Below are 124,629 nucleotides of genomic sequence, written 5' to 3' on the forward strand. Positions count from 1 at the left end.
TTGAAAGTTTCGTCAAGCGCTATGATGAAACTGGCTCTCATGAGGACCGCCACAGGAAAGGAAGACCCAGAGTTACCTCTGCTGCAGAGGATAAGTTCATTAGAGTTAACTGCACCTCAGATTGCAGCCCAAATAAATGCTTCACAGAGTTCAAGTAACAGACACATCTCAACATCAACTGTTCAGAGGATTTTTGCTTCCAACCGCCGTGTCTTTGTGAGATGCAGAGTAGGTGAACGGATGATCTCCGCATGTGTGGTTCCCACCGTGAAGCATGGAGTAGGAGGTGTGATGGTGTGGGGGTGCTTTGCTGGGGACACTGTCTGTGATTTATTTAGAATTCAAGGCACACTTAACTAACATGACTACCACAGCATTCTGCAGCGATACGCCATCCCATCTGGTTTGCGCTTAGTGGGACTATCATTTGTTTTTCAACAGGACAATGACCCAACACAGCTCCACATTGTGTAAGGGCTGTTTGACCAAGAAGGAGAGCGATGGAGTGCTGCATCAGATTACCTGACCTCCACAATCACAATTAAGATGGTTTGGGATGAGTTGGACCGCAAAGTGATGGAAAAGCAGCCAACAAGTGCTCAGCATATGTGGGAACTCCTTCAAGACTGTTGGAAAAGCATTCCAGATGAAGCTGGTTGAGAGAATGCCAAGATTGTGCAGAGCTGTCATCAAGGCGAAGGGTGGCCACCTTGAATAATCTAAAATCTAAAATATATTTTGATTTGTTTAACACTTTTTGCTTACTACGTGATTCCATATGTGTTAATTCATAGTTTTGATGTCTTCACTATTATTCTACAATGTAGAAAATAGTAAAAATAAAGAAAATCCCTTGAATGAGTAGGTGTGTCCAAACTTTTGACTGGTACTGTATATATATTTAAATGTATTTGGGTACATCTTCCCATACTAAGTCAACTAATATGGCATCTTAATTTTAAGCTTTTTTTTACAATTATGATAACATTGGGCCACCAGTAATCGGTGTAACACCAATGATGAAATTATAGGTCATTTAGGATTTAATTTTCTTGAATGGAGGCCACAGATGCTCAAATCTAAGGTCATTAACCCATTACAAGACATTTACTCATTAACACCAATGACATAACACTTAGAGACACATTTTGTACAAAGAAAAAAAGTAGTTTAATAGCCTTCTTTGTTTTTATTGATCTACAATATATTAAATATTTTTGTTTACATTGTAGCATTCAAGATAATAGATATCTATGGGAACAAGCCAATTTGCTTACCTTCAGAACTTTAAACAATGCACAAACACAAAGTTTTGCACGATAAAGGACTTGCATTATGTTTTATCATCAACAGTTCAATATTAACAAAAACATGGATGATGTGTAACTATTTTACATTTTAAAATGTTTTTCAGGGTTGCAAAAGAGAGAGATGCAAATGCCTACGCAATTCAACAACAACCCATATTTGTTTTGGGCAGAATCAAAAAAAATAATTCTGTAATTCAGAGTGAATACATACAATGTTCTTTTACGGTTGTCCATTTCCCCAGTCCGTTTCACCACATGCAGTCCCAGCTGGACGAGGTAACCGGCCCCGCATGTCCCTGTTCTCTCTCTATGATCACCTGTCAGATTCTCTCCCACCTGCAGCACGGTCTCCTCACCTCCACCACGTGCAGCACAGCACGTGGCAGTCAGGGTATCATTAAAGAACACAGCCTCCCAGTCCTCCTGCCTGTGTTTCACTGAGGTTATGAAAGAAAATGCTACAGCAAAACATCCACAACAACCATCTATCCCACTGAGGGGCTGAGTGGGATGATTGTTTAATGAGTTCTTCTCTCTCACACTCACGCAGGCACACACACACATACACACAGCTGCAGTCAGGGGGTTTAGAGTGCTCATGGTGTTGTTGCTATGGCAGCAGTGTTCAGTTGATCCCCAGTGTAGCAGGTGTCAAAAATAAACCTAATTTTATATTATGTCGTATTCTATCCAGGTAAAATAGCAACACATTATCCTTGAGAATGACACATCAAATGCTCATCAATTTTACAAACCCTTTTTCCATTCCCTTGAGCATTTAGAGGTAATTGTATTTCCTGCCAAAAGCAATCATTATAAACTGTGACGTATGTTTGTGTCTATAGGCTACATGTTTTGTACTGGTGTTGACTATCTCATCCTCCTCAGAGCAAAATAGCATGGTCCATTTTTGATATAATCTGTGTAATCTAAATTCATTTAAAGCGCAGTTTTCCTGTTGTCATGTGTGGATGACGTAGTCTCTAATAGGTTAATCAATGATTCACACTATGTACTGCCTATAGTCTCTTCTTACACTATAAATATACATTTATGTGGAGACCCCTTCAAATTTGTAGATTCGGTTATTTCAGCCGCACCCGTTGCTGACAGGTGTATAAAATCAAGCACACCGCCATGCAATCTCCATAGACAAACATTGGCAGTAGAATGGCCTTACTGAAGAGCTTAGTGAATTTCAACGTGGCACCGTCATAGGATGCCACCTTTCCAACAGGTCAGTTTGTCAAATTTCTGTCCTGCTAGAGCTCCCCCGGTCAACTGTAAATGCTGTTACTGTTAAGTGGAAACGTCTAGGAGCAACAACGGCTCAGCCCTGAAGTGTTAGGCCACACAGGCTCACAGAACGGGAGTGCTGAAGCGCACAGCGCGTAAAAATTGTCTGTCCTCAGTTGCGTCACTCACTATTGAGTTCCAATCTGCCTCTTGAAGCAATGTTAGCACAAGAACTGTTCGTCGGGAGCTTCATGAAATTTGTTTCCATGGCCGAGCAGCCGCACGCACACAAGCCTAAGATCAACATGAGCAATGCCAAGTGTCGACTGGAGTGGTGTAAAGCTCACMGACACTGGACTCTGAAGCAGTGGAAAAGCGTTCTTTGGAGTAATGAATCGCGCTTCAACATCTGGCAGTAAGACAGATGAATCTGGGTTTGGAGGATGCCAGGTGAACTCTACCTGCCCGAATGCGTAGTGCCAACTGTAAAGTTTGGTGGAGGAGGAATAATGGTCTGGGGCTGTTTTTCATGGTTCGGGCTCCTTAGTTCCAGATAAGGGAAATAACGCTATGTCATACAATGATATTCTAGATGATTCTGTGCTTCCAACTTTGTGGCAACAGTTTGGGGAAGGCCCTTTCCTGTTTCAGCATGACAATGCCCCTGTGCACAAAGCAAGGTCCATACAGAAATGGTTTGTCGAAATCGGTGTGGAAGAACTTGACTGCCCTACACAGAGCCCTGACCTCAACCCCATCGAACACCTTTGGGATCAATTGGAACGTTGACTGCGAGCCAGGCCTAATTGCCCAACATCAGTGCCCGACCTCACTAATGCTCTTGTGGCTGAATGGAAGCAAGTCCCCGTAGCAATTTAAAAAATAATTATATATTTCACCTTTATTTAACCAGGTAGGACAGTTGAGAACAAGTTCTCATTTACAACTACGACCTGGCCAAGATAAAGCAAAGCAGTGCGACAAAAACAACAACACAGAGTTACACATGGGATAAACAAACGTAGAGTCAATAACACAATGTTCCAACATCTAGTGGAAAGCCTTCCCAGAAGAGTGTAGGCTGTTATAGCAGCAAAGGGGGGACCAACTCCATATTTTTGCCCATGATTTTGGAATGAGATGTTAGACGAGCAGGTGTCCACATGCTTTTGATCATRTAGTGTATGTAGTGTCCTGGGACATGGAGCATGGGGACTGTCATATTCATATTCTCACATAGTTCATTAGACTGCTATGTCCCTCATATGAAATAAATTAGGCTTTGATGAGATAGATGAAAAATCTCGCCAGAGCTCAAGCAAACACTAGTGCTTGTTTAGGACTTGTGCCAAGAGCTCTTAAACCTCTTAACATGTCCATTATCTGATTCTAAACAGAATAGGTTTGTCTACCACCATTTTACACCACAAGATGGCACCATGTCCTTTACTTCCTTATTCCAGTTTTGTTTTCATTTTACATTTTAAACCCTTTTATACCGTTGGATGTAAGACAATAAACCATTTAGTCATCAACAGATGTGTAGGTTCCAGCCTAGCATAAACTGAGAATATGACCTTTGTTGAAGAGAGAAGTGTTCTGTCATTGATTGGGCAAGGATAACAAACCTAGTCAATCTATATACAGTTTAACAGACTCATGATGACAGCATCACAGTGTCAAATTCCTGGAAGGAACTTTTATGACCGTCAATCAACTGGATCATAAAATCTAGACTTGGCTCTTCCCTGTCCGGCCTGACTCACCCCTAGTTAATGTTGTACATAAAATATATTGTCATGGAGACTTGGCAACAAAGGTGGTTATGTGACCAATGGAAGTTTAAATAGCTGACTAGACAAACATTTTTAAAAAACTAGAGTTGATGTCACCGCGGAAATCTAATTAGCATAATACAAAATCTAATTAGCATAATACAAAAATCACCATAATAATCTGTCTGTTTAAACTAGCGATATCTGTCTCAATCCACCGCATCCTCCGATGTCACACTTCCGCATCTGAGAAAAAAGGTGACAGAGCTAGACTGGTGTTTGTCAAACCATGAGACTTCCCGAAAATCGTTCTTATCACAAGAAATCGTCTGTAGCGTCTGAACAGTTAGGACCCCTCTATGGAAAGATGAGACTCCCCACAAGTGTCTTGGGACTTGTCTGTAGTCGGTACAGCCAATCTGTCAAGTCCTGTCAGTAGCGCCCGAACAGTTTGGGCTACCCACTAATATGACCCCTCTGTGGAAAGGTGAGACACAGGACGCACACATGCCTCACAGATCAGCTTTAATTTTGCAGATAGATTGTGGCTTCTATCAATGTAATTGTCTCCATCATTTCCAGTCCCACATATATATTTTCTGTAAATATATATATAATTTTAAATATATATATATATTTTTATATATTTTCCTTATTTATTATTTTCCTGTAACCCTACCACACCTCCCCTAATTGGAGTGAACAATGGACAACAATACTTACATATACATTTTATCGGACACATTTTACATTAGTTATCTTTTGCTTGTTTTTAGTCCCAGCCCTCACCAGGAGATTGATTAGTTTTTTATTTATTTTATTTTATTTCACCTTTATTTAACCAGGTAGGCTAGTTGAGAAGAAGTTCTCATTTGCAACTGCGACCTGGTCAAGATAAAGCAAAGCAGTTCGACACATACAACAACACAGAGTTACACATGGAATAAACAAACATACAGTCAATAATACAGTAGAAAAAGTCTATATACAGCATGTGCAAATGAGGTAGGATAAGGGAGGTAAGGCAATAAATAGGCCATGGTAGCGAAGTAATTACAATATAGCAATTAAACACTGGAATGGTAGATGTGCAGAAGATGAATGTGCAAGTAAAGATACTGGGGTGCAAAGGAGCAAGATAAACAAATAAATACAGTATGGGGATGAGGTAGTTGGAGGGGCTATTTACAGATGGGCTATGTACAGGTGCAGTGATCTGTGAGCTGCTCTGACAGCTGGTGCTTAAAGCTAGTGAGGGAGATATGAGTCTCCAGTACCAAAAATGAGTGATTAAATACATGTAAAAAATATATATATAAAAAAAATAACAAATGTTTGTTGATCTTTCTTATGTCTCTCAGATATAGGACAGACACTTCAGAACAAACTTCCTATCGATTATTTTGGGGGACTATCGGTTGGTTGTTGCACATAGTGAATCTGTTTTTCAATGTGTTTGTATGGGCTAATAGCTGTATGGCCCAAAATATTTGTTCATCAAATCATTTTTTAATATATTTTTGGGATACTTCAACAGATCTTAAAATTCTAAATCAAATAGCTAAATGATCCTTGGTATAACCTTAAAACAATTCCAAATTGCTTAGTAGAACCCCCTCCTCCGGCTTAGACAGGGCTTAGACTGTTATGGGTTAAATGCTAACTAATTTGCTCATAGACWTTTCAGTGAGAATAGACACATAAGACGGTCCATGCTCTCTGTGATCCTTGGGACGTTCCTACCCCGTGGAAGTTGACATTTTAAATGGTTAGGTAAGGGTTATAGTTAAGGTTAGGCTTAGGCTTAGGCTTAGGGTTTAGGGTAGGGACGTCCCAAGGCAGGCCAAAACAGGCTGAAATTTCAGGTGGCCTTTTCAAACAGCTCTTACACTTAAGGACATTATCAACATTTTCACAGTTTCTGTCATGACTTCCGCCGAAGTCGGTCCCTCTCCTTGTTCGGGCGGTGTTCGGCTGTCGACGTCACCGGTCTTCTAGCCATCGCCGATCCACCTTTCATTTTCCATTTGTTTTGTCTTGTCTTCCCACACACACCTGGTTTCAATTCCATCATTACATGTTGTGTATTTAACCCTCTGTTCCCCCCCATGTCCTTGTCCGGAATTGTTTATTGTAGTGCTTGTGCACGTTATGCTGGTGTGTAACGGGTTTTGTTTACCCATTGATTTAGTGTTTTGTTTACTGTGGTTTTGTTTATTAAACTGCGCCGTTGTAAATCAGTTTTTGCTCTCCTGCGCCTGACTTCTCTGCCGCCAGTACGCACCCCCTACAGTTTCACAGTATTATTCCAACCACATAGTGTGGAAATATAAATAAAACACAGGAAATGCCCTGGGCCTTTAAGGCAAGACAACATTCATTTTCAGCTGTGAGACAGTGTGTTTGGAGTCATTTAGTCAATAAAACAATATTCACTGTCTGAAAGAACAGGGACAGGTGATTTGACTCCTTCTAGGGTTCCCCTGACATTTGACTCATTTGTGCCCTGTCCCTGGAACTGGTCATGTTGCTATGTGCTAATGTCATACTCCGTTATAGCCATGTCTCTCTGTGAGGCTAATTGACACACTGCTGAAGGACTCACACCTTCACTCAATTAGGTGTTCACACTCTCTACTCCCTCAGAGGTTAAGACCGAGCAATGACAGGGAGAGTGAGGTGGATATTGTAACATTTACGGACAGGTCTAAAACACAGGAAGGATTGGGAGCCAATAATTAAAGGATTGGGAGCAGATAATTAGTACATGATTAAGGAAACTCAACAATTTGTGTGATGTTAACTTTTACTACTCAGCTGAGTGTGCATAGGAGATCAGGATCAAATCACATCAAATACTTGTGTAAAATTAAACTGAAATTGATTAATCATGGGAGATTCCATTGGAGTGCAGTGCCTGAGGAAAATCTTATTCCTCAGCCATCCCCATAGTCCCATGAAGGCCAATGGCAAATCGGGGACTAGATGCAGCCTAACACTAGTGTGTTGGGTTGCTGCGCTGTGGGAGAGGTGCATCACTGTCCTTTGAGTCCTTCACTGAAATGGGTTAGGTCATCACTTTGTGTCTTATTGTTGTGCATTCATCTCTCCCCCAGCTGTTGTTAACTCGCTGTTTGACAGGTCTGACCAAGGGAGGGCTTACTTAATCCCTACTAGAGAGCACAACACCCACACAACACAAACACATCCTTTCAAGGACACAAATACACACACTCTCTCCCACTCACTGTAACACACACACACACACACACATACACACGTAGGGCCGGCTCCAGGAATAAGCGACATAAGCGGTCGCTTAGGGTCCCCGGCCGCTGGGAACTCAGTCGTGGTCTCAGYTTAATGTTGAGAGTTAGAATAGCAGAATATACAAGGTGCAAAAGGGGGCCCCCATTGATTTTGTTAGACACTCTCACTCATATCATTAACATGGCATAATGCATGGCAAAATGTGTAGAATTGCAGGAAATTAGCTTTAAAGCTGCAAAAATGTCTCTCTGCCCGATGGCAAAATGAGTAGAACGCAAAAAACAACAGGTTTAATTGGTGTTCTGTATTCTGATATTTATGAAGGAGCAAGTGAAGAGTTTATTTCCAAAACATTATATCCACCAATGTTTCAGAAATGATTGCTTATCGGTACCTTCATGTGTGTGTAAAATATTACTGTTCTCAGATTTTTTTATTCATAGATTTTAGATGTGTATGAAAATTAGATAGTTTTTTGCAAAACGCTATACTCAGAACAGCCTTAATTCATCGGGTCATGCACAAGGTGTTGAAAGCATTCCACAGGGATGCTGGCCCATCTCCTTTGAGTGGTGGCCATTGTTGATACACACAGGAAACTGTTGAGCGTGAAAAACCCAGTAGCATTGAAGTTCATGACAAACCGGTACACCTGGCATTTCCTACCATACCCCGTTCAAAGGCACTTAAGCCATTCACCATCTGAATGGCACACATACACAATCCATGTCTCAATTGTCTCAAGGTCTTTAACCTGTCTCCTCTCCTTCATCTGCACTGATTGAAATGGATTTAAGTAAAATCAGTAGGGGATCATAGCTTTCACCTGGATTCACCTGGTCAGTCTATGTCATGGAAAGAGCAGGTGTTCATAATGTTTTATACACTTAGTGCATATTCATTGTTTAGCTGAAATGGAATGTTYRTATCCTAATATTTGACTGTGATATGGGGTTGTCTCACCTAGCAATCTTAGGATGAATGCACTTACTGTAAGTCACTCTGGATAAGAGCATCTGCTAAATGACTCAAATTTAAAATGGAAATGTTTTACATACAGATCTCATATTACTGTATTGAATTGAGGTACCTAGCAGAACTATTTATCTGGAAGTGAAGTGGATATACATATAGCATTTAGCAAAAAAAAACGTGATTATTTGTCTCTGATATTAAACCATTAAAATTTCAAACAAATACATGTCTGTCATTGAACAACCCTATGCCATGATTAGATCATGAAAAAACACACCAATATCTTTCAGAATTTCTTTAAACAATAAAAGCTCATTTACCAACATTTCTGAAAATGGATATATACCGTTTTCGAATGAAACTCTTCATGTGTGCTATCATCGAACAGAGGAGCAATGAGTTCTGTGACGTGAACACTTGCGTCAATGCAACACTCAATAGTCATGCAGTGTCAAGCATATGCAAATGATTTAATCATCGTACAGTGTGATTGCCCTGAAAATAACAGCAACAGCAAAAACAGGAATCTAGTGATGAAGAGGCGGTTTGAGAGAGATGGTGGCCCTCTTTAGAGGACTCTTCAGACCCTGAGGCAGTCTCAGCACTGCACATACAAAACAAGGTTCACCCTTGATGGGGAATATAAGCATAGGCTATCAGTCGGCTGCACTCTCTCTCATTCCACCTCTCTCCTTTTTGGCATTTCTTTCTCTGCATCTCCGACTCTATCACTCTCATGTGAGGTTTTAGTTTTATGTGTGGAATCTCTCTGGAGTTTCCTGTGGGAACAGTGGAAGCGATTAATAGAGTTGAACAGGAAAGGTTCCTGTTGATGACTAGCGGTGATTAGAATCAGTTGGACTAATTAATTAAATGCAGGGGGCTGATCAATGCCGAGGGTCAAGTCATCTCAGACAGTACACTCCTTTCTGTTTGTGCATTAATGTGTTTGCTTGAGTGTACGCTATTTTGTTTGTATGTCAGTCTGTGTGTGTGGCTGTGGGATGATTGGGGTGATGATTGCTGTCTCAAATGCTTTTGTGTGACGTGTGCTGTTTTACTAGTGTGGTGGGGATTGGGAAAGCATCTGATTGTTGATTGTAAGTTTCCATGAGGGAACACAAAACACAAAATATTCCTCCACAATGAATGTCATTAAAATAAAAAAAACTGAGGAAAGATAGACACACACACGGGTGTCCATCATGTCTCTGGGTTGGCTGTAGTTGGTCCCTCAGTCCAGATGAAAGTGCTGGCAAATCGATACAATGGCTTATTAATGGTATAAATCTCTCCCACCTGTCTGTGACTCGTCTCTAAAATGAACTGAAGAGTCCTTTCCAATATGGTTGATATAACATACAATCACCGCTCAGGGGACCTATAACAAAGACAAACATACAATAAAGACCCGTTCTAAATGTAATGATCAATATGTTGAGCTGAAGTGTAACTGCAAAAGCTCTTGTTTCTCTATTGGTTCCATCATAGAGCGCAGTGACTATAGGATTTCATAAGCATTCATAACCATGTTATATGCAACCATAACTACTAATTAACACAAACTGAACTGACCCAGAATAGAGACGTTATATGTTCGAGGGTGGGGGTCTGGTTCTCTCCCTTGAGTGTTCTACGCTATTTTCCATCCAAGGTCCACCGGGCAGGTACAGCTAATCCACAGTCTCTCTGGAATATTGTTTCAGATTAATCCAGGAGAAACTCGATTCACTGACCGACACATTCAGCTTTCATGCTTACACAGGGAAACCGGGCCCCAACAGTCACAATAACTCTCTCTAGTCAATCTAATGAAAAATACTAATTTTATCAGTAAATGTACACAACACTGATAAATTGATGTAGTGAGATTAGAGGAGACAAATTATATGATAATAAATGTCGACATTTCAACTCTGTGTCACTTCCACAGGATCACAGAGTAAAAAGGTTGTTTATACAGTTAGGCCTATATAATACATTTATTTGGTAGCCTACTTCATGGTTTTGACTGACTGAACATGATCATCATCTGGTCATCCAAAGATCATTTCCTTGAATCAAGTGCACTGGGAAKAAATTGGAGACCAATTCTATAACCTCCATTTTGATTTTATATTCTGCGGCATCCTGTTTTTGATGAATTTTATTTTATTTTGTTTCCTATCTAAATGTATTTAAAAACCATTATCAAAATTGACTTACACAAGTTGTTATTGTCTGACAGGCAAGAGAGAGGACACCTGCGCTCTAAGACTCAGATGATGATCAAGGAGACCAGTGGGACGTTGATTGGTCACTTCTACGTGGGAGATGATGCTTCTCCCATCAAAGTTATAGCCTATATAATTCTCTCGGTTTAGAAAGTCATTAGTGTTCAGTTCTAGGACCTGATTTTGCGATATAACAAGACTTATTCCTGCAGCACCAAACCACACACAGAGAAGCTATACTCTCACCAAAGCGCATGAGAATCTGATAGCTCGAGATGAGCGCAACGTATCTGCGACAACTTTGCCTCCTTCATTTGGTCTGGTGCCTTGGATGTTGGAAGGTGACGGGTGAGAGAATATTATTTATATAATTTAAGTTAACTTCAATATTTCAATATAACTTATTTTAAACTAATCATTTAATTGTAAGTCTTCTAAAAATGGTTTTCAACATTCAATTGATTTCTCTTTTGGTTTAGCTATTCATTGATATTGTTGATAATAGTTGACAATTACATGCATTTTGTTAATGTTGATGTTGATTATAGATTAATAACATTATAAATATATGTTTTTTAAACTGACAATTTTTATCTATCTTTAGAAGCTAATCCCAGCAAGGAGTGTGAACATGGAATTGTTTTGACAAAGGTATGGGAAAAAGGCTACATTTACACAGGCAGCCCGATTAAGATTCTTTCCCGCTAGTTGGTCTATTAAACCAATCAGATCAGCTGAGAAAAAGATCTGATGTGATTGGTCAAAAGACCAATTAGTGAAAAAAAAGATCAGAATTGGGCATTGTGAAATTTGTTTTTAAACAAATAGGTTATTGTAAAATGAGTTTCCAAACAAATAATTATTAATCTATTACCATTACATTCCCTTATTTGATACCAGAGTCAACATTTTGAAGGTGTACTAGACACAAAACTATCAATATGTGCCTTGAATGCGTATCACTCTGGCTGCATTTAGACAGGCAGCCCAATTCTGATGTTTTTTTCACTAATTGGTCTTTTCATCGATCAACTCTGAAAAAGATCTGATGTGAAAAGATCTGTGATTCGTCAAAAGACCAATTAGTGGAAAAAATATCAGAAATTGGCCTCCCTGTCTATGAGCAGCCTTAAAGACGCTGCATTGGCCGTGAATCATTTACGTTGATACGACCTCTGCAGTCAGGGCATTCATTATTTTTGCGCTTCACGAAGCAGCGCAGAGTTGTTGAGTTGAGCTGTGAAGGAAGTTGTCAAGGAAGTGAGTTTGTGTTTATACACCACCTACCGTCAACAAATCATGTCAATGCGGAGCTATACAGAGCTATACGGAGCACTCTGCATTGTTACAAAAATTGGGAGGCGCATGGCATTGCGGTACGGAACTCAATTTGGCCTCTGCATGCCTACGGAGCCTCTGACCACATAATCAGATCAAGCATAAATTGGCTTTCGGTCTGTATCTTCGGCTGTCTTTACACAGGCAGCCCAATTCTGATCTTTTGCCACTAATTGGTCTTTTGACCAATCAGATCAGATCTTTTGCCAATAATTATTTTGCCAATATTTTGGCCAATAATTGGGCAAAATATCAGAATTGGGCTACCTGTGTAAACGCAGCCTCTCACTGTTTAAACATCATGGGCTGCTTTATTTGCACACCTCTAGAAAAATCTATTCTGTGTCTGAGTAGGTGGTCTGCAGGTAATTCCATTCAAATTAAATAGTTTTCTTGTGGTGGCTGGGGCAGGGTAGATGTGTTGAGGGGGTAGATAACACAGAAGTGAGTCACACTAACTCGAATTAGATTGGTGGGGGATGAGAGGTTCATGAGGGGGATAAGAACATTTATGACTTTAGCCTACTTTCATCAGCTGGATACACAGGTTACAGAGACATGATTATTACTTTGCAACCTGTATAGTATAGTACACAATGGATGTCATGTCCAACAGATTTAAGGTTTTCTTGGGTTTAGTGATGTCTTATAGACTTATGTTTGATCACCATTGGTTTGCCTGCTGCAGGGTCCTGGGATCCAGACTGATGTGGGAGATATGTGGAGAGATCAGAATGAGGTAAGGCTAAGTAACTGCATGACTCAATCTTATCACAAATAATTTATAATATCGGTTCTGTCAGGATGCTTACTCTCTCCCTTTCCCTCTCCCCTCACAGCAGCAAGTTCAGAATGTATTCAAAAGAGTAAGTTCCTCAACAATATAAAAATGTTATTCCTACCTTGTACATATATACCATATCCTTCAAAAAGGCAATACACTCTTTGGAACAGAGTGTTTACTTCGTATATTCTCTTTTGGTCAGTTCCTGTTTCACTATTCAAAGGCAAACTCGGTAGGCTCTATACAGCATGCGGTAAGTAAAGGAAGACTCCTCACTGTACAAATTGGCAACTTATAGTGCTTTCGGAAAGTATTCAGACTCCTTGACTTTTTCCACATTTTGTTACGTTACAGCCTTCTTCTAACATGGATTCAGTAAAAAAAATCCTCTTCAATCTACACATAATACCCCATAATGACAAAGTGAAAACAGGTTTATAGAAATTTTTCCAAATGTATAAAAAAAATAAAACATACCTTATTTGCGTAAGTATTCAGACCCTTTGCTTTTATACTCGAAATTGAGCTCAGGTGCATCCTGATTCCATTGATCATCCTTGAGATGTTTCTACAACTTGATTGGAGCCCAGCTGTGGTAAATTCAATTGATTGATTTGGAAAGGCACACACCTGTCTATATAAGGTCCCACAGTTGACAGTGAATGTCAGAGCAAAAACCAAGCCATGAGGTCGAAGGAATTGTCCGTAGAGCTCCGAGACAGGATTGTGTCGAGGCAGAGATCTGGGGAAGGGTACCAAAGCATTTCTCTGGCATTAAAGGTCCCCTCTGAATGCTCGGCTATGAAAAAACAACTGACATTTACTCCTGAGGTGCTGACCTGTTGCCCCCTCTACAACCACTGTGATTATTTTTTGACCCTGTTGGTCATCTATGAACGTTTGAACATCTTGAAGAACAATCTGGCCTTAAATGGCCATGTACTCTTATAATCTCCACCCGGCACAGCCAGAAGGGGACTGGCCACCCCTCAGAGCCCGGTTCCTCTCTAGGCTTCTTCCTAGGTTCCTACCTTTCTAGGGAGGTTTTCCTAGCCACCGTGCTTCTACATCTGCATTGCTTGCTGTTTGGGGTTTTAGGCTGGGTTTCTGTATAGCACTTTGTGACATCTGCTGATGTAAAAAGGGCTTTATAAATACATTTGATTGATTGATTGAAGAACACAGTGGCCTCCATCATTCTCAAATGGAAGAACTTTGGAAACACTAAGACTTTTCCTAGAGCTGTCCGCATAGCCAAACTTGGTCAGGGAGGTGACCAAGAACCCAATGGTCACTCTGACGGAGCTTCAGAGTTCCTCTGTGGAGATGGGAGAACCTTCCAGAAGAACAACTATCTCTGCAGCACTCCACCAATCAGGCCTTCATGGTAGTTGCCAGACAGAAGCCACTCCTCAGTAAAAGGCACATGACAGCCCACTTGGAGTTTGCCAAAAGGCACCTAAAGGACTCTCAGACCATGAGAAACAAGATTCTCTGGTCTGATGAAACCTAGATTGAATTCTTTGGCCTGAATGCCAAGCATCTCGTCTGGAGGAAACCTGGCACCATCCCTACAGTGAAGCATGGTGGTGGCAGCATCAGGCTGTGGGGATGTTTTTTAGTGGCAGAGACTGTGAGACTAGTCAGTATCTAGGGAAAGAGGAACAGAGCAAAGTACAGAGAGATCCTTGATGAAAACCTGCTTTAGCGCTCAGGACCTCAGACTGGGCCGAAGGTTCACCTTCCAACAGGACAACGACCCTAAGCACACAGCCAAAACAACATAGGAGTGGCTTTGGGACAAGTCTCTGAATATCCTTGAGTGGCCCAACCAGAGCCCGGACTTGAACCCGATCGAACATCTCTGGAGAGACCTGAAAATGGCCATGCGGCGACGCTCCCCATCCAACCTGACAAAGCTTGAGAGGATCTGCAGAGAAGAATGGGAGAAACTCACCAAATACAGGTGTGCCAAGCTTGTAGCGTCATACCCAAGAAGAATCAATGCTGTAATCGCTGCCAAAGGTGCATCAACAAAGTACTGAGTAAAGGGTCTGAATACTTATGTAAATGTAATATTTCCATTCTTTTTTTTTTATACCTTTGCAAACATTTCTAAAAACCTGTTTTTGCCTTGTCATTATGGGGTATTGTGTGTAGATTGATGAGGGGGGAAAAAACAATCATATTTTAGAATAAGGCTAACGTAACAAAATGTGGAAAAAGTCAAGGGGTCTGAATATTTTCCGAATGCACTGTATCTTTAGATTATAATATTGCAACATTATGCAATTGATTGATATGTGATTGGTCTAACAGGCCTTTTCCCTCTCTAGTCCCATTCAGTGCACCCATTGATGCGCCTGTCACCAAAACTGTCTCAGAGGAGAAAGAAGCAGCTCCTGCTTTTGGTAAGAATCCTGTCCCTTTTCAACTTGAATGGTTAGCAGAATCATATTATTGAAGCTCAAGTTTAGGAAACTGAAAAAGTTCCTTTTGAGACAATGTTATTCCCTGTCAGCGATGCAGAGGACCACAGCCTGCACACTGGGCACAGACATCAGTTCAACATCTAGTTAYTAATTTAGTCTGTAGAGTTATCAAATAAAATGATTTCAATGTGAACAACAAAACATTTCACCATGTCATTGGATTTAGGTTAAAAGCTTGGTGAAAGAGAACTCCCTTACGTTGATTACTTTTTGCAAATCCAATTAGTTTTCCACGTTGATTCAACCAATTTTTGCAGTGGGTGAGGCCAGTCAGTAAGGCTCAATCAAGGCATACATAAATTTATTTAAGACACGCAGTATATGGAACCTCAGACCATTTAGCATCCCCAGACTGGTGTTAGGACCATTATTTTAAGGAAGACGATTCAAATGTACCAAAACTATAACTGAGGCTCTCGCTCTTCCCTGTTACACAGAAGCTCCGGGATCTCCCTGAAGGTGTGATGTAAAAATCTGACTGTGCAATAACTGGAAGGCAGACACCAGCAAGCTGCATACCCCTGAACACAAAATGGTGGACAGACAGAAGCAGCATTCTCAGCTCTCGCTGGCAATGGACTTGATATTTTTAAGAAATAAATGGAGATAAATGTGACTGCATTGCAGAATGTAAAGTGTCTTCCTGATTACCATTGGTGAACATAAATATGTTGTGATTTAAAATGAGGTGGCAATTACACATACAGGCATTAAGTACATCGCTATCAGAACAGTGAACATACACAAGAGTCAAATATAGCCAAAGCAGTCCTTCATGTGATGGTTACACAGATCACAGCGAATACTTTATTTAAAAAACTGTCAACTGTGATTACGGCATGGGCGAATGGCTACTTACATTTAATTTAACAATTAGATGTATACATTTTTATTGTCATATTATAAAATGTATATGCAAAAGAAATACAATCTTCAACCAAAGGTTCTGTAGAAACCCTATTGAAGAGTCCGATCTGATTTAGAAGAATGATCACTTAACACAAGAGATCCTTTAACCGGGAAGGCATAGAACTCTGATGGAGCCTTTCTGCGGTAAGCATAGGAAGAGGTGTGCATTTTAATACATCACCACAGGAGAGAGCCATCCCCATTCAGTGACAGTGGAGCATTAGATTAATGTTATTTGGAGGTTAGGGGCTAGTTCTCTTCTTCTGAGTCACTGTCTTTCCGTGTGGGGAGAGTGGATCGAATCGACGACATTAGCTTGTCTTCAATCTGCTTCTTGGGGTTTTCTTCCAGGTCTGTCTTGACAGCGCCAGATTCCGATAACCTCCACTCCAGCTCTGAGGATGATAGGATAATGGATAGTTTAATATCTAAAAGATTGTCACTAATAAAACAAACAAAACTGGGGGTGTTATGCTAGATTTCATATCATGTAACTAATACCATCCTAACTTAGTATAAATAAAACATCCTTCTTGAGAGTATAGCTAAGGAGACTGTCTCTTACCTTCAACTTTGAGGTTCATGCCTCCGAAGACCAGAGGCCCGATGTACTGTGCCTTCATCTCTCCCTCGTGGTAGACAAAGATTGTGGGCAGGTTGTGGTCGGGGTAGTTGGGGATGCAGGTGGTGGAGATGGACTTGAGGAACTTGGTCTGGGGGAACTTCCTGGCCAGCTCTGATAGATGCTGGTTTATCAGGGTACACAGAGGTACTCTGGGAGGACAGAAGATTAGAACAGGACATGTTAGAGACAACAGATGTCACAATGAGTAAATCAGATATTTTGGTCGATAGGTCTATTCAGAGCAAATTAAAATGGACCACTGTAAATCAGGCTTAGGCTAAATGAAAACCTTGAATCATGATTTTCAAATAAGGTCTTGGTCATCAATGTTTTCACAATTTTCTGGTCTATCAGATCTTGTCAAAAATCAAACATCACTTTTTGAGAGCATGAATTGGTGTGCTCAACTGCTACTGCAATCCTTTGAGAGAGAGAGAGGGTAGAGAATGGCAGAAGACTCACCCCTGTTTGTAGAGATGGAGCACGACCCAGATTCCCTCTCCAGCTTTGTTCACCTCCTTGATGTAGTCCTGCCCAGATATCTCCACTACTTCACCGAAGCAATTCTTTATCTGGGTGGCTTTCCATTCTGCAAGCCTCTTCTGTCTGGTAAGAGGGAAATGCAGAGAGTCTAAAGAAAGGTAGGCTAATCAGAAAGATCAGTTTAGGGTGCTGAAAAACATCTGCCCAATGGGACAAACAATCTCAGAACAGGGTCAACTTGCCTGATTGCTCAACTCACATGCCCCAGGCAATACGGCAGCCGTTCATTCTTATCAACCCCTGTTGTATGTACCATCTAAGTGATGCTTTAAAAGAGATCACTGACCTGTACATCTCGACCGGCCTCGTCCTCTTCACTGAAGTCATCCTCGTTCTCATCCAGCTCGTCCAGAGTCATGCTCTCATAGGTTTTCACTGGTCACAAAAACACCATATGCATCGCAAGTCAAAAAAAGTACCATTTAAGTTATTAAAACAACTAACATATGTTGCTCTTAAATGTTGGCCAAGAATCAGCCTTCCTAAACCATGTCCTGTTAGTTAAGAATAACATCAACATTTGTTCCCTAGATCAGTTCAGTAGAAACTTGATCCCATAGAGGTAGCCAACTATAACTAGCCATCTCTTACCAACAGATGACTGCTCAAGAACTATCTGCTTCTCTAGAGCTTCCTCCTCAACCTCATCCAGAGTTTTCTCTTTGGGAGGAAGGACCCCCTTCTTTCTCAGGATGTCATTCCACTCGGTATCTGCATTAGGGTCCTGAGAAATAAAGAGATCATGTTGGAATTTTTATTGTAACTTGGCTGTTTGCCATTCTGTACTACCACAGAGTTGTAAAAAAAAACATCTATATAGCTAGGCTCTTTGGTATTACTGCTAGCGAACATTACCTAATGTTTAGCCATCTAGTTAGCCAACATTTAGCTCTCAAACTCTAAGCATTCTGCCTTCTCCCTACAGTTTTTAGTCATTAGCTTTGCCCCCGACTGGCTCATGTGAACTACAATCCGGACACTATGTTTTAACTTTTAGAAACGTAAATCATCAGTGGCGATATGGCTTTCGAAACATGGCCCTTATCTTTCATCAGCGAGAAAAAAAATATTCAGATAAATTATACACTTTTACTGTAGCAGTTTTTCACAGATTCATACTGCTAGAGATGCCTCCATCAGACGAAACTACATTTCCCGAGTTAGCTTACATACAAGTGTTCGAGCACGCTAGATCACTAATTATCACAGATAGTCCGTGATCTTCCGTGATCGTAAACAAGCGCTGCAACATGGATATATCGCCATGTGGGAACAGTAACAGTGTGTATTCATGTAACGTTTAGGTTTTTAGAAAATGTATTATCGCTGATATGAAAGATAAGGTCCTTATGCATCCAAAACCGTACCGCAAGAGACGCGTGTTAGTGTTCAGATTGAGCGTTGGGGCTCTTAACAAAACGCCCCTGTACAGAAGACTCCTTCCTCCAACAATGACTTATGTAACATTATAGTGGAACTGGGAGTCATGATCAAGGGCTAAATAACGTTATGTGCCAATCGAGGTGGCGTGCGAACAGATAATCCTATTACTCGAAACATCGGCTATGTCCTTCATAACTACGATCAGAGTTATAGCTAGAAAAAGTTATCTAAGTTTACCAACCTGCATTTTTTTAACCGTTCAAACCAGACGCTGAAAACACCACCGCTCTTCCCAGACGCGGAAATAGAAGGACCTCACCCATATTTCTTCCGGAGTAAAACAAGATCTTTAATGTGACAAAACTTAAATATTTGTCAGATATCTCAAATATAGAATCATTACAAAATAATTTATTTTTCTGAGGACAAATCTATTCTATTACCTGTTTTATATGTATTATTATCATAAACCTGGCTAGGGCAAGACATTCAAGGGACAATAATAAAGGTTGCACCAATATCCGGTTTAGGTCCTGTATGTCTATATTAGGAGTGGGAACGCTGTACTACATTCCATGTGTGGCATCTGATTGAGACAACAGCTGCACCTGAAAATCACACTGCTGTGCTGTCAGTGTCTGGGTTGACCATAAATTTATGGGGGTGGCATAGAGGTCCAAAACATCTCTGAAAATTGTTGGCCTGTTTTTTGGTGTGTAGATGTGCTTCAATATGATATCCTTATACTGTATTTGTTTATTTTCAATGTAGTTTTGATGAGTAGAGGCAAGTATAGACAACGCATTTATGAATCATATACTTAGGTAAATTTTCTACTGTGCAAATATATTTTCAAATCCTTTATTATGGGTATGGTTATAAATCTTTATGTCAGTCTTGATCTTGTGACACTCAATAAGATTGCTGCTCTAAAATACGATAATTTTCTTAATTTCAGTGTTAGTCTACACCTGTTGTTTACGAAGCATGTGACAAATAACATTTGATTTGAATAGAGTATTTTATGATAGGGGCCTTTGACAACTCTGACCACGTGTGTTTATTCTAATCAAATCAAACATAGTTTAAAACAGACATCATAAAGAAATCCTGTATTTGTTGATTACATGTCAAGCATGCATGTTGCAGCCTCTATTTTAACACAGAAGTAGCCTATAGGGATGGATATATACGTCCATATAGAACATTATGTAAATTGTTATATTGTCTAGACTCTATAGGTACTTTATCATTGAAAAGCAAAGTGACCATGTCACCTACATGGCATTGATGTCATTAAATGAATATGTGGTATGATCAAAGACTATGACATTTAAAACTATAATATAAAGAGAATGCAAACAAATATTCTGTCATTGTAAGCATAATGCAGCATTGATATAATAGATACTGTAGATCATCTTCTGACGTATTTTTTGCACACATCAGACAGCATATGGCACATGACTAAACCCCTTTAATATGGACAAACAATGTGTTTACAATCCAATTATATTCCCAGATTTAGTTTTGTATGATGTTCAATGAATAGGCTACTACTGCATAATAACTATTCACAAAGCAAAGGGACAGTGAAATTAAACTTCCTCGCTTTCGCCGGAACTATGGGAAGGATGTTGGGAAGGAAAGGTTGGGTTAAATGCGGAAATAAGACGCTCGCTCTGTAGGCTACAGTTGCAACCGGTGTGAGAGAAAATATGAGCACAAGACGCCTGCTATCTCGGACAGCGCTTGAGATCAGTCATGGATGATTCTGAAAATCACCTAATTTTCTCCGACGCGTGGAACTGCTGAAGAAGTGTGCATTCTATCAATAGCACAACAAAAACTACAATCGGCTTTGTTTTGTTTTCGTCCATTCTCTTTGTCAATCTCTTGTTTTGAAAGAATGTGGTTGAATCCGGAGGAAGTTTTGCTGAAAAATGCATTGAAGCTTTGGGTTACAGAAAAATCGAACGAATTCTTCCTTTTGCAGCGCAGAAGAGGGCATGGGGACACAGGGGGGAAATTTACAGGTAATACGCCCCCTCCCATCTTCATCTCACTGTCGTCTGATTTCAGCAGCTTTGGCAGCCTATATGGATACACCAGTCTACGGGATACACTTGCAACACAGTAACAAATCATTTATAAACAATGTTGCAATTTGCTATAATCGGGGCTACAATGTATCACTTTAAATAGGCTCGGGATTTTTACACAACATTACTTGGGAAACAAGTGTTTTCTCCATATTTGGTGTCGTCAACACCTTGGAGCAATAACAGGCAACTTTTTTGCATATAGTATTTAGACATTTATTTAGTTTCAGGTCTTCCTTGATTTCTTTAAGTTCGATAAAATGTTTGTCTGATGATGAACTTTGACAAGGTGCCACCTGGTCTTGTTTTTATTTAATCATCATTGGGACTTTCATACATAACTGAACACATCAAGGACAGGAGGATAGAGAGTAGACATCTCATAAAAGGAACAATATAAAAACTTCCCGGCAATTGATTATGATTTACAGTATTTGTTTGTCGCCATGGTGAAAGGTCAGATAAAGTCCTAGTTGTATTGGGGTTGGCTCTTCTTACAAAACCACACCATAGTATGTTTTGTTATATGAAGAGAATAACAATACAATATTAATTGGAAGAAGAAATCCATGATTGGATTAAGATAAAACATCAAAACATCTACAACCTCTATCATTTTGTGTCACTAGCTAAACTATCTTCTGCTTCCTATTTCACAAAGAGCACTTTGCTACAAGGGAATTTTTATTTATTTATATACATAGGGTTTATTTTCTCTCTACGTCTGAGCACACTGTACATGTCCATTGTCCACAGCCATACAAACTCAGTGAACTATATAAGCAGAACAAAATACATGATTTACAGTAGTTTAAGTTGGGATTTACAATGTAAGYGGTTTGGTGACAAATAAGTTTGTGTTGCCAGGGCGTCATGGTTCAGAGCGGCAGATGGGCAGAGCTTATAGATGTGGTGTGGTCTGGAATGGAATGGGCAGTGCTCCAGGAGAGGGTTATTTGTCAGGAGTTCAGTTTGTCTTCCGTCCCTCTCCTCTTTTGTGGTGGGCGGTTGGGCGGGAGTGAGAATGCCAAACACTAGATAGTGATCTCATACAGACTAGACTGTATCCTATTGAACGTAGTAAGGCTAATGCCTTGTCTTGCCTGCTGTGTGCTTATTACACATTTGATTGGCCAAATCATTAACAGACTGTTCTTGCTAACTTGATTTTTTATTGTAGTTGAGGGATGTAATGTGTTGCTGTTAGGACTGTTTTTACTAGCTCTCCTTAAATGCTCCATTCTGTTGAAAATGGCAAAGAAAACCCAGAATTAAAACTAGACAAGAGGGACTAGTGTTTGGTGCCTTTGGCCTCAGTGGGAAAGCATGACCATGAATAGCAGTGGAGTTAAAGAGATACTATGATGATGAGTGTAGGCTCTGTTACCTCGGGGTATTAGTGAGCCTATCTGGTTCCATTAGGCTGATGACTGGTGGGGATGACTGGATGTGTAATTCTCCCTAAATGCTGGTTCCAGGGTTAATGTAGCCTTCGCAACGCCTAATAGGTACAAATTAGTTAGGTCTGGATGGAAATTGAAAGCTTGGGGTAGAGTAGTGCAGTTTCTCTTGAACGTCAACTGGGGTGTCACTGTCAAACATATTGGATGGGATGTTAGGGGCTCTGTTAAGTTTGTATGTTTTAGGCCATGGCTTTGGGGCTTCATATGTGGAGGATATGGGTGGGGGGGGGGTCTCCAATCCAATACTATTAGCCATCGGTTCTAGTGGACCAATATAGTGACAAACAGAGAACCGCAATACTTGTGTTGAGTCTCTCAATAGCTTGTAAGCCTATGTTATGCTCTCACATAATGTGGCCATTATGAGACCGTTAGTGACCGTAAGTTGTACCAGTTTATGTCCTATCCAGTGCCAATCTTCTTCTGCTTGGCACCTCACTGTGGAATGTCTTGGTCTGTGATAGACATGGTAATGACTTTAGCCTTCTGCCGTTATGTGTAATAGGTACCTTTGTGCCCCATCTGCTTAAAGGCACAATCTGTAACCTTCCTGCTGTTCAAAAGTCATTCCACTAATGCTAACCATTGATTATGTATGTTAGAGTATATCTTATTAATGCCTTATGAGCTTAATACAAGTGTCTTACCCTTTGAAAATGTGATTTCAGTTTATATGGGTTGGTATAATGTGGCCTCTCTCTCCCATATGTCAATGAGCTCATTGACATGTATGTGTTGTCAGATGGTATTTCTCAGTATTTTCTGGTCTCTTTCTGTGTCTGACTGCTCTGGTCTGTCCAGGTCTTCTGGTGGGAGCTCTGGACTCAGTGCTGGACTCCAATGCCCGGGTCACACCGTTCCGTATCCTACTACAGATGCCTGGGTCACAGGTCAGCTGGACTATAGCTTGTGGTAAGCTCTCTGACATTTCTCTCCTTTACTTTCTATCTCTCTGATTCTCATATTTGTCTGTCTCTCTCTCTAGCTCTCTCTCTTGCTCTCTTTGTGTATCTATCTCTCTGATGGGTGTTGTATGTGTGTGTGTGTGTGTGTTGTTATACAGGTGCTGCTGTCGGAGAGATGAACAGACATTGGGACTGGCTGGTACAGAACCTACTCCACTCTCTCTCAGTGTTTGAGAACAAGGAGGATGTCGCCAGCTTCGTAAAAGGGAAAGTCAAGGTACTGTACTATTAGAATAAGACCTACTATAGACCTGTGATACACTGTACTTTGTAGGCCTACTATCGAAAATCACAGTATTCAACCTAATCTCAACTTTTGATCTCTCTCCTCCTGACTTTCTTTTCTATTTGTGTCTCTTGCTCTCCTTTTATTTTCTCTTTCTCTCATTTATTTCTCCTCCTCCCCCAGGGTCTGATAGCGGAGGAGGTAAGGGGGAGGCAAGCGGCTCAGGAGGAGGAGCCTGAGAAGTTCCGGGAGGCGCTGCTGAAGTTTGAGCTATGTTTCGGCTTGCCCTCCTCAGAGAAGCTGGTCACCACCTACTCCTGCTGCTGCTGGAAGGGGCGGGTCCCCCGGCAGGGCTGGCTCTACCTCAGCATCAACCACATGGCCTTCTACTCCTTCCTGTTGGGAAAGGAAGGTCAGTCCCCTTAAATGCTCTTCCTTTCATTGGCACACAGAATAGCCCCCAGTCTTACTGGGTTGGGAAATGGTTGTGAACTTTGAATGGTTGACCGCTTCTCTCTCCCTCAGTGAAGTTTGTGATCCCGTGGGCGGAGGTGACGAGGCTGGAGCGGTTCTCAACGGGTCTCATGACGGACATGGTGCGTGTGATGACGCGGCGGTGCCAGCGGGACTTCTCCATGTTCCTGAGCCTGGATGAGGCGTTTGGGGTCATTGGTCAGCTGGCTGACATCGCCCTGCGACGCCTGCTGGACAGTGAAGGCCTGGAGCTGGACCGAGTCCTCCAGCAGTCCTCCAACATCACCAAGAGGTCAGGAGGCAACGCAGAAAAAGTTTAAATTGTATCGTATTGTAGTGTAAAGGAGGGCAGGGGATTTTGTGTGGTTGTATCATTCGCTTTGTTCAGATTCACATCATCTAAGAGGATTAGAACAGTTACTTGCCTGATTAATCAGTTTGATAAACAGTAATTTAATAAGGTTCTCATTCTTATCTGTTTTGGTCAAAAGAGACCTCATCAAGCGCTTCCTGAAAACCCCTCATATCTTATCTGATTTACTTCCCTTTAGTTTCCGACCATCCTTTGTATAACCATAGCATCATAGTGCAACTAACCTTCCTTTGAGCCGAGAGGGACGTTCAGTCATGTTCTTCAGACAGACATTATATGAGGCTGATGAGCTCATAAAGACTTGTAAATACCTAGACTTTGCCCCTAGGTGTTTCAGCCATAACAGGAATACAGYGTATCGTGTTAGTCTATGGGAAAATATATATTTTTTTACAATGTTCCTTCCTTCCTTCCTTCCACTGCCTGTGTTTTGGGTTCCGTCTGGTCTCAGAACAGTTGTGTAGTGATTGATGGGCCGCGTTCCACTACACAGCACTGCACCATACGTTTTAAATCAGTGTTTGTCTCAGTGTGACTGGAAGGCCCTTCACCTCTATCCTGTGGGAAATTATACCTTCGCTTGGAGAGGTAGCTCATAAATACACCCCTGTTCTTCGTTTAGTCTTAGTTCTGTGTGTGTGTGTACATGTGTGCATGCATGTCTAAGTTCCACCTGTAGTACATTCACCATAACATTTTCAGTTTCAGGTTTTGTGTGTAAAATGACAGCTTGCGGTGGTAAACATTGTACTTGAGGTGGGCTAGAGCATTTAGTTCTCTCTCTATGGGTGTAACAGACTGTTTAATAATTAATTTGGTAACTTCCTCACATTCAGCCCTTCCCAGATGAGTGATCTTTTTGTCCCTCCCCCATCATTCAAACTAGTGACTTTATGTAAATTCCTCATCACAATACCATAACAGGAAGTGAAAAATTACCTGATCTACATTGCAGTGACCAAAATAGTCTGCCTTTATCTAATTGTCTGTGGGTACATGTGGATTATTTCAAGAGCAACTCTTTTTAACATCATATTCATTATCTCCAGCACCAAAACAGTGTCTACATTACTTCTTCTAATTTTTCTCTTGCACAGGCTTGAGGTACACTCACTGAACTCTAGCCACACACTCACACATACTACACTGACACTCCAACACACACATGTAACGGATGTGAAATGGCTAGCTAGTTAGCGGGTACGCGCTACTAGCATTTCAATCAGTTACGTCACTTGCTCTGAGACTTAAGTAGGGTTTCCCCTTGCTCTGCAAGAGCCGCTGCCTTTGTGGCGCGATGGGTAACGATGCTTCGTGGGCGACCGTTGTTGATGTGTGCAGAAGGTCCCTGGTTCGCGTCGGGGCGAGGGGACGCCATAAAGTTATACTGTTAGATTGATGCTGTTGACCCGGATCATTGGTTGCTGCGGAAAAGGAGGAGGTTGAAAGGGGGGTGAGTGTAACGGATGTGAAATGGCTAGCTAGTTAGCGGGTACGCGCTACTAGCATTTCAATCAGTTACGTCACTTGCTCTGAGACTTAAGTAGGGTTTCCCCTTGATGTGCAAGGGCCGCGGCCTTTGTGGAGCGATGGGTAACGATGCTTCGTGGGCGACCGTTGTTGATGTGTGCAGAGGGTCCCGTGCCCGTGTCGGGGCGAGGGGACGGTTTAAAGTTATACTGTTACACACACATACAGTAGTGTAAAGTACTTACGTAAAAATACTTTAAAGTACTACTTAAGTCTTTTTGGGGGTATCTGTACTTTACTATTTATATTTTTTACTACTTTTACTTCACTACATTCCTTAAGAAAATATTGTACTTTTTACTCCATACGTTTTCCTTGACACCCGAAAGTACTCGTTAAATTTTGAATGCTTAGCAGGTGTAATGAATMCTCAGGTAGAAAAAGGTGTAGATTCACGTGCAGATGTTTATCAAGCCTTCGCAGAAGTCAGGAATCGTGGTCACAGGCAATGGTCAAACACAGGTAGGCAGTCAAAAACAAACAATACCTCACAACCATACAAACAGAAAGAACTGAACTAAATAGGGAGCTGGTGAAATCAATGACCAAAAATGAAAGACAGGGCTATGTTCCAGAACACAAAGAAACAGGGCTACGTTCAAGAACACAAAGAAAAATAACACAAGGTTGACTAAGAAAAGAAAATCAGAACCTTACAGCAGGACAGGAAAATTGTGAAATTCAAGCACTTATCAACCGAACATCCCTGGTCATCTCTACTGCCTCTGGTCTGGTGGACTCACTAAACACACATGCTTCGTTTTTAAATTATGTCTGAATGTTGAAGTGTGCCCGTGGCTTTCCGTAAATAAAAAAAATAAAAAAAATAGTGTAATCAGGTTTTTTTAACATCAGGAATTTTTTATTATTTATACTTTTACTTTTGATACTTAAGTATATTTTAAAACAAATACTTTTAGACTCATACTCAAGAATAATTTTGCTTTTACTTTTACTTGAGTCATTTTCTATTAATGTCACGATTTCAAAAGTGGTGAGTGAAGGCGCACAGAGCAGGGTAGTTCAAAAAGGACGTGGATTTAATATTCCAAAATACCAGAGAGACGGTCACGCCACACACACAAGGGCGCGTAAAGTCCCAGTCCAAACAAACAGGACTAAACTGAATAGGAACAGACACCACAAGAATAAACGAAACACCACAAACAGAAAAACAAGCCCGCACAAAAGTCGGCGGGCCAACTGGGTTTAAATAGCCCACAATCAAACCTAAACACGAAACAGGTGCAACAAATTAGACACAACTAAATGAAACAGAAAAGGGGATCGGTGGCAGCTAGTAGGCCGGCGACGACGACCGCCGAGCGCCGCCCGAACAGGAAGAGGCACCATCTTCGGCGGGATTCGTAGACAGTACCCCCCCCCCAGACGCGCGGCTCCCGCAGCGCGCCGACCCCGGCCTCGAGGGCGACCCGGAGGGCGAGGAGCAGGGCGATCCGGGTGGAGGCGGTGAAAGTCCCTCAAGAGGGAAGGATCCAAAATGTCCCCCACCGGTACCCAGCACCTCTCCTCCGGACCGTACCCCTCCCAGTCCACGAGGTACTGCAGGCCCCTCACCCGGCGTCTCGAGTCCAGAATAGCTCGTACCGTGTACGCCGGGGACCCCTCGATGCACACCTCGTTTATCCTCCTCAGGACTTTAAATGGCCCCACACACTGCGGCCCCAGCTTCCGGCAGGGCAGGCGGAGGGGCAGGTATCGGGCCGAGAGCCAGACCCTGTCCCCTGGTGCGAACACAGGGGCCTCACTGCGGTGGCGGTCAGCGCTCTTCTTCTGCCGTCCACCGGCCTGCTGAAGAGAGTCCTGGACTGCCCGCCAGGTCTCCCTAGAGCGCTGTACCCACTCCTCCACCGCAGGAGCTTCGGTCTGACTCTGATGCCACGGAGCCAGGACCGGYTGGTWGCCCAGCACGCATTGGAATGGCGATATGTTYGTGGAGGAGTGAYGGAGTGAGTTCTGCGCCAACTCCGCCCATGGGACGTACCTCGCCCATTCTCCTGGCCGGTCCTGGCAATACGACCTCAGAAACCTACCCACTTCCTGGTTCACTCTTTCCACCTGCCCATTACTCTCGGGGTGATAACCAGAGGTCAGGCTGACCGAGACCCCCAKACGCTCCATAAACGCCCTCCAAACACGGGACGTGAACTGGGGACCTCGATCAGATACGATATCCTCCGGCACCCCGTAGTGCCGGAAGACGTGGGTAAATAGAGCCTCYGCAGTCTGTAGGGCCGTAGGGAGACCAGGCAATGGGAGGAGACGGCAGGACTTAGAGAACCGATCCACAACGACCAGAATGGTAGTGTTCCCCTGAGATGGGGGAAGATCAGTAAGAAAGTCCACCGATAGATGAGACCAGGGCCGTTGTGGAACCGGGAGGGGCTGTAACTTCCCTCTGGGCAGGTGCCTAGGAGCCTTACTCTGCGCGCACACCGGACAGGAGGAGACATAAAGCCTCACGTCCTTAGCTAAGGTGGGCCACCAGTATTTACCCCTAAGACCACGCACCGTCTTCGCAATCCCCGGATGACCTGAAGACGGTAGTGTGATCCCACCGAATCAATTGATCACGGACACCAAGTGGCACATACCTGAGGCCGGTCGGACACTGTGAGGGCGCAGGTTCCAACCACAACGCCCGCTCGATGTCCGCGTCCACCTCCCATACCACCGGAGCCACCAGCCTAGAAGCTGGAAGGATGGGAGTTGGATCGATGGACCAGTCCTCAGTGTCATAGAGACGGGACAGCGCGTCGGCCTTAGTGTTAAGAGACCCTGGTCGATAAGATATGGTAAATCTAAATCGGGTTAAGAACATGGCCCACCTAGCCTGACGCGGATTCAGTCTCCTCGCCGCCCGGATATACTCCAGATTGCGGTGGTCAGTCCAGATGAGGAAAGGGTGTTTAGCCCCCTCAAGCCAGTGTCTCCACAACTTCAGGGCTTTTACCATAGCTAGCAACTCCCGGTCCCCCACATCATAGTTCCGCTCCGCCGGATCCAGCCTCTTAGAAAAGAAAGCGCAGGGGCGGAGCTTCTGTGATAGCACGGCTCCAACACCAGCCTCGGACGCATCCACCTCCACTATGAATGCTAACGAAGGGTCCGGATGCGCCAACAGGGGCGCGTCAGTAAACAGAGCCTTCAGCTGGCTGAAAGCTCCATCTGCCTCGGCCGACCACCGTAAACGCACCGGCCCCCCCTTCAGCAGTGAGGTAATAGGCGCCGCCAATTGGCCAAAACCCCGGATAAACCTCCGGTAGTAATTGGCAAACCGCAAAAACCGCTGCACCTCCTTTACCGTGGTCGGAGTCGGCCAATTATGCACGGCATTAACGCGGTCACACTCCATCACCACCCCCGAGGTGGAAATGCGATAACCCAGGAAGGAAACGGCTCGTTTGGAGAACACACATTTCTCAAGAACCTTAGACGTATAGGTCATGCTCCAGCATCGCCAAGTACCTTGCGCACCAGGGAGACATGCGCGGCGCGTGTGGCAGAATAGATCAGATGTCATCAATGTATCCACCACACCCTGCCCGGTCAGGTCCCTGAGATATCTCATCGACAAAGGATTGAAAGACGGCTGGAGCATTCTTTAACCACATACGCATGACGAGGTACTCATAGTGCCTGATGTGGTACTAAAGCTGTTTTCCACTCGTCTCCCTCCCGAATACGCACCAGATATACGCGCTCCTGAGATCCTGTTTTGTGAAAAAAACGCGCTCCGTGAAATGATTCACCGCCGTAGCGATGAGAGGTAGCGGATAACTAAATCCCACTTGATCGAATTTAGACCTCGATAATCAATGCACGGACGCAGTCCTCCCTCCTTTTTCTTACAAAAAGAACCTCGAGGAGCAGGTGACATGGAGGGCCGAATGAACCCCTGTCTAGAGTTTCCGTGACATATGTCTCCATAGCCAACGTCTCCTCCTGAGACAGTGGGTACACTGACTCCTGGGAAGTGCAGCGTTCTCCTGCGAGGTTTATCACGCAATCCCCCGTCGATGGGCGTGGTAATTTGGTCGCTTTTTTTTACAAAAGCGATCGCCAAATCGGCATATTTGGGGGGATGCGCACAGTGGAAACCTGGTCTGGACTCTCCAACGTGGCACGATGGAAATCTCCTAATACACTACCTGAACACTCCTCTGACCACCCTGAAGAGCCCCCTGTCTCCAGGAAATGAGGGGATTGTAATAGCCCACAGGAGATCCCAACACCCACTGAAACGCAGGTGAATCAATAGGTAGAAACTGATCCCTCCCTATGATTCCCCTGCGTTACCATGTCCAGCGGTATCGTGGCCTCCCTGACCAGCCCTGACCCTAACAGGTCGGCCTATCTAAGGAAGTGCACGGGGAAAGGTGGTGTCTATCTGCACCAACGGAATACCCAACTTACTGGCGAGTCCGCGATCCGGTCCCCCTAGATGCAGCTCCTCCCTCCATCGAGTTGGAGCGGGAGGCTGGGAGGTGAACTGAACAGGACCCCCCTCTGAACGCCCGGGGGCAGCTAGCACGTTTGTCCAGTCGGATCGACCTGTCTATAAGCTCGTCGAGGGAGAGTGTAGTGTCCCGACAAGCTAGCTCCCGGACGTCTGCGAAGGCTGCATCGGTAGTGGTCCATCAGGGCCTGTCATTCCACCCCGCACCAGCAGCCAAGGTCAATTAAGGTATTTTTACTTTTACTCAATATGACAGAGTTGGGTACTTTTTCCACCACTGCAGAATACATTCACAATCCTTCACACTCTTCACAATACAGTGGGAGAAAACAAGTATTTGATACACTGCCGATTTTGCAGTTTTCCTATTACAAAGCATGTAGAGGTCTGTAATTTTTATCATAAGTAACACTTCAACTGTGAGAGACGGAATCTAAACAAAAATCCTGAAAAACACATTGTATGATTTTTAAGTAATTAATTTGCATTTTATTGCATGACAAGTATTTGATCACCTACCAACCAGTAAGAATTCCGGCTCTCACAGACCTGTTAGTTTTTCTTCTAAGAAGCCCTCCTGTTCTCCACTCATTACCTGTATTAACTGCACTCGTTTGAACTCGTTACCTGTATAAAAGACACCTGTCCACACATTCAATACAAACAGACTCCAACCTCTCAACAATAGCGAAGACCAGAGAGCTGTGTAAGGACATCAGGGATACAATTGTAGACCTGCACAAGGCTGGGATGGGCTACAGGACAATAGGCAAGCAGCTTGGTGAGAAGGCACAACTGTTGGCGCAATTATTAAAATATGGAAGAAGTTCAAGATGAACGGTCAAATCACCCTCGTCTGGGCTCCATGCAGAGATCTCACCTCGTGGGGCATCAATATCATGAGGAAGGTGAGGGATCAGCCCAGAACTACACGGCAGACCTGGTCAATGACCTGAAGAGAGCTGGGACCAAGTCTCAAAGAAAACCATTAGAACACACTAACGCCGTCATGGATTAAAATCCTGCAGCGCACGCAAGGTCCCCCTGCTCAAGCCAGCGCATGTCCAGGCCCGTCTGAAGTTTGCCAATGACCATCTGGATGATCAAGAGGAGGAATGGGAGAAGGTCATGTGATCTGATGAGACAAAATAGAGCTTTTTGGTCTAAACTCCACCTGCCCGTGTTTGGAGGAAAAAGAAGGATGAGTACAACCCCAAGAACACCATCCAACCGTGAAGCATGGAGGTGGAAACATCATTCTTTGGGGATACTTTTCTGCAAAGGGGACAGGACGACTGCACCGAATTGAGGGGAGGATGGATGGGGAATGTATCGCGAGATCTTGGCCAACAACCTCCTTCCCTCAGTAAGAGCATTGTAGATGGGTCGTGGCTGGGTCTTCCAGCATGACAACGACCCGAAACACACAGCCAGGGCAACTAAGGAGTGGCTCCGTAAGAAGCATCTCAAGGTCCTGGAGTGGCCTAGCCAGTCTCCAGACCTGAACCCAATAGAAAATCTTTGGAGGGAGCTGAAAGTCCGTATTGCCAGCGACAGCCCCGAAACCTGAAGGATCTGGAGAAGGTCTGTATGGAGGAGTGGGCCAAAAAATCCCTGCTGCAGTGTGTGCAAACCTGGTCAAGAACTACAGGAAACGTATGATCTCTGTAATTGCAAACAAAGGTTTCTGTACCAAATATTAAGTTCTGCTTTTCTGATGTATCAAATACTTATGTCATGCAATAAAATGCAAATAATTACTTAAAAATCATACAATGTGATTTTCAGGATTTTTGTTTTAGATTCCGTCTCTCACAGTTGAAGTGTACCTATGATAAAAATTACAGACCTCTACATGCTTTGTAAGTAGAAAACCTGCAAAATCGGCAGTGTATCAAATACTTGTTCTCTCTCCACTGTATGCTGCTGCTACTCTCTGTTTATTATCTATGCAGTCACTTTATCCCTACCTACATGTACACTACTGGTCAAAAGTTTTAGAACACCTACTCATTCAAGGGTTTTCTTTATTTTTACTATTTTCTACGTTGTAGAATAATAGTGAAGACATCAAAACTATGAAATAACACATGGAATCATGTAGTAACCAAAAAAAGTGTTAAACAAATCAAAATATATTTTATATTTGAGATTCTTCAAATAGCCACCCTTTGCCTTGATGACAGCTTTGCACACTCTTGGCATTCTCTCAACCAGCTTAATGAGGTAGTCACCTGGAATGCAATTCAATTAACAGGTGTGCCTTCTTAAAAGTTAATTTGTGGAATTTCTTTCCATCTTAATGCATTTGAGCCAATCAGTTGTGTTGTGACAAGGTAGGGGTGGTATACAGAAGACAGCCCTATTTGGTGAAATACAAAGTCCATATTATGGCAAGAACAGCTCAAATAAGCAAAGAGAAAYGACAGTCCATCATAACTTTCAGACATGAAGGTCAGTCAATATGGAACATTTCAAGAACTTTGAAAGTTTCTTCAAGTGCAGTCACAAAAACCATCATGCGCTATGATGAAACTGGCTCTCATGAGGACCGCCAGAGGAATGGAAGACCCAGAGTTACCTCTGCTGTAGAGGATAAGTTCATTAGAGTTACACACCTCAGAAATTGCAGCCCAAATAAATGCTTCACAGAGTTCAAGTAACAGACACATCTCAACATCAACTGTTCACAGGAGACTGTGTGAATCAGGCCTTCATGGTCGAATTGCTACAAAGAAACCACTACTAATGGACACCAATGGGAAGAAGGGACTTGCTTGGGCCAAGAAACACGACCAATGGACATTAGACCGGTGGAAATTTGTCCTTTGGTCTGGAGTCCAAATTGGAGATTTTTGGTTCCAACTGCCGTGTCTTTGTGAGACGCGGTGTGGGTGAACGGATGATCTCTGCATGTATATTTCCCACCGTAAAGCATGAATGAGGAGGTGTTATGGTGTGGGGGTGCTTTACTGGTGACACTCTGGGAATTATTTAGAATTCAAGGCACACTTAATCACTGTGGCTACCACAGCATTCTGCAGCGATACGTCATCCCATCTGGTTTGGGCTTAGTAGGACTATCATTTGTTTTTCAACAGGGCAATGACCCAACACACCTCCAGGCGGTGTAAGGGCTATTTTACCAAGAAGGAGAGTGATGGAGTGCTGCATCAGATGACCTGGCCTCCACAATCCCCCAACCTCAACCAAATTGAGATGGTTTGGGATGAGTCTGACCACAGAGTGAAGGAAAAGCAAGAGCTCAGCATATGTGGGAACTTCTTCAAGACTGTAGGAAAAGGATTCCAGGTGAAGCTGATTGAGAGAATGCCAAGAGTGTGCAAAGCTGTCATAAATGCAATGGGTGGCTACTTTGAAGAATCTCAAATGTAAAATATATTTAGATTTGTWAAAAAAAAATATTATCAGGTATGAAGGTAAGACCCAGATGCAGACCACGTCGAATAAACATATTTCAACAGGGGCAAGCGATAGACAGGTCAAGGCAGGCAGGGTTCAGTAAACCAGATGTGGGTCAACAGTACCAGACGGCAGGCAGGCTCAGGGTCAGGGTAAGGCAGAGGTCGGTGATCCAGAGGGGGCCAAAGGGACAGGTCGGCATGCAGTCTCAGGTTCAGGGGCAGGCAGAGTGGTCAGGTAGGCGGGCTCAGAGTCAGGACAGGCAAGGGTCAAAACCAGGAGGGTGAGAAAAGCAGACTGGAAAAAGCAAGACAAACTGGCAACAGACAAACAGAGAACACAGGTATAAATACACAGGGGATAATGGGGAAGATGGGCGACACCTGGAGTGGGGTGGAGACAATCATAAAGACAGTTGAAACAGATCATAGTTTGATGTCTTCACTATTATTATGCAATGTAGAAAATAGTAAAAATAAAGAAAAATCCTTGTGTGAGTAGGTGTTCTAAAACTTTTGACCGGTAGTGTACATATTACCTCAATTACCGTGACTACCCCGTACCCCTGCACATTGACTCAGTACTGGTACCCCTTGTAAATAGCCTCGTTATTGTTAATTTATTGTGTTACTATTTTTAATTTAGTTTAATTAGTAAATTATTATTTTATTTATTTTTTTGTCCACCTATTTCTCCCCAATTTCGTGATATCCAATTGCGATCCAGTTACGATCTTGTCTCATTGCTGCAACTTTTGAATGGGCTTGGGAGCGACAAAGGTCGAGTCATGCATCCACCGAAACATGACTCTCTAAACCGCTCTCCTTAATACCCGCCCACTTAACCTGGAAGCCAGCTGCACCAATGTGTCGGAGGAAACACAATTCAACTGACGATCGAAATCAGYCTGCAGGCGCCCGGCCCGCCACAAGGCGTCACTAGAACACGATGAGCCAAGTAAAGCCCCCCCTGGCCAAACCCTCCCCTAACCTGGATGACGCTGGGCCAATTGTGCGCCGCCCTATGGGACCTCCGGTCACGGCCGGATGTGACACAGCCTGGGGTCGAACCTGGATCTGTAGTGATGCCTCAAGCACTGCAATGCAATGCCTTAGACCGCTGCGCCACTCGGGAGGCTCCAATTGGTAAGGTCCTGTTGTATTCGGCGCATGTGACAAATAAGATTTGATTTGAAAACGCGTTTCAATGATCATTGGTTAAAAAGATAAGAACAAAAGGTCCTAAAAAAACAGGGTAGGATTAAAAGTAAAGAAACTGTGATTTTCAAAACCTGCAATGAGTTTCTAGCCATAGGGAGGGTATTTTCTTGCTCCCCACGTCACCGTGAATCTCATAGTGTTTGAAAATCAATGTTTTTTAAATGTTTAAACTTTTGATGATGTCATTGAGTAGAAGTAAATGTAGAAATACGCCATTTCCACATATGTAGACACTTGTATGGTACTGGAGATAATGAAAATGAGATTGAAAATTGGTGGAATTACCATTCAAGTGTTCCTGACTCTCTCTGTCAGAAATGTCTGGGTCACTAAAGGCAACAAGGCCGTGAGGATTCACCCACAATCTCTCATTTACGCTCTCCCTCTCTCTATCATGGAGGTTGAATTCCTAGCTGTCACTCATTTGCAACAGAACGTTTCACTGTTTGTGTCACACTGTATCTCTTTCCCCCCTGCCAGCTAAGTATTTATTTCTGAGTGTCCCTCTAACTCTTCCCCCTCAGGGTTCTGGAGGAGCAGGCGTTAAGGACATATGTCCTGGCTCTATTTCGGCTACCGCGGGGCGAACGTCTTCAGGAGGTGGCACTGTGTTCAGTGTGGACGCCCCATGCCCGCTGTCACACGACAGGAACACTCTTCACCACCGACAGCTACCTATGCTTCGCCAGCCGAGAGGAGGGCCACTGCAGCCTGCTTATCCCTCTCTCAGAGGTACCCATAGTACCATATTGCAGTGCCTCCCTATTTGATTTATAGAAAGGTCTCACACAAAAATCCCTCACAAGTTCCCCTAGCCTAGCTCTTAAGGTTAATCCAGCCTTCCCAGAGGAGAGCCTTTATCAGTGTACTGCAGTGTATTTTGTGCTAGAGGTGGTGTATTTTGGAGGGGTGGTGTATTTTGGCTACATACTATGTTGACCCTGCTTCTCTGCTGGTTAAAGTGTAACGCAGGTGGAATGTGGCTACTGCTGTTTACACAGTGTTGTTGGAAGTGTTAGAGTTTACACCTTTAGCTTTACAATGGTTATCTACATTATATACCAGTCAGTCATACATTAAGCTATATATAGATGTATGTATGGCTCTGCTATACATAAAAGTTATTCATAGTTTATTACTGTGTTATTACTGTTTTATAAGTAAATAGCGCTACAGTTATTTCTTTGGCTGTTCACCTCTGACCCCTGTCTCCTCCTGTTTTATTGTCAGGTGATCTCCATAGAGAAGGCGGAGAGCACCAGCCTGCTGCCCAACCCAGTGATCGTCAGCGTGAGGAGTAAGAAGGCCTTCCAGCTGATCGAGCTGCAGGACAGAGACAGCCTGGTGGACAGTCTGACATCACGCCTCAGAGCCCTGCAGTGGAAACACTCCATGTTCCGCAGCAAGAAATCTCTGGTATGCTACAGCAACACTACTAACTGCTAAATGTCTGTTGTCAATTACACACATCATCTCATGGTGATGCCCAACAGGCCTAGTCCACAAAGCAGAATTACTGTATATTAATTGTGTATATTTGACTAATTCTGGTGTTTGGCCGCTCCAGACCTCCTCGTCTCCCTACTACACCTTCTGCTATGACACCATGTACTGTGACGGGGAGGATATCGAGGAGAAACCACTACGTCAAACAGTGAACACAGAGGCTCTGATGGCATGCTACCATCACTCTCAACCTGACCCCAACAACAGCACGGCTGTGAGTATGGAAACTGGCGCACCATAGGCTGTAGCCCTGATATGAATAGGGCCTTTATTATTATGGTGTTTAGATAGCAGATACCATAATAATGGTGGCTGCAGCCATATCAGGACTACATTGGCCAATGAGTTTTCAGTCTAGGCTTGATGTTTAGCATTGTGAATTAGGACTGGTTTAAGGTTTAGCTTGGTTTCCAGTTTCTAGTTGAAGTAGGGTGATTCTTGAATTCCGGTGGTAAATGCTGTCCCTTGATTTTGGCACCATGTAAAAACACTTTAAAATTACAAAAACATTACAAATAAATGTTATATTTATTTGACTGTTATTTAATAAGAGCATATGTACATATTTATTWGTATGCATTGTAAAAACTACTGGGGGCTAGCAAATTGGCTTGTCCCACTGGTGATATGTAGAGAGAGGTATAGTGACATGTTTTGGGGATTTAGAGATATCTATCTACTATTTTGAATCCTAGACAGTGAACAGAAGTATTTCATATATTGTATAGATCAACAAAAACAAATAAGGCTATTAAAATACCTTTTTTTTTAACAGTATAATGTGTGTCACTCAGTTTTATGTCATTGGTGTTACCGCCTTATTTACTGCTGCTCTTTAAATAATTAAAGAACAGCAGTAAATAACAATAGCTGGGCTATATACAGGGAGTACCGGTACAGAGTCAATGTGTCCATGTGTGGGGGCACCGGTGTCGAGGTAATATGTACAGTCGTGGTCAAAAGTTTTGAGAATGACACAAATATTAATTTTCACAAAGTTGGCTGCTTCAGTGTCATTAGATATTTTTGTCAGATGTTACTATGGTATACTGAAGTATAATTACAAGCATTTCATACGTGTCAAAGAATTTTATTTACAATTACATGAAGTTGATGCAAAGAGTCAATATTTCCAGTGTTGACCCTTCTTTTTCAAGACCTCTACAATCCGCCCTGGCATGCTGTCAATTAACTTCTGGGCCACATCCTGACTGATGGCAGCCCATTCTTGCATAATCAATGCTTGGAGTTTGTCAGAATTTGTGGGTTTTTGTTTGTCCACCTGCCTCTTGAGGATTGACCACAAGTTCTCGATGGGATTAAGGTCTGGGTAGCGGGCCGTGTCAGTGGCACTGTATTGTCCTCAAAGCGAGCAAAAAAGTTATTTAGTCTGTCTGGGAGCAAGACATCCTGATCCGCGACGGGGCTGGTTTTCTTTTTGTAATCCGTGATTGACTGTAGACCCTGCCACATACCTCTTGTGTCTGAGCTGTTGAATTGCGACTCTACTTTGTCTCTATACTGGCACTTAGCTTGTTTGATTGCCTTGTGGAGGGAATAGCTACACTGTTTGTATTCGGTCATGTTTCCGGTCACCTTGCCCTGGTTAAAAGCAGTGGTTCGCGCTTTCAGTTTCACGCGAATGCTGCCATCAATCCATGGTTTCTGGTTTGGGAATGTTTTAATCGTTGCTGTGGGTATTATGTCGCCGATGCACTTTCTAATGAACTCGCTGAAATCAGCGTATTCGTCAATGTTGTTGTTGGACGCAATGCGGAACATATCCCAATCCATGTGATCGAAGCAGTCTTGAAGCGTGGAGTGAGATTGGTCGGACCAGCGTTGAACAGACCTGAGCGCTGGAGCGTCTTGTTTTAGTTTCTGTATGTAGGCTGGAAGCAACAAAATGGAGTCGTGGTCAGCTTTTCCGAAAGGAGGGCGGGGGAGGGCCTTATATGCGTCGCGGAAGTTAGAATAACAATGATCTAGGGTTTTACCAGCCCTGGTAGCACAATCGATATGCTGATAGAATTTAGGGAGTTTTGTTATCAGATTAGCCTTGTTAAAATCCCCAGCTACGATGAATGCAGCCTCAGGGTGTGTGGTTTCCAGTTTACATAGAGTCAGATAAAGTTCGTTCAGGGCCATCGATGTGTCTGCTTGGGGGGGAATATATACGGCTGTGATTATAATCGAAGAGAATTCCCTTGGTAGATAATGCGGTCGACATTTGATTGTGAGGAATTCTAAGTCAGGTGAACAGAATGACTTGAGTTCCTGTATGTTGTTATGATCACACCACGTCTCGTTAATCATAAGGCATACCCACCCGCCCCTCTTCTTACCAGAAAGATGTTTGTTTCTGTCGGCGCGATGCGTGAAGAAACCAGCTGGCTGCACCGACTCCGTTAGCGTCTCTCGAGTGAGCCATGTTTCCGTGAAGCAAAGAACGTTACAGTCTCTGATGTCTCTCTGGAATGCTACCCTTGCTCGGATTTCATCAACCTTGTTGTCAAGAGACTGGACATTGGCGAGTAGTATGCTAGGGAGTGGAGCGCGATGTGCCCGTCTCCGAAGCCTGACCAGAAGACCGCTTCATTTGCCCCTTTTACGGCGTCGTTGTTTATGGTCGCCGGCTGGGATCTGATCCATTGTACTGGGTGGAAGGCAAAACACAGGATCCGCTTCGGGAGAGTCATATTCCTGGTCGTAATGATAGTGAGTTGACTATAAGTTGCTCTTATATTCAGTAGTTCCTCCCGACTGTATGTAATGAAACCTAAGATTACCTGGGGTACCAATGTAAGAAATAACACGTAAAAAAACAAAATACTGCATAGTTTCCTAGGAACGCGAAGCGAGGCGGCCATCTCTGAGGTAGAGTTATTAAATTCTATAGGTAGAGTTATTAAAGTGACTATGCATAGATATTAACAGAGAGTAGCAGCAGCGTAGAAGGGTGGGGGGGAAATGCAAATAGTCTGGGTAGCTATTTGATTAGCTGTTCAGGAGTCTTATGGCTTGGGGGTAGAAGCTGTTTAGAAGTCTCTTGGACCTAGACTTGGCACTCCGGTACCGCTTGCCGTGCGGTAGCAGAGAGAACAGTCTATGGCTAGAGTAGCTGGAGTCTTTGACAATTTTTAGGGCCTTCCTCTGACCCTGCCTGGTATAGAGGTCCTGGATGGCAGGAAGCTTAGCCCTGGGGATGTACTGGGCCGTACGGACTACCCTCTGTAGTGCCTTGCGGTCTGAGGCCGCAGGCAGTGATGCAACCTGTCAGGATGCTTTCGATGGTGCAGCTGTAAAAACTTTCGAGGATCTGAGGACCCATGCCAAATCTTTTCAGTCTCCTGAGGGGGAATAGGTTTTGTTGTGCCCTCTTCACGACTGTCTTGGTGTGCTTGGACTATGTTAGTTTGTTGGTGATGTGGACGCCAAGGAACTTGAAGCTCTGAACCTGCTCCACTGCAGCCCCGTCAATGAGAATGGGGGCGTGCTCGGTCCTCCTTTTCCTGTAGTCCACAATCATCTGCCTTGTCTTGGTCACGTCGAGGAAGAGGTTGTTGTCCTTGCACCACACGGTCAGGTCTCTGACCTCCTCCCTATAGGCTGTCTCATTGTTTCTAGTGATCAGGCCTACCCCTGTTGTGTCTTCAGCAAACTTAATGATGGTGTTGGAGTCGTGCCTGGCAATGCAGTCATGAGTGAACAGGGAGTACAGGAGGCGACTGAGCACGCACCCCTGAGGGGCCCCCCTGTTGAGGATCAGCGTGGCGGATGTGTTTTTACCTACCCTTACCACCTGGGGGCGGCACGTCAGGAAGTCCAGGATCCAGTTGCAGAGGGAGGTATTTAGTCCCAGGGTCCTTAGCTTATGGTGTTGAACGCTGAGCTATAGTCAATGAATAGCATTCTCACATAGGTGTTCCTTTTGTCCATGTGTGAAAGAGCAGTGTGGAGTGCAATAGAGATTGCATCATCTGTGGATCTGTTGGTGAAGTATGCAAATTGGAGTGGGTCTAGGGTTTCTGGGATAATGGTGTTAATGTGAGCCATGACCAGCCTTTCAAAGCATTTCATGGCTACAGACTTGAGTGCTACGGGTCAGTAGTCATTTAGGCAGGTCACCTTAGTGTTCTTGGGCACAGGGACTATGGTGGTCTGCTTGAAACATGTTGGTATTACAGACTCAGACAGGGAGAGGTTAAAAATGTCAGTGAAGACACTTGCCAGTTGGTCAGCGCATGCTCGGAGTACACGTCCTGGTTATCTGTCTGGCCCTGCGGCCTTGTAAATGTTGACCTGTTTAAAGTTCTTACTCACATCGGCTGCGGAGAGCGTGATCACACAGTCATCCGGACCAGCTGGTGCTCTCATGCATGTTTCAGTGTTATTTGCCTCAAAGCGAGCATAGAAGTTATTTAGCTTGTCTGGTAGGCTCGTGTCACTGGGCAGCTCTCGGCTGTGCTTCCCTTTGTAGTCTGTAATAGTTTGCAAGCCCTGACACATCCGACGAGTGTCGGAGCCGGTGTAGTACGATTCGATTTAGTCCTGTATTGACACTTTGCCTGTTTGATGGTTCGTCGGAGGGCATAGCGGGATTTCTTATAAGCTTCCGGGTTAGAGTCCCGCTCCTTGAACGCGGCAGCTCTTCCCTTTAGCTCTGTGTGAATGTTGCCTGTAATCCATGGCTTCTGGTTGGGGTATGTACAGTTGAAGTGGGATGTTTACATACACCTTAGCCAAATACATTTAAACTCAGTTTTTCACAATTCCTGACATTTAATCCTAGTAAAAATTCCCTGTCTTAGGTCGGGGTGGCAGGTAACCTTGTGGTTAGAGCGTTGGATTAGTAACCGGAAGGTTGCAAGATCAAATCCCCGAGCTGACAAGGTAAAAATCTGTTGTTCTGCCCCTGAACAAAGCAGTTAAGCCACTGTTCCTAGACCGTCGTTGAAAATAAGAGTTTGTTCTTAACTGACTTGCCTAGTAAAATAAAAAAAGTTAGGATCACCACTTTATTTTAAGAATGTGAAATGTCAGAATAATTGTAGAGAGAATTATTTACTTCAGCTTTTATTTCTTTCATCACATTCCCAGTGGGTCAGAAATKTACATACACTCAATTAGTATGTGGTAGCATTGCCTTTAAATTGTTTAACTTGGGTCAAACATTTCGGGTAGCCTTCCACAAGCTTCCCACAATAAGTTGGGTGAATTTTGGCCCATTCCTCCTTACAGAGCTGGTGTAACTGAGTCAGGTTTGTAGGCCTTGCTCGCACACGCTTTTTCAGTTCTGCCCACAAATGTTCTATAGGATTGAGGTCAGGGCTTTGTGATGGCCACTCCAATACCTTGACTTTGTTGTTCTTAAGCCATTTTGCCACAACTATGGAAGTATGCTTGGGGTCATTGTCCATTTGGAAGACCATTTGTGACCAAGCTTTAACTTTCTGACTGATGTCTTGAGGTGTTGCTTCAATATATCTACATAATTTTCCATCCTTATGATGCCATCTATTTTGTGAAGTGCACCAGACCCTCCTGCAGCGAAGCACACCCACAACATGGTGCTGCCACCTCCATGCTTCACGGTTGGGATGGTGTTCTTCGGCTTGCAAACATCCCCCTTTTTCCTCCAAACATAACGATGGTCATTATGGCCAAACAGTTTCATCAGACCAGAGGACATTTCTCCAAAAAGTACGATCTTTGTCCCCATGTGCAGTTGCAAACCGTAGTCTGGCTTTTTTGTGGCGGTTTTGGAGCAGTGGCTTCTTCCTTGCTGAGCGGCCTTTCAGGTTATGTCGATATAGGCCTCGTTTTACATTGCTATAGATACTTTTGTACCTGTTTCCTCCAGTATCTTCACAAGGTCTTTTACTGTTCTGGGATTGATTTGCACTTTACGCACCAAAGTACGTTCATCTCTAGGAGACAGAGAACGGTATAACGGCTGCATTGTTCCATCGTGTTTATATTTGCGTACTATTGTTTGTACAGATGAACGTGGTACCTTCAGGCGTTTGGAAATTGCTCCCAAGGATGAACCAGACTTGTGGAGGTCTACAATTTTTTTTCTGAGCCCTTGGCTGATTTATTTAGATTTTCCCACAATATCAAGCAAAGAGGCACTGAGTTTGAAGGTAGGCCTTGAAATACATCAACAGGTACACCTCCAATATACTCAAATGATTTCAATTTGCCTATCAGAAGCTTCTAAAGCCATGACGTCATTTTCTGGAATTTTCCAAGCTGTTTAAAGGCACAGTCAACKTAGTGTATGTAAACGTCTGACCATCTGGAATTGTGATACAGTGAACTATAAGTGAAATAATCTGTCTGTAAACAATTGTTGGAAAAATTACTTGTGTATTTGCACAAATTAGATGTCYTAACCGACTTGCCAAAACAAGAAATTTGTGGAGTGGTTGAAAACAAGTTTTAATGACTCCAAACTAAGTGTATGTAACCTTCCGACTTCAACTGTACGTACAGTCACTGAGGGGACGACGTCCTTGATGCACTTATTGATAAAGCCAGTGACTGATGTGGTGTACTCCTCAATGCCATCGGAAGAATCCCGGAACATATTCCAGTCTGTGCTAGCAAAACAATTTTGTAGTTTAGCATCTGCTTCATCTGACCACTTTTTTATACTGAGTCACTAGTGCTTCCTACTTAAATTTKAGCTTGTAAGCAGGAATCAGGAGGGTAGAATTATGGTCAGATTTGCCAAATGGAGGGCGAGGGAGAGCTTTGTACGTGTTTCTGTGTGTGGAGTAAAGGTGGTCTAGAATGTTTTTCCCTCTGGTTGCACATATAACATCTGCTAAACAGTGTACATGATTGATTTATTTGTTCCAAAGTGTATTGGTGTTAGTCAATTTCAATGAAGGTAAATAACATTGTGAGCAAAATTATGAATCATATCAGTTTAGTAAATAATTTTTAAAGAATTTAACTTTCGTGGCATTAATTTCATAAAATACTAATTTACCTAAATTGTCTCATTGGTGTTACCATGATTCATGTTACTACTCCTAATGGTCGCACAATGTTATCATATTATAATTTTTTTTTTTAAGTCATTAAGCTACCATATTCGTAGATTTAGGATGGGAAGATGTACCCGCATACATAAAATCAAATGCCAACGTAATTCAAGAACGACACAGCAACTCCTTTGTTGTTGTCATACCAAAAATGTAGTAGAACGCATCAGAAACAGACTGGAAACCAGGGTATGCTAAATGTGATATAGTGGCAGGTCTGGGATGAAGTTGTGACTCTGTACATCTCTTTTATTATTTACACATATTGATCCCTGTTCTCCCCMTGGCTGGCATCCTGGGTAACTTGACCTCCTAATACAGGCCACGGCTATTGTGGTTAATAGTTTTAAGAATGTGCTTACAGTACTATATTCAGCTTGCTGAAGGTTGTGTGTGTGTCCTGTAGACCATGGAGCAGGTGAAAGAGCGTTTGTGGGAGGACCACTTCCCGGAGTACGGTCGAGGCGTCCACATGTTCCGTACAGCGAAGATCCAGAAGCTGGTTGCCATGGGGATACCAGAGTCGCTACGGGGAGAGCTATGGATGACCTTCTCTGGTGAGGGACGGAGGAGTCTGAGGTCATTGGTTACTATAACAACAGGMCACATACACTACATGACCAAAAGTATTGGACACTTGCTCGTTGAACATCTCATTCTAAAATCATGGGCATTAATAAGTTGGTCCACCCCTTTGCTGCTATAACAGCCTCCACTATTCTGGGAAGGCTTTCCAATAGATATTGGAACATTGCTGCGGAGACTTGCTTCCATTCAGCCATAAGCATTAGTGAGGTCGGGCACTGATGTTGGSTGATTAGGCCTGGCTCGCAATCGGTGTTCCAATTCATCCTGAAGGTGTACGATGGGGTTGAAGTCAGGGCTCTGTGCAGGCAGGTCAAGTTCTTCAACACCGATCTTGACAAACCATTTCTGTATGGACCTTGCTTTGTGCATGGGGGCATTGTCATGCTGAAAAAGGAAAGGGCCTTCACCAAACTGTTGCCACAAATCTGGATGCACAGAATTGTCTAGAATGTCATTGTATGCTGTAACGTTAAGATTTCCCTTCACCGGAACTAAGGGGCCATGAAAAACAGCCCCATTATTCCTCCTCCACCTAACTTTACAGTTGGCAATATGCATTCAGTTAGGTAGCGTCATCCTGGCATCCGCCAAACCCAGATTCGTCCATCGGACTGCCAGACGGTGAAGCGTGATTCATCACTCCAGAGAACGCGTTTCCACTGCTCCAGAGTCCAATGGCGGCAAGCTTTACACCACCCCAGCAGACGCTTGGCATTGTGCATGATGTTCTTAGGCTTGTGTGCGGCTGCTCGGCCATGGAAACCCTTTTCATGAAGCTCCCGACAAACAGTTCTTGTGCTGGCGTTGCTTCCAGAGGCAGTTTGGAACTCGGTAGTGAGTGTTGCTACCGTTGACAGGCTATTTTTACGCGCTTAAGCACTCGGCGGTCCCGTTCTGTGAGCTTGTGTGGCCTACCACTTCGCGGCTGAGCCATTGTTGCTCCTGGACGTTTCCACTTCACAATAACAGCACTTACAGTTGACCGGGGCAGCTCTAGCAGGGCAGAAATTTGACAAACTGACTTGTTGGAAAGGTGGCATCCTATGACAATGCCACGTTAAAAGTCACTGAGTAAGCTCATTCTACTGCTAATGCTTGTCTATGGAGATTGCATGGCTGTGTGCTCGATTTTATACACCTGTCAGCAACGGGTGTGGCTGAAATAGTCAAATCCACTAATTTGAAGGGGTGTCCACTTACTTTTGTATATATAGTGTATATTTAATGGCAGAGTTATGGTTAGGGTAGATATTTGTATATCCCCAAAGGAGAGAGAGAGAGAGTGCTGTTCTGTGTTGTGCTCGACTGCCTACTTTCCGTTCCTTTCCTGTGTACTGTACCATACCTAGCAATTCTAGTATGTGCCATTTTATCTTAAAGTTTGTGGAGTGGCTTTTACCAGGCAAGCAGTTCCCTTTTTTAGAACATTGTAGAGTCCATTCTCGGGGACCCTACTTTGCCATAACTGTTAGCATCAAATTTAATGTAATATGGAATCCAGAGCGGCAGGATTTAGTGGGCATACAAATAACTTGTGACCTCATCTCCAATGAAAACAAGCAATTAGGTCTGTGAGCACCCTGCACACACTGCACCAGAAACAGACAGGCAACCGATTGTGGCTTCACCACTCACTGGGATAGAACTGAACAGACTGTTTTCTTTGGCCCCATATCAAACTATCCTAGGTCCATGTTTACTCCCTCTCAATGATCTGAAAGCATCCTTTCACATCCTAGAGGGGGAGTCAACAAAGGGAAAGAGCTAGTTTAAAAAAAACAAGCCTTGTCCCAAAGTAATCTCGGTTAACCCAGAACTAAAGTCTTGCGTAATCCCAAAGTAACCCCTACCTTTTTGGTGTTTGCAGATCTGAAGGAACCGGAAAGGTGATTTATCCATTCCTTTTAGATCGAAAGGAAAGGGAAAGGGGATGTTGTTTGGCCAGGSCTTCATGTATGTAGTTATATGCTGTTGCTGTGTAACACTGATACCTTTCCCCCTGGAAACGCAGATGCCTCATCAGAGTTGGCATCCCACCCAGGCTACTACTCGGGGCTGGTGACAGAGTCTACGGGGCAAAGCAGTCTGGCCACGGAGGAAATCGAGAGAGACCTGCACCGCTCGCTCCCAGACCACCCCGCCTTCCAGAACGTCAAAGGCATTGCCGCGTTGCGCCGCGTCCTCACCGCATATGCCCACCGCAACCCCAAGATTGGCTACTGCCAGGTAAGGTACCCACCACCATACAGTATGTCACAGTGTATGCACATGTGTACAGTCAACTGTATAGTGTGTCCAGTGTCCATAACCATACAGTTACAGACAGTATAACTGACTGTCTGTCTGCCTTTTTAGTCGATGAATATCCTGGCATCTGTGCTGCTGCTGTACACTAAAGAGGAGGCGGCCTTCTCACTGCTAGTGGCTGTGTGTGAGAGAATGCTGCCTGACTACTTCAACCGCAGAGTCATAGGTGAGAGGTCAAACTGACCTGTATAGGTTTACCACTGCTACTGCTATTGTTACTACAGTACTTTTACTACAGCAATGGTTTGTTTACTTCAGCTAGTATTGTACATTAAAGAAGTACTATCAAAGACACAGCAGAGATACTATTAGTACACATGCATTTTCCTGTAGAGCTGTTCTGGTGTTTAGGTGATTTGAATGTGGTTTCCTTGTGGCATGTTTATTCTGTCAGGGCTGTTTTTCTGCCCCGACTGCCATTGGAGCCAACAATATCCAAAGGCTTTCTTTAGCCATGTGAAGCGTGTGCTGAAACACAACCTAATTTCCTCTGCTTTATGTTGCTATTTATTTATGGCGCAAATGAAATGCGTTCAAAGTAATTTCCTCTTCCTTTAACTGTTCTGTCTGAATGAGTGTCTGGCCTGTTCAGCTTTGAAACGGCAGTTGTTTACTTATTCTCCTTAGAAAATAGATTGTTAATCTCCAGGCAACTTCCTGGTTCAAATAGTCTTTAAAATAGAACTTATCTGGGATATTTCACAATGAGTATACATCATGAGTATGCACCCATAGTATTTCCATGAGACCAAAACCCATTTCCTTTGATGGGATAAAAAATATTTTTTATTTTATACTTCTATGTGTGTTTATCTATAATATTGTAGATTTCCACTTGTGTTTGAGTTTGCAGGTGCTCAGGTGGACCAGTCAGTGTTTGAGGAGCTGATCCGGGATCGTCTTCCCGAGCTGGCCGAGCACATTCCCGACCTCTCCCCCCTCTCTTCCATCTCCCTGTCCTGGTTTCTCACMCTCTTCCTCAGCGTGCTTCCCTTCCGCAGCGCTGTCTGTGTGGTAGACTGCTTCTTCTTTCACGGCATCAAAGCCATCTTCCAGCTGGGGCTAGCTGTGCTGGATGCTAACGCTACGGCACTGTGTGCTAGTGCAGACGACGGCCAGGCACTCATGATCCTCACTGGGTAATGCTTGACGGAAACAAAAGCCTGCACACACAGGCACTCTGTAGACAAGATTGGCCAACCCTGATGTGTGGGATGTTAATAGTTAATCATGCCTTTTATTTTCACTCTTGGCTCTGTCTGCAGTTTTCTGGACCAGGTGAAGTACGATGAGGATCCATCTCCCCCTACCCCTCTCTCGTCTCAGAGTGGGGAGGAGGGCAGACCGCCTGTAAAACAACACACCCTGATCACTGACCTCATCGCTGACTCCTATGAGGTAAGACGGCACTGCAATACTCCCTCCACACCACCAGAGGGTTGTGGTGACAGTGTGGAGCTGATCTTTGTTCTCGTTGTGTGTTCGGTCTTGTCAGAAATTTGGAGACCTGACGGTGAGACAAATAGAGAAGTTGCGATGCAGACACCGGATCCAGGTTCTCCAAGCACACGAGGACACCACCAAGGAGAATGCGGTGGTTCTCTCATTTCACATAAACAGTCACAAACCTTATGCTTTTCCTCTCCAAACTTCTCTGACCATTCCCCTCTCTCTCTGTATATTTAGCTCAGGGTAGTGACCCCAGATGTCTCTCTCTCCCCTGAAAGCCTGGCTGATGTCTACGACCTCTTCAAGGTACTTCAGTTCAAATCAATACACCTTAATTTATCTCCCCATGACCACTAAGAAAGGCATTGCCAGAACACAATAATAACATCCTCTGCTTATAGTCCAACTGTACAACAACACTTCTGTTTCTGTTTGTCTTATAGACAGAGCACTTCATCAACCTGTACTGGGGCGATGGGGGCACCACATTGGCCCTCCAGCACCATGACCCAGGCCGGCCCTATGTGGAGCAGTACAGAGTGGACCGGGTCCAGTTTAAGAGCCTGTACATGCTGCTGGTTCCCTGGCTTTGTGGCTTCCATACTGACACCGTGGCCCACCGGACCTTCACACTACTGGACCAGGACAGAGACTCACTCATCACCTTCAGAGAGTTCGCTGGGTGGCTGGGTATGTGAGCAAGTGTTTGTGTGTGAAAGAGAAAGAAATAGAGGGAGTGTGTGTGAAAGAGAAAGAAATAGAGGGAGTGTGTGTGAAAGAGAAAGAAATAGAGGGAGTGTGTGTGAAAGAGAAAGAAATAGAGGGAGGGTGTGTGTCTAAAGGGAGGGAGAGTGAGTGCCTGAAGAGAGACTGTGTGTGTAATATGAGTTTGTGTGCGTGACTGTGCCTGCAAGTATATACGAAAACCAAGAAAACATACACCAGGCTATCTCACATCCCAATTCCCTTGTAAGGCATATCAGTCATGAACATTGGAAACCTGCCCACTATGCTTTTATGGGCATCTGGAATTCAGCCCACAAAGCTTTTATGGGAATCAATATCCAGCCAAGGCTTTTAGGAGTAGATGTTGTGTACAGTACAGTGACAACCACTGAAGTAGAGTAAGATCAAGATKATGTAAATTCACCTCTTAAACTCACACATCTGAAGGGCTCCCTCTGTGGCCCTCTATCATTCAGAATAAACACTAACCTAGAATTTACTGACAGTATAAGCACTAACCTTTCATTTATTGACACACATTGTGATTTAAGGCCAATGACATTTCTGTGTGTGTGTCTCTCCGTTTCAGATACGCTATACTGTGAGGAACTGAATGAAAAGGTCAGACTACTCTATCGTTTGCACATACCTCCAGGTGGGTCACATAGCCTTCCTGTGGTGTTTTGCTTCTCTTTCATGTACTTTAGTTGGACATGCTATTATCTTTAAATAATATGTGCACTTTGTGACAACTGCTGATGTAAAAAGGACCTTAGAAAATATATTTGATTGATGAATTAACTAGAGATGAACATTCTTCATAATGGGACTGTTTCCTGTAGCTCTGACTGAGAGTGAGGATGACCCATCTCCACTGAAGAGCCCTCAGCTGTCCACTACCAGACCACTCCATGTAGAGCTGCCCAATGGTAAGTATTCACACACTGTTCCAGATTCACATTTACAGCGCAGGTCTGTTTAGATTATCACGTTGATGTAGCTCCTGATGTGTGTGTTCATGTTGAAGGGGAGATGAGAGACTTTCAGGAACAGTTGAAACAGATGTTGAAAGACCTGGCTAAAGAGAAGGAGAAGGATGTGGAGCAACCTGTACCTCCAATGAACCAGGTACATACAATAAAATCAGGGATCTATTAAACAAAGAGTCATTGAAAGGTACTAAGTAAGTCACAATACTTGTATTATTGTTTTCTACAGAGGGAGTTCATCCAGTTCTGTAAGACCCTCTACAGCATGTTCCATGGCAGCCCAGACGAGAATGAGCTCTTTCAGGCCATCGCTACAGTGACCAGCCTGGTGCTGCAGATCGGCGAGGTTGGGCACCGCAGCCGCTGCTCAGGGTCAGAGGTCAGCAGCGAGGGTGGGGCCGGAGACGAGGTAGAGGACGATCACAGGGAGGGGAGTCAAGAAGACCATCCCGTCTTCAGCACCGAAGAAGAAGCAGGAGAGAGAAAGGAGGGGACCAGCAAGAGTTCAGGGTCTGAGAGTCAGAGCGAGTGGGCGGTCAGCTATGCTCAGATCCTGGCTTCTCTCCTCACAGAACAGCAGCTAGTCAACTTCTTTGAGAAACCGATGGACCTGTCAGCAAAGGTGGCTGAGGCAAAAGTGAAACAGTACCATGAAAGGGCTGGTCTGCTTATGCTCCAGCAAGGGACCAGCTGATTTCAACATGACCAACAGAACCTCGATGTGAGAACCACAGTGTGACCCAATACTGGGCTTCCAATCTAGTTTCTTATCTAGCTGTCCGGGCACCTTTGTAAGTGTTGTCTGTGTCCTCCGTCTTAAAAGGATGAGTGGGTACCAAGAGTCCGTATGTGCCTATATTGAGTCGTTGGTCTGTCGAGCACAAAGGAGAAGTAATGTAGATGTGTAGGTCTTCCACTCCTGATGTAGCCGTGGAGAAATGTGGCCTCGTCTTTTGGGATCAACAACTGCCTGAAAGCAGGTTAACCAAAACCAAGACATGCATGATAATCAAGAGACTACATGATGTATCAGTCATAATCATATATACTACTGTGAGAATGTCCCACACACCATGCACTACACATAGCACCATGAAAAGGGTTATTTTTTATTTTTCGTTGCTCAGTATTTATACATACGTTTTCATTCTGCTTCATCCGGTCTATGAAATGGGAACAAACTCAAATGTGCCCAGTTTTAGTGACATTTTATTTGACTTAACATTGGCTGCCTGGTTGGTGATACACCTGTTTGCCATATTGTCCAATCAAGTAGAGCAGACAAGTGTTCTTTTCTGCCCAAATATTTTCTGCCTGTACACCTGCAGTGTATCATTTTTGGCAAGCTTTTCATTTTCCTTTTATATATATAGCCCAAGGAGTCAAGGACTATTAACTGCCAAATGTTTGTCATACAATAATGGACATTGGAATCTTGCTTTTGTGTGCGACACATAAAAAATGTGCACCTATATATTTTGTCAAATCACAATCGCCACGGTTTACAGCAAGTATAAAAGGTGCAGCAAAATACTTGTGCTAGCTCCTCAACAATGCAGTACATTAATGCATTTTGTTCTTTAAGAAGTCTTATTTTAGGTGTTCTAAAACTGTTTGAGCCTTATTATTCTCCCAAGCATATTTCTTCATTCAAGCCTTAAATGTAAGTGACCAGTATTATGTTATAGACTAAAGTCCTACACACTTTCTTAAAATCAGTTGATACTAAACAAACTAAACTGCTGTGCCTCAGATTTAGTTGAATAAGTCTTCTATATAGAGAACTTGATTTTTCCATTTCAAATCAGTGGTGGTGTTAAATTGAGGTTTTGGTTATTCCAGAACCAGTCTGATGCCTTCTAATTGACTACAGATGCACCTTGATGTTATTCGTAGTGCACACTCACAAGTTCACTTGACGTGCATTATCACAAATCAGGCCATTTATCACTTCTTTAGCGTGTCTGCTGCAAAATATCGGACATGGTTTGTTTGTAAATCATTAAAAACAATGTTGCATCCTTGTCTTATTCAATATATTGCATAGACCAGTGATTCCCAAACTTTTTATAGTCCTTTACCCCTTCAAACATTCACTGAGGTAAAGTTGCTTTTATATTCACACATTCGGCCATCCAACAGACATTCACCAAACTAGGTATGATTTATTCTATAAATGTCTAGCATACTTTTACAACCTTTCTTTTGAGGAAAGATTCCAGTTTGGATTTTATAGAAATACATAAAATCTATTAAAAGCCATTTAAAGCGGTATAAATCAAAAACGAATTCACTGTCACAGAAACATCAAACTATGTATGATTTATTCTATAAATGTCTAGCTTACTTTTACAACCTTTGTTTTGAGTAGAAATTCCAGTTTTGACATGTAAGAAATACATAACATCTATAAAATGCCATTTAAAGCTATAGTTGAAGTCGGAAGTTAACATACACTTAGGTTGGAGTCATTAAATCAATTTTTTCTACCACTCCACAAATTTCTTGTTAACAACCTATAGTTTTGGCAAGTCGGTTAGGACATCTACTTTGTGCATGACATGTCATTTTTCCAACAATTGTTTACAGATTATTTCACTTAATCACAATCCCAGATGGTCAGTAGTTTACATACACTAAGTTGACTGTGCCTTTAAACAGCTTGGGAAATTCCAGAAAATGACRTCATGGCTTTAGAAGCTTCCGATAGGTTAATTGACATCATTTGAGTATATTGGAGGTGTACCTGTGGATGTATTTCAAGGCCTACCTTCAAACTCAGTGCCTCTTTGCTTGACATCATGGGAAAATGAAAAATAAATCAGCCAAGACCCCAGAAAAAAATTTGTAGACCTCCACAAGTCTGGTTCATCCTTGGGAGCAATTTCCAAACGCCTGAAGGTACCACGTTCATCTGTACAAACAACAGTACGCAAGTATAAACACCATGGGACCACGCAGCTGTCATACTGCTCATGAAGGAGACGGGTTCTGTCGCCTAAAGATGAACGTACTTTGGTGTGAAAAGTTCAAATCAATCCCAGAACAGCAGCAAAGGACCTTGTGAAGATGCTGGAGGAAACAGGTACAAATGTATCTATATCCACAGTAAATCGAGTCCTATATCGACATAACCTGAAAGGCCGCTCAGCAAGGAAGAAGGCACTGATCCAAAACTGCCACAAAAAAGCCAGACTACGGTTTGCAACTGCACATGGGGACAAAGATCGTACTTTTTGGAGATATGGCCTCTGGTCTGATGAAACAAAAATAGAACTGTTTGGCCATAATGACCATCGTTATGTTTGGAGGAAAAGGGGGGATGTTTGCAAGCCGAAGAACACCATCCCAACCGTGAAGCACGGGGTGGCAGCATCATGTTCTGGGTGTGCTTTGCTACAGGAGGTACTGGTGCACTTCACAAAATAGATGGCTTCATGAGGATGGAAAATTATGTGGATATATTGAAGCAACATCTCAAGACGTTAGTCAGGAAGTTAAAGCTTGGTCGCAAATGGGTCTTCCAAATGGACAATGACCCCAAGTTGTGGCAAAATGGCTTAAGGACAACAAAGTCAAGGAATTGGAGTGGCCATCACAAAGCTCTGACCTCAATCCTATAGAAMATTTGTGCGCAGAACTGAAAAAGCGGGTGCGAGCAAGGAGGCCTACAAACCCGACTCAGTTACACCAGCTGTCAGGAGGAATGGGCCAAAATTCACCCAACTTATTGCGGGTAGCTTGTGGAAGGCTACCCGAAACGTTTGACCCAAGTTAAACAATTTAAAGGCAATGCTACCAAATACTAATTGAGTGTATGTACATTTCTGACCCACTGGGAATGTGATGAAAGACATACAAGCTGAAATAAATCATTCCCTCTACTATTATTCTGACATGTCACCTTCTTAAAATAAAGTGGTGATCCTAACTGACCTAAGACAGGGTATTTTTTACTAGGATTAAATGTCAGGAATTGTGAAAAACTGAGTTTAAATGTATCTGGCTAAGGTGTATGTAAACTTCCGACTTCAACTGTGTGTGTGTATATATATATATATATAAAAACGTTTAAAAAAAGAAATGTTTATCGCACTTTTATTTGGCGTACCCCCATACCCCAGTTTGGGAATACCTGTCATAGACTGATTCACCAAGGAGATTGAAGACCCTCAAAAGCACATGCAATGCGGCTGAAGTAAACATGCGGCTCCCGAGTGGCCTAAGGCACTGCATTTCAGTGCTATAGGCATCACTACAGACCCTGGTTTGATTCCAGGCTGTATGACAACCGGCCGTGATTGGGAGTCCCATAGGGCAGCGCACAATTGGCCCAGCATCGTCCGGGTTAGGGTTTGGTCGGGGAAGGCCGGCATTGAAAATAAGAATTTGTTCTTAACTGACATACCTAGTTAAATAAAAGGTTAAAAAATATATATAAAACATGCTTTTATATCTGAACAAAATAAAAAAGCTTTTATACCCAAATGTAACAGTATAGCTTCCGTCCCTCTCCTCGCCTTGAACCAGGGACCCTCTGCACACAGACAACAGTCACCCACGAAGCATCGTTACCCATTGCGCCACAAAAGCCGCGGCCCTTGCTGAGCAAGGGGAACAACTACTTCTAGGTCTCAGAGCGAGTGACGTCACCGATTAAAACGCTATTAGCGCGCACCCCGCTAACTAGCTAGCCATTTCACATCAGTTACACTCACCCCCCTTTTGACCTCCTCCTTTTCCGCAGCAACCAGTGATCCGGGTCAACAGCATCAATGTAACAGTATAACTTCCGTCCCTCTCCTCGCCCCTACCTGGGCTCGAACCAGGGACCCTCTGCACACAACAACAGCCACACTCGAAGCATCGTTATCCATCGCGCCACAAAAGCCACGGCCCTTGCAGAGCAAGGAGAACAACTACTTCAGGGCTCAGAGCGAGTGACGGCACCGGTTGAAACGCTATTAGCGCGCACCACCGCTGACTAGCTAGCCATTACACATCGGTTACACAAACACTAAATCAGACACTTACTCTAGAAAGAAAATTAAATATAATTTAATGCAATTGCTCCACCAATAATCAAAATTAGTGAGTGCATAAACTCYGATTGAAAAAAATATCCAAGACTGCAGTTTCTTTTATACATTTATTTCAACACCAGTGAATAATTAGTTCTCATCCACATTGACCGTCTGCAGACCTGTAGAGAAAAGAAAACAATCAGGTCCTCCACTTTGTATACCCATTTGCAGGCAGCCGATCTGAAAATAAGTCTGCCACAATTTGTTCATTAAGGTCAACCACAGGGGTATTTTGCACCCAGTGGGTGACATACAAGTATTGTTCATTTCATATACACCAGATCACCAACCTCAGAAATGCAAGTACACTCGTGGATACTATTCAGCAGTGCGCACAGCACACAGCCAAGCAAATGTTGGACTTACCTTTGTATGTTGTGACAGGAACGTATGTGACGAGGGTGTATAGTTTGTTGGGAGAGTCCTCGTCTTCATTGCGTTTCCTTGACAGGCGCACACGCATACGGTATGGGACATTCCTGAAATAACATACAAAATATCAGTTAACATGGAGAAATGTGCTCAGTTTTAGTGCATGGGATTGTGGAAAACTTTACACGCCTCAACTTGTATTAATTGTGCCAACTCTACACCCATCGCCAAGCATAACAGGATATTACTTCGCTCTGAAGCCAGCACTGATGCTGGCTTGGTCAAAGTGGATATCGGCCTGGGCTAACTAGCCTCTACCCCTTGAWATCAGGACAACACTGCATGAAGCAGATAGGACAGGGGTGAGAGTGTTTTTTCTGCTGAGAGATAGAGGGAGAGGGAAAAATAGAGATAAAAGAAAGAGACTGGGAGAGATCCTGATTTTAAACTTTCAATTCAATTAGACGTAACGGACAGACAATGTACATCACTGAAATCAACAATCAATTGTCATTAGCACAAATTTATCCCCAACATTCATGGAAAATGAATGCGAGGCCCATGAACTAGTTTCACTATGGCAGCCATTTTGGCCAGTGCAGTCCATTGTAGAGGAAGCACTGAATTTGACACGGCTGCACAGCAATTTGGAATTCAATATAATCCAGTTCATACTACAGTTAAGTGCATATCGTCCCAACACGTATTGCACTTAAAGCATTAACCTGTAGTAGTATACTGTACCCTCAACTCAGTGTCACTCGAATTGGCTAATATGACAGTTTCAAGTATCAGTTTTGAAATATATCAGTCAATCAAGTTAAGCTCAACCTTTTCTGTACCAGTGACCAGCAGGCTATGGCCTCTGTCGCAAGAAACACAAGCGTTTGCTTACTTCACACCCTTGGTCCATACAGCCTTGTTCAGGCGAGTGTCGATGCGTACATCAGGGGTTCCCATCTCCTTCATGGCRAACTTGCGGATCTCCTTGAGAGCACGAGGTGCCCTCCTCTTGAAGGACCTGACGGGACAGAGCGAGAAGCAACGTTAATTACATGCACAGGATTATCAAAGAGGTTGATAAAATCATCACATTTGTCAGAGCAAGCAATGTCTATTTTTCTAAGCAATATAACAACGGAAGCCCTTGTGAAAAGGACCCTTATTGCAGTTCCAAAATAAGCATCCAGCAATGGACAACACTACACAGCTGCTTGTCCACCTATGACGACCTTGGAAAGAAAAATAGTCACAACGTAGCCTAAGCCCATTCACACTGGCAACTCACATTCTTTCTCATAAGCAACAGCACACTTCCAACATTCAGCATGTACAAAATCAAAATAGTGTCAACTGCCTCTGATAATTTTACCTCCACCATTCCCTTTAATCCTCTTCAGTGGGATAGCCCACCAAATTACCGTTGACCAGCCATCAAAGTAACAAAGACATCTTGCAAGCATACAAACAGAGTACTTCCTTCAAACCGTGTGTAGATAGCACACATCCATAACTCTATAGCAGCAGACTCAGTGCCATGCCCCCAGACAGTGTACTCACACGCCATGTATTCGCTTGTGGAGGTTGACGGTGTACTCCCTGGTCACAACCTCGTTGATGGCAGAACGCCCCTTCTTTTTCTCACCGCCCTTCTTGTTTGGCGCCATCTAAGAAAAGACATCACATAAAACATTGACTAACCTTTTGCTCATAACCAGAGACAAGACATGCATTCCTCAAGTGTCCACTGCTTATTCGCTTAAAAGGAGTGGCCCCCTACCAAGTCAGCACTGAGCTTAAAATGGAACTGACAGCATTTTAGCAACATTAAATCTTATTAAAATCTGTTCATATACACTATTGTAAATAAAATATTGTCTAGTCTAGGACCGGAGTCTACGCATAGTGGTTCACCATGGACAACCAGAGATACAGTAGGCCTTTTGTGCATCATTCACTTTGAACTTGACTGTGTTTACCAGCAGTGTGACTTTAGATCATTAGAACGCATTCGGCAAAAGCCACAAAATACACCTGAATGGATATTTGCAAATATGTCTATACCACGGAGTCCTCTTACATATGGGAACTTTACAGTCCTATTTATCAAACMACCATGAAAAGGTATGCGCTCTCTCCCTCAGTTATGCACATCAACAAGATCAACAACTAATGCTAGCCAGAGCAAGATGACCTAAAACCAAACAAACGACCATTAGACAAATCCTCTCAAACTTTGTACGCTAGTTAGCCCTAAAGATTGCACTGATACACTACATCCTGACATCCTAACTGATTTGCCTAGTTAAAGGTAAAATAAATAAATCATTCTGCTGCTTGCCTACAACGAAACACCCAAGCTAAATTAATCAAGTTGGCTAGCTAGCTACTTCCAGGCACAAATTAAATTTGAGAACACCACACTGACCATCTTAMGCGCCGTAGCAGAGCTGGATAGCTAGTCTGTTTACATGTTATCTAGAGCGTTCATGACTAACTATAAAAATGTTTTGCCTACGTTTACCGACCAGTCATATTCAGCCGGTGTTGCGCCTTCAGTAAATTCATCAGTTATTCTACGCTCTGGTAGGCTGGAAACGCTTTTTTCTAAATAAATAAAAACTAGTTCATTGCATCCACTGTGGAGCCCAGTTTCATAACATGCCCATATTTCCCAGCTGCTTGCCGTCATTTAGAAGTAATCACGAAAAAGCAGGCCTCATTTTAGGGCATTTTTCGCCCTGCCGGCTCCTATTAGTTCTWTTGAGCACCATGGCAACAATTCGCCTTCCGAATGTTCCATTCCCAGCTTATTTTTCTATGTCACAATGCCTGCTTCGCTATTATTGGCAATGAGACCTGCTCACGTCGTTTATAGTTAAAATGTAAACAAAAAATGACTCATGAAACTCAAGGAACCTGGGGCGGCAGGTAGCCTAGTGGTTAGAGCCTTGGGCCAGTAACCGAAAGGTTACTAGATTGAATCCACGAGCTGACGAGGTAAAAATCTGTCGTTCGGCCCCTGAACAAGGCAGTTAACCCACTGTTCCTAGGCCATCATTGTAAATAACAATTTGTTCTTAACTAACTTGCCTAGTTAAATAAATTAAATGTAAAAATCTCGAGGTTGTCCCATTGATTCCTATAGGGGAAATATGTCTGTCTATTTCACCAAATATCTCACAATGTGTAAATTTAGATTTTTTCAAGTCGGGCACCATTTTAAAATCAGGAGAATCTCCTCTTTGTAATTACGTAAGTCTGGGCAGCGAGCTCGTTTGTCATCGATCACCAAACCAGAAATAAATCAGAAGTTTTAGTTTTTTCTTTACCATCTCATTACGCAGACATAAGCGCACAATCGAGGTGCGGATGTTTACTTTCTACACAAGTAGTTTTTCCCAGTTTCGTCAGACGAACAGATTGTGGTAAAATAAAAAGGGATCTTTTTTTATGCCATTTAGGCGAAATGGATTTCCAAGCACCACTCCAGTCAAAACAGGCTCTGCTAACGTTCGATTCCATTCATTTGCCATGGGCTAGCGCTAGCGTTCCAGTTTAGCCAACGTTCTTTCGCTGTTTTTCAGCCTTGGGTGAACGTTGACTCGTTCTATTGTCCAGCCTAGCTCTGTCACTTGGAGGAGTGATCTGAAATCGGAGTAGATAGCCAGAGTGAATTTGCGAACGCAAGAGCTATGCAAACTGTACAACATTCGTTCAAGTTGTTGCTAGATAACCAAATTACACCTGCCACCGAAAACGAGGGGGAAAGTCAGTCACTCACCCACTCCTCCAATGACATGGCATCCTCCTAGCAGCTAGCGAATGTTAGGCTGTGTTTTTAGCTTGATAAATAGATACACTAGCCCATTATCTAATCAAATGGCTACCCAGACTATTTGCACTGCCCCCTCTTCTACGCTGCTGCTACTACTGTGTTATTATTTATGCATAGCCACTTTAATAACTCTACCTACATGTACATATTACCTCAATTACCTCAACACCGGTATTTACTGCTGCTCTTTAATTATTTGTTATTCATCTTGTTTTATTATAGGTATTTTCTTAAAACTACATTGTTGGTTAAGGGCTTGTTAAGTAAGCATTTCACTGTTAGGTCTACACCGGTTGTATTCGGCGCATGTGACAAATACAATTTCATTTGGCAGATTTGATTATTGCCCTGCTAGTTTGATTGTATTGACAATAACAGCCTTAGTTACATTCCTCCATTTTGGTCCAACATACTGAGTAATTGAAACTGAAACAGTGCATCCCGAATGGAAGCAGCAAACAATTTACCAGGCCATCTGTGATTTACAACCCGATAGCAGTATTTCTTTGAACCACCAATAAATGTATTGGCAAATTATATTAATCATGCGTTGAACTGCATAAGTCTATTCAACCAACAATGCCTTCGTGTACGTGACGTCATGAAATGTTAAGTCAAATATAATCTAGTGTAACGACCCTGGGTTTATAAGCGCGGAAATCGCCTCTGCCGCAGGAGCATGCTTTTGCGGCACAGTCGATAGCGCGCAGGGCCTCGGGCTAGAAGGTCAAGGGTTCGAGACCTGACTCCCTGCTGTTTCATTACACTATTTTTAAAACCTCTTATAACGTTGGTTTTGTAGCATAAACTGTTAATTTGATAGTTGACTGATATGATTGTCTGTTTTATGTCGGCAAAATAGTTAAAAGGCTGTCAGTTCCACTTTAAGCCTGCTTTCATTGACATGAACAAACAACCCCACGTGAAGTTTCATTAGTGATAAATTAGAATGCTGTAGAAAATACATTTCATGGGTTTACAATACCATTAACTTTCGCCATCTAGATACGTGTTTGTGGGGCATAAACAATGTATACATCTTTGGGTATACATCTGGCTGCTGACGCCAGGCAATACAGCCGGCTAGCTAATGACACTGGTATAGATCTGCCTTGCTAGTTTAACTAGGGAACTACAGCAATTGGTTTCTGACTAACTTTACATTAGTAACAATGGGATGTTGTGAAACAGAAATTGGGGATCCCAGACAGACAGACMTAAACAAAGGACTAATACGCTATACAACCGAGACATGTATCACACAATAGTTCCGTTTAGCTGACTACTGGTTGTAGACGTGCGGTTAGCAGACTGCTTAGTGACTACACGTTTCAATTAATAATTTGGGAATATTCAACCACCATTGAATCGTTTAGGGAGTTCAGTGTCTCCTCTTGCAATTACGTAATTAAAACATTGGATTATATTAACACACGGTAAGGATGAAGTTAGATAAATAACACGCATTTGGCAAAGCAGTACTCACTCTGCCCGAGAAATGTCGGAAAGGAAGTTGCAAAGACTTGTGGGTATTAAAAGGCAACGAAAAAGGGTTCACATCCGGGTCGTTCTAAAAGCACGAAAGAAATATTGGTGGATAAAATTTCAATTCAAGGGCTTTATTGGTATGGGAAACATGTGTTTACATTGCCAAAGCAAGATAAATAGATAAACACTTAGTGAAATAAACAATACAAAATTAACAGTAAACATTACACTTACAAAATAATAAAGATGTTTCAAATGTATATATATATATACAGTGTTGTAATGATGTGCAAATAGTTCATGTACAAAAGGGAAAATAAATAAACATAGATATAGGTTGTATTTACAATGGTGTAGCAAAGCTATACTCACTGAGTCTGTACATAGTCAAAGCTTTCCTTAATTTTGGGTCAGTCACAGTGGTCAGGTATGCTGCCACTGTGTACTCTCTGTTTAGGGCCAAATAGCATTCTAGTTTGCTCACTTTTTTGTAAATTTTTTCCAATGTGTCAAGCAATTATCTTTTTGTTTTCTCATGATTTGGTTGGGTCTAATTGTGTTGCTGTCCTGGGGCTCTGTTTGTGTTTGTGAACAGTTCCAGTGAAACTTTCTGCTTTTCATCTGCAGGTTTTCTTGTCATGGTCCTTAATTTATAAACACAAATTTTCTCCACACAGATATTATATATGGAATAATCGGGATATATTGTATAAAAATACTTCTTTGTTTTTAGAATATTGGTTCCGAAATAATATCCTATTGGTGAGCCAACTGGTAAATGCAGAGGGTCTTTTACTCAGTTATAAGGAATTCTTATCTCTTTACAAGGTCCCTGTAACACCTAAAGATTTTGCAATTGTTTTAGACGCCATTCCCTCAGGTGTTGCTCTGTTATTCAGGAACGTGTCAAGACCTGACCCTCAGAGCCTACCTTCTATTGACCCTGTTGACTCATCAGTAGGAAAGATTTGTTTCTCTTTTGGCCCATTCAACAACAGAGCGATACGAACCTTGTTTCAGCAGGATGTTGTATCTATACCTTATGTCATGCCTTATTGGAATGGATTTATTGATAATATCTGTTGGGAAAAAGTTTGGATGTTGCCACACACATACCTACTTCTTAACAAAATTAAGGAGGTTTCCTTTAAAATTATTCATACATATTATCCTGCCAACCACTATATGAAGAAGTTTAAGGAAAACATCAACTAAAATTGCTCCTTTTGTAATGACCACCCAGAAACAGTGTTGCATCTTTTTTGGTATTGTATACATGTAAGAAAACTGTGGCAAGACATCAGTAGCTTTATAATTGAACACATTTATGAAGATTTTACACTATTGTGGAGAGATGTACTGCTTGGATTCTTTACATACGATAAAAATAAGCTGAAACATAAAAAATAAAAAATAATAAAAKAAAGAAAGAAACTGGGTCTGGTCTGCTGAGTTTATTGACTTGTATATGAACCAGAAATAAAACAGCGAGTGGGATGTCTCGCTTCCTCTTCCGTCTCTGACACGAATTTTTTTGCAGTGCTTTTCCGAAACAATTAATCAATTACATCACATTTTTAAGTAATGTGTTATCTGTAATTTGTAGATAATGTTTGTTGTAGTCACGAGAAGTCCAGAGCAAGCAGAAATAAACGCATAATGTTCTTTACTACATCTCCCGTAATGCACGGTGTTACCGGGGTCGAGTCAAAGGTCAAAACTCAACGCTGCAATGTTGTGAACGAAGTGGAAACTGATGGGAAAACAGCTGAGAAACGCTAACTTACTTCTTATTAAACATTTGATAATAATTAGATTCATGCTTTTACGACCAGTAAGTCTGGTATGCATTTTTTTAGTTGATCAAGGTCGAATTTGTTTAGCTGTATAACTTACTTTTACAATGACTTTGGTGACAASCTAGCTCGTAAGCTAACTAGCATTTTCTAATTTATCTAGCTGCCCATATCTGCACTCCTGTGGAGTTTGTGGAAATGTATCTAGCTTCGTTTTAAGTATGAACTGAATAACGCGACCTACGTACAATTATAAAAGACTACTTGCAAGCAGTGATTTATCATTTTGGTCACATAGCTAAAAGCTAGCTATCAACAACATAGGTACAATGACACTTGCCCCGAAGGAGCTCTCCAACCTCTTGGGAATCATCTCAGAGGAAGCTTGCACCAACACTTTCGAAAGTCTATCATCCGCCTTTCATCATTACTTCGCGAAGGCCGAACATTTCCGAGTAGGATCGGTTTTGGTGATGCTACTGCAACAGCCGGACCTTCTGCCAAGCTCTGCACAGCGCCTGACTGCCCTCTACCTCCTCTGGGAGATGTACCGCACAGAGCCACTGGCCGCCAATCCTTTTGCCGCTGTCTTTGCGCACTTGCTGAACCCCTCCCCAGTTGGGGATGAGCAGGAAAAACAACTGTCTGGTGAGTGTCTGCTAAAATATCAAATGTAATCCATTTGGATAGTAAGAAGTATTGTCCAAAGTTTTTACCAGCAGTGTGTTGCTTTCATCATATCAACTCAAGTATATCCTGATCATGTGACTGTTCATAGGATTCCTGCCACCCATTACACAGCCCGAGAAGTTCTTCCTCTCCCAGCTAATGCTGGCGCCTCCAAGGGAACTCTTCAAGAAGACCCCCAGACAGGTGTCCTGCATGGACGTGGGGAACATGCCACAGTCCATAGACATTAGTGGGCTGCAGTTGGCATTGGCAGGTACAGTACCTGAATGTATGCACTTTGCATGTATCTTGTATGGAGGATGGTTACAGAATCTCAGGAATTTTAGACAACTCAAAAATAGTTATGTATGATGGGGAATTGTACATTTCTTGGTTAGAAATCCACCTATTGAGATGTGCTTGTGTTGAGACATAAAACCTCTCATCCATACTGTAGTACAACAGACAGTTCTTTACACTTTACTATGCAGCAATTCTAACACTTCATATATAAACTTTCTTATTCCTCTCTCTCCCCTTTAACCTGCAGAGCGCCAGTCAGAACTACCCACCCAGAGTAAGGCCAGCTTCCCCAGCATCCTCAACGACCCGGATCCAGATTCTTCCAATTCTGGGTTCGACAGCTCAGTGGCCAATCAGATCACAGAGTCTCTGGTCACTGGGCCTCGACCTCCACTGGAGAGTAAGTGGAGCATTTCATCATTCAGTTTGTTATTAGTCTGTCTGTTATGTTTATGGATGACATAAGTAAGGTGTATGTTGACACAAAAACATGCACTATATACAGTTGAAGTAGGAAGTTTACATACACTTAGGTTGGAGTTATTAAAACGAGTTTTTCAATCACTCCACAAATTTCTTGTTTATAACAAGCTATAGTTTTGGCAAGTTGGTTAGGACATCTACTTTGTGCAATTTTTCCAACAATTGTTTACAGACTGAATTATAAGTGAAATAATCTCTGTGTCACAATTTCAGTGGGTCAGAAGTTTACATGCACTAAGTTGACTGTGCTTTTAAACAGCTTGGAAAATTCCAGAAAATGATGTCATGGCTTTAGAAGCTTCTGATAGGCTAATTCATAATTTGAGTATATTAGAGGTGTACCTGCGGATGTATTTCAAGGCCTACCTTTAAACTCYGTGCCTCTTTTCTTGACATCATGGGAAAATCAAAAGAAATCAGCTAAGACTTCAGAGCTTTTTTGTTTTAGACCTCCACAAGTCTGGTTCATCCTTGGGATCAATTTCCAAATGCCTGAAGGTACCACGTTCATCTGTACAAACAATAGTATGCAAGTATAAACACCATGGGACCACGCAGCCGTCACACTGCTCAGGAAGGAGACACGTTCTGTCTCCTAGAGATGAACTGACTTTGGTGCGAAAAGTGCAAATCAATCCCAGAACAACAGCAAAGGACCAGCAAAGGACCTTATGAAGATGCTGGAGGCTCCAGTATACAAGAAAGTACCTTTCCCAGCATTACTCCTGAACCTGTATAAGCACACATCAATCAGCAACACCTGATCTGGTGCTGTGATTGTGTGCATCCCTAACACGAGGAAAGTAATCACTTAAATATCTGGGCGCAGGACCATAAATACTCCTGTAAACCAAACCTAGTCTAATCTGGGACACCCTAGCCTCAACAGGCAGCCAGTTTAGTTCCTGAAAGCAGCTCCTGCCTATGTGAGTACGTGGACTCACCTTCAATACTACCCTGATCAACTCATTCTGGGCTATCTGGAGCTTCCCCTTCATAAGTTTAGATAAGCCCCCAAACCAGGAAGTACTAGCATAGTGAAAATGGCATTGAATGAGGGCAGTAGCTAGCACTTTCATGGAGTCCTTATAAAGAAACTTGGACTTTCTAGCCAAAATCTTAATCCTGGCATTAACCTTCCCTAGCACCTTATTGGCCATGCTCACACCTCCCAAGCTTCCATCAAGGATACATCCCAAGTAGCCAACAGAGGTTTTAGTAGTCAGCACCTCACCCCCTAACTCCACTCTGATTTCAGACAACCTACACAATTTAGGTCTGGATCCAAAAATAATTGCTTCATTTTTCCCTAAGTGCAGAGATAGCTTATTATCTCCAAGCCATTTGCTAATGTTAGTAAGCTCTGTGCTAAGTATGCTTTCCAACAGTTTTACTTTTGTGAGACACCAGAAGTGTAGAGTCATCTGCATAAAGAAAAAGACGGCAAGAACAAGCATCTTTCATACCATTAATATACAATAAAAACAGCAGAGGCCCAAGCACGCTCCCCTGCGGAACGCCACAACTCATTGGTTTTGCCTGAGACCGTGAACCATTAACCTCTACTACTTGCTCCCTTCTTGATAAATAGGACTTTACACAGCCTAGAGGGATACTTAACCCCAGTGCCTCCAGTTTGGAGATTAGGAGACAGTGGTTAACTGTATCAAAGGCCTTCTGTAGGTCAAGCAGTACCATTCCACACAGATTTCCCTCATCAATCTCTTTCCTGATGAAGTCTGTCAAGTAAAGTAGACATGAATCAGTGGAGTATGTTTTTCTAAAACCCGACTGAAAATCATACATTAGACCCTGTTTGTTAACATATTCATACATTTGCTCATGTACAATTCTCTCCAGGATCTTTGATGTTACACAGAAGATAGATACAGGCCTATAATTCCCAGGGTCAGACTTTATCCCCTTCTTATACAGAGGTATAACTTTAGCTTGTTTCATGTCCCTGGGAAAGGTGCCTTGTTCAAGAGAGAGATTAACAATATGCGTAATACAAGGGCCAATTTGCTCAGCAGAATCTATTAGAAACCTTGCAGGAATATTATCCAGGCCTCTGGCTTTGGAGCATTTAAGCTCTGCCAGCATACTGACTATTTTGGCTGTTGCTACCTTTGCAAAAGAAAAAGATTTTGGCTGAACCCCTAACTCTACATAATACTTCTTGACTTGGTTGCTTCCATACAAACAAGAACTGGTGGGCAGCTTGCTAACCAGCTTGCTGGCAACAGAAGTAAAAAGAGTTGAATTCATTGGCAACCTCTGCCTTTTCATATACCATCTCCCCTTTGATGTTCAGTCCAATACGGTTTAGTTTGTTTTTGGTAGTACTACTACAGCCTAGTTCCTTAAATGATTTCCAAAGCTTTTGTATGTCTTTTCATTAGCTTGGTATTGTAATGACACAGGAATGATACTGTGAAGTATATACCATGTCACAAGTATCATGTAAGACAAGCCATATATCCAGCCTGTAATGCCTCCCTGTGACCCTACCTCCCCCAGGTCACTTTCGTCCAGAGTTCATCAGGCCGCCTCCTCCCTTGCACGTGTGTGAGGATGAGCTGGCTTGGCTAAACCCCACGGAGCCCGACCACCGTGTGCAGTGGGACCGCTCCATGTGTGTGAAGAACAGCACGGGTGTGGAGATCAAACGCATCATGGCCAAGGCATTCAAGAGCCCACTGTCTGCCCAGCAGCAGTCACAGGTGAGTAGACAGGTACACTGTCTACTCAACTGTATTTTATATATTTCAAACATGACCTTCGCTTGGGAGTTCAACCTGAATGTCTCTCTAAATATTGCTCTCTCCCTACAGCTCCTGAGTGAGCTGGAGAAGGATCCGAAGCTGGTGTACCACATCGGTCTGACCCCGGCCAAGCTGCCTGACTTGGTGGAAAACAACCCTCTGGTGGCCATCGAGATGCTTCTCAAACTGATGCAGTCCAGCCAGATCACGGAGTACTTCTCCGTCCTGGTCAACATGGACATGTCCCTGCACTCCATGGAGGTGGTCAATAGGTGTGGACTTTGGATAGAATTTGATTTATACAATTCAGTTGTCTACAATCTGTTTTAAAATGTGTTTATTTTTCTGTTTATTTATGTGAGGTTATTCTTTGTGTGCACAGGCTGACAACTGCTGTGGACCTCCCTCCAGAGTTCATTCACCTGTACATCTCCAACTGTATCTCCACGTGTGAACAGATCAAAGACAAGTACATGCAGGTAAGGAGGACTGTGGAAGGGCCTTGACAGGAGCCTGATGTTTGGCCTTTCAGTAACATTGAAATGCTTGTCTTACCAGAGGATGCATGCCACTTTCTCAGAAATTTGTAACAGGAAGTTCATTTGTGGGTTCTCCCTGCTCAAGATGACTGTTTATTTTACTAAAGTTAGTCAGTGCTCCACTGTGTTAGTCAGTGGTCCAGATGTTTATGTAAAACCTCTGTTTCCATTTGCAGAACCGCCTGGTGCGCCTGGTGTGTGTGTTCCTTCAGTCTCTGATCCGGAACAAGATCATAAACGTGCAGGACCTGTTCATCGAGGTGCAGGCCTTTTGCATTGAGTTCAGCCGCATACGGGAAGCAGCTGGCCTCTTCCGCCTCCTCAAGACCCTGGATACAGGAGAAATCCCCCCAGAGGCCAAACCTGCCAAATAACGGTTTCATAGTACATAGAACGTGGCAAGTAGCCTGTTGTGCCAAATAACACCCCCCAGGTAGTAAGCCCACAGAGGCACAACCCGCTAAATAGCGTCCCAACCAAGAGAAACTGACCAAGGCTGTATAACCACCCAGACAATCCTCACGATCTCACCAGTACCCGCCTGGAGTCCAGCTTTGAACTCAGTTACTGTTTTTCATCTCTCTTTTCTGGACAAAGATGGACATATTTTGAAAATAGATTTTGAAACAGTTTTTTTTYCCTCCATAGATTGATGCTTGTTGCTTTTGTTTCATTAAATGGATATGTAATGAACCATCTGGGTTGTTGGATTGTATTTTCTACTGAACATGGTGAGACATACAGTACATGCAGATACAGGAATGTTGGATTCTCTTTTGATTGAGGGAACTAGATGATTTATGACATGAATAGGTTCCAGTGGCGTGCCGTGGGCCTGGGGCCTAAGCCTTCAGTGAGGTACTACACAGTCCCACCCGAATTAATCCACCTCTTATTACCATCATTATGCCATGGCTCTAGACACTATACATTTAGACAGAAACGCAGTATAACCAGGCGTTGCGTCACCTTGAAATTGACAAATTGACATTTTTGGGTAAACAGTGTTTAACAGACAACTCAAGTTTGCAAAGCCAGTGTGGCTCCAAACACCAAATCGATCACTTGCAAATAATAGGCATTCCCAGCAGTACAGTTTGCAGTGCTTCTCGGAGCCTGTGAGCCATTGACAGCGCTCGTAGTTGAAACTTTGAAAGTGGCGAGCGAACGAACCCCTTTCCCGCCTGTGACAGGCTTTGTGGCGTCGGGCGACCTCTCCTTACAATGTCTAACTTTTCTTGAAAAGTTCGTCTTGAGAATGGCGTTATAATTATATCCTCGACCAAATCGATATCTTCTCCTCTTTCCGCCATTGTGGGTTGAAAAAACAGCTTAGTAGAACGCGAATTAATTCGTTTATCAAATTCAGTTTCCTAGATCTGCATAGACCTGCCCATAGGACCTGCCTCTCAATATTGGTAATCCAATCAAAAGACATGCACGCACTACGCCTGCTAGCTGGCTCCTGTGTAACACTGGAGCCAGCCAGCAGGCGTACAATAGCCAACTCTAAAGCTGATTGGTTGACACAAAATTTTAATTTCCATTCACTTTAAGCTACAAGCGCCCGCACTGTTGATTCTGAAGGCCTGAGGGCAGATTTTAGACCCCTGGCAACACATGATGGCTGAATATGATTGGATAAAAGATCAGCCCTCCAAATCTCAACCTGGGGCTGGAAGCAGTGCAACCAAGAGGAAAGCTATGAAATGAAGAGTATAACTCTTACTCTGGGGAATAATTTAATACATATTTGTGGGAAAATATATTTTAATTTTTTTTTTATTCTGATGATGTTTAGGCCAGCAGAGAAGGCCTTGCAGGCCCTGACGGCCCACCACTGATAGGTTCTCAATGCAGAACAACTATTTGTAAGGGAACTGCTCATACTGATGTACAGGTGTAGTGCATGTGCATTATAATACATGTGAACAAAACCAAGACGCACAACATTCGTTTTAAATTATTTTATAAAATCTATTTCCTTGATATCTTTTCACAAATGTTAGTCTGAAAGCAAAATGGTCACAATTTGAAATTAATAGCATCAAGTAAAGAAGTTTCTATGTAAAAAAGAGCTAAATCTTATCAAAATAAGATGCTACATTAATTAAAAAAAATATATATATTTCCAGTATAACTCCAGGTACAGTATTATTATTTGTTTTCTGCTCTTCATTATCAGCCCTGAGTTTTGAATCACTGATTTCCAGACATACTAGCTACATTACTGAATTAGTATTGACCTAGTGAGCTGATATCTTCTGTAACCTGATTCTGGTTGTTCTACTGATCACCTCTTCATGTGATGTGTTCTGTGGGGTTGTGACCACTACACCCTCTTCATGCCCCGGGCCATCAGGCAGGCGAACACTGTCATTACCATCTTAGGTTTCACCTCCACTAGGTCCTCAGGCAGGGCGTACACCCGCGCTCCGATTTTCCTGGCCATGGAGATGGCATACCTGACAATAGGCAGGATTTAGGGGACATCTTAGCTGTTGTCCTGAACATTTAATTTCATCAAGCTAGTACTCAAATGTTATCATCACATGGTACGTACTTGGCATTATTGAGCTTCTCTTCCTCAGTCAGGTCCTCCACCTTGATTAGATCATAGCGGATGGAGCCTGGCTGGATGGCATCAATCAGGTCCAGGACTGGCATACTGGTGGTTATGGACCCATCCTACAGAGGTACACACACACTGAGCTATTGCTGTGGTGGATGCTTTATTTTTTACTTATTCTACTTGGAAAAGTAGAATGAAGTCTAGTACTTCAAAAAAGGTACCATGGTCAGGAAAATGTTAAACAGCAGAGTTACAGCCTACCTTGAATCCAGAGATGGTGCCTTTGCCAGCCTGTGTGAGTGTGTCGTTGACCCAGGTGACGATGGTGTCGTCATTCACCTTCTGCCCGTCACCAAGCTCCTCCAGAATGTTCAGCGTGTACCTGAGAGAAAGAGATGGATCCTTCTAAATGTGGAATTATGGAGTTGGCACTGGGCCTGCTTATGAGTTTTTCCTGATCACATGACCTGAACAGGGGAAAAAATATCTAAGGCATTTTTAATAATGTTCTGTTGCATTACCTTCTCATCAGCTGCCACAGCAGGGCCTGGGTGAGTTTTCGGTTGCCCTCGTTCAGGTCCTGTCCAGCAATGCCCACCAGGGAGAACTTAGCCTCATTCTTCCCCAGCTCCACTGCATAGTTACAGTTCTCCAACTGGCACAGACAAACGCATAATAAATCAATGAATAATAATTCAATCAATTGATCAGTTTAATCATGATCGCACTGTGGGAGAACACTTATTGTTCGTAGTCTCACCTTCTTCATGTTGCTGCCCAGTTTGGAGTAAGGGGGTTTGTTTACTCTGTCCCAATCCACTGGCACATTGATCTTCTCATAGAGCTGGAAGATGACCAAAGCATCATCTATGTCCCTGTAAAACATGCACACACATTACATTAGTGTGGTTTCCAAATGATTGTAAATGGTTGGAAATGGTGTATAATAAGATGGAGTGACCTGTACTGTACTTACACATAGAGGTGGTTGACACGAGGGTTGACCCCCAGGGAATTCATCCAGTTCCTGAAGGTGCGCTCCTCTCTGGTCTCACCTGTAAGTGACAGATAACATTACACACTGGTTCAGGCCTTGTACTGTATATATGGTTTATATTATTTAATCAGGAAGAGGGGATGCTCAGGAACTAGGTTATGGTTTGGGATGGTCCCAACCCTGACCCTCGATGGAGCTCCAGTCAATGTCCTGGTTCTCTGGCTTCTTCAGGGCAGGATACTTATTAAACAGGTTGGCAATGTACGCCAAGTTCAGCTTGGGGTTGCCGCGGACTACGTCGGTTGCTGTGACGAACTGTCGGCAGCCAAGACGGTCAGCCTGCTCCAACATGCACTCTGCTCTCTTTATGTCCTCTTTCTCCTGCAGGGGGCGGTAGGGAGAGATTTAACAGCAACATCTACTGTATCTATGATGCATCACTCATTGATAATATGGTCACTTTTAGGCACTTTTAACCAAAAAAGAAGAACAGCACTGTCTGTTGATCAGGTTGCCTAAAATGGAATTGTAATGGATGATGTTTTCTAGGGTGGGATGACCATGTACCCTTATCCCTGAAATGTCGATGGCAATCAGAGGGATTCCCTCCTCATCTCCCTTAGGGGCCACTTGGTTCAGGATGTTGTAGTAGGCCTTAGAATCCTGTAATGCAAAACAGAAAATTTATACAATCACAAATGCACAAAAAGATCCCGGACCGACACAGTCATATGACAATCCAGTACCAACACAGTCATATGACGATCCAGGACTGACATGGTGCGTATGACCCACCTTGATGTCAGAGCTGAAGTTGTTGATCTTGGAGCAGCCGGCCTCCTCCAGGTGGTAGTTGGCCCAGCGCAGCAGCAGCTCCTCTGGGGAAAGCTTCATCAGGTCCTCCAGGCTCTCCCCATCCCTCAGCAGGGCTATCAGAGCTGCACACACACATCATTGAAATAACACACTCATTAACATACATAGCTACAGAGATCAAGTGATGTACAGTACTATAGATATACATACACACTCACATGTTATAAAGTTTATAAAACACACCAAAACATTGAAAATCCATATTCAAATAAACATTTAACACACACACCTTCGTTTCTGCTGATCTCAATGTCTGCAAACAAGCCGATCTTGATGACCTGCCAGAGCAGGCCTAGGACCAGATGCTGCCTGCCTTCCTTCAGGTCCTCTGCTCCGATGTTTACCACGTGGCAGCCGATGGCCGACGCAGAGTTAAGAGCCAGGTTCAGATTCTCCTGTTAGAGCACACAAAACAGTATAGATACCTGTGCATGGCATACAGTATATACTGTAKATAATGACAAAGAAATGACTGTCAATGGGTTATACAAAGCTGCAGTCCTCTGAGTCAGCTGGTGTTGAACAGTCTGTAAAAGGTTACCTGGATGGTGAAGGGTGTGAGCTTCTTCTTGTTGATGGTTCTCTCATCGATGGTGTCCGGAACAGACTGATTGATCATCTTACTACCAGGTGAAGGAGAGGTGCATAGGTTGATATCAATGGAATATTTCTGTAGGGATTGATTTATATCATCAAGGTTGCACATACTCTAAAGTAAGTCCATGAGACCAGTTAGAAAGTACCATAGAACGATCCCATCTCCGACAGCGGTGAACAGGTCGTTAGTGGTGGGGTCCATGGGGAGGACATGCTTGCAGTCTGGGTCTTTCTCCAATGCCTTATTCACCCAGTTCACAAAAGCCACCTTCTCCTCCTCTGTCAGTGGAGAAATGTGTGGGCATGGGGGGAATGCACAACATTATACATGTAGGAGTATTTGTATTTATGGAGAAATATTTGTATACATTGGCCAATCAGAGACGTATAGATGTGTAACTTCACAGACCAGGAAGTCTTGTTGTACTGATGGATTGTTCCACATATAGAGATAGATATGGTTCTGTATGCCTCATTTGAATGATAAGTGCTTCCTGTGTGATGTTGGCTACAGATGTATCTAGACAGACTGAAGTAGATATCTTGGGGGTATTCTCAGCCAGTGAAACAAGTAGGGACAGTCACCTGAGTAGGAGTGCTGTGTGCCTGAGCTAGACTGCTCTGAGGTTCCTGCTACAGCATAGATGCCCTCCTTCTTGTTGATAGCTTTCTTGAAGGTCTTAGCCACCTCTGTGCTCTTCAGTCCATGGACCACCTTAGTGAATGAGAAGAGATGAGACCATGTATCTCTGGTGTCATGTCAAGATGTCTCAAAGTATGGTCTGCTCTTCTTTGACATTGACTTTCTGTAACTGCCATTGATTTTGACCTATTGACCTCTGAACTTACATTGGCAAACTCGTTGAAGGTGACTTTGCCGTCATGCAGGTCTCCTGTCTTGGTAAGATCCTGGATGATCTCTCGGACTCTGTATCCTGGCAATGGCAGGTTGGCAGCTTTGAACAGGTCATTGAGCTCATCTGTGCCAATGTGGCCGTGAGAATCAACATCTGGAATAAGAAATATAGGTCAAAGGTCACATAGAATGTAGCCTTGTTGAATGCAAAAATAATCAGGGACCCAGGATAAGAGTGAAGTGAGTCTACAAAGAATTTCCCTGTCAGGCTCTCACCGATCTTAGCAAAGGCTTCTCTCAGTTCCTCCAACTCATCCTGAGAGATCTGTGCTGGAGCAGCCATCTTGTGGAATCTGAAACCAGTTACACATAACTTCACCTTTTTTCACTAAAACCATACGGTACTGAACATACTCAACAGGGAGGAACTAGAATAAATATTCAATTTCAGCATTTTGTCATTGTGATAATTTCAAAAAAATGTGCTCTACCCAGAGGTTCTGGGCTCTGATGTCTATTTCTTTGTGAAACATCCTGCTTCTAGCGAGCTACTTCCTTCCTACTTCTGCTAAGGTGGTGAGGTCATTCACACGATTCATATCTTTATTCATGTCTTTATTTCATCTGCCTTAGGACTGAGTATACATTTCAGGCCCCAGTCTGAGTTGAGAGGGGAGTAGATGTAGCTGTAGTGATAACAGACAGGAAGAATGGCTGCCATTCACTGTGTGGTTTCAATGAGGCCGCTAAAGCTGTATACCACAGATACAGCGAGAGATATAAGGTCATGTTAGAGACAGAGACCTACTTCAAACTAGGTCTGCTCTGCTTGCCTCAGAGGTGTGAAGTTTGGAGATGAGTAACAAATGTTTCTCTTTCCATTGTCACCCATCGCATCAGGACAAATCAGCTTGGCTCCTTGAGATTGCATCGATGGTTTTCTAAACATATAGTGTGGAGAAGGGTCTAGAGACCATTATTCATCTATATTCAACAATGTACCCACTGGACACAGATATCATTTCAACGTCTAGTTTTGATTTAATTTCAGTTGAGTTTCTGTGACTTCAACGTGAAATCAACAAAAATGTCATCATGTCATTGGATTTAGGTTAAAAGTTGGGTAAAATTTTTTTTTTAAATCCCTTATGTTGATAACTTTTTGCAAATCCAATTAGTTTTCCACGTTGATTCAACATAACATTACAATTTTTTGTTGAAATGATGTGTAAAAAAGTTGATTCAACCACTTTTTGCCCAGTGGGTATGTAGTAGCACAGTTTTGAATGCTCAAATAAGTAAAAACAAGGAAATCCGGGTTTTGTTCCCTTTCTCACACTATAGCTATAGAGGTCAGAAACAGAAGTGAAACTGATGTCTTTACACACCATGGCTCAAACTTACCAGCTTTGTCACTTTGTAAGCATTACATTCCAATCAGCACTGAAATACACTCTGATTATTCAATAAACCACACACTGGATGGCACAGTGTAATGTTCACTAATCTAACTATAGGATATTACTGCCTTTTTAGGGCTGACATTTACCCAGACTTTACTTTAAAAAAAATATAATAATACTGAACCTTTATTTAACTAGGCAAGTCAGTTAAGAACAAATTCTTATTTACAATGACGGCCTACCGGAGAACAGTAGGTTAACTGCCTTGCTAAGGGGCAGAACTACAGCGACTCGATCCAGCTACCTTTCAGTTACTGGCCTAACGCTCTAACCACTAGGCTACCTGCCTTTTAGATGATGAAGTAAATGTGTCTTTGCAATTTGATCATGAGGGGTGTTATCTTTCCTCAAGCAAATCCAGTTCCTTGATTTGAAATCCTTAAAACCATCATCAATCATCAAGGATTACCTGTGGTCTCAGCCACTAAAATCATCAAGGATTACCTGTGGTCTCAGCCACTAAAATCATCAAGGATTACCTGTGGTCTCAGGCACTAAAATCATCAAGGATTACCTGTGGTCTCAGGCACTAAAATCATCAAGGGCCTTTATGGAAGTAAAACTGCAATACCCACAAACATCAGTCATGGTACCGCRGATTTCACATGCAAATCTTGGTCATTACTGTTTATTTAATGAAAATAACTCCAAAATATATTTGTTATCTGAGCCTCCTTTGGCCCTTGAAATGCTCAGTCTGATCATGTGGATGTTAGGAAACAAATGTTAAGATATTTACATGCACAGCCCTGATCGGCTGATAGGATGGTCTAGAGCCCACCACCTTACCCAGATGAACAGTCATTGGTCTATTATAATCAAGATGTGGGCCAAAAGATTTGCACCACCTAAACAGGCTGAAATTTCAGGCATAAAAAAAMMMCCCAGCTCTTACACAAAAAGGACATTATCACCTTTTGCACAATTTAAGAGTGTTATTTCGACCTCATAGTTTGTAAATATCGTWAAAAAAAAGGAAAATTAAGTTAACTGCACTGCCCCTTTAAGTGTAGTGTGTTATTAATTATTCAAGCACTATTGAAAGACAACATACAGTATGTATTATTTATTGTTCATAATTTCTAAATGAATACAGCAGTGGTGAGTTGAAGATTACAGATGTGTATGTGCCAGCAAATTCTGCATGCTTAACATGTAAGCACACGTTATTGGATGACTAGTGATGATATGTTGGAAACTTTTAGAAAATGTAAATGTTTAACTAAGTTACTGTAGGCTTTCACATGTTAGAATTTTCAGCAGTTGCAGCAAGGCTAACCACAACCCAACTAACTTCCTGTTTAAACACTATGCAATGATTTAGACTACTTCTGCTCTCTGCCACCATGCTGATACTAAAACTAAAGTCATGACATGGCAATGCTTCTCCTGTGAACATCAGAATTCACTATAGGGCTATATAACAATTTTTGTAATACTGTATCAATGTATTATGTGACTGTGTAACAACAATCTTTGGATGATAAAGTAGCAAGAGGATACTTTATGATTATTAAGCATATTGTTAGGCTACTGTAAATCAATGCAAACTACAGATGCTGCCCTCAGATCCAGGAAGACACCATTTATTTACACACAGGACCATCTGTGAACACTTGTGGACTGTTAAAGCAACAGAAACTCATCATCCTTATCATCATCATTCATCTTCATCCTCATCAAAATCAACATGCAGTCACAGACCATCTTCCCAGTAGATTCAATGAAATACTGACACATGCAGAGGCACACACAGACACTGACACAGAGAGGCCCCAAGGTCAGGAGATTGAATTACCTTAGGGAGGTGAGTTGACTGGAAGGCCTGTCTTTGTGGTCTCTGACTCACTCTCCTTCCTTCAGTGTGTCTGCTGCTCTCACTGCTTGACAGGCAGTGCACTGTCTCTCCCTCAGAATCAACTGACAACGAATCTATTCAAATGTACTAGGAAGGAAGTGACATGCAACCTAGGACAACTTCACTAAGAGAAATGAAAGACGTTGTGTCTTTATATGGCAATCTGCTGCCTGCCACGGAGTCATCAAGGTGGGAGCAAGCAGGGCCTGCTCTGAGGTTGCCCCAATGAAAAAAATTAAAATAAAAAAACTGCAAAATATTCCAGTAGCCTAAAACTGATTTATTTGGTTCCTCCACATTGCTTAAGTGAAAGATAGATAATTTATGGCAGCCGTGCAAGTTGAGCCTGCTCTGAGAATTTATTTGACTCATAACTACCTAAAACTGATCTTTCTGGTTCCTCCCCATTGTTTAAGTGAAAAAATGACAAATTATGGCATTTATGGCAGTTGGGCAAGTTGAGCAACTCCAGCACCTGCAAAAATGTACCTGGATGTGCATATGTTCTTCAGCTTTGTCAGGCAAGTTGAGCTGAGAATATATTTTACTGATAAAAGCCAATACTTATTTTTCACACTTCATATAACATTGTCATACTGTCACGGCCGTCGTAAGAAGTGGATCAAAGCGCAGCGTTGTGAGCGTACATATTCCTTTTATTAGAAATGACGCCGACAAAAACAATAAACAATACAAAACAACCGTGAAGCTTAAGGGCTATGTGCCACAAACAAAGTTAACTTCCCACACTGAAAGGAGGGAAAAGGGCTACCTAAGTATGGTTCCCAATCAGAGACAACGATAGACAGCTGTCCCTGATTGAGAACCATACCCAGCCAAAACATAGAAATACAAAATCATAGCAAACAAAAACATAGAATGCCCACCCCAAATCACACTCTGACCAAACCAAATAGAGACATAAAAAGGCTCTCTAAGGTCAGGGCGTGACACATACATACCTTTTCTGCCATATTTGCATTGGCATACTCTCAGGGTTGGGGAGTAACGGATTACATGTAATCCGTTTCATGTTACAAAAAACAGTAACTGTAATCCGTTAAGTTACCAGCAAAAATCTTGTAATCAGRTTACAGATACTTTTGAAAAAYGATATGATTACTTTGAGGATTACTTTTAAATTCAGAAAGGATGCTTGCGAAAAAAAATCTTTGACACTTCTCAGTTTTCTCAAAGACATTCATATCAGCATTGACAAAAAGGGCAAGTTTAAGTTTGTTCCACCTGAATGAGTCTGACCACAAGTCAGAGACCACTATGATGACACACCAAATGTGTTTGATGGATCGCGGGAAAAGAGCAGGAATAGGCTTTTGTAGGCTACAGTCCAAGCTATGGCTTCCAATGGTGCAACGGCTGTCGGCATCCAAAGATTATCCAACTTGAATAAACGCTTGGAGGTAAGGATGACAGCGGTGTAGTCAACGGTGATAYGGATATCACTTATTATTTATATCTACATAGCGCATTGATGTGAATCACACTGCTGCTCTCACATCAACACCATCATGCCAGAAACCCTAGATCCACTCCAATTCGCATACTACCCCAAAGGATCCACAGATGACGCAATCTCAATCGCACTCCACACTGCCCTTTCCCACCTGGAGAAAAGGAACACCTATGTGAGAAGGCTGTTCATTGACTACAGCTCAGCGTTCAACACCCTAGTGCCCACAAAGCTCATCACTAAGATAAGGACCCTGGGACTAAACACCTCCCTCTGCAACTGGATCCTGGACTTCCTGACGGGCCGCCCCCAGGTGGTAAGGGTAGGCAACAACACATCTGCCACGCTGATCCTCAACACTGGGGTCCCTCAAGGGTGGGGCTTAGTCCCCTCCTGTACTCCCTGTTCACCCACGACTGTGTGGCCAAGCACGACTCCAATACCATCATTAAGTTTGCTGAYGACACAACAGTGGTAGGTAGGCCTGATCACTGACAACGATGAGACAGCCTACAGGGAGGAGGTCAGAGACCTGGCAGTGTTGTGCCAGGACAACAACCTCTCTCTCAATGTGAGCAAGACAAAGGAGCTGATCATGGACAATTGGAAAATGAGGGCCGTACAGGCCACCATTAACATCGACAGGACTGAAGTGGAGCGGGTCGAGAGCTTCAAGTTCCTTAGTGTCCACATCACAATCAAACTATCATGGTCCAAACACACCAAGACAGTTGTGAAGAGGGCACGACAACACCTTTTCCCCCTCAGGAGACTGAAAAGATTTGGCATGAGTCCCCAGATCCTCAAAAAGTTCTACAGCTGCACCATCGAGAGCATCCCGACTGGTTGCAATACCGCCTGGTATGGCATCTGACTGGAAGGCGCTACAGAGGGTAGTGCGTACGGCCCAGTACATCACTGGGGCCAAGCTTCCTGACATCCAGGACCTCTATACCAGGCGGTGTTAGAGAAAACCCCCAACAATTGTCAAAAACTCCGGTCACCCAAGTCATAGACTGTTCCCAAGTCATGGACTGTTCTCTCTGCTACCGCACGGCAAGCAGTACCGGAGCGCCAAGTCTGGGACCAAAAGGCTCCTTAACAGCTTCTACCCCCAAGCCATAAGACTGCTGAACAACTAAACTAATCAAGTGGCCACACGGACTATTTACATTGCTGCTACTCGCTGTTTATTATCTATGCATAGTCACTTTACAAATTACCTCCATTAACCTGTACCCCAGCACATTAACTCGGTACCCGTACCCCCTGTATATAGTCTTGTTATTGTTATGTACATTTCTTGTGTTGCCTATTGATCGATTCGATTTTTTTACTTTAGTTTATTTAGTAAATATTTTATTAAATGTATCAAATTCTATTGGTCACATACACACGGTTAGCAGATGTTATTGCGAGTGTAGTGAAATGCTTGTGCTTCTAGTTCCGACAGTGCAGCAATATTTAACAAGTAATCTAACAATTCCACAACAACTACCTAATCCACACAAATCTAAGTAAAGTGATGGAATAAGAATATGTACATATAAATATATGGATGAGCAATGACAGAGTGGCATAGGCAAAATGCAATAGATTGTATAAAATACAGTATATACATAAGGGATGAGTAATGCAAGATATGTAAACATTATTAAAGTGGCATTATTAAAGTAACTAGTGATCTATTTATTAAAGTAGCCAATGATTTCAAGTCCGTGTGTAGGCAGCAGCCTCTCTGTGTTAGTGATGGCWGTTTAACAGTCTGATGGCCTTGAGATAGAAGCTATTTTTCAGTCTCTCGGTCCCAGCTTTGATGCCTCTGTACTGACCTCGCTTTCTGGATGGTAACGGGGTGAACAGGCAGTGGCTCGGGTGGTTGTTGTCCTTGATGATCTTTTTGGCCTTCCTGTGACATCGGGTGCTGTAGGTGTGCTGGAGGGCAGGTAGTTTGCCCCCGGTGATGAGTTGTGCAGACTGCAAAATCCTCTGGAGAGGCCTGCGGTTGCGGGCGGTGCAGTTGCCGTACCAGGCGGTGATACAGCCCGACAGGATGCTCTCAATTGTGCATCTGTAAAAGTTTGTGAGGGTTTTAGGTGACAAGCCACAGTTCTTCAGCCACACTGTCTGTGTGGGTGGGTGGACCATTTCAGTTTGTCTGTGATGTGCACGCCAAGGAACTTAAAACTTTCCACCTTCTCCACTGCTGTCCCGTCGATGTGGATAGGGGGGTTCTCCCTCTGCTGTTTCCTGAAGTCCACGATCATCCCCTTTGTTTTGTTGACGTTGAGTGAGAGGTATTTTCCTGACACCACACACCGAGTGCCCTCACCTCCTCCCTGTAGGCTGTCTTGTCGTTGTTGGTGATCAAGCCTACTACTGTTGTGTCATCTGCGAACTTGATGATCGAGTTGGAGACGTGCATGGCCACGCAGTCATGGGTGAACAGAGAGTACAGGAGGGGGCTGAGCATGCACCATTGTGGGGTCCCAGTGTTGAGAATCAGCGAAGTGGAGATGTTGTTTCCTACCTTCACCATCTGGGGGCGGCCTGTCAGGAAGTCCAGGACCCAATTGCACAGGGTGGGGTTGAGACCCAGGGCCTCAAGCTTAATGATGAACTTGGATGGTACTATGGTGTTGAATGCTGAGCTGTAGTCAATGAACAGCATTCTTACTTTGGTATTCCTCTTGTCCAGTTGGGATAGGGCAGTGTGCAGTGTGATGTCGATTGCATTGTATGTGGACCTATTGGGGCGGTATGCAAATTACAGTGGGTCTAGGGTGACAGGTAAGATGGAGGTGATATGATCCTTGACTAGTCTCTCAAAGCACTTCATGATGACAGAAGTGAGTGCTTCGGGGCGATAGTCATTTAGTTCAGTTACCTTTTCCTTCTTGGGAACAGGAACAATGGTGGCCATCTTGATGCATGTGGGGACAGCAGAATGGAATAGGGAGAGATTGAATATGTCCGTAAACACACCAGCCAGCTGGTCTGTGCATGGTCTGAGGACGCGGCTAGGGATGCCGTCTGGGCTGCAGCCTTGCGAGGGTTAACACATTTAAATGTCTTACTCACGTCGGCCACGGAGAAGGAGAGCCCACAGTCCTTGGTAGTGGGCCGCGTCGGTGGCACTGTATTATCCTCAAAGCGGGCAAAGAATGTGTTAAGTTTGTCTGGAAGCAAGACGTCTGTGTCCGTGACGTGGCTGGTTTCTTTTTGTAGTCCGTGATTGTCTGTAGACCCTGCCACATTCGTCCACATACACCTGTTGTATTCGGTGCATGTGACAAATATTTTTTTTTGTTGATTTGATTTATCTATTTGCGCCTTACGGATTTGGGTTGTTACGGATGACTGTTGACAAATCTAAATGTGTATTTGAATCCAATAATGGTTGAATTCAAGAAGTTTAAGCTGCCTATCAATCATAGTTTTTGAAACCAGTGGACAGCCAGTGAAATATGTGCTCTTGCAACAAATGCATAGTGCAGATCCCAGCCTATGGAATAAAAGTGGGGCTTTTATTGGTTACATTTCTCCAGGCCCATCCCTCAGCTTTTTACTAAAACAGGCGTGGCAACTGTTTTGTTATTGTTTCATCTGTAGATTTGCCATTTAAACAGCTGCCCGCAAGATGTCAAAGTGTCACAAACAAAAAGGTAAACAATAGGCCTATAGCAAATACAGCACATGGCATTAATTTTTCACATGTAAATAGCACTTTTCAGTAGTGCTCAAACATGCCATTCCATGAGCACAGCATTTATTTTTCAACTCGAATCAATGAGCCCAATCAGTCCTCCATGACAACAAAATCATAAACATCAGAGTAGGGCTGGCTAATAAGTCCTTCGTTTTCTGGTTATGCTCAGGTAAAACAATTTGGCTAATCTATACTTCCATATTTCCAAGTCCTATTCTTGAAGATCAAGGGGTATCATATTTATTGGAATGACTGGAATTCTGATAGACTTCTGTTTTTAATGTAAAATTACAATTTAATCGTATTATTATATGTAGTAAAAAAAGCGATGGGTTAGAAGAAGCCTACATAACCATAAAGTAAAATTTAACATCCATATATTGCCAGCTATGTAAACTTTAACATAGATTTATCCTGCAATGGATGTCGTTCAATTGGTAACATACATTGTTGTCTTCTTCTAATGCCTCTTAATGGGAAAGTAATCTAAAAGTAACTGAATGTAATTCGATTACATTACTGAGTTTGGGTAATCCAAAAAGTACGTTACTGATTACAATTTTGGACAGGTAAGTAGTAACTGTAACGGATTACATTTAGAAAGTAACCTACCCAACCCTGCATACTCTAGTGTAGTAGACAATCAAGCATACATAGAGATCCTATTAAATTACTATTTTCATTCTTAACTGATTTATATGCACGCACCCAATTTGACTCAGACTCTTGATTTGTTTGACGGTTGTTATGGCGGTTGCCAAGGGCTCTGCTGAATCGGGAGGTCGACTCTCCACCATTTACATAGAGGCCAGGGAAATCTCAGAGGTAAGTTTGGGTCCAAAAAGGGACAATATGATGTAGCTAAGCTAGCTAGCTAACTAAATGTGAAATTAAGAATGTGATGTTTATATTGAACGTGTTTCAAATGTCATTATTTGGTAGATTCATAGCTACTGGTTGCTATTATTATATGACTGGTTGTTTGTGGTTGGTTAGCTTAGCTCTCTGCTTTCTTAATGTTGCCAACAACTAGGCTTGCCAGTTTTGCTCCCTCTGATTAGCCTGCAGCCTCCTCATGAAGATCGGTGTCATTGTCAGACATTTATGCAACTGTAAATGTATACAGCAAACTTAGCTACTGTACTTTTTGCCAGGAAATAGAAGCTTTCACCGTGGAGTCGCTATGCCATCAGAACGTGCAAGGCTTCTTCGGAGGCCTTTGCCCCCTAAAAAGATTCCCCCCATTGTGAAATCACTTCCTTCGCCTATACTTTCAGGTAGGTTACAGGGATTGAATACAGGGATTGCCCTATTGCCTGGGACAAGTGAATTGAGCAGTCCCTCAAATTCAGCCGGCTCGCGGGTTGCCCCATTGGACGATACAAAAAAGTGAAACTGAAAAGTCATTCCAGCAGTTTAAAACTGATCTTTCTGCCCAGTTGACAATTCTAGGGAGAGGGAACGTATTTGTAATGTTACCCCCAATGTTCCCCTAATGTTTGAGTGTCCAGTTTTCTGTTAGTTAGGGGAACAGCATTCAATCTATGTTAGCACAAAACTTCAGAGAACCGTTTTAGAATGTTTTGGTGTTAAAGTTAGGAGAATGTTCCTTTAATGTCAAGCAGAATTGATCTAGAACGTGGTTACAATGTTCTCAGAATATACACTGAACAAAAATCTAAAAGCAACATGCAACATTTTCGGATTTTACTGAGTTAGAGCTCATATACGTCAATTTAAATAAATTCATTAGCCCCTAATCTATGGATTATCATATGCTTGGGAATACGGATATGTATGTGTTGGTCACAGATACTTTGGATCAGAAAACYAGTCAGTGTCTGGTGTGACCACTATTTGCCTCATGCATCGCAACACATTTCCTTCACATAGAGTTGATCAGGCTGTTGATTGTGGCCTGTGGAATGTTGTCCCACTTCTCTTCAATCTCTGTGCGAAATTGTTGAATATTGGCGGAACTGGAACATGCTGTCATACACGTCGATCCAGAACATCACAAACATGCTCAATGGGTGACATTTCTGGTGAGTATGCAGGCCATGGAAGAACTGGGACATTTTCAGCTTCCAGGAATTRTGTACAGATCCTTGCGACATGGGGCTGTGCATTATCATGCTGAAACATGAGGTAATTGTGGTGGATGAATGGCATGACAATGGCCCTCAGGATCTTGTGATGGTATCTCTGCATTGAAATTGCCATCAATAAAATGCAATATGTTCGTTGTTCGTAGCTTATGCCTGCCCATACCATAACCCCACCGCCACCATGGAGCACTCTGTTCACGAGCGTTGACATCAGAAAACCGCTCGCCCACACAACTGCCCAGTACAGTTGAAACCGGATTAATCCATGAAGAGCACACTTCTCCAGCGTGCCAGAGGCCATCGAAGGTGAGCATTTGCCCACTGAAGTCGGTTACGACGCCAAACTGCAGTCAGGTAAAGACCCTGGTGAGGATGACAAGCACGCAGATGAGCTTCCTTTAGATGGTTTCTGACAGTTTGTGCAGACATTCTTCGGTTGTGCAATTCCACAGTTTCATCAGCTGTCCAGGTGGCTGGTCTCAGATGATCCCGCAGGTGAAGAAGCCAGATGTAGAGGTCCTGGGTTGGCGTGGTTACACATGGTCTGCGGTTGAGGCCTGTTGGATGTACTGCCAAATTCTCTAAAACGACATGCTAGAGAAATAAACATTAAATTCTCTGGTAACAGCTTTAGTGGACATTCCTGCAGTCACCTCACATTTTAGAGTGGCCTTTTATTGTCCCCAGCACAAGATGCATCTGTGTAATAATCATGCTGTTTAATCAGCTTCTTGGTATACCACACCTAACAGGTGGATGGATTATCTTGGCAAAGGAGAAAATTCTCATGAACAGGGATGTAAACAAATTTGTGCACAACATTTAAGAGAAATTTGCTTTTTGTGCGTGTGGAACATTTCTGGGATCTTTTATTTCAGCCCACATGAAACATGGGACCAACACTTTACATGTTGCGTTTATATTTTTGTTCAGTATACAACATTAATGTTCTTGATGCGTTTCATGGAACGTTGCAAGAACATTCATGTGCCCAGTTTTTTTCAGGGTAGGAGAATATTCCATTAACGTCCCACCAAACATACACAGGACATGGTTGCCATGTTCTCAGAATATACAATATTAATGTTCTAGACACGTTTTATGAAAAAATTGCAAGAACATTCCGAAAGACAGACAATTTATGTCAATCGGGCAAATTGAGCATCCTCTGAGAACAACCAAAATACAAAGAATTACAGTACTGATCTTTCTTATTTCTCCCCTATGTGTAGGTGAAAGGCAGGCAATATATGACACTTATGCATGTAAAAAGCGAATTAACATTTTCGGGCAAGTGATAATAATCTTCGGGCAACCAAAAAATATTCCTGATTTGATGGGCAAGTGCTTGTCAATCCCTGGGTTATATTAACTTCATTTAGCATGTCTCATTGCACTTGATAACTATAGAAATTATATAGACAATTAGCAGGAAGCATGCCATTCTTATCCTCCTTCATCTATGTTTTGTGCTGAGCGATTAGTGCTTTTTGAGGTCGGGTTCGGTTTCGGGTTTGATTATTAAAAAATAATCATGTTTTTGATTCCGATTAATTGGGTTGAATGCTGTAACAGCACAGAATAAAACAATTAATAAAAGTCCCATGATGGTAGTGACTGCCCATTACTGCTTATCACTTATTAACCATTTGTTCACATTACTTTATTTTAATAAAATATTTAAGTTGTGTAAATCACATTTGTTCTCACTGCTGCCTATGCTTTCTGACAAAATCACTATTTTGTAGTTCTTCAAAGTAAATAAGGCATACTTTTATGTCTGCTGAATACCAACTATTAATCACTTAGATCATGTATTTTCAGGTAGAGATACCTTGCGTACAACTGCTCTCTATATCCCCTCACAATTGCGCATTTGTAAAAGAAACACAGACTGGACAAGCAGATGCGCAATGGATTATGGTCATTGTAGTTAATTACCACGTTTTATGAGCTAAACTATGGAGAATATTGGCCTGTTGGAAACTACAACTCCGTACAACATCACACAGTTCAGGCTGGATCTGATTTATCTCTAGAGAGACTGTGCAATGTGTGCATTGAGCTCACAGAATAAAAATGAATGAAATGGAATTCAAATAATTGAATCGTTGGTCAATTAGTTGTTTAAAAAATGAAAAATAACAAAAATATTGGTCAGCACTATCTACGTTTGATCCAACTGTTAAAGTGCCATGGGAAATTTGTTTCTTCCAGGTACAATCATAGACTCATTGCCCTCAACAGAGAGAAGGGATCTGAAGGACAGTGCCACCGAGCGGAGTGAGTCAAGCTGCCACATGCTTCCTCTTTGGGACTATGACCCTGCAGCCTTTAGGGCGGCTCCCACTCCCCTGACCTCGGTCCCATCCATGCTAATACCTAAAATAATTGAGGGCTTCCCCTGTAAACCGCCACGCACTCTCCCCAAAATCCCCCTCCTTGACCTCCTCAAGACAGACCCCAGATACATCCCCTTTCCCCCTAGCTTTAGCTTCAATGACTTTCTGCGGGACCCTAATGGCAGCTGTGGGGCTCAGTCACTAGAGGGCCTGAAGAAAGTGGCCCTGTCTCGCTGCAACTACAGGAAGCTGGTTGGGCTTTTCCTGATGGAGCTGCACAAAGGGCAGCAGACTGAGGTGTCCAAGCAGCTGATGTCCACTGAGAAATTGCCAGAGGCCAAGACCAGGATCCCACAGAAGCAAATCATATGCGGTACATACTGCATATAATATGTTAAAAGATGATCTACCATTGTAGTAGGCTATAATCCAGATTGTGGTGTGTTCATTATGCACCAGTACTAGTGTATTATTTAGTGAGTATTGTGTGACAAGGATGCTTGCTTGTGTAAGTTACAGTGGTGTACTGTTTCTTCATGCGTATTGTGTGTGTTGTTAGCATTTGTTGTGTGTTATCTGATAAGAGCTGGCAGCATTGATCCGTATGGAGGTGCAAACTCAGATGATGTGTCGGCGGAGCTGTTTGGGAGATGGGACCTGCAGGTCTGAACAGAAGTCTGTGGAGATCTGGGTACCCCCAGGGGAAAGACAAGCTGTTCAGAAGCAGGAAAATCTATACCTAGGCAAGAACATGCTTGCCTTCTAACTTACTATGACAAAACTAACACTATTGAGTTGTTTGTACAAAGCCAAGTTCTGTTTTTCTTGTAGCAAATAAATCAACTTTTCCTTTGAGCAGGAACGGAGGTGATCCTGAACTCTGTGACTACCAAGCACTTCCAGGGCTCTCGACGGACCCACTCCCCGTTCAGGCACTCTGGAGAGGCCATCAACCCATCTGAGCTGGCCATACTGGACTGTCTGACAGAGGGGGGCAAGGCACTCACCCTGAAGGTGCTGTGTGTTGCTTACTGTGTGTGTGTTTGTGTGGGTGTGTGTCAAATTCTACAAGTCTCTTTGCCAATTATTTATATATCATTTTCTTATTGTTTTATAAGTTATTCCTTATGTATTGAAAACCTTTGTTCTCAGACTCTTTGCAGCATTCTTGAGAGCGACAGAAACACAGACATCACTTATTCTGACTAACATTAAAAGGAAATGAAACAACTGTCTCTCAAATTTAGCATAACAGGAAGTTGAAGAGGAATATGTAAGCTAGAGCTTCCCTTTTTCTCTGAACCTTGACTGAGGAATTTACTGTGTGTTTTCTCAGGCCCACTTCATTGCCCTGCTTCCTGATCTGACTCCTCTGGCCCAGAGCCTGCTCTACCTCAACCTGTCCTTCAATGACTTCACTATCTTCCCAGTGGAGGTGAGATGCCTTATGAACTGAGGCAAACCATGAGCATGTCTTTCCAATATACTGGGGTAATTTTAGAGCAGTGATCATCAACTAGATATTTGACCTAAACGAATAATTTCAAACCTTGCTTACATTTGTATGCAATCACATACAGTATATCTCTCTATTATGTTTCGGAATACTTTGAAACAGATTTCCAAAATTAAAATCACTTGGAGCTGATTTGCTGGTGTTGTTACAGTCTTTTATGTCCAACAATAAAATACAAAAATTAAATGCTCGGAAAAGTTGGGGGGCCAAATAAAATCACCCGTGGGCCAAATTAGGCCTGCAGGCCGCCAGTTGGGGAACCCTGTTTTAGAGCCTATTTATCTGAAAAGGGGGTTCTGAAAGCATGTTGCAAAATGTCATTGCAATTCCATGGCAAGACAGCTTCCAAATATCTCTTCTCCGCTCTCTCTTTAAACAGGTGTATGAGCTCATGCAGTTGGAGGTGCTGAAGATGAGAGACAACCCCATAGAGGAGATACCTACYGGCATCCACAGACTCACCAGGCTCAAAACCTTTGTCATCTCCTTCTGCAAGATCACCTCCCTGCCGTCAGAGTAAGCCACAAGGGAGCGCTACAGGGTTGGGAACTTGTTATACACAGTGTTATAAACCTACCCTGCTGTTAGAAGTCTCTGTCGGTCTCCCAGATCTGAGTCCTGTGCTGTTGGTCCTACCTACAGGCTGTACCAGCTGCCCACCCTGCAGTTTCTAGATGTATCCTACAACCTTCTCTCATCCCTATCAAATGACATCAGAAAACTCAGGTACAGTCTAGAGTAGGCAGTAAGCCTGCAAAGACCATGATATGGAGCTTTTTCCAAGGTCTTATATTGTATGGGGGTAACTCACCTACCACCACCACCTTTGTATAGTACCCACCTTGTGTTATTATTTAAATGTAACAGAACACCTCTGTCTGCAGGACTCTGGAGTACCTGAATGTGGAGGGGAACCAGCTGCCTGGCCTGCCCTGTGGGGCCCTGCGCCTCTCCCTCACCCAGCTCAGGATCTCCAACAACTACATGCACCCCTACTTTTGGAAGGGCTGCAGCTGGAACTCTCCCCAGGATCTGCAACACTCAGCCACTATGACCCTCTCTCTCACAGACACCTGTCTGCGCTACGCCAGCCTTCCCCCTGAGGCACAGTTGGCCCTTAGCAGGTAGCCTATTTACACGACCCTGATCAGATTCAACTAAATAAATACACAGTATAAAGGATTAACTCCATGTTTGTTTTTTTTAAGGTAAAAGAGATGACTGTTTCATTGATAGTGTGTGTGGTTTTTTTTGTCCCCAGGGTGGGTGTGTGTGACTGCTGTAGGGGTCCTATGTACGGACCTGGACTCAAGGTGATCCGGCCCTGCTACAATATCTTCGGACTACACAGGGTGCCCTTCATCTTCTATGCCTGCACCCCAGCATGCCACTGGAACTTCAAGAACCAGACCAAGAGTCTCTCCAGTCTTCTGTATGGAGAAGACACAACTCACAATAGTGAACGACTAACATGACTATGAAGGAACCAATACTGAGGCTACTGTATCTTGGCCTTAATAGCCAAAGACCTCTGAATATCTATCTCATCAGCTCTACTAATCTTGTGCCAAATTGTAACCTTACCATAATGTCTACTGATGTCACTGTCTTTATATAGCCTTGAGTAGTTGTCTGCAAAACATGTAATTTGCACAGCAAGCGCATGTGAAAACTCCCATAATTATGGCACTTTTAATGTCTTTAAATTTTCCATTGACCTCCAATTAAAATAAAGTATTTCTGAATACTAGTTGTGTCGCTTTAAGTCTGACTTGTTATTTAAACAAACAAAATATGGACCAATCACAGACATGCACCTCAACAGATAGCTTGACAAATTATTTTTTGAATGACTGAAGGAGTGAGACGAGTTTTGTAACTCTTTTTTATTAGAAGTGTAATGGCATTTTTAAAATACTTTTTTTTACCCCCGTCCAGGTGGTGGCGGCAATACAACATTAGTTGTAGTACGCTATAAAACCTTAGAAGAAAAAGAGAAGAAGATGTATGGTTGAGAGGGATGAGGCCAAAGTAATGGCAAATAAGTGGCTGCACAACTGATTGGCAAACACTGCAAATTGAGAAATCATCTAACTAAACTGAAKAAAAAGAAGAAACTACACTATGAAACAAAGATAAATGACAAAGAATGATAGGAAAAAGTTTTGGAGCAACTTCAATGAAATTTTGGGCAAAAAGGCAAACTCGGCTCCATCATTCATTGAATCAGATGGCTCATTCATCACAAAACCCACTGGTATTGCCAACTACTTTAATGATTTTTTCATTGGCAAGATTAGCAAACTTAGGCATGACATGCCAGAAACAAACGCTGACTACCCATCCAAGTATATCTGACCAAATTATGAGAGACAAGTATTGTAATTTTGAATTCCGTAAAGTGAGTGTGGAAGAGGTGAAAAAATGATTGTTGTCTATCAACAATGACAAGCCAACGGGGTCTGACAACTTGGATGGAAAACTACTGCGTATCATATTGCCACTCCTATTTACCATATCTTCAATTTAAGCCTACTAGAAAGTGTGAGTCCTCAGACCTGGAGGGAAGCAAAAGTAATTCCTGTACCTAAGAATAGTAAAGCCCCCTTTACTGGCTCAAATGGCCAACCTGTTACCAACCCCTAGAAAACTTTAGGRAAAAAATTGTGTTTGACCAGATACAATGCTATTTTATAGTAAACAAATTGACAACAGACTTTCAGCATGCTTATAGGGAAGGACATTCAACAAGCACAACACTTACACAAATGACTGATGATTGGCTGAGAGAAATTGATAATAAAAAGATTGTGGGGGCTGTCTTGTTAGACTTCAGTGCAGCTTTTGACATTATCGATCATAGTCTGCCGCTGGAAAAACGTATGTGCTATGGCATTACACCCCACTGCAATATTTTGGATGAAGAGTTACTTGTCTAACAGAACACAGAGGGTGTTCTTTAATGGAAGCCTATCCTACATAATCCAGGTAGAATCAGGAATTCCCCAGGGCAGCTGTCTAGGCCCCTTACTTTTTAAAATCTTTACTAACAACATGCCACTGGCTTTGAGTAAAGCCAGTGTGTCTATGTATGAGGATGACTCAACACTAAACACCTCAGCTACTACAGCGACTGAAATGACTGCAACACTCAACAAAGAGCTGCAGTTAGTTTCAGAATGGGTGGCAAGGAATAAGTTAGTCATACATTTCAAAAACTAAAAGCATTCACTAAACCTAAACTAAATCTTGTCATGAATAATGTGGAAATTGAGCACATTGAGGTGACTAAACTGCTTGGAGTAACCCTTGATTGTAAATTGGCATGGTCAAAACATGTTGATACAACAGTAGCTAAGATAGGGAGGTCTGTCCATAATAAAGCACTTATCTGCCTTCTTAACAGCAAGGCAGGTCTTACAGGCCCTAGTTTTGTCGCACCCGGACTACTGTTCAATCGTGTGGTCAGGTACCACAAAGAGGGACTTAGGAAAATTGCAATTGGCTCAGAACAGGGCAGCAAGGCTGGCCCTTAGATGTACACAGAGAGCTAACATTAATAATATGCGTGTAAATCTCTCCCGGTTCAAAGTGGAGGAGAGATTGACTTCATCACTACTTGTATTTGTGAGAGGTATTGACATGTTGAATGCACCGAGCTGTCTGTTTGAACTACTGGCACACAGCTCAGACACCCATGCATRCCCCACAAGACATGCCACCAGAGGTCTCTTCACAGTCCCCAAGTCCAGAACAGACTATGGGAGGCGCACAGTGCTACATAGAGCCACGACTACATGGAACTCTATTCCACATCAAGTAACTCATGCAAGCAGTAAAATTAGATTTAATAAAACAGATAACAATGCACCTTATGGAACAGCGAGGACTGTGAAGCAACACAAACATAGGCACAGACACATGCATACAAACACACGATAACATACGCACTATACACACACGTTCACATGTATTTTGTAGATATGTGGTAATAGAGTAGTGGCCTGAGGGCACACACTTAATGTGTTGTGAATGTATTGTAATGTTTTTAAAATTGTATAACTGTCTTAATTTTGCTGGACCCCAGGAATCCATGACAAATACAAATAGCTAGTGAAATCACACTTCAGAACAGTATGCAGACACAGCCCACACAGTAGGTGGTGGCATGCACCGCTAACTTAGAGTRTGTTTGCAGACCGCCATAATACCATAGAAGAGGAGGGGGAGCAGACAGCTACAGGAAAAGGCGAACATCTTCGGCTATCACTAACGTTACTTACCACAGCGGCAAAGTCAAAATTGGCTATATCGTATAAATTCTTTAAAATTAAAATTTTCTTTTTGGTCTTACTAGCAGTGWGGTTAAGGTTGGTGTTCGGTTTCAAATCACGTTTTAAGAAGATTAATTGTAGAAAAAGTGTAGAAGTTTATGACGGTGGCTGTAACGACATATTTTTGAGAAAGCTTTACAACCACTTCCGGTGWCAAAGTTTGTGTTGTGTTGTCAAGATGGTTGGCCATGATCATCATCATGACTATCTGTCTCTGTGCTTATGTGACTTAATCAGGTAATAATCAATGAATAAATTATGCTGCTTTGTTTCTGATACCTGTCTAACGTTACAGTTCTCGCAACAGAAACTGGATATGAATAAAGAATGAAGTGACCGTCATAGCTACCTAACGTTAGTTAGTAGCCATATCTATGAAGAGAAGACATTTTACAATCGGAGTAATTTGTATAGACAAACCATTGTCAAAAACGAGTTTAATTCCTAGTTGGCTAGCTACTCAGAACCAGTCAGCCAGCCACCATGGTGTTATAGTTAGTATTATAACCTTAATTATTTTTGTCTTGAAAACAGATTACTGTGGTCCATGGTGCTGCCATGCGTGTATCTGAGCTTGGTGCTGGCGCTGCTCCTGTTTCTACTCGTCATGGGTGTCCGAATATGGCTGCAGAGGAGTCGGAAAGCCCGCCTGGCTCAGAACAGCTCCCCAACTGTGGCCTTCTTCCACCCCTACTGCAATGCAGGAGGGGGCGGGGAGCGGGTGCTCTGGTGTGCCCTCAGAGCGCTTCAGAATAGGTAGGTTTACGCAGTCTGAGCCTATAGTTAGATTTGAATGCATTCGTGGAGTGCTCATGAGCTTAATAACCTATCTTCTTGATATGCTATGTCTCTTCTGTTTCTTCCCTCCCGTAGATACCCAAACGTTTCATTCGTTGTGTACACCGGTGACCAAGGGGTGACAGGGGAGCAGATCCTCGAGGGCGCCCAACAACGCTTCAACATCAGGCTGCCTCATCCAGTGACTTTCATATTCCTGAAGAACCGTCTCCTGGTGGAGGCTAGCTCCTACCCCCACTTCACCTTGCTGGGGCAGAGCATGGGCTCAATGTTCCTGGGCTGGGAGGCTCTCACTGCCTTCGTTCCAGACCTCTATATGGACTCCATGGGCTATGCCTTCACTCTGCCCATCTTCCGCTACCTGGGAGGATGCAGGGTGGGCAGCTATGTGCACTACCCCACCGTCAGTACTGACATGCTGTCTGTGGTGAGAGAGAGAAACCCAAGGTCAGAACTGTTTATTTTAATTGCATAAAGCATGTTGATATGGTTATTTATTGTGACACAGATAATGTATTCTTTAATAGTTTGGTTAATGTTTTTGTTATCAAACTTGTGATTTGCCTCTGCAGTATTTGTGATGATACACTCCCTCCTATAATCCCAACAGGTTCAACAATGCAGACTACATCTCTGCTAACCCACTTCTTAGTATGGCCAAGGTGATGTACTACTGTGCCTTCGCTCTGATCTACGGCCTAGCTGGCTCCTGCAGCGACGTCGTCATGGTCAACTCTACCTGGACACTGGGCCACATCCTGGCCCTGTGGCGCGCACCCAGCTGCACCGGTGTGGTCTACCCTCCCTGCGACGTCCGCTCCTTCCTCAACATCCCATTGGAGGATGAGGTGGAAGGGGAGGGGCTCGATGACAAGAAGTGCCATTCGATAGTGTCCGTGGGGCAGTTCCGACCAGAGAAAGACCACCGGCTGCAGATTAGGGCCTTCCGGAAGCTTCTGGACAGGAAAGGGGTAGGTCCAGGAGGGCGGGATTCTCTAAGGCTGGTGTTGATTGGTGGCTGCCGTAACCAGGAGGATGATGATAGAGTGCTGATGCTGAGGGGGTTGTGCCAGGAGCTGGGTGTGACAGAAAGGGTTGAGTTTAAACTTAACGTTCCCTTTGACGAGTTAAAGAGGGAGCTGGTGGGCGCCACCATTGGTCTGCACACCATGTGGAATGAGCATTTTGGCATAGGTATGAATTTTTATCTATACCATCTTATTATCTTCTGTTTTTAATAGAAGTGTTGTACATTCCAAACTTATTCATCTGATCCCAGTTCCTACTCTCTGCATCCTCTCTCCTGTCTCAGGTGTGGTAGAATGTATGGCTGCAGGGACAGTCATCCTGGCTCACAAGTCCGGCGGCCCCAAGCTGGACATTGTGGTTCCCTATGAGGGCGGGCAGACTGGCTTCCTGGCCGACAGCGAGGACAGCTACGCTACTGCCATGGAGACCATCCTGGCACTGTCGCCGTCGGCACGGCTGGAGATCCGGCGCAATGCTCGACGGTCTGTGGACCGTTTCTCCGACCAGGAGTTTGACACCAGCTTCCTGTCTTCCATGGAATCTCTGATGGGAAAGCTGGAGTGATGAGGGACAACCAATCACTACCCCCTCACAGACTGAAACTCTTCCTCTCTGATGCACTCACAGGCCTGATTGGCTGGGAAACTGATGGTCTATCAGAGCTTTGCTGGCTTTATTCATAGGAATAAGTAAGGATGCTTGTCTAACTTGCTCTGTCTTGCTAGAGTTCCAGTGAAGTGACTTGCTGGAAATTCTATTGATGTTTACACTCAAAAAGCACTTGGTCCTTATATCTAGTCCAATACGGCAGAGGGATCAAACATTGTGCTATTTTGTTTCTCACTGTGATTTTTTTCTTGCTCTGTATGGGACTATGGCTCAGAATTGTAGATATTATACAAACAATGCTTTATTTTGGAAAAAGGAAATGTTTTGTTAATTTGTCTGAATCTTAAATGTAAACTTGTTGTACTTTGTATATAATTTTTATTTACTCTTTAAAGTTCCTCCAAGCAACAACGATACCGAAACATTTTCAATGCCCAAATAATTGACATCTTGTCCATGCTTGCTTATGTTATACTTTAACCTGTGGCAAGAATAGGTAGCCCTTGGTCAAAACTTTAACCTGCAGTTTAGAAAAATGCAAGACGCAAGATGCAAGTACTTAAAGCCAAGAGAAAAAAAAATGCAAGTCAGTTGATAAATTATAAGGATAGGGCTTTTGTCTTTCATAGAAAAGCATCCATTTCCTAGGTCAAGGTCTTGTCATGGTCTCACAATAAAGAATAATATGAACACTAATTTTCCTGCTTTTGCTTATTATTGTCCTCAGTCTTTGTTGACTGAGGACACAATCTCTGTTTTGTAAAGTTTACGTAGCTGACATCAGGCAGACCTTTGTGAAACAAGAACCTTGTATCAGTGTGGGTATCAGCCGAGCGTCACACTCGCGTGTCGTCGTCATCCGACCTGGGCTCCAGGCGTTCCTTGTCCACTTCCACATCTGATTTACCATCCTCCTCCCTCTCTTCTGCTCCCCCATTCTCAGTCAAGGGTTCTAAGAGGGAGAAAGGGAAGCAAGAGAATTGATTCACTGTCCTAACCTTTCATGGCTCATAGTTGAAGGTCTTTCATATGTAATAAAGACTGCACAGAATGATGTCTTTGTGAATCTGTCCCTGTAGTGGGGTAAAGAGTCCATGGTGGTAGTTGGTGCAGCCTGGCAGAGGGCATGGAGCAGGCTGTCTCCTCACCCCTATAGCCTCCCCTTCTCCCTCTGCAGTGCCTAGGGGTAAGAGGAGAGTACTGCACTGACCCTTTAAAACACTTACACTAAATTACAGCCAAAACTGGAACTGCAACAATGTGTGTGCAGGTGTACCCTCACTCACCCAGTTCAGGCACAGCCATGGTGGTACACACTGATGACACGTCCATCTCAGCCAGGGCGTCCAGTAGGGTCTGTGGTGCTGCCTGGCCCTACCTCTTCCTCACTTCTAACCTGGGCGTGCCTTCAACCTGCGCCAATCATGCCCGGACCAATCCCTGTGCCACAGCTCCTCCCCTGCCTGGAAGCTCATAGTCTTGTTCAGTGGGTCAAGCTCCTAGAGACCCATGCATGCACACGGTCAAGTGTGAGATGCTTGAGAGCCCTATCATTATTCAAAGTAAGGCACCATGTTGAAATGAACATACTCAGGCCACATGGTGACATGGAATCTTTTACCTCTTAATCAGCTTTTTTTTTTATCACAAACTATTATTTTATTGTCCATTTTCTCTTATTTCTCTTCATCCTCTTGAATAACTTCATCATTTAACTTGACCTGTCGTTCTGCCCCCGAGCAAGGCAGTTAACCCACTGTTCCCCGGGCGCCGATGACGTGGATGTAGGCAGCCCCCCCAACCTCTCTGATTCAGAGGGGTTGGGTTAAATGYGGAAGACACATTTCAGTTGAATGCATTCAGTTGTACAACTGACTACGTATCTCCCCTTTCCTTTCTTGTCTTTGTGCTCTGTAGTTCTTTCCTCTCCCGACTGTTCATCTGAATGATCTGTCTCAAGGTTCCTTCAATATCCTAAATGTTGCAGATAGAAATGTAATATATAGAGCTGAAATGGTTATTTCTTGTGCATGACATCTCTTTTCTACACAATACATTTCTATGTGAAAGTAAGGCATTAAGCCCCTGGTYTTACCTGGGCAGGTTGGGGTGTCTCTGGTGGCTCTATGTGTCTGGGCTCACTTGTGGCTAGGGCTGAAAATATATGCCTGTTCTGTTAATATCAATAACCACGTTTCCATGCGTGCAAAGTCATACTGTATAAAACAAATCACTACAGCTGTGATGGAAACAGTTTCGGGTAGAATTGTATAAATAATGACAGATAATTCGTTCGTTTGGCATGGTGGGATCTTTTTATCTCTTCAAATTAATTTAGCGAGAAATGATGGTGGAAAAGCCTGCATGCGCAAATATTGATATTAAAACCATATCGAAGGTAACTTGGAATCACAATGATATGATGTGTGTTGTCCTCCCACTACGACTCGGAAAAYCATGCAGTTTATTAGGCTACAGACCAGCGGCGTAGCCACGGGGAGCCTGGGTCGTGGTCGTAGCCTACCCAGTTTGATCTCAGGGCTACCCCAAACAAGTTATTATTTTTCAATATACAATTKTATTTGTATTTTTTTTATTATTWAAAAAAAAAGAAATGCACGTGATATTCATTTTCTATGGKTCATTTTAATATAATGTATCAAATAAATAGTCCGCGACAATCAAGTTGTCTTCCGACTATTGGTTACATTAAAAAGAAAAATCATACGGTGGTTTACCTGAACAACTTCAAGTGGTTAAACTTTGTATCGCATAAGATAGCAAGCTCTACCGCGCTAGCTTACTGGAATTGACTCACCAGCCCAGCTAAGGTAATTTAGTAGTTCTAGCAATGGCAAACCAAATGTCGATCGCTAGGTTTTTCAAAGAAAGACGTCTGTAGGAAAAATTGTGTGTGCCAGAAAATAATTTGGATCAATCTACCAATAGCTTCCAGAATGAGACCAACCGCTAATGCCACGTTGAGTCAGGCATGCTTGCCTACCCCACCGTCTCCTCTCGTTCTTGATGCTGCGGGCGGGGGTGAACCTGCAGTAGGTCTACGGATAGATTTGTCTGCGGTTGATGAACCAGCCTGTCAACCAAAGCTAGTAAAGTTCCCTTCAAGTATGATAAATGGCAAATCACGCTGCTTCTCTTCGAGGTGGTATGACCAGTTCGTGTGGATTGAGTATAGTAAAGCAAAATATGCAATTTATTGTAAGTTTTGTAGGCACTTTCCTGGGGCAAATGTCTAATTCAGATTTGTACGAGATGGATTTAAAAACTGGATACTCACAAGAATTGCTTGCTGCAAACACGAGAATAGCAAATTACATGCTAGTGCCCTTACAAAATGTGAATCCTACAAGGCGAACCATGGGCCTAGAAATCGAGGGATTATGTTGAACCAAATACATGATGATGCAAACATGGATTTTATAGAAAGAAACCGTGTACATGTTAAAGTGGTCATAGATATATTTCTAATGTGTGCAAAGCAGGATATTCCACTCAGAGGACATAGAGCAACCGAAGAGGCAAAATACAAAGGTAACTTTTTAGAAATCTCCAATTTCATCTCAAAGTATGACTCAGAAATACAAAACAGGCTTAATGAGCTACCTCGCAATGCCACTCTTATGAGCCCCGAAATTCAAAACGAGTTGCTGGAGTGTGCAGCGTCATTGTTACTGTGCATGATAAAAKATTAAGTTCATTCTGCGCCTTCCACGTATTTTGCCATACTAGCAGATGAATATAAAGAATAATCTAAACGAGAATTTATTGCTGTGTGCATCCGATACATTCATGCTGGGCTGATTAAAGAAAGAGCTGTTGGGTTTATGGAAACCGCTGATTTGTCTGCATAAGGAATTTCTCTGAAAATACTTGAAGTGCTGCAACCCCTGGAGTTGGATCCCACTCTGTGTGTGGGTTTTTGTTTCGATGGCGCTTCAGTCATGTCAGGGAACAGAGGGGTACATGTCCTACTAAAGCAAACATTTAAGCAAGCGGTATATGTGCATTGCAACTCCCACCGTTTGAATGTGGTTCTGTGTACCACGGCAAAAGTGGACATGTCAGATGCCCTCTTACAACAAATCTAGAACAAGACGTTTTTATTCCTGTTAGTCACGTTTAGTAAATTGTTTGACACTAGTGATTTTGCTACAAAGGGATTACAAAGCTCTACATTATCTGTGATGGACTGTATTGGTTTAATTGAAATCCTCAAAAGCTGCTTTTCTACGTTCAGAGATAACTCAGGGGGAGACTTTGATAAAGAGCTCAAGCTAACTCAAGAGATGATGATTAAGCATGATATTAGTAATTGGGATGTGAGCGCATCACGGCAGCGAAAACTGCTTGTAAAATTGTCAGACAGTGTAGTTACAATTTCATTAGGGAAAACATCCAGCATCAAGAGTGCCAGAGCTGCCCTGATGATATTTTCCCTAATATAAACTATCTGTGAAGGATCATTGCCACACTTCCAATGACATCATGCAGTGTGGAGAGACTTTTCTCAACAACAACTAGGATTTTAAAAATCATCTTCGCACATCAATGACAAGCGCCCGGCTGAACCACTTCAGTTTGCTGTCTTTTGAGCGTGAATTGACAGATACATTGGATTATGATGAAATCATCACCATATTCAACTCAAAGCCTCGCGGTCTGCGCCTTGTGATGTAGGTCACGCTTTATGATACGTCTACTAAAGGTAAGGTACCTTTGTATAGTACTACTGCCCGCCGTGGTATAAATGGTAACATCAAATATAGGCTTGTTTGCCCATCGAGATTAAAGTGTGCCTGAAGATGAGTTTTATGTTGTTGGCAACTGGTCTAAAGTTACTGTCTTATTTTAATATGCTGGGATATGTAATTATTTGTATATGTAACGAGGGTGCTCCAAGTACTATGCACTAGTATAAAACTATTGCATTACAAAATAATATACGGTGCACATCGCAAAATAAATGTAATAAACAAGTAGAAAAAAATGACTATCCAAATTTTTCTAGGCCTATACAAAAAAAAAAAATCTGTCTACGCCCCTGCTACAGATGAAATAATTTAGGAACTTCACTGGGTGGTGAAAGTGCAYKGTGATCTTGATGCTCCTTTGCAATAAATATCCAGGGTCTGATTCTAGTGGCATGACAAGTACAAATATTCTCGCTCTTATCCATAATAATGTGTAGACTAGCCTACACGCACTGTATCTGTGATTGGCTAGAGCGCAAGTGCTAAAACCAGAGTCGACACATTTGCTATTTAACACAGCAGTTTCTGTGACAAAACTATCCGTAGAGTAAAACATGCGGTGGAACCACATTGAAATTTAGATTTTTATWCGGTACATGAAAACTRAAGCAAAAAGGTACAGTTTTTGTGCACTATGCCATCACGCACTGATTTTTATCTGAAACAAGTCAGTTTGGTGGAAACATCACTGGTGGATTTTCATTATGGATTTTAGAATATTCGCATGAAAATTGGTCGCCAATTGGATGGAATCCTAGCTATAGTCAATATACACTGAGTGTACAAAGCATTAAGGAAACCTGCTCTTTCCATGACAGACTTGACCAGGTGAAAGCTGTGATCCCTTATTGATGTCACTTGTTAAATCCACTTTTTAATTAGTGTAGATGAAGGGGAGGATACAGGATAAATAAGGACGTTTTTTAAGCCTTGAGACAATTGAGTATATGAGTATATGTGTCATTCAGAGGGTGAATGGGTAAGACAAAATATTTGAGTACCTTTCAATGGGGTATGGCGCACCAGTTTGTGTCAAGAACTGCTAAACTGCTGGGTTTTTCACGCTTAACAGTTTCCTGTGTGGATCAAGAATGGTCCACCACCCAAAAGACATCTAGCCAACTTGACACAACGGAACTAGAAGCACAAGCATTTCGCTACACTCTTATTAACATCTGCTAACCATGTGTATGTGACAAATAACATTTGATTTGATTTGATTTGAACTGTGGGAAGCATTGGAGTCAACATGGGCCAGCCTCCATGTGGAACGCTTTTGACACCTTGTAGAGTCCATGCCCCAGAGGGGGAGTGAGAACAGATATGCAACTCAATATTAGGAAGGTGTTCCTAGTTTGGTATACTCACTGTATAGACTGTGTTATGTTAACAACAGTGAGAATGGTATTAGAAATGTGTAGTGGTGTTATGCAAATCAGTGGTGGAAAAAGTACTATATTCTCATACTTGAGTTAAAGTAAAGATACCTTAATAGAAAATGACTCCAGTAAAAGTGAAAGTCACCCAGTAAAATACTACTTGAGTAAAAGTCTAAAAGTATTTGGTTTTAAATATGCTTAAGTATTAAAAGTAAAAGTATGAATAATTTAAAAATTCCTTCTATGAAGCCAACCAGACGGCACACTTTTTAAWTTTTTTACGAATAGCCAGGGTCACACTACAATATTCAGACATCGTTTACAAACAAAGCATTTGTGTTTTAGTGAGTCCGCCAGGCCAGAGGTGGTCGGGATGACCGGATGTTATCTTGATAAGTGTATGAATTGGACCATTTTCTGTCCTGCTAAGCATTCAAAATGTATGGAGTAAAAAGCACATCATTTTCTTTAGGAATGTAGTGAAGTAAATGTTGTCAAAAATATAAATAGTAAAGTACAGATACCCAAAAAAACAACTTAAGTAGTACTTTAAAGTATTTTTACATAAATACTTTACACCACTGATGCAGATATCATGTAGTTGTGATAAAGAATGGTAGGGCATAGGGAATGACAGAGAAACATTCATGTCAATATGTTGTCGTCTTTACCTCAGCGTCAGCTCTCTGTCATCTCATTATAATATTGCTGTCTGATGTGCTGCAACTGCCGCAGATACTACACATATATGAACCTGAATGCTTCACAAATAAACAATAAATCACATAGGTCACTTTTGTACACCTCCTTCCKTTCAGTTTTACCTGCTGCCCATCCTGCCTCTTAACGTGGGGTATGTGTGGGTGTGCAGAACGCCTTGCCCCTTGGTCCTGCTCAGGCTGTCGGTACCGCTCAGCGTCTGCTGTGGAGGGCCACAGGCCCTGTGGGTCAAAACAGGAAGGTTCAGGRGTCAGATTCACAGATTTTTAGTTACCATACATCTGCAGCATATCCAGTTTTTCTAGTATTTAACCGAAGCCAGCAAACCGCTGTTTCAGTGTAATACAGCCTGAAACCCTCTAGCTGTTTCTCTGCCATTAGCTTGTACTGGTTGGCCTCCTGTCTCCTCTGGAGGGATTCATTACGAGCAGCCACCCTGAAGGCCAAACATACACACACTAACAAATGTGAAGGCTTGAAGAACACTTCATTGTTCTATGGTTATGCTTGATTGAACACTCACAATTGATAAGGTTCTTTGCAGTTCTCTCTGTCATCAGAGTGCTCCACAGGTCTCTCCTGAACCACTGGAGGATGATGAGAAGAAAGAGGAGGATGAGGACGAGTAGGAAGAGGGGGCATCTCCTCTGGATGGCTTCCAGCTGGGCATGGTAGTGGTCATAGGAGTTGACTTCAGCCTGACCGTTCCATCTGCGGWCCTGTTGACTGTATTGTCTGGCCGATGGATCCACGAGCTGCACACCTGTGCAACTCTTGGAGGAAATGGCTGAGGAAAAAAAAAAAAAAAAGATTAGATGGAATAAGATCAAATTGGATTAGGAACATGCTTCCATGTAGTAGCTATGGAGAAACAGGAAAAACGTCTCTGCACACTTCCAGTGAAATGCACATTTATTTTTACATTAACTAAGCTTTCGGTCTGTCAACCTTCATCAGATGATCATTTTCCTGTTTCTCCAGTTTCCATTTAGCCTCCAGTACCTTCACAAATCAGTTTTGGGTGTGTGGTAGATTTGACCTATTATCATGATAACAGACTAGGTTACTGCAGGAGTGCAGTAACTGATATAGTGGTAGTTCTAACAGGTAAGCTACTTTATGCCGTGGCATGACTCTGTAAGGGGGTTTCCAGTCTGATTTGAGGGGCAGTCCTTTACCGAGAGCCCAAGCTTTGGCCAGGGTGGAGGCCTCTCTGGCTTTGGGGACTATTTCTGGACCCAACATGGGATGAAAAATTAAAAAGTTACAAATAAAGAAGAACATTTAGATAGTTACATAATTGTGATGACACTTTGACACTCCCAGTCTACTCAACACTCTCTGAATGTTGCTATGATGTTAGCATAACATTACAGGTGCCAGAAAGGAGATGTCAGCACTGGCATGCTTCCATAGAGAATGACAACAGTCTAATGATATTCACCTGATGATTGTACTCTGAGATTTAGAGATATGGCTGATGTAATTTACATTTCATGCCCAGGAATCTTTGAAATGGGCTCACATTTCAGTTCGGTGTAACTGGTTTTGATGCCAAAAAGCTAGAGCGAATGGAATATGATGAGGATCTTCAGATAATGGAGAGCAAGCTATGATACTGACCACCAGGTGGTGCTACTGTCAACATTTCCCCACAGCTACTGTGAAGCCAAGCCTACTGAATGCAAGAAGGAAACTATAGATTTTGGGTAATGTGTGGCTGAAACTAAGCAGAGAAAAGCTAATGATTCTGATAAGGGGAGGTTTGAACACAGATCTTTTAGCGTTATGTCCCTAATGTGTGTGTATCTGGGGTCTGTGCTGGAGCGGCCCATACTCTAGCCTGTGGGCCTACAGCAGCTCTCTTTCTGTGCAACATCATGTGGCTGAACTCCTCAATCACCTAGAAACATCCAGAACAGAGTGAGGAAACAGCACAATACCCTGAAGTGAACACACACACACCCCCGCACGCAAGCTAATTATATCTGTTCTTAACAAGAAGTCACAAGACTTCTGCAAAGTGTGAGGAGTTAGCACATTTGGCTTGTGCAAGTTTTGTTTAACTGTTTCAACCAGAAAATATTTGAATGTTAATTTCTGTAAGGAGAAAGTCACCTCACTGTTTATGATGATCTCATATCGCTGAGTCTACCTGTCGGAGGAGGAAACAGAGAAACACCAGAGATACAGTGCATTCAGAAAGTATTGACTTTTTCCACATTTTGTTGTTACAGCCTGAATTAAAAATAGATTAAATTGAGATTGTGTTACTTGCCTACATACAATACCCCATAATGTTAGTGAAAATATGTTTTTCAAAATGCCTCGCAAACTATTGGTGGATGGGTAAAACATTTGAAAAGTAGACATTGAATATCCATTTGAGCATGGTAAAGTTAATAATTACACTTTAGATGGTGTGTCAATACACCCAGTCGCCACAAAGATACAGGAAGGAAGGAAACCGCTCAGGGATCTCACTGAGGCCAATGGTGACTTTAAAACAGAGTTTAATGGCTTTGATAGGAGAAAACTGAGGACGGATCAACAACATTGTAGTTACTCCACAATAATAACTACTGTAAATTACAGAGTGAAAAGAAGGAAGCCTGTAAAGAATAAAAATATTCCAAAACATGCATGGTGTTTGCTATAAGGCACTAAAGTAAAACTGCAAAAAATGTGGCAAAGAAATTAACTTCATGTCCTGAATACAAAGCATTATGTTTGGGGCAAACACAACATCACTGAGTACCACTTTTCGTATACTTGTCATCAGCAAGGACTACAGAGTTTTTTTWAAAGATAAAAATAAACGGAATAGAGCTAAGCACAGTCAACATCCTTGAGCAAAACCTTGTTCAGTCTGCTTTCTAACAGACACTGGGAGACAAATTCACCTTTCAGCAGGAAAATAACCTAAAACACAAGGCCAAATATACACTGGAGATGCTTTTCAAGATGACATTGAATGTTCCTGAGTGGACTGGTTACAGTTTTGACTTAAACCACCTTAAAGATGTATGGCAAGACTTGAAAATGGCTGTCAAGAAATGATCAACAACCAACTTGACAGAGATTGAATAATTTCAAAAAGAATAATGTGCAAATATTGTACAATCCAGGTGTGCAAATCTCTTAGACTTACCCAGAAAGACTCACAGCTGTAAATGCTAATACTAACGTGTATTGACTCAGGGGTGTGAATACTTACAGTATGTAGATTAGACATCTCTGTATTTCATTTTCATAAAATTTGCTACAATTGAAGAAGAAAAAACATGTTTTAACTTTGTCATTATGTGGTGGTTGTGTGTAGATGGGTGAAAACATTTATATTTAATCAATTTTGAATTCAGGCTGTAACAACAAAATGTGGAATAAGTAAAGGGGTATGAATACTTTCTGAAGGCACTGTGTGTGTGTGTGGCAGTGCTTACTGGATGTCTGAGGGTACAGAGCTCATACAGGACAGCCCAGAGACCAGATATAATTATGTTGACTGGTCTTGTCAATACCTGCACAGGATGCACAAAAATACAAGGTACTCTGCGACTTGTACAGTCTTTCATACAATTGTCTACCTGGAGCCAAATACCATGAGTGTCATATTTCAACGGCCCGCAATTATTCGAGTGTTATTTAGATTTTATGGCAATGTTACACTTCTTTCAATGGAATATTCTGGCCATGTTGAATCAAATGTTTAGCATTTGTGCAAAATTACCAAATGAAAGCACAGTTCATTTCTGAGATAGATGAAGTAGCAGGAGCCCATCCAAACGATTGGTGTCAAACTCAAAGAGCCTAAAATTAGTCATACAAATATATTGTGTTTTCAGTTATTATTACATGGTTAATGAGAGACAATTGTATTGCAATAAAATGTTAGACGCCACAACATAAATATCAATACATACCTTGACGACATGGCTGAATCAATGATTGATGGAATGTACAGTACACAGAGTGTAGAAAACATTAGGAACACCTGCTCTTTCCATGACTTAGACTGACCAGGTGAATTCAAGTGAACGCTATGATCCCTTATTGATGTCACTTGTTAAATCTACTTCAATTAGTGTARATGAATGGGAGGAGACGGGTTAAAGAAGTACACTGTATATACAAAAAGTATGTGGACACCCCTTCAAATGAGTGGATTCGGCTATTTCAGCCATACCCGTTGCTGACAGGTGTATAAAATTGAGCACACAGCCATTTACATTTTACATTTAAGTCATTTAGCAGACGCTCTTATCCAGAGCGACTTACAAATTGGTGCATTCACCTTATGAAATCCAGTGGAACAACCACTTTACAATAGTGCATCTAACTCTTTTAAGGGGGAGGGGTGGGGTTAGGAGGATTACTTTATCCTAGGTATTCCTTAAAGAGGTGGGGTTTCAGGTGTCTCCGGAAGGTGGTGATTGACCATGCAATCACCAAGCCATGCAATCTCCATAGAAAAAACATTAGCAGTAGAATGGCCTTACTGAAGAGCTCAGTGACTTTCAACGTGGCACCGTCATAGGATGCCACCTTTCCAACAGTTGGTCAAATTTCTGCTCTGCTAGAGCTGCCTCGGTCAACTGTAAGTGTTTATTGTGAAGTGGAAACGTCTAGGAGCAACAATGGCTCAGCCGCGAAGTGGTAGGCTTATTCTATCTCTAATTTATCTTAGGTCAAGGGGTATGAATACTTTCTGAAGGCACTGTGTACGTGTGTGTGTGTTTGTGTGTGTGCGTGCGTGCGTGCGTGCGTGCGTGCGTGCGTGCGTGGCAGTGCTTACTGGATGTCAGGGTGCAGAGCTCCCTGAGCAACAGAAAGAACCAGTATTATTGGAAATGGCAAAAACCACATAGCATTACACTCTGGGTGTTGGTGACAGTGAAACTCTGTAACGCCAGCTAGTATCAAAACAGCCCAGTCCTGGAGAGCAGAACAAAGGTTTGATGTAGCTACAGCCAAATAGTTGATTGATCAGACCGCTAGCTAATGCTCTACAGTCCCTCCTGCCCACACAACCATCAGGTAAAATGTCACCACCTACTGATCTTATACTGATCGTATACTTTTTAGGTTGTCTAAACATATAACAGAATAACATTTTATTTTTATTTCACCTTTATTTAACCAGGTAGCCTAATAGAGAACAAGTTCTCATTTACAACTGCGACCTGGCCAAGATAAAGCAAAGCAGTGCGACACAAGCAAGAACACAGTGTTACACATGGAATAAACAAACATACAGTCAATAACACAATAGAAAAAAGTCTATATGCAGTGTGTGCAAATGGCGTGAGGAGGTGAGGCAATAAATAGGCCATAGTAGCGGAGTAATTACAATTTAGCAAATTAACACTGGAGTGATAGATGAGCAGATGATGATGTGCAAGTAGAAATACTGGTGTGCAAAAGAGCAGAAAAGTAAATAACAACAATATGGGGATGAGGTAGGTAGATTGGGTGGGCTATTTACAGGTGGGCTATGTACAGCTGCAGCGATCAGTTAGCTGCTCAGATAGCTGATGTTTAAAGTTGGTGAGGGAAATAAAAGTCTCCAGCTTCAGTGATTTTTGCAATTCGTTCCAGTCATTGGCAGCAGAGAACTGGAAGGAAAGGCGGCCAAAGGATGTGTTGGCTTTGGGGATGACCAGTGACATATACCTGCTGGAGCGCATGCTACGGGTGGGTGTTGTTATCGGGACCAGTGAGCTGAGATAAGGTGGAGCTTTACCTAGCATAGACTTAGAGATGACCTGGAGCCAGTGGGTCTGGCGACGAATATGTAGCGAGGGCCAACCAACTAGAGCATACATGTGGGCGTGCCAGGTAGACCCTCCATAATTCACTTCACCAAAACACTGACATTTTGGCTTTCACTTTGTAGGCCTAGACACAGAGAGAGAAAAAGAGGGGAGGATGATACAGTACATATGTTTTGTTGTTGTACGGTCAATTCTCACAGATCTCAGGATAAAGGTAATATGGCTTCCCAACACAGGTCCTGGCTAGCTCTATGGTACTAACCAATCACAATAAAACAAACTTGGACTCATTAGTCAACAGTTTCATCTAAAAAATATATAAAAGTCATAAAGTGATCCAGACTCATTATTTGCACACCRATGTTCTTTTCACACCTTATAACAATATAACTGTATGGTTGTACAGGCAGTAAAATGTTAATAGCATTTCTCAACCACGTTGCAGCTCTCTGTAATCAACAATCGTGGAGAAAAGTCATGGGGAAAATACCAGTAGTCTTCCCTAGCTGCGCGTCTTCTGCCACTATCATAGTAACTCACTAGTTTAACATTCTTGCGATGCCAAAGTCTCCCAGCTTGGCTTTCATCCCACAATATATTCTAGACGAAAGCAATACAGAAACAAAACAATGATTAGTGTAGATCAAGTCGTTATAAGCTGTATCTGTGCTTTGATATTTCAGTGGCTTTTAACTGAATATGACAGCTGTTTAATACCTGTGCTTTCATGTCGCTGTGCAAAATCTTCCTGTTGTGGATGTGCTTCAGTCAGAGAGATCTGTACGAACCATTCCACTATCTGAGAGTGGAAACAAAATAGTTTACATGAGTCTGTGTGTGTGTGTTTGGTTTTACTATCCTTGTGGGCACCAGAAGTCCTCACAAGGATAGTAAAACAAGGAAAATTAAGACAAGTGGGAACATTTTGCCAATCCCCTCAATGAAAAAGGCAATTTTAGGCTTAGGGGTAAGTTTTAGGGTTAGAATTAGGGTTATGGTTAGGGATTAAGGTTAGGTTTAGGGAAAATATGATTTTTAATGAGAATCAATTGTTTGATCCCCACAAGGATAGTACAACAAACATGTGTGTGTGTGTGTGTGTGTTTCTGTACCTACTCCTCAGTAAACAGAACCCCTCTTTGCATACTGATCTTCATCAGATCTCCTCCATTACAGTACTCCATCACTATGTACAGGCTAGTCCTCTCTATTTCAGACCGGAGAAACCGATCAACATCACACACTCAAGATTGTGCACACACATTTAAACTGGATACATAACACCACACCTAAGGAAACAGTGGGAGAGATGTAGTGGTTTTGAAAACCCCCAGCTATCATACATTTGCAATTTATTATTGTGGTCTCAGCAAATGAGACGACCTCTCATAGAGTAARTACACACATGGGAATGGTTTGGATTTTATAATTTATCATTCCATTCCACATTTAGTTATAGATAGATGTAATGGCGGATGCTAGCCAGTGCTTCTCCTGTAATTGCATTGGTTGGCGATGGGACAAATCAGCTGTCAAAACCGATGATACAGTTGAAGTCTGAAGTTTACATACACCTTAGCCAAATACATTTAAACTCAGTTTTTCACAATTCCTGAAATTCAAACCTTGTAAAAATTCCCTGTCTTAGGTCAGTTAGGATCACCACTTTATTTTAAGAATGTGAAATGTCAGAATAATAGTAGAGGGTGATTTATTTCAGCTTTTATTTCTTTCATCACATTCCCAGTGGGTCAGAAGTTTACATACACTCAATTCGTATTTGGTAGCATTGCCTTTAAATTGTTTAACTTGGGTCAAACATTTCGGGTAGCCTTCCACAAGCTCCCCACAATAAGTTGGGTGAATTTTGTCCCATTCCTCCTGACAGAGCTGGTGTAACTGAGTCGGGTTTGTAGGCCTCCTTGTTCGCACACAATTGTTCAGTTCTGCCCACACATTTTCTATAGGATTGGAGGTCAGGGCTTTGTGATGGGCACTCCAATACCTTGACTTTGTTGTCCTTAAGCCATTTTGCCACAACTTTGGAAGTATGCTTGGGGTCATTGTCCATTTGGAAGACCCATTTGCGACCAAGCTTTAACTTCCTGACTGATGTCTTGAGATGTTGCTTCAATATATCCACATAATTTTCCTACCTCATGATGCGATCTATTTTGTGAAGAGCACCAGTTGCTCTGCAGCAAAGCACCCCCATAAAGTGAGCTGCCACCCCCGTTCTTCACGGTTGGAATGTTGTTCTTCGGCTTGCAAGCCTCCCTCTTTTTCCTCCAAACATAACGATGGTCATTATGGCCAAACAGTTCATTATTTGTGTTCATCAGACCAGAGGACATTTCTCCAAAAAGTACGACTTTGTCCCCATGTGCAGTTGCAAACCATGGTCTGGCTTTTTTTTGACGGTTTGGAGCAGTGGCTTCTTCCTTGCTGAGCGGCCTTTCAGGTTATGTCGATATAGGACTCGTTTTACTGTGGATATAGATACTTTTGTACCTGTTTCCTCCAGCATCTTCACAAGGTCCTTTGCTGTTGTTCTGGGATTGATTTGCACTTTTCGCACCAATTACGTTCATCTCTAGGAGACAGAACGCGTCTCCTTCCTGAGCGGTATGATGGCTGCGTGTCCCATGGTGTTTATACTTGCGTGCTATTGATTCTACAGATGAACGTGGTACCTTCAGGCATTTGGAAATTGCTCCCAAGGATGAACCAGACTTGTGGAGGTCTACAATTTTTTTTCTGAGGTCTTGGCTGATTTATTTTGATTTTCCCATGATGTCAAGCAAAGAAGCACGGAGTTTGAAGGTAGGCTTTGAAATACATCCACAGGTACACCTCCAATTGACTCAAATGATGTCAATTAGCCTATCAGAAGCTTCTAAAGCTATGGCATCATTTTCTGGAATTTTCCAAGCAGTTTAAACGCACAGTCAACTTAGTGTATTTAAACTTCTGACCCACTGGAATTGTGATACAGTGAATTATAAGTGAAATAATCTGTCTGTAAACAATTGTTGGAAAAATTACTTGTATCATGCACGTAGATGTCCTAACCGACTTGCCAAAACTATAGTWTGTTAACAAGAAATTTGTGGAGTGGTTGAATAACTAGTTTTAATGACTCCAACCTAAGTGTATGTAAACTTCAACTGTATATATTTTTACACACTTATACATACATAATAGATGACTGATAGGGGGCGCTTGTTGAAGCCACCGTGCCGACAACTTGGCACTCCCTCACCGTTGTAAAAAATATTTTGAAAGGTATAGAAATTAATTAATTATTTTCTACATTAGTTTTTGGCACATTTATTCTACTACAGATGCCTTAGTGCATACTTGGAAAAAATGTGAGCTAAACAAAAAATGTAATATACTTTTTTTGAGATGACTAATGTTACTGTCCCCACTACAACAAAAACAAGAAATACTTAAATTCATGTTATTCATTCCATTCATTCCTAAGGAGGACTGCTCCTACTGGGGAGTGACAATATGGCCGACCGGTGGCTTCAAAGCCTCAACTGCCAATACATTGAATTCSCAATCCAGGTTTCATATACATCATTGGCCAAAACGCCAGGCGTGGGCGTTTTGGCCAATGATGTATATGAAACCTGGATTGCAAATTCAATGTATGCTAATTCACAAGCCTATTACCATGGCAACAAATACACAGAGACTAAATGTACTAGACAGCTAGCTAGCAACTTTCTTTGGTGTACTATTGGGTTTTTCTTCACATTTAAAACAAACAAATAAATGCTCTAAAAAAGCCAAGAGACAACAGCCCCTTTCAAATACATATTGGAGGGAACACTGTGGTGATGTGTGTCAAGAACTGCAACGCTGCTGAGTTTTTCCATGGTCAGTTTCCCCATTTGTATCAAGAATGGTCCACCGCCCAGAGGACATCCGGTCAACTTGGCACAACTGTGGGCCAGCATCCCTGTGGAACGCTTTCGACACCTTGTAGAGTCCATGTGAATTGAAGCTGTTCTGAGGGCAAAAGGGGGTGCAACTCAATATTAGGAATGTGTTTCTAATGTTTAGTACACTCAGAAAAATAATTGCATTATTAATATACACTATCTCTAATTTATCTTTGACTGGTAATCTGGTATGAGCATGGTGGGAAATACATTTTTGGGTCCACCAGCCACTGTGGCAAGTATATACCTGGTATATATTGTGGCAAGTATATACCAGTCAAAATATATACATTTTTGCCATAATTACACCCCAAAAAATTGGATAAGCATGCTTTTAAAATGTTTCTAAAACAAGGTATTGTTAGTAAGAAGTCATGGGGCATATTGCTAGTTCCAGCGTCTTTTAACCAATTTATGTTAAAATAAATAATTTAGATAAAAAGATAAGTTCTACAACTGAACATCAAGAATCAACAAAGTGCCTGCCCTGCCACAAAATTCTGAGTGATATGGCTTATTTATTATTATAGTTCAGGACTCTGACATTTTTTTTCACAAGGAGTAGATGTGTTGCTAATTAGAAATGTAGAATTACACAAATAAATCTGGGAGAATAATAAAAATATTTTAGTGTTAAATGATACAAAATGACAAAGTTCATTAATACAATCATTAAGTGAGACAAATGTTCAGCTGCGACTTTAAGGGCCTGGCTGTTACCRTGGTAACATGGGCACTGTCTGGTCTGTGAAAACACCTTAAATAACATTATGGGAAAAAAAGCCAACTCGGCTCCTTCATTCATTGAATCAGATGGCTCATTCATCACATGACCCAATGAACTACTTTAATKACTTTTTCATTGGCAAGATAAGCAAACTTAGGGATGACATGCCAGCAACAAACGCTGACACTACACATCCAAGTATCGGAGCAAATTATCAAAGACAAGAATTGTACTTTTGAATTCCGTAAAGTCAGTGTGGAAGAAGTGAAAAAATTATTGTTGGCTATCAACAATGACAAGCCACTGGGGTCTGACAACCTGGATGAAAAATTACTGAGGATAATAGCAGACGATATTGCCACTCCTATTTGCCACATCTTCAATTGAAGCCCACTAGAGAGTGTGTGCCCTCAGGCCTGGAGGGAAGCTAAAGTCATTCCGCTACACAAGAATAGTAAAGCCCCCTTTACTGGCTCAAATAGCCGACCAATCAGCCTGTTACCAACCCTTAGTAAACTTGGAAAAAATTGTGTTTGACCAGATACAATGCTATTTTACAGTAAACAAATTGACAACAGAATTTCAGCATGCTTATAGGGAAGGACACTCAACAAGCACTTACACGAATGACTGATGATTGGCTGAGAGAAATTGATGATAAAATGTTTATGGGGGCTGTCTTGTTAGATTTCAGTGCTGCTTTTGACATTATTGATCATAGTCTGCTGCGGGAAAAACGTATGTGTTACGGCTTTACCCCCCCTGCTATAATGTGGATAAAGAGTTGTCTAACAGAACACAGAGGGTGTTCTTTAACTTTTTATGGCTGCAGGGGCAGTATTGAGTAGCTTGGATGAAAGTTGCACAGAGGTGCCCAGAGTAAACGGCCTGCTCCTCAGTCATAGTTGCTAATATATGCATATTATTAATATTGGATAGAAAACACTCTGAAGTTTCTAAAACTGTTTGAATTATGTCTGTGAGTATAACAGAACTCATATGGCAGGCAAAAACCTGAGAAGTTCCACTTCCTGTTTGGATTTTTTCTGAGGCTGCTAGATTTTCAACCAAGCTCCCAATGAAATTACAGCGAGATATGGAAATTACAGCGAGAACTTTGTCTGATGACTCTAATGTGAAGGGGGGCCGAAGGAGACAGGAATGAGTAATCACTGCCATGAGGTGACCACGCATTGAACACGTTCACGTGATAGGCAGCTCCGTTCCATCTCTCAACTGAAGTCAATGTAATTCTCCAGTTGGAACGTTATTCAAGATGTATGTTAACAACATTCTTAAGATTGATTCAATACATCGTTTGACATGTTTCTACTGACTGTTACGGAACCTTTGGACATTTCGTCACGTTATAGTGACGAAATGTGGCTTTGTGACTTTGGAATTGTTTACCAAACGCGCTAACCAAAGTAGCTAATTGGACATAAATAACGGATATTATTGAACAAATCAAGCATTTATTGTGGACCTGGGATTCCTAGGACTGCATTCTGATGAAGTTCATCAAAGGTAAGGAAACATTTATCATGTATTTTCCTGGTTTCTGTTGACTCCAACATGGCGGCTAATTTGGCTATTGTTCTGAGCGCTGTCTCAGATTATTGCATGTTTGCTTTTTCCGTAATTAAAAAAAATTATCACACAGCGGTTGCATTAAGGAGAGGTATATCTATAATTCCATGTGTATAACTTGTATTATCATCTACATTTATGATGAGTATTTCTGTTGAAACCTTGTGGCTATGCAAAATCACTTGATGTTTTTGGAACTAGTGAATGTAACGCGCCAATGTAAACTCAGATTTTTTTTTATATAAATATGAACTTTATCAAACAAAACATGCATGTATTGTGTAACATGAAGTCCTATGAGTGTCATCTGATGAAGATCATCAAAGGTTAGTGATTCATTTATCTCTATTTCGGCTTTTTGCTATATTTCGCTGGAAAAATGGCTGTGCTTATTGTGGTTTGGTGGTGACCTAACATAATCGTTTGTAGTGCTTTTGCTGAAAAGCATATTTGAAATCGGACACTTGGTGATTAACAACACGATTACCTTTAAAATGATATAAGACACATGTATGTTTGAGGAATTTTATATGAGATTTCTGTTGTTTGAATTTGCGCCCTGGCACTTTCACTGGCTGTTGTCATATCGATCCCGTTAGCGGGATGCAGCCATAAGTTAATGGAACCTATCAAATATAATCAGTTAAATCAGGAATTCCCCAGGGTAGCTGTTTAGGCCCCCTGCTTTAATTAATTTTACTAACGACATGCCACTGATTTTGAGTAAAGCCAGAGGGCTATGTATGCAGATGACTCATCACTATACACGTCAGCTACAGCGACTGAAATGATGCCTACAACTTAACAAAGAGTTGCAGTAGTTGAGTTTGCGAAGCAATAAGTAGTCACTAAATATTTATAAACCTAAAATTCATGTCATTTGGCTAACAAAACACACTACACTAAACTCTTAAACCTCAACTAATAATTGTCAAATAAAATCGTGAACAATTGACGCAAGTTGAGATGACTAAACTGCTTGGAGTAACCCTAGATGTGGAAAACTTTATGATGCCAGTAGTAGCTAACGCGAACCCAAACGCGGCGCGCTATGGCGTCATCGTGCCGCCATCGTGCATAAATGTATTTTGTCCCCCCACACCAAACGCGATCATGACACGAAGGTTAAAATATCAAAACAAACTCTAAAGCAATTACATTAATTTGGGGACCGGTCGAAAAAGCATTAAACCTTTATGGCAATTTAGCTAGCTAGCTAGCTTGCATTTGCTAGCTAAGTTGCCCTATTTAGCTAGCTTGCTGTTGCTAGCTAATTTGTCCTGGGATATAAACATTGAGTTGTTATTTTACCTGAAATGCACAAGGTCCTCTACTCCGCCAATTAATCCACACATAAAACGGTCAATCGAGTAATTTCTAGTCATCTCTCTTCCTTCCAGGCCTTTTCTTCTCTTGACTTTATATTGCGATTGGCAACTTTCATAAAGTAGGTGCATTACTGCCACTGACCTCGTTCGTCTTTCAGTCACCCACGTGGGTATAACCAATAAGGACATGGCACATGGGTACCTGCTTCTATAAACCAATGAGATGGGAGAGGCAGGACTTGCAGCGTGATCTGCGTCAGAAATAGAACTGATATTTTAGCCCTTGGCAACGTAGACGCTCGTTGGCGTGCGCGAGCAGTGTGGGTGCAATAATTGAATAACATAGATTTCTACATTTATTTTGCTACGCGAGCGGTGTGGTCAGCCTGTTAGATAAGAAGTCTGTCTATAATAAAGCAATGCTCCGCCTTCTTAACAACACTATCAACAAGGCAGGTCCCACAGGCCCTAGATTTGTCGCACCTTGACTACTGTTTAGTCTTGTGGTTAGGTGCCACAATAAAGGACTTAGGAAAATTGCAATTGGCGCAGAACAGGGCAGCACGGCTGGCCCTTGGATGTACACAGAGAGCTAATATTAATAATATGCATTTCAATCTCTCCTGGCTGAAAGTGGAGGAGAGATTGACTTCGTCACTACTTTTATTTATGAGAGGTATTGACATGTTCAATCAATCAATCAATTTTATTTTATATAGCCCTTCGTACATCAGCTAATATCTCGAAGTGCTGTACAGACACCCAGCCTAAAACCCCAAACAGCTAGTAATGCAGGTGAAGAAGCACGGTGGCTAGGAAAAACTCCCTAGAAAGGCCAAAAYCTAGGAAGAAACCTAGAGAGGAACCAGGCTATGAGGGGTGGCCAGTCCTCTTCTGGCTGTGCCGGGTGGAGATTATAACAGAACTATGCCAAGATGTTCAAAAATGTTCATAAGTGACAAGCATGGTCAAATAATAATCATGAATAATTTTCAGTTGGCTTTTCATAGTGTTGAATGCACCGAGCTGTCTGTCTGAACTACTGGCACACAGCTCAGACACCCATGCATACCCCACAAGACATGCCACAACAGGTCTCTCTCTTCACAGAGATGGGAGGCACACAGTACTACATAGAGCCATGACTACATGGAACTCTATTCCACATCAAGTAACTGACGCAAGCAGTAAAATTAGATTTTGAAAAAACTGAAAAATACACCTTATAGATCAGCGGAGACTGTGAAGCAACACAAACATTGGCAGACACATGTATGCACACATGTTACGCCCCTGAAAAAGGGGAGAAATGATCACGAGAGTGGAACGGTATTGTTTACCCATTGAAACCTTTAGTGCAAATCCTTTTACAAAAGTAACACATTACAGAACAACAGATCTACAGGAAATAGATAGGTTTGTAGGGTACAAGGCTTATTCAAGTCACAACAGTATACACTGTAATTCACTGAAACAGATACTAATTTCAATATAACTGTCAAGCACAAAGCTTTAACTCAGTAAACCATAACTCAATTTATCAACAGGCAATAAAGTGTTTGAAAAACCATTATACAAATAACACCGCAAAATATCTTATTAACAACGCACATGTTCATTCACAATCGACATAAAATGGCAGCTACTCTCAGTACGAAATAGCTTCGCTGCAACCGAGCAGGGCTCATGTTACTCTCTGCAAACTTAACTAACTTCCTCAATATGTTACTAAGACACACCTTAAACACTCTTGACATGTTAGCGAGTTATTACATTTAAATTACTCTTTTTTTATCATCAATAACGTAACTGAAAAAGGGGAGAAATGATCACGAGAGTGGTACRGTATTGTTTACTCATTGAAACTTTTAGTGCAATGAGAAAAAGACCGCAATTTCTCCGGGGAATGAGTGAGACCAGAGCATCGATCTCAGGCTCATAGATTAAGAGCATTTAGTAGATCACAGATTAACACTTTTACCCACGAAAACATAAAGTAATCAACATAACGTTTACACATTCCTCTCACAATCGTACCCTTTGTACGCTTGACGGATTTTAACACAATTATATAATGTTATCAATCTATCAACTAATACTGAATGCATGATCTTCTTAACCTTAGATGTTTTAATGACTCACATACTATGAACTTACTAATACTTTTTAATGTATAAACGGCTATAGTATTTCCTTAACCTGTCACACTCTCCCGAAAAATAAATGTTGTCCCAACATTACCAACATTGTCTTCTTCAACAGTCTGTATGCACTGGACCTAGAAATCCTCTTCTGTAAGGAACTATGAGCAGAGGTCAAGGGTCACAGTTCAAATATAACTAACAAATATATTCACAGTCCATATCTGTTGACCAGCTGTATAACATAACAGTCTTTCTCATACTATTGATCAACAGTCCATCAATTTAATTATTCTATATGCATAGTCTGCAAATTGTCTCTTGTGCAGTCTGTGAAATCAGTCAGTAGTCCATGGTCAAACATGTCAACTCTGTAGCCTCATGTTTGCTGAAGCCCATACATGTAAGGTGGGCTGAAAGTAAACATTGTCTGTAGTGATGGCCGCCATGAACCAGTCCTGGTGCAGAGTAGACAGGAACAACTGTGGCTGTGGCTGGTACTGTAGCAGGAAGGGATACCAAGCTGATCATAGGTGATACGTCTTGGAGGCTGTCTCTCTCTTTGTGGCAGCTGTAGCTGGTTCCTCAGTTCAGCAGCATCAGTTAATGAAGGAAAGCACACTTGGTGGTGGACGATCATCCCAAATTTCAGCAGGCAATTCATCTCCTCAGCAGGCAGGTCTTTAATGTTGTTGTTCTCCTCTAGCCCTTTTCAACAAGAGGCTGTGCTGGTAGCGTATCAGGGACTGGCACCGCAACTGTCTGTTTCACTGGTGGGGGCCTGTTCCCACTCTCTCACTGGTCAGCATTCCTCTCCTCAGGTACTGTAGGAGATGTGGGAACCTGTAGCGCTCATGATTGAAGGTCCTATTCATCCCGCTGTCTTCATCAGAATTCTAAGGCTGTGATGCAAGCTGATGTCCCTTTTTCTCTGACTTTTGTCATCTTTGGTCATTCTGGTTGGTGTCAAAAGGGTTCACAGGACATGAGCAGGTTTCTGTGCAGGACCCTGGAGCGTCCCCTACCCTTTTCTGGTCAATTCACAAATCCGCAGGTCTAACCCATTTCTCACTACTTTGAATGTCTCACTACTGTGTGAATGTATCTTCCCAATAGTTACGGAGTGTCGGTCCTCCTCTTGGTGTCGGTGTCAGTTTTTTAATCAGAACTCGCTCGCCAGCTGTACACTGAACTCCTACTCTCTAGTGTCATAGTACTTCTTACTTCTTTCAGCGCTTCTGAGCATTTTAATTTGCAATGGCGTATGCTTCTTCCATCCCTCGTTTCCAATGCTCCACGTAGTCTCGATGGTTACTTAACCTGCCTCTTGCACAATCCAAAGAGCATATCAACTGGAAGCCTGGGTGATCTCCCAAACAGAAGATAAAATGGTGAATAGCCAGTCACTTCGCAACGGTGCAGTTATAGCATAAACCAGTTGTTCAGAGACTCCTTCCAATTTTACTTTTGTGTCTCAGTTAGTGTCTTTAACATTTGCAACAATGTTCTGTTCATGCGTTCCACTTGACCGTTCCCCATCGGGTGTAGGTGGTTGTTCTGGACCCCGCCATGCCTGAGTTTTCTTAACTGATGGAACAACTGATTTTCAAATTTCCCCCTTGGTCATGGTGATCGCGACGGGAACCCAAACTTCAGGGCAAAGTATTGAAGATGAGATTTGCAGCAGTTTTACCTGACTTTGATGTGGTGGCGTAGGCTTGAGTGAAACGTGTAAAATGATCAACAATCACGAGGATGTACTCATATCCCCCTTTGCATCTGTCGAGATGAAGGAAGTCTATACATACCAGTTCAAATGGCTGTGTTGTCACAATGTTTGTCAGAGGAGCTCTTTTTCATGGGCGCTTTTTCTGCTTGACACAGCTACAAGTTTTAGTCACATAGTGCTTTTCAGATTGCATATATGGCCAGAAGAAGGTCACGTACTAGTGATACAGTGCGGTCAGTACCTTGGTGTCCCATGTTATTGGCAACTCTTCCATCACTACCTTTGTACTGCTCTGTAGAACTAACTGCTTGCGGGCTGTAGTGATTCTGTACAGGATGCCATCACTGTCTATTGTCAATTTGTCCCATTCTGAATAGGCAATTTGTCTTTGGACTGAATTCCTTTTGCTCTTTAACTGGTGTTTGAACCAGACATTTGAAATTGAGCCAGGACGGATGACCGGATCAGAATTGTGCTTCTCTATCCCATCTTTGGGATTGAGCTGGTTGTGCAGTGGTTGTCTCACCTTCAGCTGAACTGACATAGCTGCAGCTGAAAGTGACCAAGGTACAACAGCCTCTTTCTGTACCTCAACTGCTTGTATCGTGGCGGCAATGGTGTCTGGTGGAAGCTCCTCAGAACATTCTTCTATCAGTGACTCTACATCCAGTGCATCCTTGACAAGGATCTGGATCACCGTTCTCTCTGCCTGGCCTGTACTTTATTGTAAAGTGGAAATCAGCCAATTCTGAAACCCACCTGGAAGTGGTTGCGTTCAGTTTGCAGTAGACAGAATGTAGCTGAGCGTTGTATCGCTGTATACAGTGAAGCGGAGCATAGTACAAATAATCATGGAACTTATCAGTGATTGCCCATTTTAGAGCTAGAAATTCTAGCTTGCCCGAGTGGTAGTGATAGTTCTTCTCAGCTGCTGTTAAGGTTTGAGAGCCATAAGCAATGACCCAATTCCCATCTTGCTTTTGATAAGAACTTCTCCCAAGCCTTGTGTGACGCATCAATGTGTACAACAAATGGCTGAGTGAAATCAGGGAAACCTAAGACTGGTGGGTGAAGCAAACACTCAATCAGCTGTTCAAGTGCCTGTTGATGCTGGTCAGTCCACAGGATTGGCTTGTTTGAGGGCACCACATGACTTATTCTTTTTTGTTTTCCGTGGGTGGTCAGGTAATTTCTCTGAATCTGCTTTCAGAGGTCATACAACAGCTGGCCCTCCTAGAAAGTTTGATGTACTGTCTGTAGTAAGTGATAACCAAGCATTTGTCTGAGCTGGCCCACAGTCTCTGGTCTTATTCTTTCAATGCTCTTACTGCTTCAAAACGCTGGGTCAACTCGGCTGCCCTCTGCAGACACTATCTGCCCAAATAACGGACCTGTTAAAGAGATCACACTTACTTGGTTTGAGTTTAATGCCATACTCTCTGAGACGCTGCAAAACTTTTCGCACATCATTCACATGGCTCGAAAGTTTTACTGAAAAACAGCGTGTCGTCCAGATAAGGAATGCAATTTTATCCCGGAGCCCTTCCAAACACTCCTCCATACACCGCTGAAAAGCTGCAGGAGCGTTCATGAGGCCAATGGCATCGTATCCACTCATAGAGTCCCCACGGGTCACAAATGCTGTCAGTGGTCTGCTTTCTTCAGAGATGAACCCTGGTGATAGCTTTTCCCTGATCTAAGAGGGAGAACCAGGAATTACCACCTAAACTGTCCATGATGTCTTGGACCCGAGGGATGGGCTGGCGGTCGGGATGTGTCTTTCTGTTCAGGTCTCTGTAATCTATACACAACCGGGTCCCATCCTTCTTACGAACGCACACGACAGTGAAGAATATGAAGAGTTTGACTTCCTAACCCAGCCCTGTCTATGAGGTCATAAAGGAACCCTTCATCTCCTGATACAGTGGCCTGGGCACCATGTATGTGCGCTTGACTGGTTCAGAGTCCAAAGTCATTTTCAATCGTTCAATGCAACCAATGTCATTGTCTGATCTGGAGAAGGAGTGACACTCTTCTCTAAGCATTTGCCTAACAACCCTCTCTGCTCTTCGTTAGGTGAGTTAAACCTACTGGTGGATCCCACTGTTCAGTAGCAGTACATGGAGTTCGAACGCTGGTGTGATTCACTGTGGCTGGGGTGACAGTTTTTTCAAAGACTTGGGCAGGTAACACAGTCATAATGGTTTGTACTGTACCGACTATTGTGCGTCCTAGCAGGGCAATGTCGTGGTCAGTGGGGTTAGAGACATCAAGCCTGATAACTGGAAAAACACCTTTCCTGACTCTGACTAGTGTGTCAAAGAACTCAAGGTCGTCTGGCCACTGCGGGTTCAGGTCTGGCTGGAAAAGCATTGTCATGTCCTCTGAAAGGCTGGGAAGCTACACGGCATTCAATCTGAATGCTACTGTGTTTTGGTACAGCCACCTTCTCTTTCTTGGTTTTCACTGCGTATTCATCTGTCTGTTCTGCGCTAACAGCCTATATAAAAGCTCTCACCTTGTTTCTTTTGAGGCTTGGGAAAGCTGTTTTTACTGTACTGTATCGTTTAGTCTTTTCGGTCATTGTCAGGATGTGCTCGATAACATTGAAACCTAGGATGGGATGAGATAGGTGACAGCCTTTCATTACCAGCACTGGGATGATCAGTTCCTTTGTTTCGTCAGTTTCAGAGGCTAGCCGAAAAGTTGTTTCAATCCATCCCAGGTACGGCATTTCAGTCCCATTTGCTGCAGTCAACCTTAGATCAGSAGGTGAGTCCAGGATTTCTGAAACATCTCTCAGCCTTGCGTTTGGGAGAGATTCCTCKTTCCATCGTTCATCAATGACCGATACCTGAGAGCCTGTGTCCCATAGAGCTTGGAGGTGGTGGCGATTCAGGTGACACTCAATAAGGCACTGTCTGCCGACTAGCGAGGTGACCTTACGGGGGTGGCAACCTTGAGCYAGGGATGGTAAGGAGTGGGCATTTTCCTCTGTGCAKGAAAACCTTTCAYTGSTAGAGTYAATTTTCAGGTGAGTGCATTTTTYCTTATGTTTAATCCAATGTTSGTTTTGACATACTTTGGAACAGTACAGTGTCTCTTTACATGATGAACATTGTTTCAGGTTCTCAAATGAATCTTCTCTGGCACAATTTGCACATTTCTGGGACTTTTTGGTAGCTACGGTTAACACTCGTCCCTCAGCGGTAACCCTTGCCCGTTTAAAGGGGCCTCCCTTGATGGTCTGACTCCCCTGATTTTACATCCAGCTTGAAAATGTTCTCCACTCCCACATCGGAAGCAGTGTGTGCAGCGTGCATCTGTTCTGGCCTGCTGGCAGACAAAACACCTCCTTGGAGCTTGAGCAGAGCAGTTGGCATACCGGTTAGGTGCATATTGATGCTGCACAGGGTCAGGTGCTTGGGACTGACTGTAGTTGCTGTAATACTGCTGCTGGGAAACAGGTGGCTGGGGGYCCCAATCTGGCCTCCTAACTGGAGGTGGGGCATAGGCACAAGGCGGTGACYGAAACATAGGCTGCTGTAATGTCTCCTTAATCTGAGCAATCTCTGCACTGAGACCTTTTAGAGAAGCTACACCTGTCTTAAGTTCAGCTAACTCTGTTAACAGTTCTGCRGGTATCTTAGCTTTGGCTTCCTTCACAGGACACTTTGYGGATGGYGTAYCTTCTAACTGGACTACACTTACAGTTGTAGCAGGCBGTGGGGCATKAAACCGCTTTTTGTTTCGTCTTTCTATCTCATTAGCACAAGCAATGTTAAGCTTCTCTAGCAAAACCTCATCTGATGTTTCGCTATCTAGCAGGAGAGGCCGCATGTCTATCCTGATACTGTCACTCTGGAGACCTGTAAGGACTGTGTGTAAACACATGCGCTGGACTAGAGCAGGGTCATACTTAAGCCCTGATTCTGACTCCTGGGATGCAAACAGTACTTTTTGCCTCAAATCTAAGACGCGCATCAGGAAGCTTTGAGGGGTCTCCTTGCTATGCTGTGCTTCTGAAGCTAGCTGTTTGTAAAGCTCTGTTGCACTCTTCTCTTGGAAGTGGGAACGCAGGATACATCTAAGTGTGGGAAGAGTTAGCTGGGGTTTACCTTCCAAGTAACTGCGTAGCTGTGAGCCTGGAGAAATAGCCCTGACTACTGCATCTACTATTTCTACCTCAGGATAGCCTCTGTTAAGTCCACTCTCGATCTGATGGGCAAGGCTGGAAAAAATCAGTTTATCTTTCTGGCCCGGTTCACCTATCTGACCAGAAATKTTTAACTCTTTGCACCAGTATGAGCTGGGCTGTGCATTGGGTGAGAGCGGCACGCTCCCCTGAAGATTGGCATGGGGTTGGGGCTGACGCAGAGAATCACTGGCTTTGGCTGCAGTAATCTGCTCAGTTCCCACCCCTTGTTGTGGGGTTACAGTTCTCAGTTCCTCTATTCTGTGATGTGTTCCGGCTGTTTCAATATCATGGTCAGTTTTCCCTGTTTTGTTATCTATGCCACTTATCATCTCTGTCATTGTGTCTTTAAGTAGCAACAATTCCGACATGCCGCCATCTTCTAACTCTGCAACTTCCTCTCTTTCAAGGAACATCATAATGTGAGTCATCAATGATATGCGGGATTTGTCTTGAACATCTCTTCTCTGTTCGCCTGATATGTCAAGGAAATCACATATCTCTAGTAACTTGTCTTTAGTCAGGGTGTACAATTCTCCTACTACCTCTTCCTGTAGTTCTYCCAAGGCGGTTGTCATGTTGACAGAACAGGAGGAACTTTTACTGTGCAGGAGTTGACTCTGAATTAGATGGTYCTTACTGTCTCTGATGGTCGATCRATGGCCTCAGTTGACACGTACTTAACCACCAACTTCCAGCYCCCCTYGAACAGCAACACTTTCCTCACTGCAGCCTGCCTGAGTTGTTATGTGGGGATTTAGCTGGCTCGGAATTCAGCGACCAGGATGTGGAAACTGGACATCTGGACCTCTACTTGAGCAGAGGTCAAGGGTCACAGTACATCAAGTAACTGACGCAAGCAGTAAAATTAGATTGAAAAAAACCAGAAAAATACACCTTATAGATCAGCGGAGACTGTGAAGCAACACAAACATTGGCAGACACATGCATGCACACACACTATACATACACATTGATTTAGTACTGTAGATATGTGGTAATGGTGGAGTAGGGGCCTGAGGGCAAACAGTGTGTTGTGAAATCTGTGAATGTATTGGTATTTTAGCTGAATTGAGGCTTATTCAAGACTTAGGGATCAATATTGCTGTTACAAGATTAGCCAATATCACACCCAAAGTTTAAATGCAAGCCAGTGTGTGTGCGCCAGACGTCAGTGGATAAAGCGCAGCATGACCAACTAATGTCAATGTAAGTTAAAGCCTATAGCCCAGGCCTGGGAGCAGAAAGGCAGAAGGATGTGCACCAGCTAGCCATAAGGCCTCCATGAGGGATCAGTGACTCTTTACAAATAATCAGACTCATTACACTATTTAACAACATGTAATCCCCTGCATTACCAGCATCTCTGTGTGGTGCCAAGAGCTCTCCCACAGGGTCAGTGGATGGCTAGCCATCTGTGTATATGCGCTTCTCAGATTCCTCTGCTAACTGGGAGCAATGTTCCCACAATGCAAACACACTTCATATTCTAACCTGTACTGTGCCTTTCATAACAAAAATTAGTCATACTGATGTGGTCTTTTAGATATTCTGAACTTCAATCTATTTTGATGTGATCCATATGAATAAATAAACAGGGATGTTCGAGATGAGTCCCAGAATTTCAGTCAGAGAAATGAAAGTAAGGAGGATTGGTTATTCACCAAACATACTAAAAGCATGTACATGATGTACTCTGTAGAAAAACACATTGGCCCCTCATCCCTGACTGTGGAGGTGAACCAGCAAAAAACACCTGGCGTCTCTCCCATGACACCCTTCTGCAAGCTCCAACTCATCAGGATCTTAATTAGACAGATTTCCAGAGGTGTGGACTCGAGTCACAAATATGACGACTTGCAACTCGACTTTAACACCAATGACTCGTGACTTGACTTGGACTTGAGCCATATGACTCGACCTGACTTGATACCCTCCCCAAGCGCAAATATAAAAAATTATGCTATTTTAAAAAGTGTGCAGCACTTCAACTCTTCATTTAACGGATTCAAGTTTGAATCGGACAGCAGCCAATCAAATTGTGCCAGCTGAGAAATAGTTGTGCGTGGCTATGCAGAGGAACGTCGGCAGGTGAATTCAGACGGAGCCCTTGGAAAGAT

The 124,629-nt window shown here is 42.6% G+C and overlaps 8 protein-coding genes, 1 long non-coding RNA gene and 1 other non-coding gene across 14 annotated transcripts; 5 read left to right on the forward strand and 5 right to left on the reverse strand.

Annotated features, from left to right (window-relative positions):
* Nucleotides 1-10,825: 10,825 nt before the first annotated feature.
* On the forward strand, nucleotides 10,826-16,009 carry LOC111977805 (neuromedin-U-like). The gene is made up of 7 exons (XM_024007498.2): nucleotides 10,826-11,127; nucleotides 11,384-11,430; nucleotides 12,806-12,856; nucleotides 12,957-12,983; nucleotides 13,104-13,154; nucleotides 15,238-15,312; nucleotides 15,831-16,009. The coding sequence occupies exons 1-7, from the start codon at nucleotides 11,055-11,057 to the stop codon at nucleotides 15,861-15,863; spliced, it is 357 nt and encodes a 118-aa protein (XP_023863266.1). The 5' UTR covers nucleotides 10,826-11,054; the 3' UTR covers nucleotides 15,864-16,009.
* Nucleotides 16,010-16,171: 162 nt separating this feature from the next.
* Nucleotides 16,172-19,184, reverse strand: LOC111977802 (phosducin-like protein 3). The gene is given in 7 exon segments (XM_024007484.2): nucleotides 16,172-16,697; nucleotides 16,868-17,076; nucleotides 17,390-17,533; nucleotides 17,757-17,777; nucleotides 17,779-17,845; nucleotides 18,062-18,194; nucleotides 19,095-19,184. Coding segments are annotated over 7 exon segments (726 nt in total). The 5' UTR covers nucleotides 19,101-19,184; the 3' UTR covers nucleotides 16,172-16,551.
* Nucleotides 19,185-20,533: 1,349 nt separating this feature from the next.
* On the forward strand, nucleotides 20,534-51,748 carry LOC111977812 (TBC1 domain family member 8-like). 2 transcript variants are annotated; one of them, XM_024007510.2, is made up of 20 exons: nucleotides 20,534-20,889; nucleotides 23,220-23,330; nucleotides 23,482-23,600; nucleotides 23,793-24,021; nucleotides 24,135-24,375; nucleotides 35,634-35,841; nucleotides 36,340-36,525; nucleotides 36,677-36,829; nucleotides 44,077-44,227; nucleotides 46,270-46,484; nucleotides 46,614-46,731; nucleotides 47,419-47,704; nucleotides 47,831-47,963; nucleotides 48,061-48,159; nucleotides 48,252-48,320; nucleotides 48,458-48,704; nucleotides 49,330-49,395; nucleotides 49,583-49,669; nucleotides 49,741-49,868; nucleotides 49,959-51,748. In XM_024007510.2, the coding sequence occupies exons 1-20, from the start codon at nucleotides 20,763-20,765 to the stop codon at nucleotides 50,421-50,423; spliced, it is 3,438 nt and encodes a 1,145-aa protein (XP_023863278.1). In that variant the 5' UTR covers nucleotides 20,534-20,762; the 3' UTR covers nucleotides 50,424-51,748. The 2 variants fall into 2 exon arrangements, with proteins under 2 accessions (XP_023863278.1, XP_023863287.1); XM_024007519.2 differs by having other exon boundaries at nucleotides 49,768-49,868.
* Nucleotides 51,749-54,864: 3,116 nt separating this feature from the next.
* On the reverse strand, nucleotides 54,865-60,601 carry LOC111977841 (large ribosomal subunit protein eL31-like). The gene is made up of 5 exons (XM_024007575.2): nucleotides 60,510-60,601; nucleotides 56,746-56,852; nucleotides 56,081-56,206; nucleotides 55,180-55,292; nucleotides 54,865-54,932 (listed from the first exon to the last, which is right to left on the reverse strand). Exons 2-5 carry the CDS (start codon nucleotides 56,850-56,852, stop codon nucleotides 54,901-54,903), a joined length of 378 nt encoding a protein of 125 aa, XP_023863343.1. The 5' UTR covers nucleotides 60,510-60,601; the 3' UTR covers nucleotides 54,865-54,900.
* Nucleotides 55,691-55,825, reverse strand: LOC111980467 (small nucleolar RNA SNORA5). The gene has a single exon (XR_002879472.1). It is a non-coding gene; the product is annotated as a small nucleolar RNA SNORA5 (small nucleolar RNA).
* A 1,612-nt stretch (nucleotides 60,602-62,213) lies between the features above and the next one.
* On the forward strand, nucleotides 62,214-67,759 carry cnot11 (CCR4-NOT transcription complex, subunit 11). 2 transcript variants are annotated; one of them, XM_024007544.2, is made up of 7 exons: nucleotides 62,214-62,955; nucleotides 63,086-63,250; nucleotides 63,527-63,679; nucleotides 66,283-66,497; nucleotides 66,597-66,799; nucleotides 66,910-67,006; nucleotides 67,243-67,759. In XM_024007544.2, exons 1-7 carry the CDS (start codon nucleotides 62,637-62,639, stop codon nucleotides 67,438-67,440), a joined length of 1,350 nt encoding a protein of 449 aa, XP_023863312.1. In that variant the 5' UTR covers nucleotides 62,214-62,636; the 3' UTR covers nucleotides 67,441-67,759. The 2 variants fall into 2 exon arrangements, with proteins under 2 accessions (XP_023863312.1, XP_023863322.1); XM_024007554.2 differs by having other exon boundaries at nucleotides 66,283-66,485.
* A 1,259-nt stretch (nucleotides 67,760-69,018) lies between these two features.
* On the reverse strand, nucleotides 69,019-76,368 carry LOC111977824 (plastin-2). The gene is made up of 16 exons (XM_024007532.2): nucleotides 76,226-76,368; nucleotides 73,241-73,317; nucleotides 72,958-73,118; nucleotides 72,694-72,823; nucleotides 72,255-72,387; nucleotides 72,053-72,134; nucleotides 71,741-71,906; nucleotides 71,431-71,573; nucleotides 71,203-71,298; nucleotides 70,821-71,016; nucleotides 70,615-70,693; nucleotides 70,399-70,513; nucleotides 70,160-70,293; nucleotides 69,900-70,020; nucleotides 69,630-69,754; nucleotides 69,019-69,531 (listed from the first exon to the last, which is right to left on the reverse strand). The coding sequence occupies exons 2-16, from the start codon at nucleotides 73,305-73,307 to the stop codon at nucleotides 69,399-69,401; spliced, it is 1,881 nt and encodes a 626-aa protein (XP_023863300.1). The 5' UTR covers nucleotides 73,308-73,317; nucleotides 76,226-76,368; the 3' UTR covers nucleotides 69,019-69,398.
* A 5,723-nt stretch (nucleotides 76,369-82,091) lies between these two features.
* On the forward strand, nucleotides 82,092-89,149 carry LOC111977850 (leucine-rich repeat-containing protein 63). 3 transcript variants are annotated; one of them, XM_024007588.2, is made up of 10 exons: nucleotides 82,092-82,290; nucleotides 82,620-82,742; nucleotides 85,791-86,288; nucleotides 86,500-86,658; nucleotides 86,775-86,929; nucleotides 87,252-87,350; nucleotides 87,811-87,947; nucleotides 88,041-88,157; nucleotides 88,316-88,555; nucleotides 88,693-89,149. In XM_024007588.2, the coding sequence occupies exons 2-10, from the start codon at nucleotides 82,649-82,651 to the stop codon at nucleotides 88,904-88,906; spliced, it is 1,713 nt and encodes a 570-aa protein (XP_023863356.1). In that variant the 5' UTR covers nucleotides 82,092-82,290; nucleotides 82,620-82,648; the 3' UTR covers nucleotides 88,907-89,149. The 3 variants fall into 3 exon arrangements, with proteins under 3 accessions (XP_023863356.1, XP_023863365.1, XP_023863374.1); XM_024007597.2 differs by having other exon boundaries at nucleotides 88,074-88,157; XM_024007606.2 differs by lacking the exon at nucleotides 82,620-82,742.
* Nucleotides 89,150-91,678: 2,529 nt separating this feature from the next.
* LOC111977861 (GDP-Man:Man(3)GlcNAc(2)-PP-Dol alpha-1,2-mannosyltransferase) lies at nucleotides 91,679-94,897 on the forward strand. Its single transcript, XM_024007620.2, has 5 exons — nucleotides 91,679-92,002; nucleotides 92,300-92,521; nucleotides 92,639-93,010; nucleotides 93,174-93,757; nucleotides 93,876-94,897. Exons 1-5 carry the CDS (start codon nucleotides 91,944-91,946, stop codon nucleotides 94,154-94,156), a joined length of 1,518 nt encoding a protein of 505 aa, XP_023863388.1. The 5' UTR covers nucleotides 91,679-91,943; the 3' UTR covers nucleotides 94,157-94,897.
* Nucleotides 94,898-94,904: 7 nt separating this feature from the next.
* LOC111977870 (uncharacterized) lies at nucleotides 94,905-97,506 on the reverse strand. Its single transcript, XR_002879091.2, has 4 exons — nucleotides 97,145-97,506; nucleotides 96,297-96,355; nucleotides 95,488-96,175; nucleotides 94,905-95,381 (listed from the first exon to the last, which is right to left on the reverse strand). It is a non-coding gene; the product is annotated as an uncharacterized lncRNA (long non-coding RNA).
* Between the last annotated feature and the right edge of the window lie 27,123 nt (nucleotides 97,507-124,629).

Source organism: Salvelinus sp. IW2-2015, linkage group LG2 (assembly GCF_002910315.2).
Source record: "Salvelinus sp. IW2-2015 linkage group LG2, ASM291031v2, whole genome shotgun sequence".
In the NCBI taxonomy this organism is placed as follows: domain Eukaryota; kingdom Metazoa; phylum Chordata; class Actinopteri; order Salmoniformes; family Salmonidae; genus Salvelinus; species Salvelinus sp. IW2-2015.

Excerpts from the sequence above, each read along its gene's own strand:
- cnot11 (XM_024007544.2), top strand. The coding sequence starts at position 62,637 with ATGACACTTGCCCCGAAGGAGCTCTCCAACCTCTTGGGAATCATCTCA. Across the intron at positions 63,251-63,526 it reads GCTGCAGTTGGCATTGGCAG|AGCGCCAGTCAGAACTACCC; the intron begins GTACAGTACCTG and ends TTTAACCTGCAG. Across the intron at positions 66,498-66,596 it reads AGTCACAGGTGAGTAGACAG|CTCCTGAGTGAGCTGGAGAA; the intron begins GTACACTGTCTA and ends CTCTCCCTACAG.
- LOC111977861 (XM_024007620.2), top strand. The coding sequence starts at position 91,944 with ATGGTTGGCCATGATCATCATCATGACTATCTGTCTCTGTGCTTATGT. Across the intron at positions 92,003-92,299 it reads TGCTTATGTGACTTAATCAG|ATTACTGTGGTCCATGGTGC; the intron begins GTAATAATCAAT and ends TCTTGAAAACAG. Across the intron at positions 92,522-92,638 it reads CTCAGAGCGCTTCAGAATAG|ATACCCAAACGTTTCATTCG; the intron begins GTAGGTTTACGC and ends TCCCTCCCGTAG.
- LOC111977824 (XM_024007532.2), bottom strand. The coding sequence starts at position 73,307 with ATGGCTGCTCCAGCACAGATCTCTCAGGATGAGTTGGAGGAACTGAGA. Across the intron at positions 72,824-72,957 it reads CCTTCAACGAGTTTGCCAAT|GTGGTCCATGGACTGAAGAG; the intron begins GTAAGTTCAGAG and ends TCATTCACTAAG. Across the intron at positions 71,299-71,430 it reads ACTTCAGCTCTGACATCAAG|GATTCTAAGGCCTACTACAA; the intron begins GTGGGTCATACG and ends TTTGCATTACAG.
- LOC111977805 (XM_024007498.2), top strand. The coding sequence starts at position 11,055 with ATGAGCGCAACGTATCTGCGACAACTTTGCCTCCTTCATTTGGTCTGG. Across the intron at positions 11,128-11,383 it reads TGGATGTTGGAAGGTGACGG|AAGCTAATCCCAGCAAGGAG; the intron begins GTGAGAGAATAT and ends ATCTATCTTTAG. Across the intron at positions 13,155-15,237 it reads TAGGCTCTATACAGCATGCG|TCCCATTCAGTGCACCCATT; the intron begins GTAAGTAAAGGA and ends TTCCCTCTCTAG.